This window comes from Callionymus lyra, chromosome 19 (assembly GCF_982586985.1).
Source record: "Callionymus lyra chromosome 19, fCalLyr1.hap1.1, whole genome shotgun sequence".
NCBI lineage: Eukaryota > Metazoa > Chordata > Actinopteri > Syngnathiformes > Callionymidae > Callionymus > Callionymus lyra.
Window position 1 is genome coordinate 20554201 of NC_141836.1, and position 144179 is coordinate 20698379.

The window sequence follows — 144179 nt, forward strand, 5'->3', positions numbered from 1 at the left end:
AGTAACAAATGTACACACTGCATGTAGCAACCACGTACTGACACTAGAGGGTGCTAGAAATAGTTTCAATGAGGTTAATTGATGCGCTAATAATTAATTATCTGTTGCTGGTATTAGTCAGTATAATATAGTCAGTATTTTAGAATGGCATCATAATATATTTAGGGTTTCTATTTGAATGTAATTCCACAAGAGAACAGCATGTACAATGTATTTATTTAGTGCTTTTGTGAAATGATTAAAAACGCAAATTTAAGTAAATATTTCTGAAGAAAAGGTATTTTATTGTTCATAATATCTTTGAAGACAATCCTCATACTCGCTCTGTTGCATGTCGACTATTTAAAGCCTAGAAATTATGTTTTAATTGAGCACAAATGAACATCTTGAGGTTTAACCACAATAAATTCCCTCCTATATAAAACTTCATTATTACAAGATGCTTTGTAACATTAACATCTTTACAGCGCCCGCAGTGGACAAAATGTCAAATTGATGGTGTGAGCACTTTCTCTCTCTCCCTCTTCTCTCCACTGCAGTGCTTCAGTGTCTCTGACCTCCTGCCAGGGAAATGCACGCCTTTTTACCAAGGTAAGTTAGTTTAATGCTGCTTTACTGTCATTTCTACCAGCAAATGTGAATTAATTTAGTCTATTATTACTCAAAATGAGCTTCTGAACCAACTTTTGATCTGCTTTAGCGTTACAAATCTGGATTCTAATTCGTCTTTATGAGCTTGTGTGTTATATATACTTTCACCATATTTAAAATATCTGTTAAATGTGTTTTTTGTGTCAACATTTGGTCTTGAACAGGGTAGACTATTAATGATATGCTGCAACATTGGCAGGCGGCTCATCATGTCATTGATTCCCAAGATTCCAGCTGACTCCAGAGATCAGTTGCAGTAAAAGGGAAGCGGAGGAGAAACATGCCTGATGCTTACTCAGCTCTTCGGGGCTGTAACAGAAACCAGGCAGAGATGTTACTGTACCTTGAGTTCCGTCGAACATTGTGTATTTTTGGATGAAATCATGTATAAAAAGAAAGATCATTTTATGAGAAAAACTTTAAAATAATACATTTAGGGGAAGAAGTTTGAAGGGTTTACCAAGGTTATATTGTATTTTGAAAATTACATTTTCAAGAAAGTTTTACTATATTTCATTATAAGGTTCTGAATTACCATCTGGATCCAGCTATCGTTTGAAGATTTGTTCAGCCCTGTGGAACACCAGAACACCTGCTCTACCATTAAGCTTGAGATTTCACATGCTCAACAAAAAGAATAAGAGATTATATTAAGAAAATAACTGTTGGGTGATCATTGGTAAAAAAAAAAAGAAAAAATAGCTACAGAGCCAGAGTTTTGGCAGTGGTCTACGCTCTCATGACTCCTAAATTGGACAGCAGTTGGCAGCAAAATCAAGAATGACAAATGCTTCAAAAGATTTGTAGCGCCAGATGGTAATGAAGCCTCACTAAGTTGAGAAAACAACGTTTTTAAGAGCATCTCACTAATAGCACCATACACAACGATCACAAAGTCACATATTTAGTTTTGACTACATTTTCAGATCATATCTGATGCCAGTAAGGGATGAAGAGGCAGAGTCTCAGAGGAGAGCGAAATCTCGACATGCCCGCCAAACCCGCAGGTCCACTCAGGTGAGTAGGGTGAAGATAAGACGTACTTCACTGAGAAGATGATATCAATACGTTTTTAATATCACGTAGGGCGTCATGCTGACGGACGTGAAAAGGGCTGAAAAGTTCGACGACCCGTCTCCTCCAGAAGGATGGACAGATGACGGGGGAAGACAAGATGTCCGCTCCCGCACCAGGAGCGTTTTGACGGATGACAGGAGAGTCAGGTTTGACTTGACGGATTCCAACCAGTCATCGGACACCATATCAAAACGGGGATTCGATAAAGTCAGTTTTTAAGGTCTTTATTTGTGCTTCATCTTTTGTTTTACAACATCACTTATTCTACAACCCAGGAGGGAAACGTCAAATCAAGTGTGTCGGGACTTGACTGGTCCAACAACAACTCTCTCAGAGGTCTGCCAGACACCACCTCGACAGAGCCTCTAACTGATCAAAGTATGTTTGCAGGTGCAGCAAAATGGTGGACAAATACGGGCTGTGATGACGAAACAGCAGCTGTTGCCACCTTTGACAGAGGTCGTGGACGCACACTAGAGGTTAGTTGAAAACATTTGTGTTGCTTTTTAAAACTAATATTACACCACTCAAAATCATACTCCCCGCATTTCACAACTCTGTTGTAAAAAAATGAATGGTTAAACTATTATTTAAAAATAATGGTTGGAGTCGAACACAAAATTAAAAGGAAAATAGTCGGGTAAAAAAAGTTAGGTGAGTTTGTTCCAAAATTGACCAAATAGACACATTTTTGCCATTACTTTAGTACAAGAACGGGCAATAAAATGTCCTCAGGTGCGAAATGATAGGTGTGTGTTGTGTGAGGGACAACCACTCAAAAAGAGTTCAGAAAAGAGCTCAAATATAGCGTAGAAACCTTTAAAAAAAAATAATAATAATGTTAACATAAAATAAACTTCAAAACTTAATAGGATCTCAATATCCATTGAATCATTTAAAGGGAAAATAAATAGTGACAGAAACAATAAAAAACAACAACTTAACCCTTGTGTTATCAAAGGGTCAATTTGACCCGGTTGCCTCAAAACAAATGTCTGGGTCAAGGTGAACGACCTCCACCACTGCATATTTACTTCTGGAAACCACGGAGGTCGTTCACCTTGACCCAGAGGTAACACAAGGGTTAAGAAAGTTATATTTAGAGTAAATACGATAATAAATACGCAATTAAATGATTGGTTGTCATAAGTATTTTCTATATGTTCAACTCTGACCTCATAAGGGCAGCATAAATAAAGTCAAAGCGCCGCTTGTGGCCTGCTTTATAGTAGCTACTACAATATACCTTTACCTTAAATAATACCTTTCTTTCTCTTTATTTCTCTTGTTCTTATTTTATTTTGATTTATTTTTCATTTTTTATAAAAAATTGCTGTATGTATTGGCTATTGGAAAAAAACAATTTCAATCAATTTAGTTTTCCCTTACCTTACCTTAATATTGTTGTAATATCCTCTAGTAGCCACTAGAGGGTAACAAACGTCCACTAGTTTGCTTTACAGAACTGTGGCTTCAAAGCATCACTGTTTCCATTGGGACAGGCTTGTTACTCCCACTGTGCGCCTGATGAGTCTTTATTACAATAATCTCAAGAGACACTTCCATCTGATTCATGGCATGTTACTGCTGGAGGGCGGAGATGCTCAAAAGCAGCACATTGCCCGATGCAACGAAGAGATGCAACCCCTTTTTCCTGACACAAGGCTTGTCTATGAAGATAGTTCATAACCCCCCAGCCTCCCTCCATCTAAGTCGCCTTTGCCTCCTCACATCAGTTGGCTGAGGAGCCTCTGCATTCCAAACCATATTGGGCCAGAGTGAGATGCTCTGTTTCGTCTCAACCTTGGATTGAGAGAGGTATCGTCTTCCCCTCTCCCCCCTTTCCTCACCCCCAGTTGACACTCATCTCTCGGGGCGACCGACTTAAGCCGCTCAGATCCCTGTAACGAGTGGCTCAAGAGAAGAAAGAGAAGTAAACACGTCCTCCGTGTAAATGGATGACCACTTCCTGTTTAGGGTTCAGGGCAGAGGATCGACCGTCTTCTCAAAGTCGACGTGTCGGTAACTTGAGCTTCCTGCTGGCATCAGAGAGCAACTGGATCTGAAAGTGATAATCAACCAGAGGAGAACATCCTGCAGAAACAAAACCCAAGGGCCTAATCCAGCCCACCAACTCACTCTACATGACCCACTAGGGTTTTTTTGTTAGTTCTGAACTGATCTAAAGCCTTAACAGACGAAACCTTCATACAACTTAAAGAAACTACAGAAAGCTAACAACTGAATCACTTGGGAGTTAAACATTTTCTCACCCTTCCCGAAAACTTTATTGTAAAAATCCATCTTACATCTTGTTGTTTCCTAGCGACTGTTTTACTTTCACCTTCACCTCATAATCCACCGTGAAAACTTTCTCAAATGTGCCCCAAATCCCATGAGAAAAACGTATGACTAAATAAACTTATATCATGAACTAAAACTGTAGACTAAATATTACTGTATATATTAATCCTGGATATATATTAATAATAAATGATTAAACTTAAGAAACAAATTTAAGAAAGGTCATGTTAAATATATTTAGTATAATCAAATTTAGAGGGAAGAATTTTCTGTCTTAATAAAATACGCTTTCACAAAAATGGTTGCACAAGAGGATTTTGAAGTAGTTCTAAAAAACTTCGCTTAAAGACTTTCCTTCAGATGTTTCAGTTCGATACGGTCTGGTGTGACTCAAGGGGTCAGACTCTTGACCTCCTCTGGTGGGCTTCTTGATCTCATGCGAGGCTACATAAGTGGACCATTTTAGTCCTCCACAGCAGAGACTCTGGCAGTGGGCCACCGTGAGCTGCCAGATCTGAGAGGGTGAGCAGTAGAAGGGGGAAGGGGACTGGGACAGAGATCAAACTGGGAGAGGGAGTCAGATGGAGGGAGAGTTTTGGGAACCTTTCTCTCTTTTAGTCAGTTCAGGCTTGAGTTTAAAACCAGGATCTTGAGGAAAAACCTTTGCTGAGTGGAGTTACCGAGACTCTCCCCACCTGTCGCTGCCGAGGATTCCCTGCGAGCGATCTGCGTCACCGGAGCCCGAGGAATCCTGGTGCATCTGTTCGTAACTACTGCGAGCGTTCCATTCAAACTGAATGCGCCTACTTTCAAGAGGGTAGACGAGCGAGATGTCATCCTACTACTCTCGCAGCAAAGACCTGACCCGGACCAGGAAGTCAGTGACCGAGTCTCCTCCATCGTCTCCATCCCAGACAGACAGAAGCTACCGAGTAAGTTTCTCTGCTGTACTGAACATGGTGGGAAAATAACTGACATTAATATTCACTTCTTTAACACATTTTTATTAAATTCGGGATATATGATTTTAGTCAAATATCAGGATAAAAGATCAGAGATAAACAATATACACACAATATATTTTATTTTATATATTTTTAATAATTTATTTGATGATAAAAAAAACCTTACTTTGTAATGTATTAATGATGCCACCAAGTGACAAAATGTATTCTACTCCTATTTATTTTTTTAATTTTTCCCAAAAAAAGATAGCTGTAAACAGTTTTATATTTTAAAATAGTATCTAGGGGCCTAAATCTACACTAGAGGAAGAAAATATAGGGACAGATGGATGGATGACAATGCTCCTCAAAAGATGAACATCAAAAGAGATTCATTGGTTGCGACATTGTTTTAAAGATCATTATCAGGATTACTATTGTTCATCTTTTTGTGTGTTTCAAAGCTGAATATCTCCATATAAGGAATCAAAACCAACAACTCTGAGATAGATGATAGAGCACAAATAGATATATTTCAAATGTATTTTGGATAATCTTATAATCTTACCAGGTACTCAAACCTTACTTTACTAAAGAAAAGGGAAAATTGTTTACAAACAATTAAAAAAAATAATTGCAGCGTTACCTGCAGAATATGGTCTAAACTAGTTTTGGTTCAAAGTCCAGTAATGCATGGACAAAAAAAGAGAACCGGACAAGGAAGGACGAAGAGGATGCGTTGACTGATGAAGGACACAGCCGGCGGGTGTTAAAATGAAGTGGAAAAAACTCTGAACATCTTTTCCTAAATCAATGACAATCATCCCTTCATTAAACCAATAAAAACCCCTGAGGAAACACTCATTATTTTCAATTCGGGCAGCAAAAAACAGTTTTCTCTCTCTCTCTCTCTCTCTATCTCTCCCAGAGAGACTTTCTGGACATGACTTTTAGGCTGAATCACTCCTTCTGTAATTTCCTGTTTTTTTTCTTCTGTCTAAGTGGATTATTCTCAAGGGCGTTTTTTGGCTGTTGTGTTTATGTGCGAGCGTTAGACTGTGTTCTGTCATGTCTTCTCTAAAAAACAATATAAATCCACAGCTCTGGCCGGTGCTAGCTTGCTGGTTTTGGGGGCTTACGTCTAACAAAGTGCCATTTTCTCTGAAGCACAATCACATCTTGGGTGTTCCATGATGTCACGATCTGAGCTGGGAGAGTGTGTGTGGAAACAGGTTGATGCAATTTTACTAGCTTTAGCTCGGATTATTCAACGAGAATTTTATGGAATTCAATGTGCATCACAGCTGTTGTGGCAACGGTTGTGTGTTTCAAAGCGTGCTCATACTGTCGGTGACGCCCATCATTAGCCGGAAGACAGGAAATTGACAAAAGGACTTTGATATCTTTTGATAGTGTTTCTGAGAAACATTTACGACGACAGTTAAGGTTAAAGTGTTTATCAGGTATTTGGTATTTTTTCTAGTTTTCTAGTTTAATTTTCTGTTATTACATTTGAAAAAAAAAAACAGGTTTATAAAGCACTTAAGAATGGTATTTGCTCAGGGTCACGACCAAACTGGCTTTCAGAAACACATATGCAGTTGACCTAAAATTAGGACATTTAACAAATGTTTCTACGTTACAAAAAAATACATTAATCTGCTGTAACACAGTAGTAACACAATTGCAGTTTTTCAAAGTATCAAAAAAGGTAATAGGAAACCAGATTTTCTATCACTGAACAATAAATAGAGCCAGAACCATGTGTCACTAAATTAATGTTGTAGGAAGTTCACTTATTCCTTAAAAAAATTGTCATTAGAAAAACAACAAATAAAAAACATTTTTTGACAAATATTCTTTATTTATGCAGGATTTTCCGTGATTTTCTGGGACTCCTGGGTTCGTCTTATGTGTCTTGATCTTTTAAAGTATATATTTTAACTGTGTATTGTTTTTGATTTTGAAGGCGCTTTAAAAACAACCTTAACTTACTTAACTAGTCTCCATCTTTTGCTGATCAAGCTGTTTGTCTGTACAGCTTCACATGTGCTCCGTGCCAAGTCCATCGTTTAGCGTTGCTCGAACAGGTCAAGTGAAATAATGTGGATTCACTCTGATTCTCGCTGGGATGGCGCCAGTTCCCTTCGCCAACCCTTAAGGGCACGTCTGTGAAACTCATGTAATTTCTTGTGACCTGATGGTTGACTCAAAGTCATACTCGCTTCACTCATTCTCTTGTTGAGAAGGGGAGTGAGAAAATATTAATATACAGATGTATCAGAATATTTTCATAATACTGTATGTATATTTAATAATTATGTATACATTTCTTTCTTAAAAAACAAAAAAAACATTACCTTTTGTTTAGGGAAGAGGTTCAGATCACATTTGTATTGTTTATATTTCAATAAACTGTGTGTAAAATAATGTAATTATATGTTTTTAATTACAACTAAAATGCAAATATTGATGTTGTTTCTGGGCTGCAATCAAGCTTTAGACCACTAGATGGCAGAAATCATTACGTCCTCTGTCACTAGAGAAACAATGGAATCATGCAACATCCTGAGGACAAGAGGATACAGTTGACTCCAGCAGCTTTTAAAGCTGAGGTTTGGACGTATTTAGGTTTAAAAAAAAGAAAGAAGTTACGACTTTGCCAAGAGTCAAGGTCTGTAAATCCTGCAAAACCAGAGTCAAGTACTTCACAATACTACATATATATCCTTGTTCCTTCAGTATCACTAATCCCAATATATCGTATTGTTGCTCCTGTATCATGATAACAATAATGAAAGTAATCTTTCCAATACACACCCCCAGTGTTGAGATATGTTTGAGTTTACAAATCTAATCGTCAGCAGAAAATTCTCAAATCAGAAAAAAAGGAATTTTGATGCTCTTTTTATCCTATCCCAGCTACTTCAGGTGAGAGACGGGGGACAACCTATACAAAGGAACATTTAGAGCAAAAGAAGCCTCAGGTTGGCCTGCAGTTTCTGCAAAATTGGATACACAAAATTCTTATTGTTTTTTTTAAAACATTTATCTCAGAAATCCTCCCTCTGCTGGAGAAATGCCACAAATATAGAACAAAGAAAAGTAGAGCAGTGTTGAGCTCCCTCAGAAGCCGCAGTGTGAGTCACTCTCATAGACGAATGAGTGTGTAGTTGTGTATCAGCTACACACAAACGTTATAATATATGAAGAAGGCTCTGACTCAATATCCCTTTCATTGTACGGGAGGCCAGAAAAAATAAAGAAGAAAAGAAAAGAACCTTCTCTATGATGCCCTTTCCTAGAAAATTTGGGGATTTCCTCCTTCTCGGAGTGGGGGCTCCCCCCGGCGCTGTCCTTGGCACACTTTCATCTGCGGTCACTGAGGTCTGTTCTGTGGGCAGCTCACTGAAAGCGCATGACCACATAAGGACAGGCAGCTCTGCTTCAGTTGTGTAAACACGTGTGAGGAGAAGCTCCTTAAATGCCTCGTGAAATATCTGCGACCGCCTCTGATCCTCCGTCATAAATCACACTCGTTCTTTTTCCCCATAAAACAAAACAAAGATCACATCTGTTTGTCTTAAACAGCTCCAACCGGCAGACTAGACGTCTTATTTGTAACAGTCTGTGCCAAAACAGCTGCCGCCACACATAAATAATAAATCTGATGAAAAACATTTGTATTCTTCACTTTCGCCTCATTTTGCGATGACAGTCTTGTAGACCGGCCCCTGAAATGCAGACCCCCTCCAGCCACAATGTTACGAGTCCGATGCTGAGGTCAGACATTGGCGTGTCATGCTGGATATAGTTAGATTCTGATGTCATCTGTATGCTGCCGGTTTCTGCGTGGCAGGAGATTAAATGGCTTTACCGGCGAGGTTTGATCTCTGCGACCTCTGTCAGTGCCGCATCGGGGGGAAAATATGTCTCACTTCTAAATGAACGTCTTCCCTTCTGGGAATTCTGCCCATGGACGTTATTCACTATAACCTTCTCACACTAGAAATGCATTTTCAGGTGATGCTGATTTTGTGTTAGACTTTTATCCTCAACGGCAGCTTCAACTGTAGCCACTAGATTAGCTATCAACTATAAAGTCCTGTTTAAAAATCACTTCCCTTGACATGTTTTTTACATTTTATTATATAAACAATTAAAAGTGAGTCAAGTGACACAGATCTAAAGAGGGTATTTGTATAAACTTTTAACCCTTATCAAAGAGTATAAGTTTACTCGAAGTGTGTGTTTTTGACCAAGTATACTTATGCATTATATATACAAGTATAACTATAGGTAGTATACTAATATTTATGTGCTTGTAGTGTACTAAAAGTATACTCATATGGAAAAATATAAGAAGTATCTCTACACTATCATTAGGTAAAAAACACAACACATGAATTGGTGGTGGTGGGAGTAAACATTATAAAAAAGAAATTATTCGAAAGAGATTTGTCAAATACTTTGAATTTAAATAAAATACATGGACATATTTCTATAACATGGCATATACATAATAATTAATAATTAATAAAAACAGTTAGAAAGAGTTATTGAAGCGGGATGTTCTGGTCCGTAATAATCTCAGTCTTCTCTAAGTAAACCTAAATCTTAGTATAACATAAGAAAAACGTATCATTGTAAGACACATATGACCTGCAATTTTTTGACATAAATCTCATAGATAATCAAATTAAATTGTGTACCAGGTTCGAGAGTGCAGCAAGTAGTAGAACAGCTTCATGAATTTAGGAATGTTTTAGATACTTACTCTATGTGGGACATTGGGAAGTTGTTCTTGTTTTTATAAAAGTGACTACAAAGTTAAGATGTATATCACAGCAACATGAAGCATTTGTTATGTCACTCAAAACACTTGAATTAACGGTTTTGAAATGAACGTTTTAAATAAAGGTTCAGCTCATCGAATGGACAGAAAAAACGTTTTTGTAGAATGTCTCAGATTATGGAACAATTGTAAACAACTCTCTCTCTGTAACCTGTTTATTGACACAAATGTTTGCTTGTTTTTTCAGCATGAAAGATTATCAAGGTGAGAACAGATTTGACCTGAAGACGGTGGTGGTGCAGAAAATGTAACTTGCTCTCTGCAGGTATGACTCTGGAGGAGAGAGTCTGACAGACAAGCCGCTGGGAAGAACCAGCTCATACACCCGGAGGGAGAGACTCGGGAGCGCCAATCGACCGGAGCAAGAGGGCACGACCAAAGACTACAAGAAGGTGTTGCTTCATCAGTAGTTATTTTGGATCTTTGGCTTTTAAACTGATGGGATGTGTACGAGCACCAGGGGACTATGTTGCTCTTGTTCTGGAATTACACAAATTCAATGAATATATATTAATATATACATACAATTTTTTAGAATATCAAGTTAACAATTATAGAACAAATGTTTTATGTTCATGACCTACTTCTCCATTCATTTATTAAAAATATTTCCAGATGTACGCAGAAGCATTGCACGAGAACGAGCGGCTCAAGTCTCGGCTGCAGGACAGCAAACAAGAACTGACCCGGATCCGCTCCCAGCTGGAGAGAGTGACCCAGGTGAGCGACTGTTGAAGCTGATTTTTCATCATATTCAGTGTTGTTTAATATTAATACTTTTGTCACGCAGAGGCAGGAGCGGATCACTGAAAGGTCGGGACTTGAATCAGAGAAGAGGGTGAGAATCTGAAATGTCCTTGTATCTAATATAGCATTGAAATAAAGTCCAATTTTATGCATGAATTCAAAGATCTTTATTATTGTTTTTGACTTAATAACTTGTTACAAAAAATAATCCTTCAAATTATGTCTTTATCCTCAGTTGGTCCTATCTTTAATATAAAACAATACTAATGAAAATTAGTTAAAACGTGTAAAACCAGTCATTCTAAAAATAAATGAATGTTAACAAAGCTCACTGTATTATTTATATAATATAATAATAAATAAACAATATATTATTCAATCATCAAAATACTAAATGGTTGAATTTAACATTTCAAATTTTGAACTGATTTTCTTTTTTTCTTAATTGAAATGTTGCATTTACTTGTTTTTACAAATAGATAAATTCATAAATTAAATTCTCTCATTATAGAGGTTGATTCTTTTTAAATACCTTTATAAAAACATTGATTTTTTTTTTTACCACATAGTTTGATACTGTAAATATTCAAATTATATCTTTTAATCTTTTATCTTTTATTATTCGTTGCTTTTAGCAAATCATGTTGGAGTCATTTTAGCAACATTTTTATCTTGAATCTAAAATTCAGATTGAAGAATATTCGATTGAGAAAATGTCCTTTTTTTTCCCATTATTGGAATTAGAATGCACAAAAATGAATAACTTTGAAAAAACGTTTGGTTTTTTTTAAGAATTGGAAACAAAAAAAGAAGTTAAGCTTTCAATAAACAAATTTGAATTCAATTATTGAATAAAGAAAAATTCCGCCTTTCAATATTAAATGAATATTAAAAGTTTCAACATTTAAAATCTTATATTCAACCATGGAATATTCTGATGGCAGTGATATACATTATACCATGTAAAAAATAATCATAAAATATGTAAAATGTATAATCTCCAAATTAAATATGATTCAAAATGACTGTGTACTCTTGCAGTGCCTTATGGGAATTCTTGGACTTTACCAGAATACATTTTATTCTCATATTACCCATATTTTATTAGCATTTCTTTCTTAGACTAATTTGGCAAATTAATATTTGGGATTTCAATGTGACTTTTTTTCCCATTTGCAGGAAAAACAGGCTCTGGAAAAACGAGTGTCAGGCATGGAAGAGGAGATGAAGGTTAGTTTGGACATAACATGTTCGGTCAGGCCTAAGAGCTTTTACACACCCACAAGAGTTCCCTTGTCAAGATTTCCAAAGCGGTCCTGAACGCCTCACACCACGAGCCAAGACGCACAGAGTTGTGACAGAAGTGTTTCCGCAGAGAGGTCAGGTGGTTTGAGACTGAAGGACTGTGAAGGTGAAGCTTCACGCTCATTACTGTCTGCTGGGTCACATTAGCGGCGCTGCCTCTCCTCCGCTCCACTTCTCCCACTGTTGGGGTGAACATTGTGACCCAGTTCCAGGCTGAATACCGTGACTCTGTCCAAGAGCAAAATACTTGCTTTTGTGAGACACTCCTGCTCTGATCTGAGTCCAATCTGCCAAGATTTCAGGCCTGAGTAGTCGAGACACAACATGATCATCACTAGCTCACATTTTAAACACAGAATTTTTTTTTATAAAAGGTTGATCATTAATATGGGCTTATATTTGTCTCATGAATATTTGCAAGTGCTCAGTGGTTTTCACGTGTGCTTTGGTTTTCCACATTTTACCTTTTGACCTTGTATTTTGGTCTTTACAAATGAATGTATATTTGTAATATATATATATTTAATTTGCAAAACACGAATATTGTTTAACTGAAAACCCTTTAGATTTGCATTATTGGATTAGCATCGCCAACATCAGCAATGTCAAAAATGTTCTGTTGTGTCGCATCTAAACTCTTCAATGCTTACAACAATACTGCCATCTACTGGCTCAGACTGTGTTTGTGAATCGGTAGGCTATTTCTATTTGTGAATCTGAGTAGCATTTTGGATTTTGCCGGACGAATGTCTCAAAGAAACGTCCGTGATGTAGCGGTGAATGCCCAGAATTTTCGGTTTAAAAATGTTATGAGAAATTATATATTTACATATATACATTGATTTGTAACGTCACAAATATTGAATTTACATTTCAGGAAATAAGATACAGTATGTGCAAACCACTATTTGTCAATCACCCTCTGTGTTTATTTACACATATTTATGAGACAAATATAAGCCCATACATTAACGCTTGTTGATGGCGGTGTTGTCGTGGTTTCCACAGCAGGCCCCCCCAATGCGTTTCCGCTGTGGGTATCAGCCCTGAGTGGCCCCGGTGAGTGGTTGTCATGCGAGTGTCACACGGTGAATATCTGGGGCATGCTTTCACGAGTGGCACAAAGTCTGCACTTTTTTCCTGTCGGTGTTGGAGCTGCACAGTTCAGAGACACTCAACAAAGTTGAAAGAGCGAATAGCAGGCTAGCAAACGGGCCATTTTATGAAATCAGTCCCACTTCCACAGCATTAATCTTGATTATCTGTTTAATCTTTTTACGTATGTAGAGACGTATCATGAAAGGAATCAAATTTAAATTAAATTGTGTATATAAAAAAAAATGTCAAAATGAATGCATCGGATAGAGTTTCCAGACACGGAAATTATCCATGTGACATAAATACTGGTGTAGATTTATATTTACAATGACATTGTCATATGGATTATTTCATTCACAAGGTACTGGTTTTGTAGAATGACCCAAACACAACATATATGAGTTAAAAAGATTGAATTGAACCATGTCTGTTTTTTTGTTTCTTCTGTACACTGATCTGCTGGTCGACCTGATTACAGTATTTTAGGCTGGAGACAGTTCTGGGCTGGTTCTAAAACAACCGCTCCAAGGAAATCTTTGGATCTTGTATTAGCTTGAGGTATCATTTTATAAGGTATTGTCACATACATACTGTCAGAACCTACTCAAGTGCTGTCTGTCAACAGGCTGTGAGCATCTTTAGAATAGTGGAACATGAAGGCAGCGAGTGGAATGTGCTGACTCAGAACAATCATCCTTCAGTTGCGATGCCAAAAAAGGAACTTTTACGGGAAAACATATATTTCTGGCTCAGTGACTGAGGGCTACAGCCATAAAACATTTATTTGCCATAAATCAGGGGTGTCGAACTCAATCACACGAGGGGCCACAATCTTTTAGCAGTTTAGGCTATAGGTCAAATTAAATGTATATTTACTTTACAGGAGGTAGGAGTCTGATTTTCCGATTGTCTTTTTTTTTTCTTTGAGGCTGAATTTATCTTAATAATCTCTGTGTTTGCCTTATTTCAAAAAAATCATAGTTTTACTATTGCTGACGTGCATAATATTTCCCTCTTTTTTCAGAAATCCTCTTAGCTTGCCATATAAACATGAACATTTATCTACTTTGAGTTCAACATAACCATCCGCGGACCACAAAAAATGACTTGGTTGGCCCGATTTCGGCCCCTGTCCATGAGTTTGTTGTAGAGGGTTAGAGCCCAGGCTACATAGGGTGGGAGGGAGGAGGAGTGAACTAAACAAAGACCTCCTTGGCGATGGTAATTTTGAAGTATCAGTTTAAACAGATACGACAAACACATTAGCATCAAAAAAAGGATAAGATTCAAAGTAGAATATGCCAAAAGTATCAACTAACATACTGAGAATATTATCGTCGACTTAAACACACCGGTCTTCTCTTGATTTCCTGCAGGAGAACACGAGCAAGTGTCAGATCCCAGATAAACCACATTATCCTCGACTGAATTAAAAGCAGAAACGCGGAATCATTTGCTGTCACAAGAGTGTCCGGCTCTGATTGAATGTCAAAGGTCACTATATTAGATTGTGATACACGATACGGCTTGTGAGGAATTCATATCACACTCCCGTGTTAGTCTGAGCTCCAGCTCAGACACTTCTATACTTTACTTTGAGGAAGTTAAGATGTTTTTTTTAAAGCTTTTTGGACCTTGAATGTGTGTCTTGATGACGCAGTGAAGTTAAAGAACATTGAGATTAATCAAATGTTATCTTAACGGAGGGCTGGATCCCTATCCTAGCTAGCTTGGGTGAAAGGTGGTGAAACCCTGAGCTTATTGTAAAAGTGTAATATGAATCAAGTGATACGATACATATATCATGGGGGGCAGGGGCCCAGATACAATACATTTGCGATTTACTGTATTGCGATAATGCAGGACTGTAGGATATTTATTTTAAACAAAATGTATTAAATATTAACCATGAAATAACTACGAATAAAATACTAAGTTTGTAATTTAATAATTGAATTAATTAAATTTGTATATTGAAAGGGTGAATTTATTTGGTTTCTAATACTTTAATTTAAAAAAAATATCTTTATTTTCAAAGTGATTGGCATTTTTTACTCAGAGTTTGATATTCCAATTACATTAGTTAAAAATATTTAAACTCACAGTGCAGTTGTATATCGATACAGTATTGTGTGAAATACATCCCGATATTTAAGTGCACAGTATCAATATTTTCTTACGTCCAATAAATCACACGATGATATCACAGAATTCCAATAGAAGGTTGTTAAGGGCCAGCAGTTGGCCCCTGGGCCAGTGCACGAAAGGGCCTAAATTTCTGTAGACAAGATTACTACGACTACTTTTATTCTCTTTCTAGGATTTCTTGTCTTCTAAAAGAGTCATGAGGGAGCTGATCTTAATGACGTCATCATCACTAAAGTCTTTTCTTCCTGTTGCTTCTGAAATAATTCTGTCCCTGCACGTCTCCTCTCCACCTCCCCTCTCCACCTCTCCTCTCCACCTCTCCTCTCCACCTCCCCTCTCCACCCTTCCTCCTCTCCACCTCTCCTCTCCACCTCCCCTCTCCACCCTTCCTCCTCTCCACCTCTCCTCTCCACCTCTCCTCTCCACCTCTCCTCTCCACCTCCCCTCTCCACCTCCTCCACTCTTCCTCCTCTCCTCTCCACCTTTCCTCTCCACCTCCTCCACTCTTCCTCCTCTCCGCAGACCTTCCCCGCTCTCTCCCAGGCTCAGGCTCTCCGGAGGATGAACGAATGTCTCCTGGCCGAGAACAGAGCCATGCTGCGTACCCTAACCCGACTCTCTGAGTCCAACTCTGTGCCTGAAACCGAAGACCTCTGATCCTGCGACGTCCTCTCTCCTTTTCCTACTCCTCCTTAACTCCTCTTTCCTCCTGGTGCCTTCACAGCCCACCCCCACTTCCCTCAGGCAGGTCTTGCTCCTCTCTGCCTCCCACAACACTCACCTTTCTAACTCTTTGTTCCACCAAAAGTTGTGCAGTGACATGCTAGAGCTTCTCTTTCGTCATCCTGAAACATTTAGTCACATCTTAAGTCCAATTTTTAAATAATCCTTACAAAAAAAAGTGGAAGTCCAAAGGCGGGTGACGGAAAGATGCATGGTCCACTAAATAAAAATAGAAAAGAACAACCAAAATTTAGAGTCCAGAAAAATTTGAATCAGATAACCAAAAGACGAACGGCCATGAGTTTTACCAGGCAGAACGGTAAGACAAACTGATGCCGGTCTGTGGAAAGTCCAGAGGACATAAACGGCCAGAAGGTTGCAGATTACTGGCAGCAACAGAGGGAAACAAGTGGCAGAAAAGGGAGTGTTTTAAATTTTTATTATTGAATAAAACACCATGTAAGAAGGGTTTTATTTTAAGATGCTCTGGTCCAGGTTGTGAACTCTAGGATGCTCTTTCCGTCCGACTGTAGCAGAGCAGCAGGTATTTGTTTGTCTGCAGTGGAGGGGAAACACTCTGACAAAGAGCCTGGTTATTTTTAGTCATCACTTCTCACTGGAGATGTGACCTAGATTATAAAAATTGACCGTCCTTCTGTTTTTTTTTCTCAAGTCACTTGCATGAGCTGTGAAGCATGTTCTGGTGGTTGAGAGAGAGAGAAAAAAGACGAGCACGAGACGTTTCTTGAAACATTTCTCCTCTGGCTGCAGGTCTTGACGGAGCTCAAGTCGGACAACCAGAGGCTGAAGGATGAGAACTGTGCGCTCATTCGAGTCATCAGCAAACTTTCCAAGTGAAAGTGTGCGGCTCACTTGGATGAATGAATCACGTGTTTGTGGATTTCCTTGTTTCCAATCCAAAGAAGTGTTAAAAAAGAACTGTTTTATTCACATTATTGCACATAAAATGGATTTTATTTATTAAAAAAAAAATTAGAAAAGTAATTTTACAACAAATATATATATATAAAATAATTTAAATATTAAATGTTAAGAAAATTATTTCAACAAATAAAATATCCACAAGATCACTGGTTGCTACACCAGTCACCACTGAATGTATTTTTGGGTAATTTTAGATTTGTTTACTACTGAAATGTGTAATGTTTTACGAGAGGTGAGATGATTGACGACTTATTCATAAACAGCAGAAAAAAGTCAGATATTAGTCGGTGACACACACTTATGTATTATCTGCGTTACTCCACGAGAGGGCGCCAGTTTGAATACAGAAAAACATCACACCTTGTTTGATATTAAATATGTCACGCTCAAGTCGTTTTTGAATGACTGTAAATAAATATGGTTGTCGATATTTAAAAATCCTGCTCACCTTTTAATAAATATATTTTTAACTCATCATTCGTGAGAACGTTTTTTTTTACTAGTAATAATGACAACTTCAACTCAGAGTCAATGTATATGGAATATTAAGAGACTCTTAATAAGAGTGCCATAATTCAGAAGATCAAGTCTATTTACTTGTTTTTGTTGTTATCCATTCCCTCATCGTGATTGTGAAATATTTCTATTACTTATCCTTGTGTTTTCTCCACAATCGTAGCACTTTCAATTAAGCATGTTATAAAATATTGATACACTTAAATAAACTTAAAAATGGCAAAATATATATTATTTGGCTTTCAAATCATATTTAATTTTATTATAGTCCTTTAATTAATTTTTGTGAATAAAGTGTTTTTAAATAAAATAATTGATTCTATGAACAGGCAGATATCCACAGTGTTTGTTCGTTTTATGGTTGAAACTAAACTCAAGCCACTACATGGTGACAGTCATTACATACGCAGCTGCTAAAGGAACAGTGACATTTTGAGAGATGACTGAGAACAAGAGGATACAGTCGACTCTAGCTTTCTTTTAAAGTTGATGTTTGGTTTTACATTGGTTGTTAATTCTTCCACGTCAAAGTACTAACACAATACTACAAATATACAGTTTTTCAAAAAGTATTGCAATATATCAAAATATATATGGTATCGTGTACACACCCTACTTTCAATATTCCACAAACATTTCCAGCAAAAAGACATGCATTGCTGAAAACAAAATTAAAAGTCATGGTAGTTAAAAGTCCTTTATTTCCTATTTGCAACACATATGATAAACTTGTAATAAGTTATTTGGTTCCCTTGTTGACTGTATAAGGATCCCCAACGTTTGTCCACACGAGGGTCAGGAGGAGTTTGTTTGTGTCCAGTCAAGGGCTAAAGCATGCGATCCACATTAGGCACAAGTACTGACATGAACACGCGCACCACGACACGAGACACGAAGAAGAAGAAACACAGCTAGAGGACACAACCTGACCGTCCTCTGATGCTTCAAAAAGATGGAGAAAAGGTTCGAACCGAAGAGTCTTGGAAGTACAGTTGCATCAGGAGTGAGAGAAGGGGAGTCTGATCACAGTCCTGCATGTCTGGCAGTTAACACTCATGTCCCACGTTATAAACATGAAGCCGGCATCGATGGAGTGAAGACGATCCTGGTGACGGTGATGCTTCACACACACAGAACGGGACAGGAACACAAATGGAAAGCAAGAGAACGGAGGGATTGTTCTACGGTCACAACAAAGAGTAGTAATAGAGGAGACAAGACAACTGAGGTCGCAGCTCTGACAGGATGGACATTTTGGATGTTTTCCCTTTTTAAATCCAAGCGAGCGTGGAAGTACAGAGTGTGTTGTCAAACCGACGCAGTGCAGTTTAAGATGAAGTTGTGCATAAAGTTATCTAACATCGACACAGATGAACACATGAGGATATGTCTCGCACATGTAGGCCTGAATTATACCTATATATAAAAGCAGATGACGTTTAAGAGGTCCAACATTCAACCTTTTTCACACATTCACACCGATTCCCAACATCTGTCCCCCATAGAACCACAGGAAATAAACCTTAAATGTGCTATTAACAGTTGTTTTTTCTACTTGTCTAGATGCTTTAAGGAGAAGCTTGGTGTGCTTGCTAGCCTCTATGCTAGGCTAGCTTGGCAGGAATAGCCACAGGAATGTCATTTTTGTTACGCTACTATCTCCTGTAAGCTCTGGCAGCACGTCAAACAAGATGTTTTAAATACAACTCTGGTTATTGGCAGTGTGCAACCAGTCGGTCTTTAAGGTCAATTTCTTTTATCAATTGCTAAAAACTAAAGCAGCGAAGGAAAAAACAAGTTTTATTCTAGTTCTATGGGGAGACCTCTGGCCCGGAATCTGGCTCCACCTACTGATGTGTGAAATTCTTGAGACCCAGGTTGGTTCATAAATTGCACTCAGCCCACCACCGGAACATTCCCTCGTGTATCTACGCGTGAATATATTCGGGAACATATTTTGTTTGACTCTATATATATCGTACTATCAAAACAAGGAATGTACATTACTAACCACAATACCTCTATAAAGCAAAGACATCAGTAGAAAACACACACACTTCATCAAACCTCACACACTCCTGATGGTGTGACAAAGAAACACTGGCCAAACAAAATAAAGACTTTTCCTTTGTTTGTTTGTTTTTTTATAAATCAACTGACGCAGCTGAGCTTTGACAAGTTAGTGCTCAAGTTTTATGGCTTTAGTTTTTATCTTATTTATCTTGTATACACATATACATATCGTGTCAAAGACACAGCCAGCAAGAGTGTGAACAGAAAAAGGAGCAGAGAGAGAAGGGGAAGGGATTCCAAGTGGCTTTTAGTCACCGTAATCGATTACTTTTTCTTTTTTTAATTTCAATATACGACCCTTCAGATATCGACTCGACGCACAAGCAAGGACACTTGGAAGCCCCCGCTCCGCTTCTGAAACTGGCCTCACATAAGTGCTGAACTCAACCACAATCCCAAAGAAATGTCTAGACGGTTAAATAGCAAGCATGCGGCTACATCTTCATCCTATATGGACTCACAAACGGTACTGGACGACACACTAGAATGTCAGGCGTGGGAAGGATCTCTGTAACATTCGCTCCAACGACCCTCTTGGAAAATAAACACACTTTTGTTCCATTTAGAAAATATACAGTGCATTTTTTTTCTCCCCCCCCTTGCCCTGTCGCTGTTTATTAAAATGACACCCATTGTACGTACACGCGATATTTTTGCTTGGTCTCTAAATCATGCTCTTATGTACAGTATTGTGTATAAACATGCATTATCAACGTGGTGGACTGTGTACAGGCAAAACTACACACCGATGAGTTGCTTGATTGCTTCCATGTTGCCTTTTTTTCTTTAGTGTTGTTGCACAAACAAAAGAAGTAGCAAGATTAAAAAAAGCATAATATGATCTTGTTTGCCTTTGAAAAATATATATTTAACCGCGACAAAAGCTAGCTTGAGAATTCAGAACTTATCAGTTAGCTTTGTAGGTCCGTGTACGCCGCGGCCATTTTTTTTTTTAAACAGAGGGAAACAGAAATCAACCCATTTACGCTACAGTTTTTTTTCGTTTAAAGTAACTAAAAAGCACATAGGATGAACCAGTTTGCATTTAATCATATAAATATTTATCACCTGTATAAAGCGAATATTAAAAGTTGTTTTAAAAAGTAACCCAGAAATGATCGCTGTCTAATCCAGGGTTTTTGATTGGCAATGTTTCGTTCAAAACGGTAATTTACAAATCCAACATATCTCTTTCTGGACACATGTTCAGAGTTTATTGCGCAGAGAATACGTTGTGGCACGTGTCGATGTTTTTGCCGCATTGTACCGGCCTCTTCGAACACTTGAACTTCCAGTTCAGCACCAAATAAACTTTGCTAATACAAAAATCTAAAGTTAAATTAATGTTGGGGCACCTTTTCTAGAAACAATTAATGAGGTTTTTCTATTGCAAACAGGTTGAATTCCTGCTTCAAAGTAAAAGTGAAATGTCGGCGGTGTACACAGGCCTTTACAACAACTGATCCGGCTTTTGATGGCACAAAGAAATAAACAACCTCACGAACATTTCATCAAAAAAGAAACACCACACAGAACAGTAGTGCAAAAAAGATTCAACCCTTTCACAGACGGATCGGAGCCTTTGCTCCAGATCAAGACGCCAAAGACGACCAACGATCAGAAAAGAAGTTGAAGACTACGACCACCCCCTTGATCTTGATTCTCAATAAATCATCATTTTGGACATAAATAATTAAAGCTCTGGTATCTAAGGGAACTTAGATGGAACGCTTGGAGTTAAAGTGCTTAAGAAATTAATATGATTGGAACTCAAGAGTAACGGAGATGGAGAGAACAACACCACTAAGTGGAAGGCGTCCCTGGTAGTTGAGAATTGCTTATTTTGTTACTTGGAAGGCTTGTCTCCTTTATGACTGTAAGAGGGTTTGGGGAATTTCCTCCGAGGTGAAACCCTTGTGTCAGGTCCATGACTAATGGCAGTAGAACTGGACTAGTGAGACACAGACGTCGGAGGATGAGCGGGTGAACCTTTTGTGGTGAGCCTCGTCGTTGTTTTCTCGTGGTGGGATGACGGTCTCTTTTACACGACACGGGAGACGTCCTCAGAAGTTGTCCCTCCTCATCTCACGGGAAGTTCGAACCCCTCGAAAATGATTAAGCGTCTTTAGACAACCCGTTTTTGGAAAAAAAGGCATGGATATTCCATTTATTCTCAGGTTTTCCTGAGATGATGGGTGGAAGGTCAACTCATAAAAGAAAGGCAGTGTGTACTTTTGGGTATCCGGTTATGTGCCTACAAGCTACCCAACTCTAGGAATGTACGTCAAACTAACAAGATGTCTAGTAAGATAACTGGCAGGTGAGGAGCTTGGTGCACGATACACCGAAGGAATGGACCTGCTTGTGTTATTCCTCTATTACATGGCAGTATAAAGCATTTTATTATTAATATTATTATTGTATTAAGCACTACTCTATGCAAACTGTGTCACTAAAGGGTACAATATGAGTATGTAAGATCCCCTCTTTTATGTTCCTCTCTCTTTTAATGGAACCCTGATACAAAAATAGATCTAAAGGAAATAAACTGTCCATCCTCCTGTCTTCCTGTCTTCTTTTTTCAAGGATTGAACATGATGCTTTTTTAAAACCTTATTTTCACATCATGTCGCTCTGTATAGATGAACGGAGGGCCGTGAGGTGTACAGTTGGGGCATCCTTCTTGATAATACACTTACACGTAGGTTCCAGGGGGGATGATGGGAAGTGGAGGCAGGGTCAGTGTGGTCCATGTGGGGATTTATTTCTTTGCGGCAAGTGCTGCTAGGGCGCCGTCCACCTCCTCTTCGGGCTGCAGTGGATGCCACTGGGCGATGGGGCGGCGGGGGTTGGCCAACATGTCGGACCAGTGTTTCAGCCCGGCCCCCGTTGACTTGCTTCCCACCCAGATCTTCCCGATGGCGTCGTTCTTGCCGATCTTGTCGTAATCCAGCACAGTGATCACGGCTTGGATTTTCTACAGTGCAAAGGTCACATCACAAGGTCAGGGTGATGCTGAGAGTTGTTGGAAAACCAGTCATTTGAAATGTGCCCAACACAGAGTTGAAATAATGCATGTGTTTATATGGACAGAGTATCATCTAATCCACTAGAAGTTTTGGTAATAATCATACTACCCTAAACTACTCTTGTGCAGTGGCCAAAATTAAATGTGTATGAGGTATCCCTTGTGTTGTCTCTGAGTCAACAAAAGGGCCTCCCTGGCTGCCGGAAATAAACATGTAGTCCCACAGGGTCACCATGACCCAGAGACCGCACAAGGGTTAACAATGTCTGTATTTTCCTGTATATTATTATTATTCAGTAAAATCAAACAAAAACACATTGGTCTTTCATTAATTGCAGGGGGGCAGTGGGGGTTTCTGAACACCCCCCTGAATTAAACAAAATCTGTGAAGTAGTAACCGTTTAATTTGCAAAACAAACATTGCATATGAGGCACTGTGTGCAACAACCCTTACAATAACCGTGACCCTGTGAGTTATGGTAATGCTTTGCCGCCCAGCCAACCAATTACAGCTAAATATTACGTTTGACATATTTTTATTGACCTATGATTTAAATACAGTATTATAACAACCAATTAGCTGTCATCTAATATAGCAGTGATTCAAAGGGCATCATTGGAGCTCACAGTTTTGTTGGCACCACAAGTAAAGTGGGTGAGGTAATCAATTCTTCCCACTTCAGTGGTTTGTAGCAGTTTGAACAATGTGAAGGCATTTTGCTGATCTTGACTGCAGCTTTCATAACCATGTCCAAAAGATATCTGTGAATCGGCAAGACCTCGAAAGGTGAACCGTGATATGTGGAGGGGCCTACTACAGCATTATTATGAAACATAGAATTGGCAGATTGTCAGAGCTCTCCAAAGTCTGGACTGTGGACCAGATGTGGCCATTCATTTGATTAAATGCGGCCTATGACCATGACATGAATTTCTTGTTGTGATAACGTTTAAAAAATTGTGACAGCAAAAGCTTCCTAACCGTTGTGTTGCCACCGGGTCAAGGTGACCCGGAGGCCAATAACAACAGTGTTTGAGGTATCATATGTGTTGCATCTGTTAAGACAGTGTAATAGCATATTTTTGTGAAAACTGAAGTGCCCCTGCTCCATCTGATTATTCTGTTCTTGCTAAAAGCTCAAAAAAATACTTTTTGTACTTCAGCCATTAATGGAAATGAAGTCTATAAACCTACTGCGAATAGTGAAGTAATTTAGTGTAAAAAAAATAAATTAAAATAAAAAATGATTGCTGTTCTACTTGTCTGGTATATTTTGTTTTATTCACAGTGTAGTTTCATGAGTGGTATTTTGATTTTATAAAGTCTGGGCGAACCCTAGAGTCTCACCTGCATCTGCTCCAGAGGAATCTCAAAGCTGAACGACTCGTTGTAGTACGGATTGAGCGTGTTCTTCTTCACCGTCGTCTTCTTCTTCTTCAGCCTCTTTCCATTCTGCAGCAGGTTGATCTTCACGTAGGGATCTGAAGAGCACAAACCCACACGTCAATACTGTCATGGACCTACAGATGGAGCTAGAGAGCGGAAGTAGGCGAGTACTGCAGCGTCAGCACGTGAGCAGAACAGCAGCAACTAATGGCTGCTCAAAGGCACGCTGGTCTCCACACAATGCAGTCCCTGTTCAGGCATTCACGTCTCCCGACGAGATGTAGGGGAGGGGGGGAGGGAGGAGGACTGGAGCAGCTATTTCGGTCCAGGACTGAACAGCTGGGTTGATAGTTAGTGAGGCTCGCTGGTGAGGATTTACCTGACAGTCCGCCCACATCCATTTTCTTCAGGTTCTTGGCCTCCAGGATGCAGATGGTGAGCTTGCCTGCGGTGGGGACGTAACGCAGGGAGATGCAAATGTCTCCCAGCTTCTCTGGCTGCGAAGATGAAGAGAGGACGTTCAGACAGACTGTGAGACGACTCAAAAATGCACGAAGAACATCACTGTTCAACCCACAGCAGTCATCATCGTTCAGGTCACTCTTAAAACCCGCTGCTGTGCCACGTAGAATTAACATATGAAGTCAAAATGATTATTGCTACACCACATTTCTTTAAAAAAATGTATAATTTAAATCATTCTCTCCACATAAAATAATATGATTATAACTCTGAATTATTTCTTATATTAATTTAAGATGGATGCCTGTCCTCATCCACATCAAAACAAAAAGTCAGGGAGGTCATTTACCTTGACCCTAAGATAACACAAGGGTTAAATAAATATAATGAACAATTAAATAAATGATTCATTCAATTAATACAATTAGAGATAAATATAAAAATAAATACATTTAAAAAAAAGAAAAAAAAAAGTTTCATTAAATAATGCATTTCCCTTCATTAGGGACCCCGTTAACAATGCATGTATGTATTTAATAAATACATTTAATAAAAAAATATATATGTGACATTGCTCCCCTTTCTGGGAACGAGTAACAAGATAAGATAACATAAACCGGAGAATTATTTACAGGGTACACATTAAAAATGAGCATGTATCGGGCAAGTGAGGCACATATTGCAAAATAAATCATAAACAATCAAATATATATTTACCAAAAAAAAATTATTAATAAAAGATCAAACAATAAACACAAGATACACTATTAATATTTTCTACCACATTTATCCGTTTTTATTTTAATTTTATTTCATACGTGGCCGCTTGAAGGAACACCATACCAAAAGGACGACCTGCACCTTTTCAAAAATATAAGTACATAGTAATAGTTTTGTAGAAAACTCATTACGTATTTTAAGCTGCAGCGGTGAATGAAGCGCTGAGCACGAATCGCCCTCAGAACATTTTCAGCTGATATCGGCTTATCAGACATAAATCCAGCTCGACAACTTGGCGGAAGTGTAACAGGAAATTACAGCCGAGGAAAAGGCGAGGATCGTGTGTGAGGTCTTTTAAGAGGCGTTTTGTGAAGCAGGGAAAACTCTTAGAGCGGATTGTTGGACTCTAGATTCCAGAGATTATGTTTTTTGAATATATTTTAAATATAGTTATGATCTTAAAATCATTTCCTTTTGCAAAACTGTTTTTTTCTTCTGACTTGAAAGGTTTCCATCACTATATGCACACGACGGGTTAAGAAAAGATACCTCGAGTGAGATAATGCAGCTCTTTACTGATCTAAATTGTGTTTTTATCTTCCGCCTCCAGTTGCAGACCTACTGAGTCACGACTCCACAGGCTCGCTCTGTGACAACCATAAATTGTTTCGGGGTGTAGCGCGACTGTCGGGTCACGGAGAAAGGACTTATCAGGGCGAGACGTCGCCTCGGTTAAGTGACGACATAAATACCTCCTCTTGATCGGCGCTGTCCAGGTCTCTCCACTCCTCGATGGGCTTGGCCAGGTCCAGGGTGTTCATGGGGATCTTGATCTCACCGATGACGTCGTGTTTGGAGAAGCGGTCGAAGTCGTACACCGACATCACCAGTGACTTGCCGCCCATCTCTTGGAATGGAATCTGAAAGGTGAATGAAAAGGTAAAAAGCCGTGGTCAGGGCTAGACGTCAACTTCAGCCGCCCGGGGGTTGAAATAAAATCTGCGGACTTAATAAGATGCTGCTTCAGCACAACACGTCCGACTTTGAATTGTTTCACGGAGCTGTGTCAGCAGGAAGGTGCACCAGAGGTGGCCTTCTCCTTTAATCTGATTCCCGAACACACTCCCCTTGTCAGACCTTTTCATACTGTCTGGAGTTTTCGAGTTGTCTTTGGATGAAAGTGACACTGGGAAGGAACCAGAATCTAAGCAGATCAAGAGACAGTCTCGTCCTGTTCTAACACCTCAATGAAGCTTCTTTTTTTTTAATGATCTCTGAGCTCACCTTGAAGACAAAAGTCTCATTGAAGACAGGGTTGAGTGTTTTCTTGTGAACCTTCGTGTCGTACTTTTTCTTCTTGTCAGGGAGCACGAAGACCTTGACGTACGGGTCTGAGGTGCCGCCGCTGTCCATGGAGAGCAGATCTGCTGCTTGCAAGATTCCGACGGTAAGCTGAGGAGGTGGAAGCATATGGAGACGTCATTCCTTTGATTAGATCAGTAAATGTTTGACTGAGTTGAGTTTGACGACACTACGGCTCCCATGTCTGCATGACCTGGTCTCAGCTTTTTGTAGTAGAAGTAGAATACCTCATTGTGAAGAAGACCCATTTTAATGTGTTTATTTTATGTTCCTGTTTGGATTTAACATCACTGGCAATACATGTTTTCTGATTCTGAAAAAGAATTTTAGTGGCACAAAACCAAGAAAATCCATAGAGCAGACAACTTTTTATCTGATCCTTCTATCAGGAAAATGTTATGTTGTGGCTTCTTTTTAATTGATTTATTCCTAAGACATATTGTGTCATCCTTTGACATGATATAATGTAAATTTTAAAATATGTAGGTTTAGCAAACCTAGATTTCTATCTTGCCATTTTAAGCTCAGATTCATCTGTAAAATATTTCCACTTAAAAAAAGTCCAGCATGAAAATTAGTTTAAAGACAAAAGTGTTAAACTCAGTCGTGGAGAATACAAAATGTATATTTTTCAACTGTAAATAGAAGGAGACACACAACAGCAGTTCCTGTTTATATCATTATAGCAAAATATCCCCCCTACACACACACACATTCTGACTCACTAGAATTTTCTGTTTTTTAAAATAAATATTTTTTCTTTAAAACTAAAATCGATTCCCTCTCTATCAGCATCAAAATTGTGGAAGTAATTTAAATATCTGAGGATCTTGCTAGGTTATAAGCAAAGCTATATAACTATCATCTTTGTCAGTCTCTAACTTGCAACCAAGGCAAGGGTACTCCACACAATATTTATAAATATATATAAAAATTTGAGTTAATAGCCTAAATACAGAGTAACACAACACAAAAAAAACAAATATGAATCAAATTTTCATTAAATAGGTGCAGAATTCACAAGTTACAGTTTTTATACAACATAAAATTACTGTCCAAAGCCTGTTGAGCCCCCAACACAAATGTGAATCTTAATTTAAAATGAAGAAATAAACTGCACCTTGTTCTCTTGGAAGTCGTAATCGATGGAGTACTGCAGCTTTCCCAGCTTCTCTTTCTCCTTCACCTCTTCCTCCTTCTCGTCTCCCGTGAGCCCCGGCTCGACGTCGTCCTCCTCGTCATCGTCGTCCTGTTGTTTCTGCGGAGAGAGAAGCGGGGAGGAGGCGGTGGACACAGTCAGCAGATGGTCTCGAGGTGTGCGGCTGTGCTGAACACCAAACTCCGGCCGTCAGCAGTCGGGTCAGTCAGCACCTACCTGCCACTTACCCCCGCTCCCCCTGGTGTTACTAGTGCAATCTGTTCATCGATGGCCAAGCTTCAACCTGACTTGATTTCACTATTTCTTGGGTGACACCATTTGCTGTTTTGTTCATTAGTTCCTCCATGAATACTTGAGGACGAGGAAAATGTCTTTTATGGACTATAAAATGTTGCCAACAACTTCCGTGATGAGAAGGAGAAAATATGAGTTAATATGCAGGTGAGGTGAACAGAAGCAGGAGAATCTTCACATCAGTGGAAGTTGAGAAACAAAAGGAAAAGATTGGATAACACATTGATGTGACTATATGGAGAGGGAAAAAAAGTTGACGGATACATTTCTATTTGGAGGCAAATGTGGAGGCGAGCGTTCATGCTAAGAGGACCACGCGGATGAATCTTTTTTTTGCCTTAAGCAGCAGAAAATCAACTCTAGAGCCGCTTGTTTGTGCTCCTGGTTTAAGTCGCTCTGCAAACATGTCCAGGAACTGTTTACAGTCATTGTCGGAGGACAACCTGACAGCTCATTAGCCTGTTTATATTGGTGTTGCTAATTTGCTACTTTGTGTAACTCAAAATAAATATATTCAAAAAAGCGTTGATCTGTTCAATTTGTGAAAATAAAACGAATCGTGACAATATTTTGAAGTTTAACCCCCAACATCCTGACTTTACAATCTCTTTGTGCCTAGTTCTCTCAAAAATGTATATTGTTAAGGACAGTAACTGTTTTTTCATGTCAAACTAAATATACATTTCAAATCACTGTTTGAGTGATTTTACCAAGAGAGAAGTAGAAAAACGTGGAAAAAGGATAAATAAACATTTAAAGTAAATCATGTTATTGGTAGCTTCGCAAATCAATTCTTATGCTAGCTGGAGTCGAGATGTAAAAGACTTTTTGGAAGATTAACACTTTGTATTATCTTTAAATCTCCGAATAACAAAAATATGCTTTAAAATTGTACAAATTGTGACAGTAAAACATCTGTTTCTATAAACATTTTGAGGGTCTTCTTTCTGTTATGTGGGTAAATTCATTAGCTCTTTAAAAAATGGGTCACAATAAAAAGGGGGGTAAGGTAGTTGGTAAAATATATTGGTTATTTTGCAAAATGTTTTGACTAAAGAAATTCTGAAAAGTAATATTCATGCTAGCTTTTATTAGCTAATGTTTGGCACGGGTGCGAACTCCATCTTTTTGTTGAGGAAAAAATGGGGGACCTCAGACAAACACTCAAACCTATATATTCTAGCAATTTTTAGGTTTGTAGAACAGACCAGTAGAACAGGGGCCATATTTAGAACTTTGACTGTGTTTATGTGGCCCTCAGAAGATCAAGGATCATGTAAACATCTTTTTTATTTTTCTTATTCATTACTCGATCAAGTCTAAATATGGCTCTACGTTTTTTGTTTCTCCGTTTTTGTCAGTTTTATTTGAGAAGATTGAATATAAAAATAAAGTACTATTAAAAAAAAACTATTAACGTCCTTTTTTGTAGCTTGATGGTCCCTCACAACAATCACTGAATTAAGTGAGAAAATATATTATATTGCCCACCACTGCACTAGAACACAAGTCATTTAAGATGGAACTTCCTCAAAAGAACATAAAAATATAATTGATCTGTTTTGAATTGAACTGACAGAGAGCGTTTAAACGAATGAGTTTGAATCCATCACGACAGAGGCGCTGGAGTTTAACACCACGCCAAACAGGCAGTCATGACTAAGTGCTGAGCAACGGCCCGCAGCCACGTTAAAGGTTGCTGCTTATTTAGATGAGAATCTCAGTGAAGAACACAGCTGACGACACTTTCAACCCGACTTAAAAGGGTCAACTGGCGCGACGAGGCGCTGAAAGAGCTGGACTAGGACCAACACACACAAGAAAAACATACTCCACCATCAGCTTCCACACACATGCCCGCACACACTGACCCAATCGCTCCAGAATCTGGCATTCTTCATCCTCGTTGGGATCACAAATGCTTTTTCATTCAGGCATGCCAAGGCCACATAATGCAGATCTTGTTCTGACGGTAAATGTTTACCTGTTTCATCCTGCATTTGAAAGTTTTCAAGGGAAATATGTGCTAAATTAGACATGCTCGATTGAGACCCCCCCCTTCCCCATCACTCTTGTCCAAACTCGCAGGTTTACAGAGGAAGATATGGTGAGTTGGAATGTCTTCCCCGTCAAGGTTGTTACAATGCGTCTGGAATTGAAGCAGACATTCTGGCCCACCATTTCTCCCCACAAAAACCCAGTTGCTTCAGGGGGGCATCAAGGACTGTCACCTATGGTTGGTCAGCAGCATGGGTCATCCAGGAAAGTTACTCTCAAGTCAAGTTGTGGCCATTCAATGATACCTACTGCAAGGGCACATGCTGGGCTTGTTGTCAGGAGAACTCAACATCAGTGGTGAAACCCTGAGCAGGTTTGCACTAGTGAGGCACATCCTTTCTTTTTTATTAATTTCTTCGTGGAAAGTAGGGGTGTCAACGGCTACACTTATAAACATGACAAATTATAATCATTGAAGAAATAAAAATGACTGTGTACATGATCTTTTTATGCTGTGGACCAATGAGTTGTGTGTTTTTTGGTCATGTGACTGTGGTTTAAATTTTGAGACTACATGATGACGATTTACAAGCTTTTAAGCTAAAGATGAGGCTGCAAAATTTGTATTCATACATTTGTGTATAGTGTATTTATATAGAAATATTAATTATATTAAAATAAATTAACTTAAGAAGTCTTTTCAAAGTTAAAACATTGCTACATTGCACGCCTGCATGAACTACTACTACTACATACTACTATTAATACTACAAGGATTGCAGGGTTATACTACGGTGACATGCAGAGTAATATGATGAGAATTGTGGAGTAATACTACAAGGATCACGAAGTAATACTACGAGAAGGGTAGAGTAATACTATGTGAATCCCAGCACAATACTTTGAGAATCGTGCCTAATACTATGGTTACTCATGTTGAGGCTATGTTAGCAATCATTTAGTACATGTTACAATGTTTTTTTTGTTTGTTTTTTTGTCTGATACCTTCTAGAAGGGCTTCGCTGTAATGGGATTAGGAGTTTTAATTGAGACAGGACCCTTTAGTAGTTATATCCCACACCTGCTGATAGAAAGATAGATAGATAGCGTATTTGAGATTAATGTCGGTTTTGGTTAAAAGCTTTGGTTGTACACATGGAAGAAATTGCAAACGTTGACACCCCTAATAGAAAGTTACGTTTTTTTTTGGTGCTGTTTGACTCTCATGGTGGTGGAAACATGCTCAAAGTTCAGAGTTTCAGGTAAAAAAATATTCCAGCGTAGCCCTTGCACATGCATGTTAGTGACCGCTAGTGAGTTGCTGAGTGCACTAGTCATTCAAAAGGCTCAGAGGAGAAGATTCATGATCATCTGCTCAAAAGTTCTGCTCTAATCTAAACATGGCAATCTCAGGAGAGTCAAGACAGAGCATTTTGTGCGGCATATCAGTCGAGTGGATTTGGCGAAGCAGCTTAAACGCTCCCAAAGATTCCTCAAGCACCCGCAGCACCTAAGCTTGCATTAGATCTAAAGAAGCCATAGCACTCATCGTCATCATCACTGCAATCCAATCCCTCGAAAGCCCCGCCCACCCCCCCACCTCTGGTCTGCGCTTACTCAGGGCGGCCAGAGAGGGGTGCCGTGTTCCATCAGACCTACCGTAGGGCAGAGAAGTCCACCACAGTCAAGATACACGGAGCACATATAAGACACAAAGCAGGAAGGAGGAGAGCAGAGACAAAGGCAGAGATTGAACTCACAGCAGACACCAAAGAAGAGCAATCACAGAAAAAACTCTGTCGGAAAGGAGGAAAATGACAAAGCGTCCTCGTCGTTAGCTAGCTTTGAACAGTGTTTGCGCACTGGAACAGCGTTTGTTACGTCCTTAATCGTATATGTAAATAGATCGAATTAATCTTCTGCATTGTGCAGGTTGTGAAAACAGTTTGATTTGTGCCATTTTCCTCTCCAATCCTGAAGCACAAGCAACAACAACATTAATGACAAACACATTTGATGACAAAAGAAAACATTATGACGGTGTTTACGCAGATCAACTCTGAAGGAAGAATGGTTAGAAGTAAATTACTAACATATTCTGAGAGACTCGAATCCCTAATTAAAACCAAAAGCGGACACAGATGTGGTGTAATATAGTCACATTAACATCTTTAATGATGCTACAGTCACAGAAAATGAAGTTTGCTATAAAAACAGTCTTTTTGTTTTTTAAAGATGGCTGCATTAAACTGATAAAATGGTGTGAAGAAGTGAAGTGAGACTAACATCACAGAGGATATGTTGGTGCACGCCATTTACAAGTAATGTTATGAATTTTTTATTTATTGGACACACTTAATTTGTATAACTCATTTTCATTCTGCCTCAACCATCCTATGTAGATTGGAGTTTCGATAAGATGCTGATCAATCCTATTTCAACCCCCCCGCCCCCGCTTGCTTAGCATGTTTTTAGCATGTGAAACTAATGCATCTAAACTGGAAGCGTGTGTACAGTCATACCCTGACAAAGAGAGTGAGGAGGAACACACGCTACGTTAGCATGCTTGAAAGATTTGCTACAATATGGAATTTCTTTTCTAGCCTAGAGGATGTTGGTGTAAAACTGCGAATCAATGAAATTGTTTAGAATCTTGAATTCTTGAAGCTCTTCTTTTAAAAGAGAAACACATTTAATAAATTGTGTGTCAGGTCATTCTGCAAAACAAAGTGTCTTTTATTACAAAATTTTTACAATGTATTTGAAATAATTAAAACATAATGCATGTTTTATTCCAAATATACTTCAAAATGTATCACAATTATACCCTCGACATTACAATACTAACTTGTTCTGGATATCACAAATAAATGGTTTATCAAAAGAAATTACTCAAACCCTTGCGTATGATATGTTTATTTTTCTTTATCGTAGTTTGATTAAATTGAGATTTATGCCCGAGCTATGGCTTATCCTTAAGGATTTGAATATTTTTCTACGACATCTTGTAAAATAAACCCTCTCTGAGTTTGTATCAATGACACACGTTCAAGTATCAGATGTTGATCAATTAAAGTTTGACAGTGAAAAGAAGTGACGAGAGCTCAGTCGAGATTGGGTTGATCTCAAGTCGACGGAGACAAGCCTCGTCATCCTGCCAGTGGTGGAACATACCTCTCCTCCTTTCAGATTCTTCATCCCCATGTCACCCTTCCCCTTCTTTCCCTTCTTGTTCTTCTTCTTCTTGCAGCAGCACTTCTTGATGATGCAGAAGCAGCATGTTAGGATGAGCAGCGCCGCGACCACGGCGATGGCGATGATGGCCCAGGACGGCACTGAGGACACACGCAGACGGAGGTATGGATTCACACCCGTGCGAGACGGAAACAAATACTCTGACATTTGACCAATAAGTCTTTAAGTCCACTTCATGTCGTGCTCTGGGCCAAATATATTTAGCAAGAGGAGCTAAGTTAGCAATTAGACCGGCTGGACAATTAGATTTTGCTGCCATTAGGAAGGTCAGAGCCTGTGATCAATACCGAATAAAGACATTATGAAGCAGCCAGTGCCGGCAGCAAAAAAAAAATCTAAATCTAATTCCAAAATGGTTGCTGAGACGCACATGCCTCCTCTGAAGCTGACGTTTGCTACTCACGTGGGATTTTGTCGATCTCATTCAAAAACTTGTTCTTGATTTCGTCAAAGGCATCGTTTTTGTTGACCGGCTCGGTGGAGTTGTCGGTGGAGACCAACACCACGGGGCCCGGAGTCACGGTCAAGGCACTGGCCCCTGTTGGCTTTGCAGCGACCATGGGTTCTGTTGGATTCTTGAACAAGTTCCACTTAGTCATTTAAGCTGCACACACGGTCCCTGCAGAGAGAACACAAAGTACTTTCATCAATTGTGTTCAAATCATTAACATAAGTATGACATGTGGGAGATGATGGAAGATGTGCCAGGATTCAACCTAGACGAGCTCTGGATAATACTGCACTTATGCTGAACCACTAAGAGTACACTTTAAATGGTGTTTAAGTGAATCAGGTGAAGCTTTTGCACATCATTGTATTACGTTAGAGTGAACTAACACAATGCAAGTATTAACAAAACATTGACGTAATAAATTGAATTATTCATCTATAATCATCTTTCGATTCTACTGCACGTCACATTTGCATACACATGAATAAATAAAAATCCAAGAATCCAGATGTTGATATTTATTAATTTGTTCTGTTTCTCCTCTCATTATCAACACTTCCTCAACACATCTCTTACCCTCACCCTATTTTAAGATATTTTGCTACGAGACTAGGGCACAAAAATAACCTCCTTGTCTGGTAACAATGGTGACAATCTGTGGATGGAAGAGATCAATGAATTATTGAGAAAACTCTTGTCATCTTTTCATTACATTCCACTGAAACTTTGTAGCACTTACTTAAACCGCATGAGCTATAACAAAATCAAATAGAAAAAGATTAAAGGAAACAATGACAAAACAACACAACTGATTAAATATGCTTGGTTTCCTCAACCACAACATTGTAAGGATCGGCATTTTCCCTTATGATGGAAGGGTAAAAGGAAGTTAAATCATATAAGAAGCTTCATCTTAGAACTACTATATCCACCAGCCAACTGACTTTTGTACATGACTGATTTTCACGGCTGCATTTCTACAGACCTGTGAGGTCAGTGATCCGTGACTTGAGATCATTTCCACACTTTATTTATAAAAAATAATCATTTATCCTAGTTCTTTTCACGGATTTAAACTCCAGCAGAGAAATCGAACAGAAACAGGGGGAAAAGGGAGGAGGAAGAAAAAAAGAGATGTTCAGACAGATCAACAAATGTTCCATCAGTGCTCGTAACACCCAGAGAAATCTCAGAGCGATGTACAGTCTGAGGAGTGAGTGCACTTTCAGACGGAGGGCAAGATGACAAAACATGTCTTGATTTATGTTCCCGAGGTCCTCTCGAGCAAAGATTCTTCTAATTTGCGGCAGGATTACGTCAATTTTCATCTAATAAACCCTCCTGTTTGTCCCATCACTCATTTTAATTAAAGGAGGCAGTGTGGTGTTCTCACAGTTGCTGAGATATCTTGCTGATGTTTCATGGTTTTTGTCTGTAGCGAACCTTCACCCGCCCTTATCACAAATGATGTCATCGCTGTTTATTATGGATTGCATTAGTGTCAGCACCAGGGCCTTCACATCTTCCATCTCACCTTCATGGACATTTCACCCTTTTCGTCCTTCACACAGACCAAACCAGACCATCCAATTATCATTCACGGACATGTGCGCCGGTGTTTTATCATCCGTGTCCTCTCTGTCTGTCCACACAGGGGTCTTACGATTATATGTGGGGCCTCATAAATTGGGGAGCTGAAATACATTTGCTGCCGCGTTTATGACTATTTCCACAAAAAGAAACGTGAAAGCTCAGAAATGAGTCACAGGAAACCGACACATCCTGATTTAAACTGACATTAACTCGCCTTAACTATCTTGTTTCGATAAGTACGTAAAGAAGGATGGTTGCCGTCTATAAAGCTTCTTTTCTTTTGGAGATTTGACAACTCCAAGGTTTTAAATGTTTTTTTATCTGTTTCTTAGTTGACATTAATAACCTAATTAATGAAATCTTTGGTTAAAAAAAAATGTAATTTGTTTATATATTGGTGACAATTCTGTTATGTCTACAGGCCCCTTTTTGCCTTTTATGGATAATATTTTGTTCAAGATTGTGAATTAATGGAACTGTTTTTGCTTTTGAATTGGTTAAAAACAACTAGAAGGTCCAGAGTTATAATGATTAAATCATTCACAGCCCTTCAATTAAAAAGTATGATCCTTCTCATTATCCTTTTAATACATTTCAACCCTTATTCTATATAGATTTTGAGATCAACAACATTATTTCTTTGGATTGATGCAACTTCACGACTACTTTTTCCGCACCCAGGTCATCAACTCAAATGTGATCTATGGTTCACAGACATATCTGCTCATGTTCTTATCACCGACTACACCGTTCCGGCCTGGAAAGGAGATCGCTCCCTGTGATCTCTCCTTCTCCATCTTAATATAGTTACTGCAATAACAACTCAGCGATGAGACTGGATTTTGAAGAGAGGCTCAAACGGGTATAAATAATTGATGGTTGGCTTGCCCATCTTTAGAGAAACATCTCATTTGTGTTTACTGGCCTTATAGTCAGCAGAAATATCGTCATGCTTCTCTCACACGTCAGCGACAATCTGCCACATCAGTCAGACGTTTGCGCGGTGAGGTCACTGGAGAGGTGTCAAGCTGGATCTCAGCCGGGCCAACGAGATAAATACAGATGAGGTCAAAGAGGATTTGCATTGATTGAATTATTGACCATCAAGAATACAAACTTGATTTAAACCTTTAGTTATGTTGCCAAGGTTTAGGGACCGATCCCATAATGTTCTATGGTTTTTAATTTATTATAGCACTCACCCTAAATGTGTTGTAAATTTATTCTATTATATTCTACATATTTATATATATTTTTTTCATTCTAATTCCTTTATATTTTTTTTGGGGGGGGGGGGCTGTTGTGGATGTAATTGTTTCTTTGTTTATACAGAAAAATAAGGAATATTGATGGTTAATGATTTAGACTGAGTCAGCATATTGTCAGGAGTTACCACCACATACAGTACCCGCTTAGGGTTATACATTACTAGATGAAGAGAGTACCTTCAGGTGGAGTGTTGCTCTTAAATAATAAATAATACTTTATTAATACAAATTTAATTCAAATTCATAAAATATTTCTTACTTAGTGTGTAACATATATAAATTATTTTTTAACAATATTAAACACATTCATAATTTCATGGTGGTCTTCTGCCCCCTAAAGCCCCCTTCACTAAGAGGTCAGTTATCTACATGCTCAAATCAAGACTTTTTGTTCACACACTTATTACTTGTGAGACTGCAAAGGAAGAAGTGAAAATGACTTTATAAAAATGTGTTAATGAAAAATACATTAAATAAAACTATCCTCATAGATAATTACTCCAAGCTTACTTTTTTTATAGTTTAACACTGACATAAATACGGATAAATAGGCGTATCAGACGTTCCATGTCGCCCAGGTCTATTCTGCCATTTAACGACAGCAGAATCGCACGCTCAGCATCTTTTTGTTTAACACCAGGAGAGCGCTGACCTGCTGATCACACAAGTGTGGCACTCCTTCTAGCAATGGGCAACCCCAGCCTGCAAATAAGCCTGTGTGTGACACATTATTACGGGTCTATTAGCACTCAGGTCATCGTAAAGAAAACAACCCGAGGAAAAGCACGTCTTACGCCAAACAACCAATAATTAACAATCAACTGTTACGCACTCCGGTCCTCCATTTTCCCTTCGGCGCTCACAATATTACTGTACAGCACAGCTGTCTGCATCAGCTAATCTGTAAGAGGTCGGTGTTGGGGGGAAGCGTGTATCCCCGAGAAGCATTTAAACATGTACAGCCATATTCTCACTTGACACATCCATGAAACATTTTAATCCTCAATTTCGAGCGGTGAATAAATAGAAGTGCGTCGACCGGGTCGTGTGGCTGCGGCTCCGGGCGACAGTCGGCGGAGGCATCGGGGCGGCAAATTAAGTATTGAATATGCAGCACAGTATTCAAAAAAGGGCGGAAACAGGAGCACGGGGCTGCTGGCTTTTGTCGCAGGTCACCAGAGGAACAGGGTCTTCAAAGACACAAAGCAATCTCTTTAATGAGACCCCGATGAAATGACTGGCCACTCGGAGGCCCCCGCCATCTGTGACAGTACGGGTTATGTGTGGGTGGGTGGAGTGCTTGGCCTCCAGCTGAACTAGTTGTGCATCCACAGTGCAGCTTCATTTCCTCCAAGACTCATTAGGGCGAGTAAAGGCGGGGGGGGGGTTCTTGAAAAGAAATGAGTCAACCTGACGAAGTAACACAAAACAACTGCTGTTTCTTTACTGCACTTTGATCGACGGATGCATTATTAAACACACGGCTCTGCATTTTTATTCTGAGTATACTCTTTTATCTGGATACTGAGAGTAGTTCAGGTACCATACAGGAGCAGCGTCAATCAAGACTATCCCAAACTTCAAGGTATCACACTAATGATAAACATACTTGAGGACATGGAGAGATAATATTTCTTGGACTGCCACTGACTCACAGCTGGTCCCGTTTGGAAGGTTGATTCCAGCTCAGTGACTTGATCAATCAGACAGAGCGTGACTGCAGCCAGAAATCGGAGTTAAGATGGTGGAGTTGTTTCAATTAGAGATAATGTGCAGCTTTTGTTCCTGAACTCTGCCTACTCGACGGTAATTCCCTCATTTTAAAATGGACTTGGAGCTCCCGCAGATATAATAGTCTCATTTTGGTCAAGTTTTAATAGGATTACAGGGGTAATATATGAAGGTATTTATTGATGGAGGAAGGCTTTTATGTACACCGTGACGGTGACGTGACTTGGAGACACATAGCTGGGGGGGGGGGGGATACTGGAGAATGGTACTTTAACCTAGGGGGCAACAAACATGTCACTAGAATGCTAAAGACATATGACCCCATTACCAGGATTACGCAATGACAACCGAGAAGGGAAAAAAAAGAAGAAGAATAAGAAGAAGCCATTGTAGGTGTAAGTACATGATCCGGGAAATCTGCGCGATCCAGGAACACATGCCAGTGACATACTTAGATCCTCCAACAAAAATATAACATGGAACACAATCTGGGAAATCTGGGAAATCCATTTGCACTTGTGCGTTACATTCAAAATACACAACTTTATATATGTAGCCGGTGATATTGCGTCTTTCCGAGTCTCAAAGCATCAATTTTATAAAGGATAAGAGGAAAATAATTAATCTATGTTATATGTTTAATCTATGTATACGTCTTTACCATCTACTGTTTCAAATGAAGATAAATATTAATCACAGGCTAAATTATTGTGTCATGTTTTAACTGATAGGAAACTCGTAGAAAAGGCCCTGATGTTTGAAAGTAAACTTACACAGACTCTTTTATTTGTTTTCCTTTTTATCTTTCTTAAATGTGTTGTTTTGACAGTCAATGAGACAATACTTTCTTAACAATATAAACAAAATTGTGTTTTTTACATTTATTCTAAAATATCAGGACGTTTACCACTAGTATACAATCAGTTGAAACATGACACGATTATTTTAATTTATTTTAAACCCAGAGCTTCCATAATAAACCACCGTTTTGCAGGACCAATTATTTTTTATTACGATCAACACAAACAAACAACGCTCATGTCATATTTTCTTCTAAACTTACACAGATCTAGTGTAAAAAAATTGGCAAAATGATATGCGATCGTGCAGATTCCCGGAATGTGTACTGACAGTTGGTACCATTTCCGGCTGGTAACCATTTTGGACTGGGCACCTCCTATGTAATGACATACCCGACTTGAGAGCACTTAATAATACAACAAAAGATCTAGATTAACAAAACACAATGTTTGTCAATCAGATCATTTTCCGTTCTTTTACTTCCTGGTCTGACAACACATGACTCACACCGACCGGATGTATCCGGGCTACCTGTTAAGACGAAGCCGATTCGCTGAAACGTTTTATTCCACTAGTGACTGTACAATGCTATACAAAAATTCAGATGGTGAGTTGAAGATAACACCTTGTTAAAATGTATTCATTACTCAAAAGTATAAAAAGTGCTATGGGTCACGGTGCAGCCAATCAGCGGCGTCTTTACACATGTAGCCCCGACACATTCCGTTTGGGTGAAAGTCAAGTGCGTTTTTTTGTTAATATACATGTTTTATGCCTCCAAAATAATCAGATGAAGTTTCTTTCATTCATAAAAAAAACTTTTAGAAAGAGGTTAGACTTTGCAGTGCCCGAACTGAAATGGTACCTAGGCAGTCAGTCCTGCAGTGCATGCTAGGATGCAAACACAAGAACACATTGGTCATACATCCCATAATTATCAAAAGAAAGCGGCTCAGAGAGGAAAACAGATTTGCTCATGGAGAGGCAATAGCTTGTTATTCACCACTGAAGGATACAATAATGTGTGGCCCTGTGTTTGCAGTGTAGAAACTGCATGTGAATTTCATTTCTTTATGACACTCTGATCCCATGAGACAATTTATAAAGTGTGTTGTGTTACCTGAACAGATTTGAGCAAGGTAGCTCCGGTGTACCTAAAATACTTCCTTTAAAGATAGTCCAGGAAGCTGACAAAAGCCTTGGCAAACACAGGTAACAAAATGTGCCAAGAAGTGTCGACCAAAAGTTAGCTTCGATATTTCCATCCTCAAGCAACTTCAACTGAAGCGCCTATTAAGAAAGAAGTATTGTATATACGCTACGTGAAAATGTGAAAGAGACACGTGGCTGAAGGGGAAATGAGGACATTCGGAGACAAGGAGTGAACGAGAAGTGTTGAAGACAAGGAGTGACAAACGAAGATGGAGCGATGGAGACGTGACAACATCAGATGAAGATCAAGAAAGATGAGGAAAGTTGTTAGACGCTTAGGAGAAGAGACAATGAGAGCTAGAGATTAAGACGAGGAAGGACGTGCAGATAAAGTCACAAGGGCTCACAAGGACGAGATCGGGGAACGAACGTGGTCGTCTAGATTTATGTTCATTGGAAAAGTAGAAGGTTTATGTTGGTTTTAGACAAATTAAGCTTAATGAATAAACACTTGGACCACTTACATTTTTTTTTCAATTAATTGGATTAGTTCTGTAGTTCCATTTGGTTTTTTAGGTTTTTACTTTCACTTGTATGGCTACTAAGCGCTACTTCTCACATGGCTGACTTCATGCTAGAAACAAATCTAAACACTTAATTATCACCATATTTCTTTCATGTTATCGTATTAATATTCAACACCACTGTTCAATATTATTATAATTGTACATTTCATTTTTATCATAGTTCTTTCAAAAAATGTTATTAAAATAATCAGATTTCTCTTTTTAAATATCGTTTACAATTTGCATGGAAATATTTACAGACTTCGTACATTCTTGTCTCTAGAACTTAAGGAACAATGATAAACAGCCTGTTCCCTGCAATGACGGAGTATGGGAGGATACAGTCAACTCCAGCCGCTTTTAAAGCTCACGTTTGGACAAATTTAGGTTTTAAAACAAATAAAAGCAGTTACTACTTTGTCAGAATCATGCGTCTGCAACGCAAGAGTCAAGTCAGATAATACTACATATATACGCTTGTATCTACAGTATCCCTATCAATTGTGTATCGCGAAATGTATCCTATCGCCCTGACAATACAAACATCTAGTTCAAAGAGAATAATTCTAAACTTTACTTTGTAAAGCACAACATTATAGCATAAAATCGCAAAAGAAAGAAAAGAAAATCACAAGACTATGGTGGCAAATTTTGATATAGTTTATTCAACAACATATTTCATTTTAAGGCCCTGGCTTGAGTCCTTGAGGTTGTTTCAGGACAACACAAATATTAAAGGGATATTAAATTTCACGGCAAGATAAACTACATGATGACCGTGACCACTGGTAAAGGTAGAAATTGCTTATTTTTGTCCAAGAAAATCCAATTAGTTTTAGGAAAACCTCTGTCATCTCCAGAGAGCAGGAGAGATAAGGCTGTGGGAAAGGTTCCCGGCTCGTGGTCTCAATAAACGAAAATTGGGAGAAGACCCTCCCTCGCTGTGCACTGACTCAAAGGGCAGCCCAGAGAGGCTCAGATTACAAATCTGCCAGTGCAGATATACGATGCTCACTCTCACCTGCTGCTGAATGTGACTCAACTATTATCAAGGGGACAGTTGGTGGGAGGAGCCAGTGTTTTGAAAGGCGAGCGAGTAGCTGCTGCGGTCGTTTACAGCTAGTTACCATACATCAGCCCCCAACCCCCGTCAGCACAACCCCTGTCCCTCATCTCTGATTGGTCGATTAGCCATCCTGTCACAAAGCTCTGGACCCAATCTGTGGGTTGGAAATCGGGAATGTGATTGGACATCGACTATTCACTGGCATCTGAGGTAGAGTCAAGTTAAAAACATAAAAAAAAAATATACCAAAGTTTTAAAATTGACCCTAAACGGTTAATGCACGACACTTGTCAGTAAGTTTGTAGAAAATCACTGAAAGAAAATGACTATTTCTGGCTCGGCACTGTTGCCAGGCAACCCAGTTCAGAACAAAGTAAGTTAGAGGTCCCAGGCAAGAATAGTGTGGAATCGTGTTTGTTTTCTGTCTCACTATTTTTAAGTCTGAATGTATAATAGATACTGTCACAGTTTTCTTAACAATTCTGGACTTCAAACAAGGGTGTGAACTCTACCTAGATTCAAATTTTTACACACTTACATTTGCCATATGACAACATGCGGGCTGAATGTACTTTTCTTTTGTCTTATTTACAAACAGTTATGTGTGTTTTATGTATATGATTAAATGCGTTGATAGAAATGTTACTTTTCGAATGTAAACAATCAAGTAAACTCGGCGGAGGTAAGAAAGGATGGAGGAAGGAGAGATTTTGCTCCTTTTATTGTCTTTATTTTTGTTTATATGATCATAATTATTTAATTTATTATTGTTTTAATTTAATGTAAAATTAACTTGTTTATTTTAATATTTTTGCTTAATGTGTGCTCCATATCTATTTAAGTTTCCGCAATGTTGGAAAAATGAACAAATATGTGGTTTTCATCTGGGACTAATCTTTGGAAGCAAGCACTTTTACTTAGAATGCAACAAACACGTATTTAAAAAGGAAAGAACAGCACACGGTCAGTCCTGCAATGCATGCTGGAATGCCTCAACTGAAGAACCCATTGGTCCAACATGTTGTGATTCAAGACGGACATCTTGCAACACAAGCTCTTTCTATAGAAAAAAAACGGGTTTGCACGTAGCCCTAAGGATATTGTAAAGTAGGGCACACTAGTGTCTCCTTGATATCCAATGGTCCATGACCCACTGGGGTGTTGAGTAAGATAAGTGGAATCCATGTAAAAGTTGTTTGTTCTGCAGATTTCTGAAACACATAATGCTCTGTCAGCACATCAAGATGCAGCGACTGGTGACAGGGTCTGACCGTTTAACACTGAGGCGCTGCGATTTCTGCCAGCGACGCGCACCGTCACATGGATGGCAGCCAGTGCTGGTGAGGCTCTCCTCTCACCTGGGGTGAGACGCTGACAGCAGCTGAGCAATCACAATCGCCGTTGCAGGCTAACAAGCAGTGACTCATTTACGACGACAGAGGATCTGGAAGCTGGTGTGGACGAGAGAGCGGCCCAGACACTCCCTGAGATTCACCATGGAAAATAAAAATCTTTCATCAGTGTCAACATCAGGGAGTTTAAATCAACTTCCAAATATCCTCTTGGGCTCCCTGGTTGTAAGAGGATTGCTCACTGAGAGTTACTCTGTGCCCCGGGTTCTGTGTTAATGAGAATGTCTGAGAGTTCTGGGGGATAAAACAGATGATCTCAGATCTCCAATAGTTTCACTCATGCTAGCATGTTAGCATCTCCAGGTGAATATGAGGTGCATCCACGATGTTTGTTTACTACTTTTGAAACCTGAGTAATCATGTGACCACTACACCAGTCACCGCCTCAGGTTAATTGCTGCACCAGCTGCCCCAAGAAAAACCCATCCACGGTTCCAATCTTTAACTGCAAGATTTAAGAGTTTGCAAGTCAAACGTGGTCAATCGAAAGACGACATCAACAGACCCGGGACATGTTTTAGTCTGTTCTGTTGTCACCCTACTGCTGACACAATTCTATGTCCCGGGAGGTACGACGGGGGGGGACGGGAGGGGGATCTTGCAGCAGCATCCACACACCTCATCACAACTGTCAACCTGCAGAGGTCTGTTCATGTCGCTCTCCTTTCATCTCTTTGGTGAAAGAAGTCTTACTGTAGCACTCACGGGACACCCTCTTTCACACCCTCCAGAATAGTGGGGTGATCAATTTTAAATATTGGAAGTCAACCTATTCCAAAACCCCTCCACCCCCTAATCTCCTAAAAGTATAATCAAACAGTGTTTCTGATGCTGAGAAGCACATGATCACTTTCTAAATTCCTTTCTGAATTAAACTAGCTCGATATAAAGTTTGTACCTTCGTTACTCCTCAAATCCAGTTCCACGGAGACGCTAGTCGACCAAAAGCTGCTGCCAGAGTTAAAATACACCCTTACCAGCTACGCCGCAATTCCGTAATCCTGCTCGTCACGACGAGACGACCCATTCACCAAAGAGGCACTAACGTGACAACGCCGCGTCCATCGACCGCTCTCCCATCAATACCTGAAACTGCAGTCCTCGTCCTGTTTCCACTGCAGCACTACTCCTGTACACAGACACACACACACTCGCTCCCACAACCCCCACCTCCGACTCTCAATCCCCTCCTCCTCTCCCGCTACACTCTCTCCATCTCCTTCGCAGAGAGGACCCCCCCACCCCCTCCTCTTCCTCGCCGCACTCTCTCTCCATCCTCCATCCCTCGCTCCACTCCACTGCTCAGTTGGTTGATTTGTGATGCTGTTCACAAGGTGGCGTATGCAGCAATCTGCCCTCCCGTCCCATGCGTTCCCGGCCGTCCCCGAGCACGATCGGCACCCACGCCCTTGTTCAAACAGCGCAGAAGCTTTGGTGCTCGGAGCAGGTGCGGAGAGACAAAGGAGGACCAGCCGATGAGGATGAAAGGAAGCCTGACAGCATGTGTCGTCTGCTTGACGGCCATTCATCTAAATTTAAGAAGGCAAAAGCCACACCCACTGTTGAAGAAAATATGTTTTTTTAATCGTTTTTACCATGAATTTCTCCCCAAGTTAGACAGTGAGTTAATGTTTTAAGTGAAATTTTAGGACGGATAAACACAACTATGTAGCATAAATCAATGTCATTTGGCAACAAATCTGTTTGTCCTTCAACACTCATAACCACAGATTAACCTCTTAAATACTGTACCTTGTGACGCTTAATTGTACCCAGACTTCAGCTCACATGTCAAACTCAAGGTCCGGGGGTCAGTTTTGGCCCAACAGAGTTTCAAGTGGCCTCCAAGAGATTTGACTTTCAAATAGTGCCAGAAAAAGACTACATCAAGAAAAATTATTTTAAGGATGTATGTATGCATATCAAATCTGCCTTAGTTGAGGAGGAATACATCCCTAGTTCACAATATCATCATTATTCTTGTTAATTATAACATTATTGTCTGGTGACCTTTGACTTAATAATTAATTATGTTATGATGTTGAACCAATGGGCTGCTTTATTTGTCATAGGGTCTGCCCATTGAGTCGGAGCACTAAAAGGTTTTCTTTGGATCAGGCAGCTGTCAATTCAAACAATTGGTGTGTAGAAGATTATAGATTATTGGTACAAATGTGTCAGTTATGAATGAAACGTTGTTTAACATCTGCAAATGGGGTTATATTTAGAAACTTACCAGCCACACTTTACTTTTATCAATTATTTCCTGCCTGAACCATCCCATCAACATCCATGCTGCAACAAGGCCCAGATAAAACACAAAAAAATCATATTTAAAAGAAAACAATGCCCCCACTTTTAATGCAAGTACTCTGATGTTTTTGCATTAGTTCCATTTTCTTTTGGTGTGAGCCCGGGGTTACATTCATATAGTACTAAGTGAAGTAAGCTTGCAGGAAGAGACAACAGGAAACTGTTTTTTCTTATCCAAGAATGATTAAATACAAAGAGAACAAGGGGGGAAACATGTAGAGCAACAAGCTATCTTTAAGTAATCATAAGCAAGATCTTACAAGATATGAACTTTGTCGCTAGTTCCTTTACAGCAACCAAGAAGTACATGTTAACTCTGGCCGAGTATAATGACAACGTTGAGGGCAGAAGAAAGAAGAATGATTGACTTTTACTTGTGTCAAGAACATGATTATAGTTGATTGTTCTGATAAGACACGCTCTTGTTTTATTCTCTCCATTTTAATATGATGGAATAATTCTGTCTGCGAGCTGAGGGGAGAAAGAATGTGATTAAATATTTAGAAATAATTGTCCTGCCATTGTGTTTTCCTGCGACTTTGAGTGTAAGGGATTCATTCGCTTTTAAGTGTCTCCACTCAAGAGTGATTGGTAGCCCAACAAACCTGTCCACAGCAGCTGCCGTGAAACAGCTTCTAACAAACCAATGAGCAGATGAGCGATAATGATTGAACGAGCCTTTGAATAATTCAAATAAAAACATAGTTTACCTAACCAAGCTTCCACAGACCTCTGAGGTCATCTGTCACGATGTTGACACTAAGTAAAGCAGAAATATAAGCTGTAATTTTCGGGAAAAGAACTTTGGAAAACAGCTTCTTCGGTGAAAATCTTCTTACTCAATGACTCACTCGTTCATTAAACACTGCTGCAGTGTCACAACCTGTCGTCTGCATTGGAGCGGGTAAGCCCCGGGATTGGCTCGGAATTACGTTGAGAACCGGAAATCAATAAGAACGGGATTGAAATAAAGGAGGAAAGGGACATCTTTTGAAGTTTTAAATCATATTACAGGGGCGGCGGGGAGGCAATCTGTCCAATGTCAACGACAACGCCAAGCAATTATGTGTCCGCAAGCTGCCCAATGTTTTCATAATCAAGAAAAATGATCAACTTCTAATATGGATATATAAACGCTTGAAAGCGATTATTGGGATTTTAATGGATAAAAGGAATGGCTGTGTTTTAGAAGAGGTTTGGGACAAGATACATTTCTGTCAGCCAAGTATCTAATCCTGACATCAGTACGGTGGGTCTTCAACCACATCTTAAACCAGGTATCTAAAGATTCATCGGTTTACATCCGAAAAGTGCCAAAATGAGGCAACTGTAGATTTTTGTGAAAACATTTCATCCAAGAGCCGGTAAAAAAAAACCTTTCTAGGTCCTCACGACCCTTAAGAGGTGAATCACCCTAATGGGTTGCCATACATTGATCCCTACTCCTTCCAATTGTTCTCTGTCTCATCCCTGTTAAGGTCTGCTCCTCACACCACTTGTCAGGAACTGGAGAAGCCTCTTGAATGAGTTCCATTTCCTTGCTTTAGAACCTTCTGGATAACCTGGATGAATTAGACCCACACGGACATTGGTTAACACTAGATGCTTCAGCCTATTATTCACTTCAGCTCTTACAAATATTTAAGAGCTAAAAGCTCTGCCATGACACCCCTCTTGATACCTTAATAAGAAAACCAAATCTTCCTGAAGGACCCTCAAAAACCCTTCTCCTTAGACCCCCAGTGGGCAATTTTCAATCATCAGGGGCTGCTTCATACACTGTGACTGCTGTGAGGGGCCGTCAATGTATACAAGAGTCAACTTTAAGAAAAAGTGGTCCCTTGCTTATTGTGGGTTACGTCCTGAAAACCCCCTGCATGAATCGAAGTCTGTGAGGTAGTGACCATTTAATCTTTCAACTGTCTAATTTAACATTTATTTCAACTTGCAGATTCAACATTGCATTTGAAGTACAATTCCTCTTAACAACCCTCTCAGTAACAGTAACCTTAACAGCTCCCATAATGAGAGACATAATTAGAGTTGAACTAATAATGGTTAATAGAAATAAAAATGATCTGTCCGAAACATTTCTACATGATCACATACAGGTTTGACTTAGACATGAGGCCCCTGGTTTGCTTTCTTCAGGCATAAGGAAAATATAGTATATATACAAGTGATAGTATAGATCAAATATCATGAATCTGATCTTTACACAAGGTTAGTTTCTATCAAAAACTCAATCTATCAAGCTATATGGAATAAAATTGCAGCTCCACACTTTCTAACAGCATTAGAGAGAGTGACATTTGAATTTGGTCATGGATTACTGGTTTAGCTCGTATCCTTTATTTGCCATGGTTGGAACAAAGGTCTAAATCACACTGAGAACAGGATATTGATCCAACTGACATTCAGTGCTCGTCGGGTGAAAGCAGATTTTCCGAAATCTTCCTCAGTTTATGATGCTGCAATTCTGCGACAACATGTAATCCATCTAAAAATAATCTTATCATTGAGTTACATGAAAAGAACACAGGCAGACCTTTCTTTGAACTAAACAGGCCGAGTCTCCAGAGGATCTCTGTGCTACTTCACATACATAATTAATAAGGTGCACGTGTTGTGAGGACCGACTGCGTGAGGCTCGTACACACTCATGACAGTCAAAATCACATGTGTTTTTTCTTCAACCACTGGCTCTCAAGAAGGTAGATGCACTCAAGCAACATGCTTCAGTGAGCAGAGAATGAGCTGAGTCAAAGAGATTTTCTTTCAACAAATGTATTGGCATAACACATGGACATACAGACACATTCATAAGGGGCTCCTACAATTTCCATACCAAGTGGATGTCAATCTGACACCCTTTTAGTCGGGTGTCAAAAACAATTACACGAGAGGCCAAAATAAAGAGATTACGATAAATTATATACTCACCGGTCGAGATATCAGGCTGTTTAATGTATGGCTATTAAATGACGCCATTAATTGTTGATTATAGTCATAATTAGTGAGTTATTTCTTCGCACTGATTACATTTTTATCTCTAACGTTCTGTTTGCAAGTTGCATTTCTTTTTGTAAAATCAGTTCCTATTGTGCTGGAGTTGTCGAGTGAAAACAATGTTCATTCAAATTCTTAAGTGGACGTGGATTGTTCTGGTGAATGATATAATAATTGTTTTTGTGATGTGTTTCACTAGACAAAATTACTGGATGTTTCCTAACCAATAATTATTCACTTATTAAAATAAAATATATAAACATCCTCGTTTGTAGCTGAAGAAACTTGGAGCTTGCGTGCAAGTTACCCTGGGACACTTCAATTTCGGGGCATTCATAACAGAAGGGACATTACAGACAAGCATTATGGAGGTATTTGGAATGTTTTGGGTCACGATTGTCAAATGGACTTACATTTCTGCCTGTAACTATAAAAAGATGAATTACTCAGAAAATTCTCTAAGCCCTTATTTGAAGCAAGAGGTGAGTAAAAATATCAGTGAAATTTGAATTTCATGTGAACAACCCCTTTAACAAGTATGTTTGTCTTGAGAAGAGAAAAAAGTAGTGTTATCTCAGTAAACACTGTGTTGTGCAGGGGAATATTTCCTCCAGGTGGTGTAATAGCAGTACCTACTGGGCAAAAAGCGTTAATCTGTGTCACATTCACAAAATCTACTGCGGATTCATGAGGCTCTGCAAATTAAAATGCCGTTTTGGGAAAGACTTCACCATTTGAAAACACTAAACGCTGGCTTCTATCGCTAAGCTTCAGGCTCGATCTCTTACAGAGAGAAGGCCATTCTATTCAAAGTACATTTTTGACCTTGGACGTGTTGACGCAGAAAACAAGGTGGTCTTCCATGTTGATGGTATAAAAGATAAATGAATTGTGTGTATAAAGACGGAGTTAAGCCTTCTGCTCAAGCAGCCGGGACATAATATCGATTAGACGGTAGAGTGATCAATGCTAGCAACAATGAGGCAACATGTTCTGAATCTCGGGCAGATGGCTCCACAGGCGGCGCCGGTACAAACGTCCAGTCTTCCAATGGTGGTCGAGGTTTATTAGCTTTCTGTAGCCCCAGAGGCTGCAGAGCTTCCATCATTCATGGAAATGACTCAGATTAATCAGCTGAGTGCTGGACTGTGCACAACGAACACTCACACAAAGAGCAATTGTAAATCATGCTTGCTCATTGTACCTCACCTCTCCCACTCACCACACTGGGTTCCCTTTCTTCCACACATAAATGAGACTCTTTTAAAAACTGCATGCAAGAGCTGGGGAAACCCGAAGCAAGTTTTTCCCACCAACGTCTAAAGGCCAATTACAAATTACTTAGACTAGAAGTGCCCACACGATTTGTTTATAAAATGATCAGTCCAAACAATAATAAAATGCCAAACATATCATTATTTATAAATACAGTGCCTTGCGAAAGTATTCGGCCCCCTTGAACCTTTCAACATTTCAGGCTTCAAACATAAAGATATAAAATTATTTGTCATGAATCAACAACAAGTGGGACACAATCGTGAAGTGGAACGAAATTTATTGGATAATTTAAACTTTTTTAACAAATAAAAAACTGAAAAGTGGGGCGTGCAATATTATTCGGCCCCTTTACTTTCAGTGCAGCAAACTCACTCCAGAAGTTCAGTGAGGATCTTTGAATGATCCAATGTTGTCCTAAATGACTGATGATGATAAAATGAATGCACCTGTGTGTAATCAAGTCTCCGTATAAATGCACCTGCTCTTTGATAGTCTCAGGGTTCTGTTTAAAGCGCAGAGAGAACCATGAAGACAAAGGAACACACCACTCTGGATGAACTGCAGATAACTACAGCTGAGGTGGGAGAGTCTGTCCATAGGACAACAATTAGTCGTGCACTGCACAAATCTGGCCTTTATGGAAGAGTGGCAAGAAGAAAGCCATTTCTCAAAGATATCCATAAAAAGTCTTGTTTAAAGTTTGCCACAAGCCACCTGGGAGACACACCAAACATGTGGAAGAAGGTGCTCTGGTCAGATGAAACCAAAATCGAACTTTTTGGCCACAATGCAAAACGATATGTTCGGCGTAAAAGCAACACAGCTCATCACCCTGAACACACCATCCCCACTGTCAAACATGGTGGTGGCAGCATCATGGTTTGGGCCTGCTTTTCTTCAGCAGGGACAGGGAAGATGGCTAAAATTGATGGGAAGATGGATGGAGCCAAATACAGGACCATTCTGGAAGAAAACCTGTTGGAGTCTGCAAAAGACCTGAGACTGGGACGGAGATTTATCTTCCAACAGGACAATGATCCAAAACATAAAGCCAAATCTACAATGGAATGGTTCACAAATAGACGTATCCAGGTGTTAAAATGGCCAAGTCAAAGTCCAGACCTGAATCCAATCGAGAATCTGTGGAAAGAGCTGAAGACTGCTGTTCACAAACGCTCTCCATCCAACCTCACTGAGCTCGAGCTGTTTTGCAAGGAAGAATGGGCAAGAATTCCAGTCTCTCGATGTGCAAAACTGATAGAGACATACCCCAAGCGACTTGCAGCTGTAATTGCAGCAAAAGGTGGCGCTACAAAGTATTAGCGCAAGGGGGCCGAATAATATTGCATGCCCCACTTTTCAGTTTTTTATTTGTTAAAAAAGTTTAAATAATCCAATAAATTTCGTTCCACTTCACGATTGTGTCCCACTTGTTGTTGATTCATGACAAAAAATTAAAATTGTATATCTTTATGTTTGAAGCCTGAAATGTGGCGAAATGTTGAAAGGTTCAAGGGGGCCGAATACTTTCGCAAGGCACTGTATATAGTCACAATTAAATGGTTAGTGCAAGGCTTCATTTTGTTTTTTAAGTGTGTCATTTTGGAGGAAGATGAAGACAACTGAGCGTCTATAATCAATTCATTAAACTGGACTTCAATTTTCGTGTATACCTGTAAAGAGGAACAGATTACTCTGAAAATAATCCCAACTCTTAGTCGTCATGAGGGTGAGTAGAAAATGAGTGAAATTTGAATTTTGGGTGAACTATCCCTTTAAGTATGAACATTTCATTGACTGGTGGATGACGCCCTCCCTAGTCTAGAAGAATCAAGAGGATCCAAGGGTCTCCTGGTTTCTTGGAAGATCACCAAACAGCAGAGTCTAACACAACATCTTAGCCAACAGCTGACAGCAAAGAGCACAATGTGTTCCAGGGCTCTAGGGAATTGGATGCCGTCTCTGTGGAGGCTGCAGTGGACAGAGGCATGTAACAATGCGCAGTGATCCATCTACTCTTAAACTGGATGGCCACAGCAATGACACCGGACACTCCCAACGAAATGGAGGATCCCCCCCGCCCCCCTCCTCCTTTCGTTCTGCTTGAAAGCTTTAAGTTGACACATTGCGGCGCGCTAACACACAGCCTTGACGCACACGTTCACACACATCTCAGCGGGCACGATACTCACAGCCAGGCCTTGAATCTTGATTAGGTGTCGGAGGTGTTCACAGTGAGACTGCTGTCTGTCGGATTCCTGGAAAACAAACACAATATCACTCACGTTGTAACTACCAAGTTGGTTCCCGTTCTTTTCTCTTTCTCCAGAGGCGGCAACAACACTTGCGAAAATTAGGATCGCATCAGAGCAACATGGAAGCGAGACAATCTGAGTCAGATGTTTTTAAAAGTGTCAAAGAAATACAACGGGCGGGACTTAAGCATATTTTCTAATGTAAATATTTCACTGAAAAGAGAGTTTTGTACAACCAGACACATACTGATGAGTACAATAGAGGTCCAACATCTATTTAATAAAACATGTCAAAACATCAGCTTTAAAAGCTGATGGAGTCGAATGTATCCTCTCATCCTCAGTCTTCCCCAGGATCTTACAGGATATCACTGTTCCTTTAGCTGCGGAGAATGTGGGGACTGCTTCCATCTAACAGCAACAACTTTAATTGCAAAACAAAAGTGAACAAACGGCATGAATAATTGCAAAATATTATTTTTTTAATCAATTTATTATGTACACAATTTATTAAAACATAAACCATAAAATGACAATGCTAAAAATTAAATATGTTTTGAAAGCAAAAGAAATAATAATAATTTGCACACCAAAAGAAATGCAGTTGATTGTAATATCGATAAAATATCCATAAAAATGATAACATTCATTAGAATGTTTTTTGTTTGTTTTTTGCAGGTGATATGCATCTTAAAAACACGAATTTTTTTAAAGTGCAAATAAAAAATTGCACAGGTTTGGAAAAAGGATCCAATTGACTACAAATAATAAGTATGGGATGGTAAAGATATGGACGTAGTTTTGATGACCTTATCTATTTGATGCAAATCAGAGATTGCGGCCATCTTGGGAACGCAGTTCCTCGGTTTAACCAGACCGTCAGCATATTATCTGCATGATCCGTTAACACACGCACAATGGCATGTCTCGATGCTCCATGTATTCATTGCAAACAGATTTGCAAGAGAGTAACTGTTTATTTGTATTAATCTCCTATTTATCTAATATAAAATAAATCGAGTTGAAGAAATCTTACATTATAAATTATACAAATAAGTTGTGTTTTTGAATCCAACTCACATGTGCATGGATTCGCTTCCTCAATAGTTTATTATCGTCTAATAACTTACTTATTTTTTTGTCCAAACCAGGTTGCAATATATACATGACAAATCTGAAATAACGAAAATATAACGAAAATTAAGGCTATATATGTTTTTTTAATGCCAAAAGGGGATTATTAGCGACTTTCTGTAGCCTCGAGAGGTCACCCGATGAATTTGGTCCCCCCGGGGTCGACATGGTATTCGAATTATTATGGTTTGTATTCTAAGGCGCAGCTCTGTCTGTGAATCTCAACATTGCAATGTTGTTAATTAGATTTCAAATATCTTGAATAAATGAAGAGTTCACCCCCGGGATTCTATTTTTAGAACCACAAATGCTCAAAGGAAGGCTCCAGCTCGGTTCACAATGCTGTGGATATGTTCACGCCATCTGGCTTAAGTGTGAGGTTTTATTTGTGTTGGATTGATTTAGTTTTCCTGTCAGTTAAATATATATTTTTGTTTTCCTTAGAACATGTGTGCAGAGCACAAGTTCTCCTGAACTATATTAATGAATAAAGTTCATGAGAAATGATTTATCGTGACAGCTTTTTGTTAAGCACAATTGCTCATAAGATATTGGATGAATGGATTTCTATCACCAACCTATTGGTTCTTCTCCTGAAAATCATCCATTTAAAAACCAGGCTCCACCACCAAAGCTCCACATAAGGCAACAACATTCTGGTTAATGGGGCTGAACGTTTGTTTATTCAGTTTAGTAAGAGACTGACTGTGTGACAATAATGGCATTTTAATGCTGAATTCAGCCAAAAAAGGAATGCATTTGTTCCTTATAACTTCTTTTATATAACATGATGAGAAATGTTTTTTCTTTTTTTCACTGCCATCTTTTTCTTTTCTTGAGGGGAAAGAAGTCTCCTTATAATTATACATTCATTTATTCATGAATTTTCTATGCTGCTTAATCCCTTATAAGGGTAGTGGGGACCTGGATCCTATCCCAGTTTCTTTGGGCTATAGGTGGGGGAGACCCTGGACCGGACGCCAGTCTGTTGCAGGAAACACAAAAACATACAACCATTCATACCTACAGACAATTTCCCCAAGTTCCCAATCAACCTCTGTATGTTTTTGGACTGTGGGAGGAATCCAGAGTGCCTGGAGTAAACCTACGCAACACAAGGAGAACATACTCCACACAGAAAGGTCACAAGTTGACTCCCTCTCAACCTGGAAGCGAACCGGCAACCTTCTTACTGTAAGACGATTGCTCTAACCACTGTGTGCCCCTTATGGTTATTGACCTCCATCATTTCTGTGTCTTATCTGAAACACTTGGCATCTTTTTACAGATGAACGTTGATCTACTTTGATTTTGAGATCATAAAATGACTGCTTGGGCCAGATTTGGATCACAGGCCTTGAGTTTGACATTTATGTTAAAGGTTATAAACCCAAGTACTGTTGCAGTTACACCATCTCTACGATAGATAGCACCTTCTTCTGGCCCTTGGAAGACCCTGAGACCTTTTCTATTATTGTAGGGCTTGAAAAGAATTTTGTACAAAATGCACAATGTGGACAGTAAAGTGCTCAACATGATCTGTAATCATAGGGATGAAGTAGCTAAAGTAGCCCAGGATGATAAATTAAATATAATTCCATGGTAGAAAGAAATATTTACCAAATTTGCAAAAAGAACCTAGATCAGGAGGCAGAAGACGAAAAAGGAGTCTTGAGTTTTACATTTGGTCTTCAGTACAGTATCTTCAGTACTAACAACAGCAGAGTTTTCATATTGATTTAGTGAATGAGACTAATAAAATACTTTTGTCTATGGGCCCCGGAGGAGAGTCTATTTTCGTCCCCATTTCATTTTCCTACATTGTCAGAACAATCAATTTCATGAGTCGGTGGACTTAATTGCTTTGATTTAATTGAAACATCAGACATCCACGGGGTGGGGTCGGAGATAACCCACGAGTGTACCCGAGTGGTGAAAACTTGTGTACGTCAAAAATAGTTCAGTTCAGCGGGGGTTTTTTTCATTGGATGGATACAAAATTAAAATGATTTACTAACTTACAAACAGCGACCTAAAGACAACTAGGTCAGAGGTCACAAACATGTGACCACCCATTTTTCCACCCATGTGATAATAGTCTGCGGGCCCTTCATTTGATGTTTTTTTTAACAAAGGGACTCCATCTATAAATTCTTATCATTTATATAGCTTTGATTGTGTAGTTAATTCTGGAAGATCGTTCCAGAAACACCTGGCTCAGTGAACTTTTAAGGAGAAGGTCAACTCCAGTCACTACGTTGGATTAACTTTAGGGTCAACTTATTATTATTATTGATTATTATATCATTATTGACTTAATGCTCATCAGAAATGAAGACAATTTATATGTTTTCAAAAAAGGATGTTTCAGGAAAAGAATCAAAGCAAGATAGCTGTGGGGATTCACTTATTATCGATTGTTGTCGTGTGCTTTATTTGGACTTTTCCAGGCATCAGAAAGTTGTTTTCTTTTCAGTTTATATTGAATCACGAACTCAGGAAAACACCCATCTTGTGCAAGTCAGGTCGGTGACCTTTAAGCGCCAACCTGATTTTCAACAGTTTCTTGTCAGAGTATTGTGTCAAGGGTTTGTAAACACAGCTGATTGCGAGGCTGAGTGTTACTTGTGGAGATATCCAGCTACATTTCCAGATACATATTGAGCCACATTATTATCAAAAGAGCTGTTAGAATAAGCTGTATCATTTGACTATTAGTGCAGGGGAGACGCATACAGATATAATTACATTTAAATCAATGATCAATTGAACATCATTGGAACCTCCGTGTACCTTTTTATATCACCAATTAACTAAATGTAATTGTAATAAATGTTCGGCAGAAGCGCAAATTTAATTGGAAATATTTCTGTGAGGTCCATCAGACCACATTTATTTTTTTCCGTTGATTTTGGAGGAATCAGGAGTAACCGGAGTAAACCCACACAAACACGAGAGAACATGCAACGGCTAAAGGCCCTCAATTTTGTATGTTTCTCACATTGTTGTATCATATTATAATGTTTACAATACAGTCCTTCCACGCGCGAGGCACACGCTTATCAAGACCAAACAGTCGGTGAAGGCAATTTGCTCTGAAATCCGGAGCTTCCTCTTCTTATGAAAGCTACTCAGACAAGCACTTGCATAACCTCCAGGGTTCCCACGTTTCATTTCCCTCCGTCTCAGGTTCTCTCCGACTGTCTCCAGGACACGTGGCTCTGCAGGAGTGAAGCTCAGACGGAGTAGGAGCTTTTGTTTGGAGGCGAGAGGACTTTGACAATCTCTTCAGCGACCTGCAGCATGTACGAGCAGGCAGCTCTGCATGCAGGAGGGATCTGGCCCAAATTTAATCCATCCATTGTGAGGAAGGAGGGCTAGAGGAGGGAAAAAAAATAGGGCCGTGGCTGCTGAAATCCCACTGGCAGTGCTGCAATGCAGGGGTTTAATATGGAGGGAGGAAGCACGTGTGAACGTTACAGACTTGCCCTTCTAACGCCCACACATGCTGGCAGAGACACACATGCACGCACCGCCCTCACACTCATCTGCACAGGTGAGATTTGGACTTTGAGTTAGTCTTTCTTTCTCTGTCGAGATTTGATCTGTTTTATGTGCATGCAGCAGGAGTTTTGATGTATAGTTTGATGTTTTACTAAAATTGGTTAGTAAAGATACTAAGATGATATTTGGTTGAGTAAAACTCAATTAATAAACACAAATTCAAAGTTCTTATTATGAAAATGCTGGTTATTTTATCAAAAATGATTTATAATATTTAATTCACTTATGTATTTGTATTAATTAGTTTATTTTACTACTATTGGAATTAGAAAATCGATCTCAATGTTTAAATTAAATAGAAATACATTCATCTACAAAATATTGATAAAAATGTAATTATGAAAACTAAAACAAATTCAACCTTTTAATATAGAAATTATCAAATTCAAATATTCCAAAAAATAATACGAGGTTTAGAAAAATTAAAATTAACATTACAATAAAATATTCTTTTAATAAATAATCATAAGTAGTTATGAGTAAATATAAATTTGTAACATTTAAAATGTAAAACTTAAACATTCTGTATTCTGATGACACTGATATACTTACATAGATAATAAAAAGATAAATTAGGAAGTTAAATGTTTCGGGGGAAAAGAAAAATCTATTTGGTAAATTTAGGTTGAAACTTATAACATCGACTCTCAAACATGTGTGAAAGGTTTTGAGGTTTTATCAACTGATTTTCAGTTAGGAAATATAAATGCACTTATTATTATAAACTTCCTGCACTAACTGAAAATGACCCTGATGGGAAAAGCATATCTACAGAAGGTTTAGCTGTAATCCACTGAAGATCAGTTTGACCCCTGAGCACCATAAAGCACCAGGTGTCAAACTGGTCCAGAAAAGGGCCGAGACGGTGCAGGTTTTGTATCCAACCAGTCAAGCACGTAAGTTCTTATTTGTCAACAACTTTGTGGTGGCTTGTTTTTCAGAACATTTCAAACGGCAGCTTCTATGGCCAGGAAATATCCAAGGTCTAGCCATAGTTGCCAAATTATCAGAAGGAATCTTTTCATTATTATTATAATTATTCAAGCAACCTGTATCATAGCTACACGATTTGAAAGGACCATACCGTTTGAAAATCGGTCCAGAATTCAGCGAAAAGTTGTATTATATGATTGAGAAGTACCTTTTTCCCTGTAGTTGTTAATGAGCCACTGCCTCTGATGACACTGTACCAAGATGGCGGCGCTTTATACACATCCTTCTACAGTCGATGCAGCGTCTGTATGTAAATATTTCTATGGTTGAACCAATCAGGCGTCTGAAGACAGTGATCAATTAATTTTTCAGTCAGGTGCCGCTTGTTTAAGCCGACACCTGATTCGTTAACTCATGTCTGCTTGACTAGTTGGAAAAAAAACCTGCACCATCTCACAAAAACAGTTGGAAACCCCTGCCATAAAGCATCATCCTCTGGGCCCCAAACTTAAATCTGACTTAACAGTCAAACTGCAGTGAAACTACAGATGTCAGTTTAAATCAGTCGAGTGATTGATGAGTTACACCAGTAGCATCTTTCAAAACTGAATTCTGAATTTTCACTTGTATTCAACAATTGAATACATCTACACCTAATGTGATTGTGTGCATGTTTCTCTGCTTCAAGTGTAAAGGTTACCGGTAATAATTAGGTTGTGGAAAAGGACAGAATTGAAGAGAAAACACTCAGGAAGCCTCCAGTCCTCTCTGACTCTGATTTCTTAGAGCAATGTGGTGGAAGGAAAACAACAAACTCCGCAGGGAAGCAACAAACTGTGATAAATGTCAAACTGATTTTTTTTTCCCTGACAGATCTGACCTCTTAACATAATAGAGAGTCATGCTACCTACGAAGGTTTATTTCTAAATCAGAAGCATCATCTTTCAATGAACAACTAACATTTGAGAGGGTTCACTGAGTGCAATTTATTTGTTTTATAGCACAATCCTTGAAACTGTTTTATAGTTTTTTCTAAAATAATTGACATCAAATCACAAAATCACTCTACTCTCCTGTGACAAAAAAATATATTTCATTTCAACGTATTTGCAAATAATCAAAACACAAATTATTTGTGTTTTGATTATAACCGTCCATTAAAAGCTATATATAATATGATTTTTGTCCAACGACGAATGTCAAAAGATGCTTTTGACAAATGAGAATGAATCCCCTCCTCTTAGAACCGAGTTTAAAAACGAATATCATCTAACAGCAGAGCTCTCCTGTGTTCCTCATCCGTTCAACTGTGCGACAGACGACGACTGACCCGAGAAAACTGCCATATTTAATTTCTGTCATCTGTAAAGTAGTCAGGCTCTTTTTCAATTATGCTCTCATTTAATCCTAAATTAGGAAATGACCTTTCAAACATACTTGCAGAGGGAAGAGGAGGAAAAGGTAGCTGTGTACACTTTCCACTTCTTCAAATACTTCAATCTAATTGTAACACATCTATTGATATTTTCAGTTCACCTTTCATGATTGTGTCAGATCAATTGTATTGTATCAATATTTCTATTTATTTGTTTTGTAGATTTGTGTGAGGGCATCAGGACTGCAGACTGTTGGTCTTTGATACGGCCTCAATTATTTGATCATTTGATAGATGGCGGACAAAGAAATACAGAATGCATGAGTATCGTTTTTAGCTAAACACAGAGCAGGATTTTGACATCTGATTTGAGTTTACATCAAGTCTCATTCCTTCATCTATTGAAACTATTTTTCAATGTCTTCAAAAAGCAGGACGTGCTTGAGAATGTGGCTGTTTATCTTGTATTTTGTAGAGATTTTCAGCTTGTGCCCTCGCCTTGCCTTGTAATCTGAACTAAACATCACCAATCAATGGAAGGGGGGAAAGAGAAGACAAGAGCAATCGATGCCTGTTACAGACACTATGGTAATTACACACTTATCAGTTTGGAGCAGCTGACGGCTGTAAACTTACAAGAGCTTGAGTTAAGGGACTGTTTTTAAGTTGCTAGCCCGACAAAGAAGCCTGACGACTAAAAGCAGATGTGGTTATTCTTTTTTTTCACCACACCAACACAGGTAAACTGATAAAGAGAGTATAGGATTTCACTGGGGGTTCACCTGGCAGACTGCTTCAACTGTAGCCTGAGGCAGAAGAAAACATTTAGCGTTTGTGATCAATATCTGTGTTTGAAAATCTTTTGCAGAACAAGGTGCAGCATTTCACTTAGCAGTGGTTAGCAAACCAGTGCTCTTTAAAGATTAAATGAAAATAAAATCTATACATTGACAGCTGATCTCTCACAAAGTGAACCTGCAGGAAACAAATACATCCATCAATCATGATTTTGTTGATTTCATCTACTTTTTATTTCTGCTTCTTTTTAGGTTTCAATGTGTTACAATTTGTCCGTTAATGTATATCTACGTTGACCTTGAGCGTCCAGAAAGGCACCATCAAATAAAATCTAACATTACAGTAATGACTTAAAAATAAATTATCAATGATGTTGAATGAATAAAAACATATATCTTTCAAAAGTTAAAGAGAACAAAGAGCTAAATATTGAACATTTTAAACGAAAAATCATTATCAGAAACAACAATAAAAACTTTAAAATCATCAATTAATTGAATTCTGTGGGAAGAAACCGGAGTGCCAGACGGAATCCGAGGAAAGCACAGAATAGTTCATATTTTCTAATCATTTCCTTATTAAATGTAATTTATCTTTTTGTCATATGTAATTTCTCTTATTCTTTATACGAATAACATCTGGCCCGCAGTCATTTTATGGCTGGATGGTTGCCCGAACTCAAAGAAAAAGAATGTTCACGTTGATATTGTTGCCTGTTAAGATGTGACTGTTTATGACAAGATAAGGAACAGATATTTTCCGGGGTCAACAATTGTACTTCAATTGAGACTTCAGGAATATGAAAACATTTTGGCCCTTTGACTACAGTACCAATCCAATCTATATATTACTTTAAGAAACAAAATTTCGACTTACTTACGACCCGGAAAAAAAGGCTGAAGGTATCGTATATGACAAACAGGATGTATCCGTGTGAAGTAGATGTTAGAGTCTCAATAAAAGGACGAGCGTCCGTTCATCAAAGCGAGGTGTGATGTGATGCAGAATAACATGTCGAAACATCTGCTTCCTCTCAACAGCAGCACGCTTTAGCAACAGCAGAAAACAAGATCTTCCCGTTGAAGCGACTGCATCACAGCTCAGATTTGGTGCGTGACATCACGACGACAAAAGCATACATCATCTCTATTCACTCCTCATGTTAAATAAGGAAATCCATCTAGAGAAGAAGAGGCGTTCACATGTTGTTCCATGTGACCGCGAGTGTTATTTCTGTATCCACGCCAGGCAGAGGAGAACTATCAAGAGATGTTTGAGGAATATAAAAATCCCTCATTAACAATTTAGCACCTACATCATGGGATGTGAGGATCATTTTCTCTTCCCGGCTTAAGGTCTTACTCTCTTACTGGCGTTCACGGCTTAGTTTTAGAATTGAGGCTTCAATTATAGATGGTTCTGGTTCTTCAGGCCAGAGACCATCCACTCTGACACCAGGTCAGTGTAAGTACTATTTTGGACCACCCTACTATTTCTGTCTGACCACTTCCTACGTAATGACGTCACAAACGTCTGTATAAAGCTTTTTTTATATATTAAAGAAACTTCAACTGAGCGATTAGAGGACACTCATCTTAACAGCCATTTATCTTAACAAAAAGACACATGTGACCTTCAGCCTAATGTGTCCAGGCGACATGTGACAACGCCTGTGATTGGCTGCACCTCAGCTGTGGGTTTGGTGAGACATGCTGAGCGTTTCTAGCTTTTTTTAATGGCAACAACCTTATGACAATCTCTTTGCAACATCAGCTAGAATTCACTTATTTAACCCTTTTGCAACCTCTGGGTCATTTTATAAAACATATGTGTTTGAGGTACACACTAGTTCAGGGGTGTCACCCTCACATATACGCATGAATAGACAAAGTCGCGGGCCAACATTGGACTCACACTTTAGGTGTTTTCTGTCCTGAGAGTGATGATAGTGAACACGTTATCCGATCATTGAGTCAAATATTCTTGTCAAATATATAATAATTGATGTCTGTTAACTTTGATATTTTATTCTGTTAGAACAAGTAAATTTACAACGGTATTGACGCTACATGGTCATGGGAAAACGGTGGTTGTGAAGGTTAATTTTTTTCGTCTACTTCGAAAACGGACGTGACGCAGATAAAATGGAAATCTATCCTATTTTAGCTACGTGGCACAAATACAATAACTGATAATTACTCAATTTGTATTGCCTAACAGGCTAAATATAGTCACACTGTAGGCCACAGAGTTTTACACATATGCTCCATTCAGAACACACACGTCACTTCATCTTTGATTGAATGTTTTCATATGAACATAATTCTTTCAGTTTGCAAATTAACTGTTAACATAAAGTTCTACAACACACACTCTAGTACAACAAAGTCCAAACACCGAAATCACTGTTGGTTATAATATTAACAGGTTTTGGAGATGATCTGGTTTGATTTACTAAGTTAAAGCACTTAAGTTTGATTAAAATAAACAATAAATAGACATTTAAAGTTTAAGTACATAAATATCTAGCAGGCCACAGAAAACAAGTCAGTGGGGGAACATTTGGCCCTCAAACCCTGTGTTCAATACATAAAAAGGTTATGTGTGACTATGGTTTCATTTTTTTGTTATCCTGTGTTATCTCTGGTTCAAGTTGACCCCGGGGCCCGAAAACAAATGAGTTTCAGGTATGTGTTACGGGGCCAAGGGGCAACTTATCCAGAGAGGTAACTTGAGTGAATGTGCTACATTTGAATCACACACTGAAACTGCAGACATCAGCATTCAAGGTCCATTGAGCTGATCTGTGTGATCTGATATGAGATATCAGATAGAATAGCTTGAAATAACTGTAACTGTAGACGCAAGTCAGGAAGCTGGACATTTGGGGAATCAAATTTTTCAATATGAAGGCACATTACTGCAACTTTTTTTAATCTGGACCAACAATTCACCTCTTCACGTCTGATCCACTCATTAGTTAGTTCACATATATTAAGAAATTAGGTGAACAAAATCTAGTGGTGGGTCGGAATGGAAATGTGTGCATGAGCAGCAGCCTAGTACAGAAGTTAGTGAAAAATGAGTAAAAATTCTATGATCACAATCATAATAATAATAAAACATTTTGTTTGTAGGGCACTTTATATCCTAAGAACGAATACCAAAGAGCAAGGGGTTTAAAAAACAATAACAATCAAAGTAGAAAGATACAGAAATAAAAACTGTTATAGATGAAATCATTGTTTAAAAAGGTAGGTTTTTAGACCCTTTTTAAAACTGTCTGTTGCGTATGGGGCCCTCAACTAAAAAAAACGAAATAAAAAAATATATATATTACAGATGTATTTATTATTTATTTGAAAAATAAAATAAAAGCAATTTAAAGGGTTAGGATGTAAATCAGTTAATAATATAAAATGAAATAAACCAAAAAACATATAGTATGAATAATGAAAATATAAAATATCTATACATTTTATGTTGATATGTTTTCCTTAATAGCACATGCATTCTAAGATAATCATGAATGTTGTTGAAATAACCTAAAAAAGCTGTATGCAAGGATGACTTTTGGGACTCAGGGGTTTAATTTATTTTCCTTTGCAGCTGTCTTTTTGAGGAACACGTCTCTGCTTCGTGCAAAAACACAGACTGTTGGTCTGGAATTTGCACCACAACACAAAGCTGCAGTTAAGCTTTAATTAAAGTTTGAATCAGCTTTTAACTTCTCCAAATGAAAATGGTGACTCTGCAAAATGAGGTTGTTTTTTTTTTTAAATGGACATTTTCATCAAAAAAAAATAGAAATAGAAAAGGAATGTTCATTTTTACAGCGTTAGCTTTAAATTTCTCAAAGTGATGATGAAGTCAAATTAAGGAAACAAATCAGTAAATTTAGCGGCAATAAACAGTGGCAGCTGGCCCATAGGGGGGGCTGGGGCGCCGCCCTTCAACTGATTTAGCTGTTTTTTTTACTTTTATTTATTTTAGTTTTTTAGTTTTAAATTAAGATAGTTGTAATCATCAACATTGATCATTTTTTATATTTTCATAACTCTTTACATTGATTAACTATATTTCGTTGATTAACGTTCTCATTATAACCTGGTCTGTGATAATTTGGTAGAAAGTATCTCTATTGTTCTGGCGGAGACAACAGGTTGGTTTTTAGTTTTTTAATAATTCAGTTTATTCTGTATGATGTATAAAAGAGTTGATTAAAATATTTTTTATAGTTTCCATTTGGAATGAAACGAGGAGCATAGTAAACATTATTATCCATCATTAACTTAAAGTGATTCGATTAAACACGCTACAAATAACCTTTACTTACTTACTTACTATTAATGTGTTGGTTTTTACATGTAATATAAAGGATGGGGGGAAAATGTACTGGAAAAGAGCACCTAAAATATTTTTCACCAGCCACCACTGGAGTAGAAGTGTTTTTCCTGAGATGAATTGTGATTATATACAAAGATCCAATCTTATTAACCAATGTTTGTGAAGAAAGCTAATATTTAGATATTGGTGTTTGCATTGTAAATAAACCCCTTTGGGTGTAAACAAGTGTTTTAATATGGAAATTATCAAAGAGAAATAACATCATTCAAGTTTATATCTGTGTGGTTTATGTTTACATTACTTATTGCTAATAAAATAAGTGTTACAAATAAAGGAGCAATGTTGATTTTTGTTAAGTTATAATCATTAAAATATGGTCAAATATGTTACAAACATCAAATATGGACAGTGTTTAGCTGTGATTCAAGTCAGACCCATCAGCCATTTGTAGTAGAAAATAAAAAATATTTCTTCATTAAAAACCTTGACCTTACTACTAACCTTAATGGAAGATCGTTCCAAAGCTTAGGAGCAACAGCCTAAAAAGATTTCTCTCCTCTGGTCCTGAACCGTGTGCGAGGAACCATCAGTAGATTCTGATCCACAGACCTCAGAGCCTGAAGCTTAGAGATACAGAAAACTTCTTCATTCTATCTAAGTGTTATTCATCAATGACAATATTGTCAGCACTATTAGCAAATGGTGGTGCACACACAAGACGCATTCTTCTGTATTTTTCAGTGAATATTTGAATCTGTTCCCTGTGAATGTCAAATAGGCAGAGTTCGCTTGGCAACACAGAGTGTCTCAGCCCTGTGGGTATTGAGCAAGAAAACAAAAAATATCTCATCATTTCTGCAATGTAGCCCAACAGGAAGCTATTCATAAGGCTCTACAATGAACAAAGTAAGAAAATGAGCTTCAGAAGAAAATGTAAAAATATGAATTAACAATGGAAATCACTTTCATTTTTTATATTCACTGGCATCTACATTTTTAACTAGAATAGCACTGAGACAGCACATACCTCTTCCAAACGGATCGTTTGACCCAACTTTATTAGAAAACACACAATACAAAAAAATATATTTAACAGCTCCCTGAATCAAAAAAAGGTGACATAGCTCAGACAGGAAAGTCCTTTGCTTGTGGGTTTAAAATATGCGGGATAAATATCTAGTCCGGTGGGAGCTGGGGTACTGTGTCGCAACCTCTTCCCTATCAGTGTGGTATTTTGTTTGGGTATGGTAAATAATTGTTATACGAAGTTTGGAGAAAAGTGTTGGCTTAATCATGAATGCAAAGCAACAACAAACTAGACCCCCACAACTCAGTGTCATTACCTTTGCTGCATTCTTCCTTCCTTAAAAATGAAGTCCTTAAATCTATATTAATTTGTTGATTTAAGCATCTCTTAATATAAACCTTTTTTGTACTCATTAATTTGCAATGTTTTGTTCAAAACTAATTTCATTGAAATATTTACATTAGAAAATGTGTCATCTCTGCCGATATTGCAAACAGTTGTTTTTTTTATGTTTGATCATCCTTCCTTAAATATTGCCTTAACATGGACAATTTGACTCACCATTTCAATAATCATTTTGTTGAAATACTGGATCAAGTGGCACCTGTTAAGTCGAACCTCACAATTCAGAAAAAACGGTGCCCTTGGACAAATGAGATGGTGGAAACTGCCAGATCTGATTATATTAGGAAACTGGTAGCAGTAAATAAGAAAAACCCCAAAGTTTGACACAATCAATTCTCTCCTGCTCCACAAATCACGCCCGTCTTCTGTGAAGCTGACAGCAATGCATTGTTGAGATTTTTCATTGACAAAATTAAATTTATAAAAGAGAAAATCTCTTCCCCTTTGTGTTGAACCCCTGCTGTCACTGAGCACGTCTCCTACTTGTGGTCTTCCTTCAGTGCTGTATCCCTGGGTGATATTTCAGCACTGGTGAGCAAGATGAAACCCTCCTCTTGCTCGTCCTATCTTCTTTCTTGTAGGCTCTTCATCAACGTTTTTGATGTAATTGGGCCCTGGGTTACCGATATGGTGTACCTCTCCCTTTCCACAGGGTTTTTTTGATGAGCCTTTGCTCAAAAAGCCAGGCTTAGACCCGACTGACCTCAGTAATTTCAGGCCCATTTCTAAGCTCCCATTCTTGTCCAAGATCTCGGAGAAGGTGGTGTCTCTGTTCCTGGATCAGAGCAACATCCATGAGAAGTTTCAGTCTGGCTTCCGCAAACATCATTCTACGGAGACAGCCTTACTGAAAGTGTCCAGTAACATCATGATGTCGGCTGATTCGGGTCAATACACTGTTCTGTTTCTCTTGGATCTGTCCTCAGCCTTTGACACAGTTGATCACCTGATCCTGCTCAGAAGACTGAGGGATGAAGTTGGACTGTCCGAGTCTGTGTTACAGTGGTTCTCATCCTACCTTTCTCAGGGTCAGTTTCAGTGTATCTAGCAATCAAATGAGGTCTGAATCAGCGGATATGTTGTGTGCAGTCCCTCAAAGTTCTGTTCTGGGTCCTTTATTGTTTTTGCTCTACTTGATTCCCCTCGGTAAAATCTTTCAGCGATTTCCTGATGTTTCACATTTTTGCTGATGACATCCAGCTCTACTGCTCTATTGATCCAACTGAGCCCCAGAGGCTGAATAACTTAGTCAAATGTTTGCTAGAAATCAAACAATGGCTGAGTGAAAAAACTTTGCAGCTAAATGTGGACAAAACTGAACATTTGGTTATTGCTCCTGATGATAAGGTTCCAGGGTTGAGATAGTACTTGGGTGACTTAGGCCAATCTGTCCTCCTTACATCATGTTCTGATCCAGCCTTACACCCCAGTTCGGGCTCTGAGGTCGGTGGATCAGAATCTACTGATGGTTCCACGCACACGGTTCAGGACCAGAGGAGAGAAATCCTTCCAGGCTGTTGCTCCTAATCTTTGGAAGGATCTTCCTCTCTCTTTCGATTGATGGAGTCTACTGACTCCTTCAAGAAACATCTTAAGACATTTTTATTCGTGCAGGCTTTTCCTTGATTTTCTGATACTCCCGTTTGTCTTGTTGGTGTCTTGACCTTTTAGCATATATTTTATTGAGAATTGTTTGAATTGTTTAAGCGGGTCTAGAAAAGCGCTCTATAAATTTAAATTAATGACTTACTTACTTACCTACTTAAGCCCCGCCCACTGAAAATGATTCATTTTACTGGAGAGAAAATCTTTTTTGAATAGTAGCCGAACATTTTGTTACATGAAAATTGACATAATATGTATTACAATACAATTTTAAAATGTCCAGTCTTAGTAGTTCCAAAGCAAGGTGTACGTTCGAGCAGAAGCGGTGAGAAGCCATACAATAACAAAAACTAACAAAAACTCCCAAATGCATACGTCACCAGAAAACGTGTAAGTAAGTAAGTAAGTAATTTCAAAAATTCTTGATCCAACGAGAAAATAATATCATCATATCACATCAACTACCATTTTAAAAACCCTATATCGGCATGCAGTAGTTTGAGACATTGGGGGCGCTGTAGACACCACTTCCTGTTTAAAGTGCCTCTTTCTTGGCAAGTAAAAAGCGAAACGATGACTAAATAAACAAGGGTTGATCCACTTATAAACCAGAGCAACACCAGAGGTGTCACACAGAAAGGTGTTTGGTACAAATTGGATGATTAGTGGAGCTGCAGAGCCAGCAGAGAGGCATTTGGCTGACGTTGCTTAGACCAGTGGAGAGTGATTGGCTTTGTGGGCTGAGGAAGCAGATGGGACGGAGACACTGAGCTGGACCGGAATGACAGAGTGCAGTGCTGTGGTTTTTCATCAAAATATAAATTCTATTCTCCCCCACAACTCCACACACACCCCTCCAGCAGCGTCGCGAAGGAAGAATTAATGAAGCTAGCAGCATTTTTAGCACGGCTGCGACAGCTTATTCATCATGAGAACTTATCTCCGCCTTAGCTCCGCCCCCTCAACATGAATTATGCAGCTCAATGCAGCACTCCGAATCCCTACTGCAGCTCACACACGCTACAACACTCCACCGATCACTCCCTCTCCGACACACACACACACACACACACACACACACACACACACACACACACATCATCCAGTGTTTCCTCTTCTTCTCATTCATGAGCAAATTCGTGGACACCCTCTCTGACAGCGTTAACCATCGTGTTACCAAATCAATTCTCCTCTCTGTAAAGTCAGCCGACAATCCAAAAACACTTCAGCAAACGGGAAACATCGTTTCTAATTCCCTCTTGACAGGTCAATGCCCCGATCCAGGTACTCATTTTCTACTGATCTGGAATCATCGTCGTCAAATCAGCAACATCAGCAGATAAAAGAGGACCCAAATAACGGATGAAGCTGCTTTCACATCTGGAGGCAGAAGCTGCAGCAGCATCTTCTCCAATTTTATTTGATGGTGTGACTTTTTGCGATGGACATATTTTATACCTTATATTTCTTGTCAAGCCTTTTTCACATCCATCCCATGATTAACAAGACTTCTAGATTGCACTGCAGGAAGTGTCAGCATGTATTTACAACCCGAGAGTGTGTGTGTGTGAGGCAGAAGCTCCTCGTGAGGGATGGAAATGAGACAACTTGGCTGGTATTGGTTTGGATAACGCTTACATAATCGACTACTCCCAACCTCTAGATGACAACGCATATATAATGAGCTTTTTTGTTTTTTTGTTAAAGAGCTGCACGATGCAAAGAACTCGCACCGGTTGGATGGAGATTTGTGGTGAAGATGCTTATCTTCACAAGGCAGCTCTGCAGGGGTCTTTTCAGTGCATGGAACCGGATGGTGAACAGAAAACACAGCGGGGGCTGGGCACTGCAATGTACTGCAGTGCTCGTAGCTCTGTCTCGCACACCCACTCTCTTTCATTCTAGACTCTGATGAGCACCGAATCCCACTCGGTGCTAGTAATCACCAATTGCATAGTTTAAAAAAATATACATTACCACCTTTATTCAATTGTATGAGGCGCTCATACAATCCTTCAGTCTCTCACAATTCCTCCCTTCAGCTGTTTATTTGCATCTTGTAACTGTCCCCGAAACTTTAACTGGCGCGGAAAGATTGTTTTTCACTCCATGTGTCACACTGACAGCCGCCGCCGCTACACCATCATTAACATGGAACACTGAATCGCCACATCGCACAGCCTGGAAGAGGATGTCAAACAGGAGGCGGCGATAACAAGCAAAACAAAAAACGAAAAAAGTTTGTGACAGTGACAAGTTTTGTAAAAATCTCTGGCTCTTCTCAAACAAAAATATTACTCCAGCTAGCATAGATAGACCACGATGTTTGGTTTCCTGGAAGGATTGTGGTGCTGTAGTAGTCGGTGCTCTCATTTCCGTTTCCCATTAAGAAAACTAAGGTTACTGAAGATCATTATCCCAATGAGTTTCTCAGTATGCTCGTGGTTTCCTGCAGAGACACTTTACCGTCCTGCTCAACCAGAAAAACAAATCAGCGGGAGCCGTCATTACTACTTTTTACGGCTTTCAGCTGCACATCTGCTTCATTATGACATTAGCGAGGCCATAGCTGCTATGAAATGTATTCATAGTAATTTTTTGAAACCTCAAATACAATTAAAAGGTTGACTTTATATAGGCACAACTGAGTCAGGCGTGTGCTCTGTCCGTGGTGCTGAAATCCTCACCCCTTCATAAATCGTGGTGAAAATGCCAAATGAGTCATCTACACATTCTTCGTGTTTCCAACCATGCAAAGACATGTTGTCCAACGTTGCTCTCCTGCCCCCCCATGTCGATCGTTTCCTCCACTTCTGCAGCAGCTTTTAGACAATTGCAACAGAGAAAACACACACAGTGCCCACTAGTGGACAATAGTAGACTTTCATCCAGCAGATGTGAAGGTCAGGTTTATCAAGTGAAGACGGGTGAGGTTATCAACAAACTGAATTTATAAATAAAAAACACCATTGTTATTCTGGATGACATTCTTAGTTTGAATACAAGCTAACTTTTCAGGGTGAAAACAACTACATAACCCAAGAAAAAAGCTTCTTCACAGAGCTAGAAAAAAAAGACAATCTGATTAAAGTTTAACGACTGGATGATGTAGTGTTTTTTGGGAAGGACATTGCATCTGATTTGGATCACATAATGAGGCTGCTCAGTGTAATGGGATACTGCAGCACTAGAGAACCGTGTGCACAGAAACTTGCCTGGAAGCATCAGGGAGTCCCGCACCATCCTTCCCCCACCTCCCCCCTCCCTCTCCATTTCATCTTCCAGGACTCCCGACGTGGATAGCCACGAGAAAGTCATGTATGATGATTTGAGCGGATGAAAAGCAGAAAAGAACAACTTCAAAAGTGACAAAGCTTCGAATCGTGTGGAATACAGACGAGCTTCCTACCTTCAGTCTCTCTCGGCTGCACTCTCAGCTCCTCTCCTCCACGGGCTGCACGATACTTTGAGAGAGAGAACAAGAATCAATCCTTTCTTACTTTCTCTTTAGTCCCAGTTTTAAGAGGAGTCTTAACGCCGTCCTGCAGACACACCTTCACTCTGTCCTCGTCGCACAAATACTCCCATTCAAAGACACTGGAACACTCACATTGATCATCGGTTCAAGGGATGGATAAAACTACACACTGCAGTTTTTTTTTTCTGCCTCTTGCCCACTCACTCTGCTCTCAGACTGCACTGGCTTCTGATTGGCTCGATGACTCTTCAATAACATACGCTCTGTTCTTTCATTGGAAGGAAGCCAGTTATGTGCGGCACCAGATTTTCTCCCGCCCAACTCATAGCGGACCACCTTTTCTTTCCCCACGACTATGTGCCTGTGGTGAAGAGTGCTGAGCGCTGCAGTTTTACTGATAAGCGCGGTGGATAAAATAGGTGAGCCAAGGTTTTTAAAAAAAAATCAGAAAAAAGCAAGGGATCATTTAAAACACAAGGACTTTAGATGATGGTATCCATGTACCAGTGAGGAGCGACAGTGGGACAGGGAGATTTCTGAGCGCTCACTGCAGCTAACCCATGGAGCTCTGCTGCAGAGAAGAGTGGAACTGCCAGACAAGCAGGGGGAGGGGAAGCAAGGGTTGGTTGCAGTCATGCCGAAATACAGTACTGGAGCTACTGAGGCTGCCCGAGCAGGCTGGCAGCTGGAGCGTACAAGCCTCTCCCTCATGAATTATTAAAGCTTCCCCACGAGAAGACTAGGTGGGCCATGAAAAAGACTGCTCGAGCTGCCTTCATAATATTCACCATGACTTTAAACAATCTCTTTTAGACCATCCATTTGTGGTGTCAGATTTACCAAAGCCCTTCACTTTTCCTCGTTTGTCCCAGCATCCATTATCATTAAAAAGCCTGAAGATCAATATTGGACGGTACATCGGCCATCTGCAACAGCCACAATGAGACTGAAGGCTAATGTAATGCCCACAAAGACAAATGTTTGTTCAAAGGACAATAAGACTCGATGGTGGGGATTGTCAATGAAAAAAGCAAAAATCTCTTATTCCCAAAGTCAATTTCATATGAATAAAAAAATTACATTTTAAACACATAAGGAGTCACACATTAAAAACAGATTTAAAAGTTTGGAGAGCGAAAACACGTTTTTTTTTTTATGCCAAGTCTACGTGGTTCTTGTCTAAATGCGGAAATTGTCATCCATATTTTCCCCTTTGCAACTTGACACCGTTTCTCCTCCCGAGCCATCATCGACGTGAAATGCAAGTATGTGCGCTTATAATTAACTTTAATAGGAGCAGACTTTATGTATCTGTAAAGCTCATGCTGGCCACATAATTTTGTTTGATCGGCTGAACGTTCTTTGAGTACAGATGTTTCATTATAGCTTAAATTGTTTGACTGTAGTGGAAGATTCTATGATGGTACTTGTATGATGTATATAATGTAAACATGAGTTTGATTCAAAGTGTAAATTGTATTAAAAAAAAAAACTTGTTTACTGAAACTAAGAGTAAAGATGGAAATATATACTGTAAATCAAATAATGGACAGAGATGGCCTCAAGTTTATATGATTACTAATGTGATTATCTTTTAATTTCTCCATTTAATTAAACAAAATTACATTTTAATTCGTTTTTCTAACTCTTCCACTCCCTCCAACTTCTGTGTTGCACTTGCATTATTGATTTTATCTTATAACGTTGGTATTTATGATTTTTTTTTTTCATCTTTTAATGTGTACTGAATGTTCCCCAAATGAGAAAAGAAACATGATTCTATCGATACATCTACTGCATTGAAACAACAACTTGAAAAGCAAATCTTTTATTTGTACTAATAAGCAGGTGCATGTGTGCAGCGGTTACAAAGCCAGTTTAAACACATTTTTGTGAAATCATTTGTTCTTCGTCGCCATGGTTTCTGATTTTGCTGGCAGACTGTAGACAGTGATGCTGATACCTGTCTTTCCAAATATTTCTTCTAGCATTTCTTCGACCGTTTCCCACTTCAATCGATCTAGCCCGCAGCCAATGCTGTCAACATGAAGATAACACTTAAATATACTAGTCAAAAAATGAGCTAACATATAAAAACTGGGAGCTCTTTCTGTCTTTTTCATTTCAGCAGATTTTTTTTAGTAATAGAACATTAACAAACCGGGGCATGGATATCCGGGTCACTCCATTGGTCTCGCAGTGTGACTTCATGTCTTCCAAACTGTTTCTCAGGGTTTCATAGGTTGGTTTTTGATTGTATCTCTTCTTTGTGATCTAAAGTTGTTGACAGTTGAAAAAAAAAAGCTTTATTACAATCACTTAGCATGGCAGGTTGCCTTAAAATGTTATTATTATAATTATAACTTACACACAGAATGTTCTCATGACGCGCATCACATGACATTAGGTAAAGGTCAGCACACAGTAACATTAATAATTCATAAAGAAATTAACAAAGATGAAATGATAAAGCAAATATTAAGTTCAATGAAATAGAAAAGAATGAAGAAAGAGGCAGAGATAATAAAAACAGTTCTTTCTGCTCCCTTTATTTATTATTGTTTAAAAAAAATCTATTAATGTACTTGTATGATGTATACAGAACCAAATGTATATGAATCATGACTCAAAATGTTAATACTGTAGATCAATGTAAAGGAAAAGAAGGAATTTAAATATTACACTATTTACATAGGACAATTCACACACAGATCAAGAGTGCTGCTAAAAGGATGTAAAAGGGTTATGTCACATACATTTTATACACACACATTTTAATGGTTTTACCAGATAGTAGATGAATCGCCCAGATCGGTTTAGTACAGCACACTGGCCCACTGACTTGTCTGTTTGGGCAACAAAGAAAAACATCTAAACGTTATTTGACATTTCAACAGCCGAGACTTAAAACTTGACAGTTATTAATATTATCTGCTGTTCCAGTTTCTTTCAGGATCAACTTTAAAATTCTGGTTCTTACTTTCAGATCTATTCATGGTTAGGCTCCTCCTTACATCACTGATCTGATCCAGCCTTACACCCCAGCTCGGGCTCTGAGGTCTGTGGATCAGAATCTACTGATGGTTCCAAGCACACGGTTCAGGACCAGAGGAGAGAAATCCTTCCAGGCTGTTGCTCCTAAGCTTTGGAAGGATCTTCCTCTCTCTTTGCGCTTGATGGAGTCTACTTTCTCTATTAAGAAACATATTTTTTATTTGTGAATTTCCTTGATTTTCTGGAACTCCTGTTGTGTTCTCAGTTTTATCTTGATCTTTAAAGTATATACTTTATTGAATATTGTTCTGATTGTTTAAGCGCTTTGTGACCCTGGTCTGGAAAAGCGCTATACAAATAAAAATGACTTACTTACTTACTTCCTTCACTGAAGGCATACAGCCTGTTGTTGCTTAGTATTTTTTTAATAATTATTGCAGCAGCTGTAAGTTTGAGTTGAATTTGCGACTAAACTACTATTATTATCACCATCATTTCTTTGTAGTTTTGCACCTGTTACTATGACTACTGCAATGTTAAACATTAGTTTCTGTCACTTTGTCTTGTCCATAGTAACAGCTTCTAGACTAGGAATTGTTATTTAATATCAGGTTTTTCTCGAGCTTAGCTAAATACAGATTCAAAAAGGCAACATTTCACTTCACACCAGAACTCACTCTGTAGCTTGAGTTCTTCCAATCCTGCGAACTTCTTCTTGAACATGACAGCGATCCCTGCTCCCATCCGACAGTCCTCGCTGACGCAGTGAGCCAGGGCTTCCTCCCGGGGACAGGAGAACAGATCCCCGCTGACATGGCTCAGCCTCCCGCCGTCTGCTCCTCCAGGCTGCGTCACAGGAGTAACAATAACAAGTAGGTAAGTAAGTAAGTCATTTAAAGTGTCGACAAACAACTGAAATATAGACGTGTTGAAAATCACGTTACCCGACTTGAGTCTTCGCCAGACGCCATTTCCCCGCAGAGCTGAGTCCCTTCGTAAAGACGCTTGTATTAAGACTTCTTCTGTATATAAAAGAATGTAGGATTTGCTTGAAAACTTACTTCTTCCGCTTAAAGTCGGTGAGCGAGATTTGAGAGGTCTATCTTCTCGCGAGATTACGGTTCTCTACTCAAACGTGAATAAAAAGGCTCAGTTTGATTTCCAAATCTCTTTTTGATACGTTTTGATTCATCCTAAATCAACCAAACGATATTTGACATATCTATGAATAAATAAATGTTTAAATACATAAATGTGTGAATACATTATAAAGAATGTCAAAATAATAATAAAAAAAAAACACTTCTGATTTAATTAAAAACGCTTCCTTTTCTTGAGGTGTATTTATACTAATTTTACTGGTTTATTATTATGTAATTTATTGTCATTCATAAAGCTGTACCTTAATAGCTGGCAGTTTAATGCCAGTATTATATTCATGGACAAAAGACCCTCATTATGTCCCCCCACCTCGATTTTCTGGAACTCCTGTGTTGTTCTCAGTTTTATCTTGACCTTTAAAGTATATATTTTATTGAGTATTGTTTTGATTGTTTAACAATTTGTGACCCTGGTCTGGAAAGGGCTATATAAATAAAAATAAAAAAACTAATTTCCACTAGTTAACAGATGTATTTTTTTAGTACACTTGACTGAAACGAACATCTTTCAAAAGACTACATTTTAGACATTAATAATCAACTGAATAGAAATTATATAAATTACTTATTCTGTGTTGAGCGATCCCAAGCCCTGGATCCTGTTCATATCCAACAAACTTCAATCAATAAAACAAATTTAATGTATGAATGCCTTTAATTACAGAAAAATAAGTTAGGCTAATAAACATTTTTAATTTTTCATTATTGTGAGTGGTTGAACATGTCTGGTATCGTTCAAAACATTAACTCACATCGAAATTCACAGAGGAAGTTTGTTGTGTCAAGATTTATTGATATTCAACACTAGTGGTGGGAGCTGTTCCTCCGCTCACTCATCCAGTCCCCCGGGTTGACATCCATCTGCAGCATCTTCATCACCCATTTGTCACGCCGAGCGCCATCGATGAACTCATCCAAGGACAACTCCCCTGTGAGGAGGAGCAAACTTATATCTGTCTCTTTCTACGCATGCATGCGCACGTTTTTCTAAACACAGGTTTTTCTCTAAAGTCATATTAGCATTTGACTACCACATGTCAAGAAGCAATTACGCCAATTTCAAGTTTAAAATACATCAATTTGGGAAAACTATATATCGACATCTTGTGAGGGAGAAACCAGCTCCTGTAGTCCTGTTGATTTTGTTAGATGCATTATTGATGGACTTAATGTGATGCACTTTATTGTTTTATCAGTAGGTCACTCGTTGAAAATAATGCAAGGTATTCACTTCTTCTTACTCACCGTCTCCATTTTCATCAACCAGCTCAAAAATCCGGTCCACCACTTGGTCCGGGGTCAACAGTATGCACTCCTCATCCAGCTGTCCATGACATGCCTTCTTTAATCGATAAATAGACTGAGAACGACAAGATAGAAAGATTTCAAAACCTCTCGAGAAGATCATCAAGAGAAGTGTGAAATCACCTCAACAATCTCGAGAAGCTCCGTCTTATCAATACATCCGCTTCCATCTTTATCGTACATCTTGAAGGTCCATTTAAGTTTGTGCTCCAGTTTTCCTCTCAGGACGAGGTTCAACGCAGCAACATACTCCAGAAAATCAATGGTGTTGTCCTGCAAACATCAGAAGAACTTCAAAATAAAACCTCTTCAGCAGCTGAGATGGTACTTACGCCATTCCTGTCAAAGGCCCGAAACATGTTTTCGATGTAGTCGGCCGCCGCCTTGTTCTCAGTGACGCCAAAGAAACTCTTGAATTCGTGCATGAAGAGAGTTCCACTCGGACACTCCACCACAAACTTCTTGTACCATTCTTGCAGTTCTGCTGCATCAATCTCCTTGTCTGGATCCCCTTCTTCACTCAGACGCTGACCCATCTCGGAAGCGTTTCAACTCACTCCATTACAAAAGACGACAACCTGAGATGAACCTTCTATGATTTTACAGCAGTAGATTTTCCACTACGCAGCCACAGCTATCATGCCTGCCATCCTGGCAAATCCCGCCTGACCACACTCATGAGATCCCCAGGCTGTTTTGGAACACATGATTAGGGTGAAGATAAGCTCTTGTCAAAATCAATTATTTCATCATGAGAGGATAGACCTGTTATATCAGCCTCACAAGATTAATTCTGGATTACAAGTGGAACATTTATTCAGGGTTCAAAACAAAAACATCAATCAAATATAAAACATTGAACATTTCAAATGTTGAAACTTTTGTTTCTGGATCAACCATTTATGACATAAATGAGGGGTAAATTTCTTTTTTATATTTATATTATCCAATAATTTAAAAATACAGCGACTTGATTGAGTGCTTTTACATCATCACATGATCGATGTGCGCTGCATGATTGGCTAAATCTACCATCAAGTAACCCAGTACTATTTTGGCGTTTTCTGCCGGCACTATTATACCAACATTTTTTTTATTGAATTTAAAAGTTAACGAAAAAAACAATATTGAATTTAGACTTGGTTCATTTAGAATAAGAATACCAAATTCAATTTTTGTGAATTTTAAAAAAGATTAATAATTATTGAAGGGAAAAAAATAACAACCTTTCAATCTCTATATAAATTATTGAATTTAATCATTCAAAAGAATTTGGAGAAAAAAAAACATTCTCGGTAAATAAATAAAAAAGGAGTCAAAGTTTTAACATTTGAAAAGTTAAATTTTAACTATTTATATCCTGATGGCACTGATACACTTCTAGTAAAATTACAATTTAAAAAAATAAACATTTCTACAGTATACCTTTTCACCTTCTACTTCTTTTTAAAAGGTTGGGACAGCAGCCAGAACAAAGAGGCCCGTACTCTCCAGCATGTCCTGGGTCTGCCCCAAGGTCTCCTCCCAATTGGACATGCCACATTTATTCATCAAAATATATTCTGAAAATGCTTCGTTCTAGTTTTCTTAAGATAACACTTTTTTTTACATGGAGCACGTCCCTAATATCCACTGACGTGAGATAGATTATTAATCCACCCTGAGGAGGGTGTAAGAAAAAGGTCAAGTGCTGATGATTCATATGACACAGTTTCCATCCAACTGAGAATCAATATTAATGACACATTGGGTTATTTAGTACAATTTGTTGGATATATAAAGTGAAAAAAAGCATCACTACATCTCAAGAATTATTTTTTACAATTGGATTACAGGTTGGAATCATTGTCATACAGATATACTGTGGTTTTGATTGTATCAAGGAGGGAGATCAATATATTTTGTTACCGTGTAAAAAAGCTTTAACCAAAATTGTTGTTTTTTTGTAGCAGAGATTTGTCAATAGAAAAAATGATTTATTCTTTTACATTTACAGATCAAATTCCTGTGTTTTAAAGGTCTCAATAATATAAAACTTTTTCTTTAGCATGTTAAAATTCAAGCAATCAAAAATATAAAAAACAAACGTTTAGTATATTAAATAACTTTGAGTAGGATAAAGATATAAAATCATTCTGAAAGTTAAACAGGTGAAAGTGGCTACTCCATTACTTCGAATCCATCAATCAAAGTGTTTCTAGAGAAAGAAACCTGAAGAAAATCCTGATTCAGGAAGTCTGCATGTCCATATCACGTCCCTTTTAGTTGAATCCAAGTTGATCCAGCGTGTCAACCACTCTCACTTAAAGCAGCAGCGCCCTCTTTCGACACAACAAAGGAATTTCCTGAAGACGGGACGAGATTGTCTTTCAGAGGCTAACTGTGTCTTGCTTTTCTGAACTTTTGCCCTTTTCTGAAGGTGCAGACTCCACCGCATCTTTAACACTTTGGTGCAGAGTGGCATTGGAATCCTCGTCCGATGGATGCACAGTGGTTTCTGTGTTATCTGTGAAGATGATTATGTTGTTTTCGCGATTAAAACTCATTCAGATTTGACTTACAGTTTAGTAATTAAGTGATCAAACAAGTTGTTGATAAAAGTGCAAGACAGAATTACCTTCCATCTCTTGAACACATGACTTTTTCGAAGAATCCGAAGATGCTGATGACGCATCAGACTGGTTGCAGAAAGACAAATGCATTTCAGCATTTTTGGAAACGTCAGAATGCTTTTCATCAATCTTCACTCGCTTATTTTCACTGGGTTGTGAATCACATCCCTCCTCTTCGTGTCGTTTATTCTTCATCCTTTTATTCAGAAGGATTTGACTCAGTGTTGAACCACTGTGGAGAATATTGAACATTTGTTACCATTCAAAATGAAGGCTATGGACGTCTAAAGAGAGAGGGACTGTAAAGCTCCAACACAAAATGGGGTTTTCCCTTTAGATTTGATCTGACCCGACATGCATCGACTAAAAAAACAAGCTGTCTTTGACACATTGTGCACACACTAGAGACTCTTTGACCCAAGATTGACCTCTGCAAATATCTGTTCATAATCCTTAGAGGGTTTTTTGAAAGCTCCCCCCCTTCCTTTTTACAAAAAAAGGAATTTCGGGGAAAAAAATGAACACCCATTTTCTTCTCATTGTGTCATTATTATTATTATTCATTAAACTGGTGTCAAGATTATTAATATGCTCTGCACATGTTGCATTGAATATTTCTCCATCATTTCAATCAAGTAATACAGTGCAATTGGTCAAACTGAACCTAAAGATATTGACAAAACACATTCAGTAGAAAGAATAAAAGAACATCGAGTTAACATAATGGCTCCCTTGGTGCTTCGTTGTTTTCCATTTTGTTGTTTTTTCATTCTTTCGATCTGGCTGTATTATCTCGATTCCTTCTTCTATTCTGTACAGACACCAGAAAAATTCCCATGTTGCGTTTACAACCCTGGCAATAAAAGTTTCTGATACTGAAATAATAATAAACATAGACACCACTAGTATAGTCTACATCGAGGGTCCCCAACTTTCTTGCATCATGGACAAGTTTTAATGGCTGCATTATATTCATGGAACAAGCTTCAGATTAAGCTTTACAAATACTTGTTTGCAGGTTGAATTTTCAGGCAAACTTTCCTGAAACAAGTGCATTGATGTGAAGAGTCACAGGCTAATGTTACTGAACAACAACCGTTTCCTTCAACTGAGGAAAATCTCTAAACTCAGCTATTCATGGTCAGACTCCTCCTTACATCAGTGATCTGATCCAACCTTACAGCCCAGCTCGAGCTCTGAGGTCTGTGGATCAGAATCTACTGATGGTTCCTAAACACGCTTCCAGACAAGAGAAGAGAAATCCTTACAGGCTGTTGCTCCTAAGCTTTGGAACTCTTCCTTTTTTAACGGTTGCCAAGCAATGAAATTTCATTGCCACTTTCACAGCTGTGTTTTCAGTGCAATGACAATAAAATAAAGTCTAAAGTCTAAAGTCTCTAAAGTCTATCTCTGCGTTTGATGGAGTCTACTGACTCCTTCAAGAAACAACTTAAGACATTCTTATTTGTGCAAGCTTTTTCCTGATTTCCTGTGTTTGTCTCCATGTTGTCTTGGCTATTAACAGTTTTTCAAATCTGTTTGTATTTATAACCGTGTATTGCTTTTGATTGTACAAGCGCTTTGTGACCCTGGTCTAGAAAGGCGCTTTGCAAATAACTGTTACCCACTTACAGTTACATTTACAAATCCTTCACAGACTGGGGGTTTGGGACCACTGGTCTAAATCAGACAAACAAGTACCAATCAATCTAAGTAGGAATGGAATGACCTTTACTTTACCTGCTATAATCTTGATCGGCCAAAACCTCATCCCCGTGCTCAATGTCTTTGTACACTGAACGATCAGGCAGCCCATTGATAGACTTTGAAAGTGATATTGGAGTCCTTTTCGGCAGTTTCAACACACTCTGCAAGTCCATATTCCGGCTGTGGAAAGAGATTTGTATACATTTCAAAATACTCAACACAAATTTAGAACTGGAAAGTTTAATTTAAGACTTACTTGTACGCATAAAAGGGTGTATTGCCTGGTAATAAAACTCCTTTGGTTGTGCTTAAACTTGATGAGAGTAGAAGAATCAGTTCAGAAGACAAAGTAATCATCACCAGCCTAATGTTAAAAAAAGTAATTCACTTACTCCATTGTGGGACAGACACAACTCACTACTGTAACATTCTGCAGTGAGAAAAAACAACAAAGAAGTCAATGAGATTCTTCACAATTTTACATTGAGAAAAAAAAGTTCACACCTTCTCAATACCCCTAAGAAACTTGTCTGTTTCCGTGTAGTGTCGCCTGGGGTCAGTGAGCAGTTCACATAGACGCTGAATAGTGAAAGGTATTCTGGAAGTGAAGGCAAAACACAATTCAGACTTTTTTTAAAGTTTAAAGTAGTAATTAGTACTTTTTAGTAAAAAAAAAAAAGTATTTTTTAATTTATATTTTTTTAAATGATGTTATCATAAAAGTAGTCCATCGATTATCTGTCTGTTCTGCTGTTAAGTGTGTTTAATCCTGTAAACGTTTTTTTATTCAAGCCATGAATGTATAACCTTCAAATTATCCTTTATCTCTCCATAACACTCACCCATCAAAGCCATCCACCATGTTCAATATCCTTTTCTTCATTTCCTCAAATGAAACATGTTCCATGTTGGGATTATGTTGGACTCTCTGTTCAGGTGATGATGCGTGGAAATCCTCCATCACTTCCTCTAATTTAAACATGAAGTATGTCTTGAAGTGTAACCAGGAGATCCTGAAAGATATTAGCAAAAGATGAGGACAAAATCAAAACATAGGATTACGTTTTATTATGCTTCATTTACTTGTGTTACTAATATTTTATCTCATTTATTTATATATGCATTTATGAACAAACATAGACGTGTTTTTATCTGATTTTATTAATGTTTTAATTTGATAAAACTGATGTTTAGCTGCTTAATGTGTAATTTATGTTGATTGTTGTTTGTTGACGTTTGTTTTGCGTAGAGAAGATCGTTGGAAACATCATCCAAAAAGTGGCTTCAGGTGTAGAAACACAATTTACATGGTTTGTCCCGTCTTGGCAACATGAAGAATAAATTGCTCCAGCATTGGACATTTCTCTTTTTTGGTTTTCTTCTGAAATTCTGGAGGAGAGAAACAAGAGGACAGAAATCAAACAGGCACGTTTAAAAATGGATTAAGGTACAAACTAAAATGATGAAGCACACCAACTTTATTGGACATATCATTCCTGACAACTGCATCAAGACATAACGGTCGACCTGAGCGTTTCTAGCGACGATGAGTAATCCACGAGGGATTTCTAATATTGCACGTGTATAAATAACTTGTGACGTGTAATTCACACAGGTCTGGCAATCGTCGAGATCAGAATGTTCTCATGTCGTCGCCTTGTTTATTAGCTGCTCAGTGTTGCCACTGTCGACGAGGATAGTAATCCGAGTACATTGATGTAAACAGTAAGGGGAATACTAGCCTACATAGCAGCAAAAACCAAATTAGAATTAAACTTACCTTGCAATTTCTGCAACAACGCGTCGACATCCATTGCTGACTTCAGTTAGCAGTAGCTTGTCTTGTAGGCATTACAAATCCTCCAGCGCGCATGCGTCACTCTGCTCTCATCACTCTGGTCCAGAAAGCTTTATGGTAACAGCAGTATTAATGAATTTATTTATGCTCAACTCTGATTCTTTAAAAGGCAATTTTGTTATTACTATTTCACAATATTCTGTATGACGGCAGATATATGGATGGTCAAATACTAGTTGTTGTTTTTTTTACATCCAAAACTTTACTTTTATCTTTCACATGTATTGATACAAGTAGAATAGAAGTGTAACAGAATACACAAATAAAGCCACATTGTCAAAAGAAAATAGACACAAAAGAAAATAGACACAATTTAATGGTAGCATAATATAATATACATCGTATTTTATGGTGTTTAGTTTAATAAAGCAGTGCATGTGTTTTCTCATTAAAAATCTGAATACGTGTTTGAAAAGTAATTTGATGTTTAATCTTAATTATTAATACAAATAATATAGAATAATGCTTTCTTAAAAAATAGGGGGGGCTTGTTTTGATGTACACTGCGCATGCGCAGAGTACGTATTGCGGAAGCCGTCTTTTCGTCTAGCTCGGATAAACAAAGCGTCTCATTCCATTAGCGGCTTCAGTTTAACATCCATTGAACTAAGCGTTGTTCGCCACTTTTTCTTTTCATTTCATCGTTAAATTAGCTGAATTGAAAAACTTAAATGGTTCAGAAGAGCTGTTAACTCAGAACGGCCTCGTCGATCTTGTTTTGGGTTTTTTTTCGGTGGAGCGTCACGTCAGTTAGTGGATCTAAATCGAGACGTTTCGATTTATATCGACAAAGGAAAGAGCATTAAGTCGATCGTCGCCACACAGGGCAACAGCAGTCTCGATGGCTGCCACTATGCAGTTGAACACGTCTAGCTCGGGTCTTCTCGACCACACTCTTCACATGGAAGATTTTGTAAACATGGCAGGTGATGAAGACTCGCTCCCTTTACATTCTCCCTGGACATTCTGGCTGGACAGGTGAGCCTGTGTTACTTTATTCGTATATAAAAACGGCGACATTAAAAATCAAAGTTATAAATCCGTGATACTTGCTATTTGTAATATATTGTCATTTGATGTATTGTTATTATATTTAATCATTCATGTAACTTCAACAACCAAACTTATTTTAATAATATGTTCGAGTTGTTTTTCACTTGACCTATATAAAAACAATGATTTAACTTGTGCAAATAAGTCAACCATAAACTTATGTGGTACTTGTGGTGAGCTCAGGGCGTTTAAAAATAATACTGTTGAGTCATTGAACGAAACTAAACGACTCTCTAGTTTCATTTTTTTCTTAAAACAAAACAAAAATGACTCCATACAACAATATCAGAATCTATCATTACACAAGTCTCATCATCCACTCACTGCATGGGCTTGTTTAAATGAGGTCAGTGTTGTTTACTGGCTTGTTTGTCATCTGATCACCACCCCTATGCCGGCTGCTCAGAGGTCAACCAGCTCAAACCTGTCTGAGACGCGCTGCACTGAAAGAAAACACGTTCACTTTCGGATTGAAAGAAAAAGGAAGCTGGTTTCTCACGTCATTAATCTGTTCCTGCCAGATCCCTCCCCGGAACCACAGCAGCAGAGTGCGAGTCAAACCTGAAGAAGATCTACACGGTGGAAAGTGTCCAGGCAAGATACTTGAAACACAAACATTTAAATCACTACTCAGAACCCACATGTTTAAAAATGCAGAATTGTTTTTTGTCCTTTTTTTGTGTGTCCTAAAAAGGGCTCTAAAATATGATCTATTCTAGATAGATAGATAGATAGATATATTATAATATTCATGTGTACATTTATCTGCTGGGCCACATTCATGTATTTAGACATGTCTGACCTGCAACATTTTCGAGAAACACCAGCTGAATAGTTAAAAAGACTGAAACAGTTTATCAATAGTCAATATTGTCATATGATGCAACTGACATCTGTACATTTTAAATTCTTATCCAATAGCAGACATGTGACAAAATATAGATGCACTGATATATTGTTTTTCCCATGATACTTAATCGATATTCAACAGCACTGAAATAATTCCACAAATCTTATTTTATGTTTCACATTTCAATAGCGTGTCAATAAAATAATTATTTTCTTTTTTTTAATTAACATGCAAGTACTTGGACAATAATATATACATATTCTTGTTCCTACAGTATGACAATGTATCGAATGTATCGTATCATGATCAGTATCTTATCGCTAGATTCTTGCCATGACACACCCCTGACCGCTAGTTGGTTGTCAAATCAAGTAGAAATTGGAAACAAGAGTGGACAAAAGCTGGAATTTTCTCGTTAGTAACACTTCTTCCTGCCCACTGCTGTGATGATGTATAACACAAACATGTAGTGTTTAGTTTCTGTTTTTAACTCCCTCCCCTCACATATGTAGTGTTTCACTTGTGTTCTACCACTGTTTATTGTTGTTTTTGTATTTATATATATTATTTATACACCACAATTGTATTTATTACCCTTGTAATGCATGTACTCTATGTTAGTTATTTTTTGAGAACTTTCTGCGGGAAGATTAAAAGGAAATATCAATTAATATCAATTGTTCAATTAAAAATGTCTATATAGATGACTATGTTTATCATTCTATTTATCATATATTCATGATTACTCTTGACTCAATCACTTTTATAGAGCCAGGATTGTTTTCTTAATCCCTTAATATGAAGATCAAAACTCAAACACACACGATCAATGTCATCCATAATACATTACCTGAGGGATCAATAAAGTTTTACCTTACCTTATTAATCTATATGAATGTGATGCATTTCATTTATTTCTCCTGAATACTTATCAGCCATTTTTATCTTTCTATCTTGGTGGTTACACAATCATCTTGTGAGTCTTTAAATATTTTTTTATATCTCATCATCATCTTTTAAAATACTAAAATGTCTCCTCTTTATTCACAATGTTTTAGAACTTTTGGAGAGTTTACAACAACATCCCCGATGTCTCCAGCCTGCCTCTGAGATGTAGCTACCATCTTATGAGAGGGGAAAGAAAACCTCTCTGGTGAGTCGCATACAAATCACAGATAAAAAGAATCAACATTTATATATTTGACCTTTTCATTCCATACAGGGAAGAGGAAAGCAATGCTAAAGGAGGGGTTTGGAAAATGAAAGTACCCAAAGAGTGCACTGTAAGTTCTACTGGGTTGTATTACATGCGATTTGTGTTTAATAAACTGTTTCATTCATAGCCAGCAGTATGGAAAGAGTTGCTTCTGGCTACCATTGGGGAGCAGTTCAGTGATTATTGTGCAGCAGGTAAACATTTTAGCAACTGAAGTTTATCATTAAAAAGCAAGTCTGGTACAAATAATTTTCCATCTTCAGATGATGAAGTTGTCGGTGTGAGTGTCAGCATGAGAGACAGAGAAGATGTTGTGCAGGTCTGGAATGGAAACGCCTCTCGGTCCACTGAATCAAAAGTCACAGCAAGGATCATCGAGCTCCTTCCAGAGGTTTCCTTCAAAGCTGTCTTTTACAAGCGTAAGTATGGCAGCGACTGGCTGGCAAAATGACTTGAAAGTAAAGTAACGTTACGATGTTGTATCTTTCAGCACACAAGGAACACCACGCCTTCGAGGGCAGACGATCAAGACATTAGCGATTCATATTTTCTGGGTGATATATTTTAAGCAGTTTTTTGTAGTGGAGCAGATCAGCACTATGTAATTGTGTCATCTCATCATAGTTTTTGTATCATTTTATTGGAGTTGTTAACCTAAAATAAGTTTACATTAGTGGTTTGTATTTTAACCAAATAGAAGTAAAAATTAATCAGGGTTTTTAAGGGAAAAATAAATTAAATAAATATTTAATTTAATGGATTAATAGTCTTCTGGAAAAAGAGCACTTTGAAACTCAAGCTTTTGACGAAATCTGGTCAAAATACAAATGTCTCTAGCATATTGGCAACCTCCAACCTCTGATCTATAAAGTATTTGTGACCCTGGTCTGGAAAAGTGCTCTACAAATAAAAATGACTTACTTACTTACTTACATTATTAGAAGAATTCCAAAAACCCAAAGGTGAAAGTAAAAGCATTTTCAAATATGAATTACATTATGACTAAAATTGTGGCAAACAAAAATAATTAAAGTCACAAACGCAGTAGGAAAAATGCCTTGATTCCTCAATATCTTCTGACAAATGGTTGATTCAACAGTGTTGACTGTATATGTTTTGATTGAGAGTTTTCTTCGAAAAAAATGTTTATGTTACTACCAAATTGTCGTGATGTTGGATCAACTATTGCTGAATGCAGCAGTAGACTTTACTAGATTCTCCTCAGTGTCCAGTTTGTCAATTGTTTTCCCTTATTTCCATTATACATGATCAAGATGCCTGAATCACAAAACATACAACTGTAGTTTGCTTAATTTCCATTTGAGCAATTAATTGCACATTTTGTAACGTACTTTTAAGTTGAAAACCATTTTATCGATTGAATCCTTGGCGCACTGAGTCGTATGCAATAATTTCCATGTCGTAGAATCCAGTGTTGTGCTTGTTGTGTCACTTTTTCAAACCAAGCACTTTCCTCTTTGTATATTACCTTCAGCTTTTCCCTTTAGAACTGTAAAGTTAGTGACCAAAATGTTTCGCGTCACTTTTGGAGGGTTTTCTTCTTTGCCCCGAGGTTGAAGGTGTTGAGAAATGTAAATAGTTGTCTACTATTTTAATAAGATATGTATGTGTACTATAAGATTGCCTTATTGTTCAAAAGCAACTTTCAACATGGGGGCCGGTTAAACTTACTAACTGTACTTGGAATATAATTTTGTCAAAATTAATTAATAATAATTTGTTTCTGCAGATAACGTTCGAACATGTCAAGTCACATGATTGAGTTAATATTTCAGCCACTGAACTAAAAATCAATAAATCCACCGATGTACAAATATCACTTTGCCCTTGCACAAAACAATGTTGAAAAATGCTCCAGAGAACTGTATTAGATTCTAGTATTGTTTGAAGCCCCTTGTTCCTTGGACTTCTTCTGTAAAAGATAAGATCACTATTCTTTTGCACAAATAAATAAAACCACCAACAGGAGATTTTAGAACTGTGTCAATTATTGTAGATCTATGATGGTGCCTTGTGTTTACCAGCAATCTAGAATGTTATACATTTTCTGCATGTTGCAAATGTTGTTTATATGTTCATCCTGTGTTGAGAATAAAAAGTATAAAACGACATCATTCATATGCATTTCCTTTTTCCTTTACCATCACTGGACTGGAGTGAGAGGAACCACTTGCAGCTGAACACCTCAAAGACCAAGTAGCTGGTCTTGGACTTTGGAAGGTCCAGGACTAAGCCACGTCCAGTGTCCATCAGAGGTGACGAGTTGGAGATAGTTCACAACTATAAGTACCTCGCTGTGTGGCTGGACAGTAAACTGGACTGGTCCTGCAACACAGACCATGTATATAAGAAAGTTCAGAGTAGACTGTACTTTCTGAGGAGGCTCCGATCATTTAACATCCGCAAGAAGCTCCTCTGCATGTTCTACCAGTCTGTGGTGGCCAGTGTCCTGTTCTATGCTGTGGTGTGTTGGGGTGGGAATGTGTCAAGAGGAGTGTCAACAGGTTGATCAGGAGGGCTGGCTCTGTGGTTGACATGAAGTTGGACTCACTGGTGAGGAGATCACTGGACAAACTAGTGTCCATCATGGATGATGACAGTCATCCTCTGAACACTGTCATCAGTGAGCAGAGAAGCAGATGGAGCATGAATGCTCCTTCCCAGGTGCAACACTAATAGACTCAGGGACTCATTCATTCCTTGTGCTATTAGGCTGTTTAATTCTAAGTTTGGGGGCAGGAGTGGTGATAAAAGATGATTCTATTCTATGTCAATTTTTGTATCCTTTGTCTTTGTTACTTTTCTTTGATCTATGTTCTTTTTGTTGCTTTGTGCTGGAAAAACAATATCCCCAAGGAGATCTCCAGAGGGATCTATAAAGATCTATCTATCTATCTATCTATCTATCTATCTATCTATCTATCTATCTCAACTGTGAATTTGGGGGATCAAATAACTCACAATTATGGCCTCTATAAAACACAACTAAAACGTGCAATTTTTCAGCTATATCATTCCACTCAAACCTAATGTTAAAAGTTCCTTAAATAAATTGTTACCATGATTGTAAAATAACTAGTGATTTTGGAGTTTTGTTTTGTAATTTTACTTTACACCCAGCCGTCTTTAGGAAGCAAAAAACTTTAAAAAAAACCTTTTTATCCAAGATAATAATAATAAGATATTACACTATTAGAAGAAAAACACAATTTTGTTATTTATAAATGTTAACAAAAATGTTATTCTTAATTTAAAATGGAGAAGAATGATAAGAAACGGACTATTTTTCACAAAAATATAAAATAGAACTGTAGCGTTAGAGATTTAAAAAAAATCTGCACTAATATACAGTATTTATGGGTTTTTTTAATGGAGAGAAAATGTTTACTACAGTGATAAAAATATCAAGTTTTATCTTTTTTTCATTAGAAAAGTGAATGACTATATTCGTACCAGGCTGGACTAATAATGCGTGACATTAAAAGTTACGTCTGTCCTTTTCAAAAATACACTCTCGAACACGCGTCAGTGAAATCCCATTGAGTCTCATTGAAGCTGATACAAGAAACTAAAATGCAGTTAACCAACTAAGACTGGTGTGTGCTCGAAAAGAATTCCTAGATTTGCTTCTAATAAACCAGAGAAATACTTTTTTATGCTGTACGTTTAATCCATATCATGATGTTAAAGCACATTATTTTGAAATGGTCCTTAATACACAAATTATTACGCAAATTATATTTTTCTCAGATTTTCCCAAATACTTGATCCACAACAGTCAGCATAATTTTCAAGTCAACAACTTCTATTGAATGAATTTGAATGTTATTCAACAAACCTCCCAACGATAACTGTATTTTTTTAAAGAATAAAACATTTAAAATGCACTGTTCCAAATTTTTACGCACAACAGAGTTTTATAACATTTTATAGGTTGTTAATAACTGAAAATGCTCTTTAAAATCAAAATCATCTTAACAGGTCAAGTTGCATTTGAACATAGGACCCCTTATGTGATAGCACCTTTACAATTCTTGCATCTCACATCATCTCACATCATACCTTGTGAGTTTTTGGACAGTTTCTGCTTGAATTTCTTTGCAGGATGTCAGAACAGCCTCCCAGAGCTGCTGTTTGGATGTGAACTGCCCCCCACCCTCATAGATCTTTTGCTTGAGGATGCTCCAAAGGTTCTCAATAGGGTTGAGGTCAGGGGAGGATGGGGGCCACACCATTAGGTTCTCTCCTTTTATGCCCATAGCAGCCAATGATGCAGAGATACTCCTTGCAGCCCTTTTTGCTTGTTAGGATTGTTTATGGGAGGCCGAATAGAAGGTTTATGCACAACTGCAAGCCTCTGGAGGATCCTACACCTTGATGTTCCAAAGGCACCAGCAGCTTCAAATATCTGTTTGCTACTTTGTCATGGCATTTTAGCAGCTGCTCTCTTAATCCGATGTTTTTGTCTGGAAGAAACCTTCCTCGTTGTGCCTTTATCTGCACAAACCCATGTGTGCTTTGAATCAGCCACAAATCTCTTAACAGTAAGATGATCCTGCTTAAGTTTTTGTGAAATATCAAAGGTTTCCATACTTGCCCAAGGCATTGAACTATTTCACGCTTTTCAGCAGCAGAGAGATCCTTTTTCCCATACTGCTTGGAAATGGTCATCTGCTTAATAATGTGGAACGCCCTTCATAAGTAGTTTTTCCTTAATTGGGATCACCCGGCAAACTAATTGGTCACAGGTTAGATTGATTTTAGTGATCCTGGGACAAAATACCATCCAGTTTAATTGAAACACAAAATGTAATCTTTATAACATTAAATCAAACTTGAGTAATAATTTGGAACACGGTGTAGACGTGTATGATGTTCATCTCTTTTTCTGCAGAGAACATCTTGTGTTGACTATCTGGTAACATCAGATACAATGTAAATTGTTGCTAGACACGGATTACCTTTTTTTTCATCTGAACTATAAAAGATCATTTAAATATTACAGATTTAGAAATGCCAAAAGGCAAGAGGAACACAAAGAGACGGATCAGTGCTGCCACCGTGTGGTGCCAAATATTACTTCGTAATGAAAATCATTAATAAAATCACTTAATGATAATGGATTTTTCTACAATGAAAACTAAAGCTACTTAAAATATATGAGCTTATAATGTGAATAGGGAAAAGTAATAACATATAATTATTAACAATGATAAAGATGAATAACCACAATTCTTACTTTTAACCCATACTTTTTAATAAATGATGATGACATTCAGTTTATTTTTCTAATTTTGAATATGGTTCAAAAGGTTATCATCCACGCCTGACAAATAAAACATTTGAACAATGTGCCATGACAGATTGGTGTTTGCATTATGTATTCTTTGTTTTCTCTAGTATCATACATCAATTTGTTATCATTCATATTTAACTTGTTTTAAAGCATGTAATAATTTACCATAGAAAACCCGTCCCTGTGTTTTAATTTGAGTACTTTCCGCTGCACTGTAAGCGTTACTGTATTACATAAGGCTAGACTAAATACATATAAATATTTAAAAGCAACGCATTTATTCCATTTAGGGGTGTTAGAAAATATGAATACAACGATATACCTTTATTTTTTATAAATTACTGCATCAATATTCAACAACACTGTAACTGTCATGAGTCTATATGTTTACATGTCTACATGTCTACATGCAAATTACCTCTGCGCCTGGGTTTCTCCGTTCCACACCATGATAGTAACCATTTCCCCCGCACAATATATATGTATATACAATTTTGAGTTGTTGTTTTTTGCTTTTAAATTACATTTAATTTTTTATCATAGTTATTGTATCGTTCAAATTTCAATAAAAAATATATAATAAAATGATTTGTTAAATTTACAATTTACATGCGATTATTTAGGCTAATCCCATGAGATATCGAAGACTCCTTGGATGTCTTGAAAGGTGCAATCAAATAAAATGAATCATTATTATTAAATTACCACTAAGGACGAGAGGATACAATTGACTCCAGTAGCTTTCATAGTTGATGTTTGGACATATTTTTGTTTTTTGGAACAATTGAAAGTAGATATAACTTTGTCAAGAGTCATGTGGTCTGTCAACTCTGCAACACCAGAGTCAAGTACTCGGACTTGCTACAAATATGTCGTTGTTGCTACAATAAATCGCAATATACAGTTTCCCCTGTATATATATGCACCGTATCATCAGATTTTCGCCAATACAACCCCTACAAACAAATCGCTCATGAGTCATAAGATTAATTACTCATAACATTTTAATTTTATATTTTATTGGATTAATATCTCTTATTTGATTTTTTTTTTTTTTTTTTAATTCGGTAATGGTACCACAACAACTTCCAGTAAAAGTTCACTTCTGATATGTATATTTGGCTACATCTGCCTTTGAGAAGATTCACCTAATGACAGCTAGACTTCAGAATCAGCACACGGACGCTTTTATTGTCATCTCCGGGATTTTTATCATGCCAACCTGGACTTTACACTGCCTACTTTATATCAGTTGGTGAATTGTACCATCAGAAAAAAAGGACTATTGACCTCCCTTTTATACCAACTTCAAGGAAGCATACAGAGCCAAACCTCTTCCTCCACTTGGAAGGTCTGATCATAACCTGGTCCACCTACAGTCATGTTATGCTCTTCTGGTGCAGAGACAGACTGTGACCAATAGGACAATCAGGAAGTGGACAGCAGCTGTGGAGGACGCCATCAGAGACTGCTTTGACACCACAGACTGGGATGTGCTGCTGAAGTCTCTTGGATTATTTAAATTTCTGTCCCTGCTAAGACTGTCCGCTGTTCCCCTACTAATAAACCGTGGGTAACAAAGGAGGTCAAGGATGTCCAGGAGGAAGGTGGCTTTCAGGAGCAGAGACAGGGATGCCATAGGGTCAACACAGCAGGAGGTGAAACGATGCTTGAAGAAGGCAAAGGACACCTACAGGAGGAAATTGGAGGAGAAGGTGAACAGGGAACAAATAAGAGTCCTCTCTGACTGCAGTGGACACGGTGGAGGAGGCAAACGGTCTCAACAACTTTTTCAACAGGTTTGAGCAGGTCACCTCACCCTCACTGCTGCACGCTTCAGAACCTGCCCCACCTTCTTGTGCCCCCCCTCAGCTCCACACAATCGCTTCCCAGCTTCACCTCACTCCAGGTATATGATCTACTTCGGAAGATTCGTCCGGGGAAGGTTGCTGGTCTTGACAAGGTGTCTTTTCGACTACTAAACACCTGCGCTGCTGAACTAGGTGAGCCGTTCCAGCATGTCTTCAACATCAGTCCGCAGCTGGGGAAAGTACCAACTCTGTGGAAGACTTCCTGTATCGTTCCAGTCCCGAAAAAAGATCCGGCCGAGCGAGCTGAACGATTACAGACCGGTGGCACTGACTTCACAGCTGATGAAGACACTGGAGTGGCTGGTCCTCAAACGTCTCAGGCCACAAGTTTAGCAAACACAAGACACAAGACCCCCTGCAGTTTGCCTACCGGCCCGCGGTTGGTGTAGAAGATGCGATCCTTCACCTCCTGCATCAGACCTACTCCCACCTGTATAAAGGAAGCGGCTCAGAGAGGATCCTGTTCCTGGACTTTTCTAGTGCCTTAAGGTTAGGTTAGGTAGAACTTTATTGATTCAGGAAATTGTTTTTTTTCCAATTAGACACAGCAATACAGCAATTATTCATTAAAATAAAAATAACAACAAGAACAAAGAGAAATAAAGAGAAAGAACAAGATGATACAATCTAAGTCTAAAGATAAAGAACATAGATCAAAGACAAATAACAAAGACAAAGGATACAAAGATTAACATAGAATAGAATGTCAAGATACTTTCGCTCCACTCCTGCCCCCAAACTCAGAATTGTACAATCTAAAAGCCAGAGGAATGTAAGTAAGTAAGTAAGTAATTTTTATTTGTATAGCGCTTTTCCAGACCAGTGTCACAAAGCACTTAAACAATCAAAACCATATTCAATAAAGTATATATTTTAAAGATCAAGATAAAACTGATAACACAACAGGAGTTCCAGAAAATCAAGGAAAAGCCTGAACAAATAGAAACGTTTCTTAAAGGAGTCAGTAGACTCCATCAAGCGCAAAGAGAGAGGAAGATTGTTCCAAAGCTTAGGAGCAACAGCCTGAAAAGATTTCTCTCCTCTGGTCCTGAACCGTGTGCAAGGAACCATAAGTAGATTCTGATCCACAGACCTCAGAGCCCGAAGTCCTTAAGTCTATTAGTTTTGCATCTGGGAAGGAGCATTCGTGCACTCATTCTGCTTCTCTGCTCACTGATGAGTGTTCAGAGGATGACTGTCATCATCCACGATTGACAGTACCTTCTCCAGTGATCTCTGGCTTTGTCCTGGACCACCCAAAGTCCAAGACCAGCTCCTTGGTCTTTGAGGTGTTCAGCTGCAAGTTCCTCTCACTCCACTCCACAAAGTCACAGACTTCTGTACTCGTCTTCGTTTTTGTCCCTGATGCATCCAACAATGGCAGTGTCGTCAGCATACTTCTTGACGAGACTCAGCTCGGAGTTGTAGCAGAAGTCTGAAGTGTAGATGGTGAAGAGGAGAGGGGCCAGTACTGTTACAGTTCACAGAACAGTACAGTTCTACCTACCTACCTACTGTCCCCTGAGGTGCTCCTGTACTGCACACCTCAGACATGATGTCCTTCAGCCTGACATACAGTGGTCGATCAGTAAGATAATCCGAAATCCAGGAGGCCAGACCAGGGTCCACATGCATCTTTGTCAATTTGTCCTGGAGCAGAGTGTTGAATTGATGGTGTTGAAGGCATTAGAAAAGTCCAGGAACAGGATCATCACTGAACCGCTTCATTTATCTAGGTGCGATGCAGGAGGTGAAGGATGGCATCTTCTACACCAATCGCGGGCCGGTAGGCAAACTGCAAGGGGTCTTGCGCGTGCTGGACTTGTGGCCTGAGATGTTTTAGGACCAGCCATTCCATTGTCTTCATCAGCTGTGAAGTCAGTGCCACCGGTCTGTAATCGTTCAGCTTGCTCGGTCGGATCTTTTTTGGGACTGGAACGATACAGGAAGTCTTCCACTGGAATTGTCTTTAACACAATCCAGTCAAGTCTGCTGCAGGAAAAACTAAAAAAGATGCATGTGGATCCTGGCCTGGTCTCCTGGATCTCCGACTATATCACTGATCGATCACAGGACATCACGTCTGACACTGTGGTGTGCAGTACAGGAGCACCTCAGGAGACACACTGGCCCCTCTCCTCTTCACCATCTACACTTCAGACTTCTGCTATAACTCCAAACTGAGTCTCGTCCAGAAGTATGCTGACGACACTGCCATTGTCGGATGCATCAGAGACAACACCAAGGACGAGTACAGAAGTCTGATACGTGACTTTGTGGACTGGAGTGAGAGGAACCACTTGCAACTGAACACCTCAAAGACCAAGAAGCTGGTCTTGGACTTTGGGAGGTCCAAGACAAAGCCACGTCCAGTGTCCATCATAGGCCACAAAGTTGAGATAGTTGACTATATATATATACTATAAGTACCTCGGTGTGTGGCTGGACAGTAAACTGGACTGGTACTGCAACACAGACCATGTGAATAAGAACGTTCAGAGTAGACTGTACTTTCTGAGGAGGTTCCGATCATTTAACATCTGCAGGAAACTCCTCTGCATGTTCTACCAGTCTGTGGTGGCCAGTGTCCTGTTTTATGCTGTGGTGTGTTGGGGTGGGAATTTGTCCAAGAGGAGTGTCAACAGGTTGGACAGGTTGATCAGGAGGGCTGGCTCTGTGGTTGGCATGAAGATGGACTCACTGGTGACAGTTGCTGAGAGGAGATCACTGAACAAACTACTGTCCATCATGGATGATGACAGTCGTCCTCTGAACACTGTCATCAGTGAGCTGAGAAGCAGATGGAGTGCACGAATGCTTCTTCTCAGATGCAACACTAATAGACTCAGGGACTTATTGTCATCTTGTTCTTTCTTTTTATTTCTCTTTGTTCTTGTTCTTATTTTTATGAATAATCGTCTGTATTGTTGTGTCTAGTTGGAAAAACAATTTCAGATCAATAAAGTTCTACCTTACCTAACCTTACCTGTATAATTCTGAGTTTGGGGGCAGGAGTGGAGTGAAAAGATGATTCTATTCCATGTTAGTCTTAGTATCCTTTGTGTTTATTATTTGTCTTCATATTTATATCGAGTCTTCACTTTGGTTGTGTGTATTGAATTCTGACTTTAAAGAGAGAATTCTAAGTTTGAATTACAAAGTCTCATACTGAAAAATAATTCTAATAGAACAATTTTAAATCCTGAGATTAAAGTCAAAAGTTCTGTGGGTCCATTTTATTCTGCGCGCCACTCGGAATTCTAATCTTTTGGTTTCGGAACTGTTCCGAGTAGTTGATTCACTGTCCGCTCCATTGCTTAAAACAATGTCTATATTTCTATTCATTTTCTTTACATCCCTTTACTTTTACATTCTCTCAAGCGGTCCCGCGTGTGTCTCTGACGTAATCATTGTTTACTTTTACTCAAGCACCGCCCTCGGTTAGCAACTTGTGGCTAGCCAGCTACCGAGGAAGAAGGCACTCGGACGTCTGTTCGCCACACACCACTCCGGTTACACAGTGTCTTCTTGTCCATTTTAGGTGAGTATTCGTTTTGTCCACACTCTTCCACGACGTCAAAGACTCGAGATAGACGTCCGCCGCGGTAGTTGCGATATCTAGCGGAGACGGGAAGCTGTCTAACAGGCTAGCGGCGAGGCACGCAGTTAGCCATTGTTGCGCCGTTCACGCCGACAGAAGCGCTTTATATTTTGACCACAAAAGCCAACTGATGACCGGGTCGACGAAGAAGGGACAGTGGCTTACATCATAAACACCCCGATCTTGCCTCTGATCTTAAATGATACGTGTTTTTACGGACCTTCGATTCAAATCTCAGTCTGTGTTTGAGGTGAACGGGTCGCGATTCCATTCATATTGGTGCATCTGCTTTTTTTTTTACGTTCGCTTTCTATCAATGTCATAACATGTCGGTTCTCCCTTTTTAACTGTAAGATTTACCGTCAATATACATGTTAAACCTTCATCAATCCATTGCTCCAAATCGTCCATACAATTTTCAGATAATTTTTAAAAATGTAATATTCTTCTCAGGTTTCACTACTTCAACCAAGTTGACAACTTTCTCCTTAATAAGAAAATAAAACATGTTAAAGTCGAGAAGTTTTTGGGGAAATTCATGTCACACAACCCATATCTGTGGCCTCAAGTGAAACATTAAAATGAAAACTACATATATATATTTCTATGAGATTGTAGAGCTGATCAGTAAAGATCCTGTTTGGAAGAATCACACCCGCCCGGCATACTTAGACATAACTGCAGGAAGCACTGCTCTTTGTCTCCAGGACCTAATCCTGGTCCTGGAGGTATAAGCAAATAGGAGTAAGTCAACAAAGCAGACACCTCACACACAGAAGCACTGTTATGATTCATTACACATCTGTGCACGTACATCTCCACATGCTACGCAGGTTTATCTGACAACATTTGGCTTAAGATGTAAACTAACTGCTGAGTAAACTTATCTTGTTTTGGTTTGCCGGTGATAGACCTGTTTCCTAAATAAAACCATTTTTAATCCCCACGTCGCAGTGTTGGAAAAGGTCAGAGTATACTGAGAAGATAACCTAATGATATTCATACCTCAATGACTCAGAAACTTCATTATTGTGGATCTCTGGTTCAACCCTGTTTAGTTTTATGTTTACGTGCTTTTATTTATGCTGCTAAGCTTTTGGTTTATACACTCCAAAGCTGTATACATAAAAGCCCACTTGTGCATTGTACTACCTGCCACAGCCATTTATCGCACCACCTGGTTAATGGTAAATTGTTCCAGACGGGAGATATGTTTGCACATAAACACGGACCCAGGGCCCCTGTGTTTACAGTAGTCATGGCAGCACTCTGGTATTCAACAAATAGAGCTAGTATGTTCCTTCTCACTTGTAGAAGAGAATGTTTGTCCTGGTGGGTAGATCTATAAACGTACAGTTATTAACTTTTTGTGCCATGGAAAGTTTATAAGCTTCCACTTTGGCATTTTGTTTTATTTGTCTTTTTAGTTGTCAGACTACCTTATCAGACGCACCTTTAGTTTAAATTTCGGTTTTTGTGATTTGAAACAAATGTTCTTTTGTTTTAGGTCAGTAAAGTCCAGATGCATGAGTCTGGGACAGATTCAACAACCCACGCCATTCAAGACATAAAGACAGAGAGCAGGAGTGTCACGGAGAATGAAAGCAGACTGAGGAGCAGTCAGACTCCTCTCTCTGAGGTAACTGGGGTCAGCCATTGAATTCCTAAAACTGATCAATAATTGTTATTGAATATGTGAACTGTACAGCAGAGCATGATTTGATATTTCTGTTTGAACATCTTTGTTGTTAAAGAGTCAATGGATCTATAAACGCAATATTCATGTATTACTATGTTAGTACTCATAATTATGTATAATTGTATCTTTGAGTTATTTAGTGAAAAAGATGCATATTTACTGTGTAGCAAATTCTATTCATTATCATAATCAATGTACTGAAGCAAGAGTCACATTTTCAACAACTTCAGTGACAAATCAAGACTTTCTGCTTATATTTATAAACTATTCAGATGCAAATTTTATCCTAAGAAACCAAACACTAAAGTTTTATGGAAAGGTCAAAAGTGCAGTTCTATCGGACGTTCAGTTGGAAACATGAAGATTTGATATTAACAGTTTTTTACAGTAAACATAATAGAAAATGCACATATTTTGAACGGCTTCAGTTCTCAAGAGTGTTTTAATACATTTGCTTCCGTTTCATTGACACTTTAATTTCTGTACCACTGATCAAATGTCCAAGCCCAAACAGTTCTGGATAAATGATTGTTTAGACTCGTTCTCTAAACTTACGCATTAGAACATCAAGCAGTCTTTTGAAATGATGTGTGTTTGACTGAAGCTTAGCAGAGGGGCGGAGATGGGTCTTTAGCTCTGGTGTTGAAGGGGCGGGAGATCACAACTCTTACTGGCTAGAGGGATCCATGTTGTGGTGTTGTCTTGTGTTACACGTCTGAAGTCAGTGGAAATCTTTTCAAAATACAAGAGACTTGATCAAAGACGGGGGTTGAATTATGTTTCCTGGTGGACTTTCTGAACGAAGATAATCAGGTATGTGAAATTCACTTTATTCTCAGTTTTCAAATACTCGAGAGATGAAGCAGACTGAACGGTTATGTACTTGTTATCATTATCATCATTCTAAGTTAACATGTGTTTTGTAAATGTACTTCATTTGCACGCTACACTCGTCAGGGCTTATATGGCAGCATTAAGAAAAACCCCATCAGAGGCAGATTGTGTGTGTGTGGCTCTCAGCAGGTTTTTATTTGCTGTCAGTCTGCTCTGAGTTCACAAGACCAGTCTTGCGGGAACAGTTTTGTGTTTACACTCTATTGCTCACTGGTATGACTTTCAACAATAACAACAACAGAAGATGTTTGGACTTGCTGGCTGCCATGGCAACAGGGATTAGGCATAGGCTGTTGTTGTGTTGATGGTGTCCACAGAAAAATAGAGGGGGCCAACTCGCCTCGTCTGTGGGACTGACCTGTTTTCAGGGCTTTGGTGGCCACCTCTGCCGCATTGAATTTCATACGAAAGGACGCACTAAGAGGCAATTGTTTGTTTTTGTTTCCCAAAGCCTGTGTGACATTCACTGTCCGTTTGTTTACCTGGTTCTAAACAGACTTGCAGAGAAACAATTGAATGTGGTCCAGACTTAATTAAAATTTGATCTTAAATCTGCTTTTGGTAAACAGACTCTGTGAGGCTTTTTATTCATTATTTATATCTCTTTGAATTTTTGATTGCTTTGTTTATGTTTACAGTAAACAAGCCTTGAAGCAGTGAGGCTTGACAGGGAGGGGGAGGGGTGATAGCTGCAGAGGATGTTGTTGTTTTCGTGTTGCAGGTTGTTGTTGTTTTTAATGAAGCACACAGTCCCCCGCAGCCATCTGTTGTTGTTGTTTGTTTGTTCAGTCTATTTTCAGCGTAATAGTGCAATGAGGCCATGGGACCAGTGAACCGGGCATAATAACAGAGGAACTCTATTTGAGGTGTAGGAGTAGTTTTGACAGTTTGACATCATGTGTGGGTGTGTGTTTGTTTTACGTTCCCATACAAGTTTTGGACTGGGGTCGAGAGATGTCTTTGTCAAATGGAAGAAATGGAGTTTAAAAATCAGATTTTAACAATCACAACTGAGAACATTCATATTTTCTTTAGTAAATAACCGATGCACTCTTGAGAACCAACACACATAGACTTCCATTACACACGCTGTTGTCGCCATCTAGAAAGGTTTTTTTTGTGTAGTTAGACCTCAAAACTTCCTCAATTTATTTGAAAGGAAATAGTCCTTAATCAAAAAGTCACATAGTTGGTATTAAACCGCACAATGGAGTTGTGAGGAAAAACAGAATTGTTAACTTTTGCTTTAATTTTTAATACATTTTGAACTATGTCACTATGGAAACCTAAAAAAAAAACCATTCCTGTAAAGTCCTTCACAAGACATGACTTGACGTGAAAATGCTTTGAAAGCCACTTGCCCAAAGCAAATGTTACATTTTAAATGAAGGCAAATAATGATGTTAATCAAGGGTTTTAAAGAAGCATCCAAAATGTTTTCTGCATACAATGTTAAAACTGAATACTTGTAAACATTACTAATGCATATTGAATTGATTTTTCTAATTTCAACATTCAACTTTAAATGAGGGCATTAAAATACATGTAATGTATTTTTAAAATACATGTAATGTATTTTACAATGTAAAATACATTTTACATTGTAAAGTAACCATATTTCCTGTGAAAGAGAGGGACATTCTATTGAGGTTCCTATTTTAATTTGTATTTGCTGTCCTGTTCGCTATCTAGTAATGTTGTTTAACAGACTTTGTCGTTTGTGAAGCGGGAGGTGTGTTAACGCTCGGCTGTGTTGTCTGTTTGCCAGTCGCAGGTTCAGCTATCATCACCTATGATGACCCCACCAGCAGAGGCTCCACAGCAGCTACAGCAGACCACACAGCAGATCCAGGCCATGTTTCAACAGCAGAAAGCACTCATTTTACACCAGGTGAGCCTATCGTGAAGAGTCCCCAATGTTAGGGTTAGGTTAGGTAGAACTTTATTTATACTTAATAGTTTTCTTCCAATTAGCCACAGCAAATACTGTAATAATAATAACAATTTCTATTTATGTAGTGCCTTTCTAGACAGCAATAATGTTGTTAATTCAAAATGCATTTACAGCAACAAATTCAAGAAGTCTTCAAGAATCAGCAAGAGCAGCTGAACATGCAGCTAATACAGCAGAAGAACGCTGGGATAGTTAGCCAAGAGGTAACTGAAGTTTAGCACCAATCTGAGCTTCCTTTGAGTCGCATTCTTAAAAAAGTTTTTTCTCATCAAGTTGACAGCGCAGCAGATCGCCATCCAGCAGCAACTGCTGCAGGTGCAGAAGCAACACCTTCTGAATTTGCAGAGACAAGGACTTCTCTCCGTTCTTCCCAACAGTCCAGTGACACCAACTGGTAAATCAACTTTTGGCTTTAAAAGCACTCATGTATTAATCTGTGTAAAATTCCAGGATTTGACAATAGCAACCAGAAATCCTTGACTGCAGACAGCAGATACTCTTCCTGCCAGACATCCAATGCAAACGGCCACAGCGCTCTGTTGAAGAAGAAAGACAGGTATCTTCTTTTCCTCCTGTACGCCCTATGAGTCCCACTGATGCCCGGCTAATGATGGTTGTCTTGTATACAGTGGGTCTACAGATGAAGCCCATCAGAACACCCATGCTTTGTATGGAAATGGAATGTGCAAGTGGCCCGGCTGTGAGACTGTGTTTGGAGATTTTCAGGCTTTTCTGAAGTGAGTGATGACATTTAATTAATTCATTTCCAAATATAATCCATGGCTATTTTCACTTCACAACATATATTTAGTACTTTTTAAATGCTTTAATCTTAATTAATGCATCCAGGTCTGATTACAAAGACACGTTATTTGAATCCCTTCTGATCCAATTTCACTGCCGTTTGATTCCTTCTCAGAACACAACTGTGATGCTTCTTTAGTTTCTGTCATTAGTTACGTCAAATCTTTCTTAAAAAGATAATTAAAAGTCTCTTAAGCAAGATAGACCAGTTTTGAAATAAGATTTCATGGTTGAGACATTTATGTGCAGGTTTTCCAATTCACTACTATAAAATTAGTGCAAAGTCAGTTGTAAATACTATTTATAATACTCTAAATGTATCATCCAATTTTGATAACCACTGAGCAGTGGGCAATGGTCAAGTTTGTTGACCATTCTACAATATTTGTAGCACAGACAGCAGATTACACTCCCACAGGCCCACAGTGCTACAAAAGAAATGACACTAAAAGAAACCAAAGCTAAAGTATAAAGGTATTAATGTGTCTAAATGTAAATATATCAAAGATAATAATCGTGCAACATCAAAGATCAAAAAGAACATGGAGAAAATTAGATGGCATAATGGAGTGGATTGAAGAAGAAAAAAGAAAATGCAGTATAATAATCACCATGTGTATTGGCAAGAATATATACGTATATATTTTTTTTTTTTTTTTGGGGGGGGGGGGTTTGCTATTCTGTGGGAACAAGGATATATTTGTAGTATGGTTATGTACTCAGATTTCAGCTCTAAAAGCTGCTGAAGTTGACTGTATCCTCTTGTCCTCAGTCATGAATGGGATTTCGCAGAATTTTATTGTTCCTTTCACTGCGGGGGACATAATGACTACCACCATCTAATAACATAATAATGGACAAACTGTGAATATTTGCACGTTATTTGTAAATTAAAAATGAAATGGGTGGACTTGACTGCATGGACGGGATTAACCCCCCCAGGTTAACTGAACTTTGACTTTGTAATGTTGGACTCCTGCTTTTTGTTTTTCTCCACTCATTATTGTTTGTTTTTCTAATGCAGACACTTGAACAGCGAACACACACTGGATGACAAAAGTACAGCTCAGTGTCGTGTGCAGATGCAAGTGGTTCAGCAGCTGGAGCTGCAGGTGAGCAGAGATTCAAACAAGTTTTGAATCTTTGAGTTCTGGACAAACGCATAACTCCCTTTCTTTTCTTAGCTGAAAAAGGACAAAGAGCGACTGCAGGCCATGATGGCTCATCTCAAATCCTCCGAACCCAAATCTGGAGCTCAGCCTGTAAGTAACCGTCAGGGCGATGCAATTAAAATAATGATTGTTTTCCCTCACATCTGACTCTTTGTTAACAGGGGAATTTGGTGCCCAACGCCTCCTTCTCGCAGACTACGGTGCCAAAAGGGCCACAGATGAGCCTGTCCCAGAGTGCCACGGCCCCCACCACCCCTCTGACCCCTCTGTCTGATTCTCCATCAGTTCTTACCCCCAACAGCCTATACGGTGGAAACCCTGTACGCAGGCGCTACAGCCGCTCTGTCAGTCAAGGTGATGAATCTATAAAATCCTTTTTTTTATTTTATACATTTCAGTGGCTTTATTTAGAAAAATACATTTTAAAGCATGAACTGCATTCGTGTAAATAATTGTTATATCAAATGCTTCTTTCTCCAGATATAACTGACAACAAGGACTTTTATTTGAGCACAGAAGTTCGGCCTCCATTCACATACGCATCCCTCATTCGACAGGTAAGCAATGCTAAATGATAGATATGGATAGAAACGTTGACTTAAAATATTTTCTTTACAGGCAATATTTGAGTCGGCTCACAATCAGCTGACACTAAATGAAATCTACAATTGGTTCACCAAAAACTTTGCCTACTTCATGCGCAATGCTGCAACCTGGAAGGTGAGTCTCAATTCAAGAGAAACTAGTATCCTTGATTTCTTTATTTTAACCCTTCAGAATTATTTGTGTTTATTTGCAAGAATCTGGCAATAAAACTCACACTATCAAAGCAACAATATGATACATTTGTGGTATTACCCAAGTACTTGAATTTAGCGTAGCAGAATTTACAAATGCACGACTCTTGATGATGCTGTAACTGCTTTTGTTTTGAAAAGATATGTCATCACATTAGTTGCAGAGGATGTAATGGCTGCTACCATCTAGAGGCCGGGAGTTTAATTGCAACACAAAGATTAAGAGGGTGTTAATTACAAAATGTACAAAGATTGTATACACAATCTATTGAAAAATGAACCATGATATAACTTTGAAAATAAAATGTGTTTTTATTTTATTTTATTTTAATAGATGTACTGCATTTGAATATAGATCGCGATGTATAAGTTGATCAAGATTTTCTCACGCTTGTATTCAGAATGCTGTGAGGCACAACCTCAGCCTTCACAAGTGCTTTGTTCGTCTGGAGAACGTGAAGGGAGCCGTGTGGACAGTAGATGAAATTGAGTTTCATCGAAGGAGACCGCAGAAGGCTGCGAGCAGTGGGTATGTCTTTAATCGTCAGGCCAGCTGCTGGGTGCAGAATTCTAATAAGTATTATCTCTTTCAAAAAAAAGGTCACTAGTGAAGAACCCGCAAAACCGTCAAGGTTTGGGATCAATTCCTCAGGTAAGATCTTTAGAATGGACCGTGTTCAAAGTATAGATATTAAAGACTCAATCTTTTTTTTTCAGAGTGGAAGTCTGGATGGGCACAACCCTTTTTACAACCCAGCCATGATGGGCAATATCTCCCTGCACTCTCTCCCGCATGTCCTGCAGGAGCAGATGAACGGAGCCCTCGCCAATGGATCTGGATACCAAAGTGACAGCAGTGCGACTCAATCCCCTCCACAGTCTTTGTAAGTGTTTATTTTTCATCGTTACTTACTCTCCTCTCTGCAACTGGTCACAGTTATAAAGGGATATTAAGAGGGGAGATCTCTGGACAAACTAGTGTCCATCATGGATGATGACAGTCACCCTCTGAACACTGTCATTGGTGAACAGAAAAGCAGATGCTCCTCCCCAGATGCAACACTAAAAGACTCAGGGACTCATTCATTCCTCGTGCTATTAGTTTGTTTAATTCTGAGTTTGGGGGCAGAAGTTGTGGAAAAAGAGGATTCTAATCTATGTAAATCTTTGTATCCTTTGTCTTTGTTATTTTTCTTTGATCTATGTTCTTTGTCTTTAGACTAAGATTGTGTCATCTTGCACTTTCCCCTGCTTTCTACCACAATGATGGATACATCCTGAACTCGTGAATAGGATTTGGAATATTTATTTTTCAAGGCATTGTGGCATTTTTCTGGCATGTTTAAACCAAGAATCAAAAGTTGACACAATATAAGGCAATGGGAATAATAAAGATGTACAGACGGGACAGATGCTTGTCATTAAGTTAATAATGATGAGGTTTTAAGAGGTTTGTTGGCTGTATAAAATAAATGTATTTTGTTAAATATGTAGAAACCATTCTTTCTGCATTGCTCCATGATTACATTACTCTTGATTCATTGTTTCACTTCATTTTCAGTATCAAAGAAGAGCCGGGGGATGAGGAAATCTGTGAAAATTATTCCTACGAGTGCCAGGAGAGCATGGATGAGCACGGCCGTAGCCCCGAGATGAACCACCAAAGCCCCGAGAGGCCAAACCTTCATCTTGACCGCGTGCCTTCGCTCTGACTGTGAGGTCCAGACCAGTCACTCGACGAGTTGTCGCCTTTTTATATTAATGCAGTGCCTATAGAAAATATTCACCTTCTATTATGTTTTACCCCCTTAATAATTTTGTTGATTTGGCATGTGACCAAACATTTTGAGAAAAAAAAGATGAAAAAGTTAAATTTAAGAGGTAAAACCTCGAAGAGGGTATTTTAAGTTTTAAAAAAAAATGTTTATAAAATTCAAAGCTTTTTTATAGGCACTGTACATCGAAAAAGTTCCAAAAGCAAACGTTTCATTTGCATAACCAAACCTTGTCGGAATATTTTATTGTTATTTATCCGCATTTTAAGATGTTTTAAATTTCTTTAATTTAGCTATTTTGTTCTGTAAAGTAGCGTGAAATCAAACAATAAACCCGTCATGGATGATTGTGTTTTATATCAGCAACAGCAGAAGCATGATGACCTTCAAGCCAAAGGAAAAGAAGCATTGACAGCTTCCCTTCCACGTGTCCAGTTCATGTTGAGTAACCTTTTTTTGAGGGGACACTAGCTGTTTTAATGTGAGGAGGAAGTCAAGTCAATGCCTAAAATGTTCACTGCCAACATTGTTTGTCTTTAAATGTTCTCTGTCTGATCAGACAATTTAACAGATTTTCTTTGTCACATGAGATATTGCGCATGTAAGAGTAGATTATATAGATGTACTATTATTGTAAAATCTTACTATGATTAAAAAAAATCAAACATTAATCTGTCTTGTGGCTTTTTTATGTTTGACCTTAATTAAAACTCATTATTAACCCCTTGCATAATGCTTGTCAAACTTCTTTCTAACTCACTGCCATCTTCTGGACAGAATCGATGTCGAAAGAAATGAACGAAAAATATTCGACGTACTATCCTGATGAAAAAATATAACTTCATATTTCAGTACTTTATGTCAACAACTTGCATTGCGTTTGTGACAACTCACTATTGCCATCTGCTGGACAGAATCGATTTAAAGAAGCACAATGCGACTTTTAGTCGAGCGACGCCAGTGGACTAAAGTGGTAGTGTTTAGCCCGATGGGAGACCACATTTCCCATGAGCACTCACTAAATGTCGCAAAAGTTACCATGTTCTGGTTTGCAGCAGTTGGACGAATTTTCTGTTTCCAGACTTCCATTGTCTGAATGAAGGATGGATACCGATGAGGTAATGAATCAGATTGTGGATAATAAAATATGATATGCGTTATGATGGCTTTGTAAATAACATAACTTTAATTTAGTTTTTGTACCTTAACTCGCCCCTCCCACCACAACCAGCGCGATATGAAGCAGGTTCACACCATCAATATATTTTACAGTGAAAATAAAAATCACACAAAACACCTCAACGGCTCAACTCACGGTATATGAGTCATTCAACTAGTTTTAAGTTGATGTGTCATCGCAAGTTATTTTAGTAGAAAATATTAAGGTACACAAAACTACCCAGTGCTGCTTTAACATGTCGAAAGAAATTAAATGAAAATATTATAAGTACTATCCTAATGAAAAAATATAACTTTTTATTTCAGTACTTAACGTCAACAACCATGCGTTTATCAAACTCACTACTGCCATCTGCTGGACAGAATCGGTTTAACATTTTGAAATAAATGAATGGGAAATATTCGAAGTACTATCCTGATGAAAAAAATAACTTCATATATCAGTGCTTTACTTAGGTCAACAACTTGCATTGCGTTTGTCAAACTACTTTCTAACTCACTAACAATCTTTCTCGTTCTCTTCGCTTGATGGAGTCAACTGTGCACAATTCGGCACATTGGCATTTAAAAGTCATCACATAAAAAAAATCAGGTTTATCAGGTCCATATTTGAAAATAAAAGCATTATGTTCTCTTCCCTCCTGCAAAGCCATTTATTTCTTCAAAGTCAATCAAAAGCCCAAGGCACACATGCCTGTAAAATTAAACGTTAACGGAAAGGGGAAATAAGACACAAGAAAACAGAGACTAAATTTAGGCATGCAACCGGAATAAAAAGGGGTAACATCGCAAAAGTCCTCCCCAACGGAATAAGCAATTGTTACAAGAGAATTAAAAAACACCACCAGGAGAACGGATCGCTGGGATTGAACAAGGTGCCTTAGTAGGAATGCTCTCAAGGTAAATGGGTCCGAATCCAGAAGCGCAAGAAGACTTCATTATGACATGATCTTGGAGATGTACCTAACACAAAAAATAATCTGATTTCAAATTCAAAAACACACCTGGCTATGTACAACATTTCCAGGTGAATCCATTTGGCGTTCACATGTACACTAAAAGGGGCCTCCATATCATACAACAGCATCTACTACAGAAAAAAACAATAGCATTTTATTTGGATGCCACTGGTGGAGTGACATGCAAAATACCTGACCAAAAAAAAAGGGGTTTCTTTTATGCTTTGACGCTTCCTGGTGGTGGACAGAGTATTCCTCCTCTACCGATCTGTGAAACGCTCACAAATGAGCACTCAATTCCACCTATTACATTCTGGATGATGCAGTTTGTAAGGCAACTATATCAGAGGACACAGATCAAAGTCAATCAGGTGGAGACTGACTACAGTTGGGCAATGATGAAAAGTGTCCTTCTGGCCTTCACCAAAATGAGCATCCAACAATACCTGGACTCGTCTTTTGAAATCTGCCAGAAAAAGAAAACCTGGAAGGAGGTACAGTTGTGGACCATCCTGCACCTATGCTTAGCTCACGTAATAAAAGCTTTTTCCCTGGAAGTGGGAAAGCACACCAAAGACAGGGGGTTTTTGGAAGGGCTCCCTTCACCCACCATTTTGAAAAAAATGTTGAAGAAGAACAGAGCAAAATAGATAACAGCAATGTGGAGGATCATACGAAAACAAGTAACAAATATTACTGTCCAAAAATCATTGACGTCCTGATGGGCAGTTACTTGGGCATATTCCTCCACCGGAGTGGGCTTCTTTTGATAAAAACAAAACGGGTAGCCACAAACAAAAACAAACCTGCGCCAACATGCCAAACAAGAGTTACAAACTGCCATGTGGAGAGATGGCTTGGGATCGCAAATAACAGCATCTTAAAAAGACAGAGGAGAATCCGGCCTGCCCAGTTTGTGAGGACTATGTTCAACTCACTTCAGTTTAGGTATAGAGAGCACGTAATGGCCCATCAACTGTCTGGGGAGCCATTAATCACTGACAGAGAGTAGTACTACACAACCTTCTGTCAAAATTTGACATGATGACCCCACCTCCTATGGCCCTGCCCCCTGACACTAACTATCACTCAGGAATGTGGACCTTTTTGGGAAACTTTACGTCAAACCTTTAAGAGTTGTAGTTTGTAGAGTTGTAAAGAAAAATATCTTAACATTGTATCCTCGTAACACAGCCATCTTCGACCTGGTCTCTACAGAAATGATCAGTCCATGAACCCTAGGAATCTTTTTTCTAAAACTTGTCCATGAGATAGTGTTTTTACTAAAGTGTATCTACATGATCTGTACTTACAGAGTGTTTAACACGCTGCATCATTTTTGTCACCTTCTTAAAATATTGTAACAACTAAATGCAGCAGTTCTTATAAAATCACTAACCTCTTGTTGACTCCCAGAAGTGGGACTAAACCCTCATGATGAAATCAACTCTATCCTTTTAGACCACGCCCCACACAAAACTGAACCATGAGAGCGAAAGGGGACCAAGTTTTTAGGCGTACCCATGTTTGATATGTACGTGAAACATCTGATGGATGAGATTGAGGACAATGTGTCGGACTCTCAACCACTCCATGATACGGATCCATCTCAAGCCATCTGCGCTCAGAAACCACCACCATCCCCAGCTACGGAACTGTGCCATGCTGTTGATGGACGTGAGGTATCCTGTGCAGTTTAAACCCACACCTTCTTATTTCTCTCTCTGCTGATTTATTTTTTTTTAAATGACACCTTTCAAATACAAGATCTAATTCAAAGACTCATTTGACGTGTATTCTGCTGTGTCTACCCTTTAGCCTTTTAACCTAACTGTGCTCAGATATATCGTCTTTCAGAAAACCCGCTTATTTTATGGTCAACACTCACCTCGTTTTGTATACCTCCCCACTTTGCTCATTACTCAAGATATTTTAAAGTTCCTCGACAATCACGCACACACCATCAAATACCATAATCTAGGATCTTGGAAGGTAGACAGTATGACACTGGCCTGGTAGTATTGCGCTTCGTAGTCTGTACCGTTCTTGACAGGAAGGGGTGAGATCCACTACTAAATACCCATGGGGCTCTTTGGTGGCATCTTCAAAACTCTCTAGATAGGTTGAAAAGATGTAAAAATCCAAACAATATTCAAATGTATTTAATCAAAAAAACATTATTATTTTCCAAAAGACTTATGACAAAATAAACCTAGAATCATAATCAATTTCCTCCATCGACACCAGAAATGTACCTTTTATCGTATATGACTCAAAGAGACTGATTGATTCTTCTTCTTTTTATCACGAACAATGTTGTGTTGAGGTACGACAATCTTTCCCTCAGGCGTGTTCTGCAGGTAACGTACCACCAGGCTTTTTATACTGTCAAAATTGATATATTGACAACTTTCTAGGGTCTGTGTGATACCTTTTTAAACCAAAGACCACTTTCTTTTCTGTCTTTGTTTGAAATGCATACGTTTTTGGTCCAGCACTTCAGATCAGGTCACCCAAATAATTACCAAGAGGTAAGGGGAAACCCCTTCGGTCATTTATTTGCCGCTTCAAGTCAAACAAAATACAAGCTTTACGATCGATCGAACGCACTTTCTTCTGGAAACTCTACAGTTCAATAGCCCGGGATAAAAGGTCTCAAGCTGTCGAAACATTGTGATATCGTCCATGTCCCGATTCCAGGCGTGCAGAGGAAAAATCGATCCCAGAAATCCGTCTTCTTCAATCTCTTCCAAGTCCGTTCTTTCATCTGCAGAGAAAGAACCTTCTGCACCAATATCAAACAAAAGTTTTTTTTATATATATCCTGATTTATATTGAGAACTCCACTTCCCACCTTAGAGACAGCATTATCAATAAAGCGGATCATTATTGCTCTAGCACATGGTACCAGACAGCATCCACAGCTTGCTAAAATGCCTACACATATACCAACTGGAACTTGCAATTGAATAATCAAATAAGTCCATTTAACAAATAATTTATTAAGCCACCTAGTTATGATATTCTCACTAACCCCAGTATAAGATGTTGCTTCTACTGCAAGTGCTCTAAGTCCCCTGAATTTTCATAACCTGTTCTTCAATATCCTCCATAGACATCGGCATCACCCTGGTTGGAGAGAGAAGAGACACAAGACCACAGACCCCCTTCCAGTTGTCTGGCAGGTTTTGAGATAGTCTGTGTCCTCCACAATACCACCATATATCTGCTCTTTTCACATTCATTTTGTTATCTGGGTCTATTGAGATTGTTTTAATCCAATATTTGGGTTCTAATTTTCCCATGTAAGGCCCACGTCAAATTCCTTTTATGCATGTAACTTCTTGTGTTAGTGTACCCTTCAATATTGGAGGGATTGTTGGCTTGCCGATGGCATAGGGGGAAAGGTTTATTCCAGAATGTACAGTTTATAGAGATAGTAGGTAACTTGGAGGTATCGGTTGTGTTCATTAAGTGGGGAATGCAATGCATGCTTTTTCCATATTTGTAGCTACCTTTTTAATATGGGGATATATGCAAATTTTAATTAATCCCGCTGGATTTTTTCCTGATGCATAAATGGCGAGAGTCAAGTAGAAACATCTTAAATTGTTTGAAACCTGTTTGTATCTTAAAGGTTTATCACAATTTTCGTTGATTGTAATGAGTATCGGATTACATTTTTTTAAATGTCTTCCTCTGGTAAAATGCTGTTTCCTCTATTTATTGATAGTCCAGCCCGGCTGCTTGGGTAATTTTTGAAACCGGGTCCTATACCCCATCCAGTCAAATACCATCCTCTGCAGTTAACTGTTTGGATTTGCCCATCATGTATACACATATATAACCCATTTTCTCTCCATGTCATTCCGTTATACCCGTAACTGTCCCAACAGTCAATGGCATCGCATAAATCAAATCTGTAAATTATTGTCTCACCCGCCGTATGGTTGATCAGCTGCGACGACTGTTTTTTTCTCCTGAACTCTCTTGATCCTGTATATCTGTGTTTTGTTAGCGTTTACCTCATTTCTGGATGTAGTTTCATCAATGTAGTTTGGGTATGTCTGGAACCAGATGGTTCCCCCGACCCCTATCAATAGTGCTGTGAACACTATCATGCGCCATCCAATTCTGCTAGCATAAGGAATTTGGTTTGTTTTTTGTGTATTACCTTCTGTTGGAGCATTCTGGTCATCCTTCAACTCCCCCTGTTTTATCCACCGGATCTTCTCCAGAGTCCTCCTTATCAAACCCTGTTAGGTTTCAGGTGCTGTTTTATTTCACGCAAGGTTCTCACTGTTGGTGGTGCGACTTTTCTGCACTGCCTTTTGTGCCACCACCTGCTTGGTCCCTTTCCCGGTATCTCCACCTTAACACTATAATCAGAGGTTAAGATTACCAGAAAGGGACCCATCCACCTTGGTTCATTCCACAGACTGCTGTGGATCCTTCTCCCTACCCATTCGCCCACCTCTATGACCGGAGGCGGTGTGGAAGGTGGTTTTGAAAGCAAACACTCCTGTACTCCTTCAGAGAGACACTGTACAGCTGACTTTAGGCGTTTCATATACTCACCCATCTCCTTGGAAAAATCTTCCAGATGTGTGCCAACATCCAGGCCGCAAGATTAAGGCATTAGTCGTCCAGTCAACACCTCATGAGGTGAGAGGCCATGACAGGCCGACTCACCAGATTGCATGGCCAACCATACAATTGGAATAGCATCCACCCAAATCAAACCTGTATCTTCCATGATCTTTGCCAGGCCAGTCTTCAGGCTTCTGTTGGCTCGTTCAACAATACCCTGTGAAGAGGGACTATAAACACCAAAATGATGCTGCAAACCAAAGTATTCTTCAACTTTTTTCAATTTATCAGCAGTGAAATGGGTGCCGTTATCTGACCTGACCATTCTGGGCATGCCGAACCGTGGTATCAATTCCTTCACCATCCAGTTAATGACCACATCTGCAATTTCCCGTTTACATGGGACAACCTCGATCCATCTGCTGAAAACATCCACTGCGACAAGCATATATCTCATTCCCTTTGTCTTGTTTTCAAGACCCATATCAGTGAAATCAACCACTATCTCTTACCAAGGGTATTTTGGAACTGGGAAACCTCCTTGTCCCATTCTCATTGCTGACCGTGCATTGAACTTCATGCTAATCGTACATGTCTGTACAAAATACTTACAGATATCTTCCAAAAACAGATGCCACCACCATGTTTTCATTTCATTATATAGACGTTTGCCGGAACCGTGACCTCTAAAATGAGTTTCCTGACACATGTTAGACAACAAGGATGCAGGAGCAACTATTCTCCCATCTAAACTACGCCCGATCCCTGATGTTTTGTCCTTAATTGCTCCACTCTCCAACCAAGATTGTTTTTCAGTAGGCGCTGCATTAGTCTGAATTTCAATAATATCGTCTATTCCTCGTCTTGAGCTAATTTTTGAGTTGCTTCTAACAATCATTTCTGGCCACCCAACCTCCGGTGGAGGCACATAACCTGCGACTGTTTTAGCCGTCTTATCTGCAAAGTTATTTCCGTAAGCAATTTTGTTATTACTTTTAGAGTGTCCAGGCACTTTAATAACTGCAACTTGGTTTGGTAATTTTAATGCCTCTGATAGGCATCTTACTTCAATAGCATGTTTTACTTCTGCCACTGTAGTCGTTTTAAACCCCGTTCTGCGCCAGCTGATTACATCAGTACAACAGGCTCTCAACACATAAGCAGAGTCAGTAAAAATGTTTATGCGTAGGTTTTAACAAAGTTCACAGGCTCTAATTACCCCCATCAGATCTGCCAATTGTGCACTACCCTTTGGTAGACACTCAGCTTCCATTACTTTAAATTCTTCATTCTGAATTTCAATCACAACTGAATAGGCAGCAATAATCTTTCCTCTGAAGGATCTAAAGGATTATGCCCATCAGTAAACATGTTGACTATATTTCCAGTAAGGGTGGTCGTAGTCACTCTTCCTAAGTCTGTGTTATCTTCCATGGTAGTCACTTCCTCACATTCATGAGGTGTCCCTTCTCCTGTGTCCATTTTGTCAGCCATGTTTGTGATACCATAGTAGAAGTATATAGTGTCATTACAACAAATCAATTAATTTACTTTTTCTATTACATGAGAGAGTAATTTTTTTCCTTGACAGGAAGCTAAATATTGAGTGTCGAGTATTTATATTAACGTCAAAGTCAACAGTAATGTGTGATACTCCATGCAGTGCCATGGCTAAAGCACAAATGATCCTTCCACATTGTCCAAGTTCAACGCCATCCAGTCGACCACTATAGTAACATAAGACTTTCCTCCCCCAAGTTTGTTTTCTGCCATAAAACTGAATTCACAAAACCTTGTGATTCTGACAAATCTAGAAAAAATTCAGATGAATAATTTAATTTTGCCAGCTCCACAGCTTCCAAGAGTCCCTTTTTAACAGCAATGAAGGCCTTTTCTCCTTCTGTGGTCCATTCAAGTGTTGCCTTGTAGTCTTTGGACCCTGCAGTCTTAATCATATCCCTGAGAGGGTATGTTATCTCTGCAAAGTATGCAATATAGTTCCTGCTGTAATTAACCAATCCAAGAAAACTCATCATACCTCGCACTGTCGTAGGCTTCGGGTGTGATGCAATGCTGTCTTTCTGAGTCAGAGTTATTTCGAATCCTTTGTGCGTTACCACTTTACCTAGGAAAACAACTCTTTTCCTGCACTACATACTTTATCTCTGACTTCCAGTTAATGGATACAGGTGTTACTTCTCTCATGAGTCCGACATCGGCTCCCTAGCGGGAAGTCCGTGCCTTCCCTTCCATGCTGCCTATCCAATACAACTTGCTCCAGCTTCTGTGCAGCGTTGCAGTTCTCAAGTGTGACTCGATACATCTCCAGCTCCTGCAATAAAACAACTTCACACATCCAATTACTGTCAGCCATGCATTATCAGTATTCTGACCTCTTTTTACCATTGGTCCAACATTTTTAGCCTCTCCTCCTGCAGCTATCAATAATGTAATGTGAGGTGAGGACTCATCAGTCAATGTATACATTTCTTCTGTTTTACCATTCAATTTTACCTCGATAGCTACTCCTTCCTTACCAACGTACATGTACCCAGTAGCCAGCCATGGGGTACCCTCTTTGTCGCATACATCCACCCATTTCTGCCATGCATGTTCATACAAGTCAATATCATTATCTGATTCTGGAAAACGGAGATAATTATAAGTGCAATGTAAAACATCTGGGTTTTTCGAATATTTTCTCAAACTTTTTATCCAAGGCATCCATTAATTTGCAGCTTCTACAATGGATGAGTCTTCCTGTTGAATTAGCCGACCCCACCACACAACAGCCGTTGGTTCCTGATCGGTACCTTCTCTGAGTAACATTTCTCTTTGTTGATGTCCCACATTTCCACACTTAAAACAGTGCCGTGTGTATTTGGGTCCGCACACAATGACCGCACGCAGAATACCGAGCAAGTCACGTCTAGAAGGTTAATGGGACATTGTCGATTTTTCAAAAATGTGTGTACAAAATCCACACCAGCCACAGTGCCTGAAAGGGGGTATGTTAATGGTCACTGTTCAATCTTACCGGTTAACCCAACTACACTGACTGTCTCAGAGGAGATAGATAGATAGATACTTTATTCATCTCCTTAGAGAAATTCACGGTTCAGCAGCTCCAGAATATGTTACAAAGAGATAGAACACAGAGGCATGCAAGTTATGTACAGTCTAAAATATACTGAAACATATGTATAAAAAGGGAAAAAAAACAAAATAGAATAAAATAAAAATATTAAAAAAAATATATAAAACGTTAAAAAGGATGGGATGAGTCTGCGTCATGTATGATGCAGGTTGAAGAGTCTGATGGCATGGGCGAGGAACAGTGGAGCATGACATTGACAGCAGCCTGTCACTGAAGCTGCTCCTCTGTCTGTCTATGGTGCTGTGAAGAGGATGGTGTGGATTGTCTATGATGGACAGGAGCCTGTTGAGGGTGCGTCGCTCAGCTATGGATGTCAGACTGTCCAGTTCTGTGCCTACAACAGAGCCTGCCTTCCTTATTAGTTTGTCCAGGCGTGAAGCATCCTTCTTCTTTAGACTGCCCCCCCAGCACACCACTGAGTACAGTAGGGCACTCGCTACCACAGACTGGTAGAAGGTCTGTAGCAGCTTCCTGCTGACGTTGAAGGATGCCAGCCTTCTAAGGAAGTACAAACGACTCTGTCCTTTCTTGCACAGAGCATCTGTGTTGGTGGTCCAGTCCAGCCTGTCATCCAGCTGTACTCCCAGGTATTTGTAGGTGTGCACCACCTCCACACAGGCAGGTATATTTCAGGTGCGCTCCAGTGTCGTCTTTCCTGGTCTGACGATACATGTGACTTTGACACTGGAACGGAAGTGTTCGCGCTACATGTGACGAAGCCGCTGATTGGCTGAAGCTGTTTTACTAATAACGCACAACTGGACAATGAAGTACAAACATTCGAGTTACGACAGTTAGAAATTCGCTTTTCAAATTACAAAAATGTTAGAATATTCCCCTTTCAATAACTTGTCTGTAGTTCGGATCATAAACACCTGAGTAATTATTTAGGTTTCATTTTGATTTTTTTTTTAAATCAATTAAATCAATTATTAAATGTACATATAAAAAAAATTGTGTTTTTTTTAACTACTGGCAATAAACATTTTCTAATTTTCATATTATTGAGATTTGTTCTCTAAACCTAATACTGTTGGAATATACCCTCCTATATTGCTTTTTGTTCTCAATTGTAAACGGGCTTGTAGAACAATGGGGAAACATGTTTAGGCTGATTATTCAAGTTGCATAATACGTTCAATTGTACAGTTAAGTCTGTTTATTAACACTGCAACACAAACAATTAATGACAGAAACAATGATAAAATTACAACAACATTTTATAATTACGGCCTTTCAGTATATTCATGAGCATGTGGCCTCTAGGTCACAACACTCACAAAAAGTAATAAACTGTCTGACCACCAATGGTTCATAAAACGATCAAAACACGACACTTCCGTCGCTACTACACGAAGAGTGTGTAACTGGTCATTTATTCGCCGCTTCAAGTCAAAGAAAATACAAGCTTTCAGTTCAATTCAATTTTATTTAAAGTGTCTTATCATTACAACATTATCTCAAGACACTTCACAGTTGAAGTAAGACTATAGTTGATTAAAGAAAAACAGATCCCAGCAATTCAACAAGGAGCAATAAGCAAAACACTGTGCAGTATGGCGAGGAAAAACTTCCTTTTAGAAGGCAGAACCCTTGCGCGGAACCAGACTCATTGTTGACGGCCTGCCGCTTTGACCGGCTGGGAGGAAGGATGCGGGGATAGACAGATGGATAAAGAGAAGAGTGAGGGAGGATATAGTGAGAAAAGAGAGGAGAGTATGGGGGAGTCCATGGAGGTGCTGGAGAGAACTCCGGATCTGATGACATGGTGAAGATCCTGCATCAGCAGCAGCTGTGGAGGTGGAGCCCTGGGGCTCCGGGAGAGAAAGAAAAAGTGTTTCAACTGCACAGGTGATGAATGTAATGCAGAAAAGAAGGATATACAGAGCTCGATGTCTAAAACTCCTCCAGCATTCTCAGCCTATAGCAGCTAAGATAAACAGAAAGATTCAGGCAGAGCCCGAGTCAGTCAAAAAGTAAGGTTTTAAGATTGTTTTTAAACATAGAGAAGGTGTCTGCCCTCCGGACTGAAGCCGGTAGATGGTTCTAGAGCAGAGGGGCTCAAAAAATGAAGGCCTGGGTTCCAAATCTACATTTAGAGATTTGTGGTATAAGTAATAGATCTGAGTTTAAGGATCGTAAGGTCCTAGAGGGTTGATAAATTGGGATTAGATCTTTAATGTATGTTGGTGCTAGACCATGTAAGGCTTTATAGGTTAGGAGAAGGATTTTAAATTGTATTCTAAATTCTACAGGAAGCCAATGTTCAGACACAATACTCACCTGAATCCTCCAACTCGGGAAAAATTGGAAAAAAGCCACCTTACCAGAATGGACAATGGAGACTGGATGTGTGCCTATAGGCAAATAACTGTGTAACCTATGGATATAAATATAAAGGTTATCCATTTTTATGTTCAAAGAATGACCTTAATGGACATGTGTGAGTGAATCTAAGCCATATAATTGAAAACATTTACATGGTAAACTGTTTTTGAATTCCAGGCCACACCCTCTGCAGGAGTCGATCTTTTCTGAAGGATGCAGAGTTTTTGCTCCAGGTATTAATGCCTCAGGAAATGTAAAAAAGAAAAGTCATAAGAAAAAAGAGTTGGATAGGATTTGTGAATACATGCATCAAGCCAGTGAAAATGTGCCCGTATTCTAAAGAAATCTGCAGAAACGTTGTCTCTGAAAGTGGTGCACACCAGGCTCAATGTTAGGTATGCACCATCTCCCACCAGTAGGATAACCTCAAGGAGGATTTCTGAGAGGATCTCCTTTGGCAACTGCAAAATAATGGTTAGATGCAATCCAGAGATTGAATGTTATTGAAAATATTTTTTAAAAATTACATGAAACAAATACATATGTTTTTGACATGAGTGACATGACTGCAAGCCACTTTTTCATTATCTTGCTTACCATGTGCATCTTCTTTTGGGACTTTGGGACCCTGTATATTGGTTTCAGTGTCCCTTGAAGCAGAACTCTGGCTTCATTGCTCAAGTCTTCGTCCATGGCTTTAAATTTTGATGGAGAGCAGAGATAGTGGAAATAGGGTTCTGTTAGATTGGAAATTAGTATACACTATACGTATGGGCCATACTTAAATTAATGCTAAAAGATAATCAAAATATAAAGTATAGGTTACTGGCTTCATCTAGGAGCTTGGACATTTGAATACACATTCACAGTCAACATTTCACTCCAGACTGACACACTGTTTTCGGGGCAAGCTTGGAACAGACGTAGCAACGGTTATTCAAACGTGTTTTTCTGCCCTTTTCACACCTTGGGTCGTGGATCAACAGAACGAAGCAGGGACACATCTGTGAGGGGGGTCTAGGAGACAGGAAATCCCACTGAAGAGCATTTGCATGATTGGAAAAGGAAGCAAAGTGGAAGGAGTTCTCCACAGGAGATCGTGATACAGGGAGTTTGAAGGAACCAATAGGGCGATAGGGGGAGGACCTCTCGGCCCGCAAATTTGCCTTAAATAGAGCGATATTTCTATCATTCTGGACTGCTTTCCCGGAGCTATTGACCAGTAGAGCTGCCGGCAAAGAGCGTGTCCAATCGATCGTAAAAGTTTGTATCTTTGTTTGACTTGAAGCAGTGAATAAACGACCCGCTACACTCTGAATTGATCACTTTTTCTCCATAAAACAAAGTATTAAGACCCGGAGGTGACGTCGGGTTGGACGACGGAAACGGACTCTAGTTTTAATCGTTTTAGTTCATTTATTGAAATCTTAGGAAAAAAAGGTTTTCAGTCTTACCCTTCAGTCTAAAATCTTTGCATCAGGGTTATACACCACCACTTTCTGATACGCGGTATGTCATCCTATTAATATAACATTTTTGTTATACCCAATACATGTTCAGTACTAATCATTTTAATATCAAATATCATATTTTATACATGAGATGCTGACCTCATTAAACCAGAATGGAGATCCGGTGGTTAGATGGAGTGCGTACTGTGAAGATAATAGGTCAAGTTTCTGATAATCCAAAAAATTAAATAGTGATACTAGTTTACCATCAACATGAAAATTCCACAGTAATTCCCAGACGTTTGTTGAGGAAAGCCCTGTGAAACAATACATTAAAAGTTGAGTGCTGTTGTTGGGGGTTATAAAATAAAATACTAGTGATAGAAGAAATGCACCTCTAGGTCTTGTCCAAACTTTGTTGTCCACTGGCCAGGAACAATGTGTTGAGGAAGATTACTGTAATTATTACAAGAAATAAAAGTTATAAAATAGTCAATAGAATGCAAAAAATATAAGAAACGACTTATTTAAGCCTTTCAAACGAGGAAAAGGACTTTCTGTCACGCGTGGAACTCGGCAGGAGACCCAGAAGCGGAAGTGGACAAATATTCCCGGAGCAAATGTTCAAGCAAAAGTCTTTTAATATTCCAGGCGGTCGGAAGGGCCCGAAACAAAAAAACAAATCATGAACTCGGGACGAAGGCAGGAGCGCTCCTCTGGACCGTAGCCCTCCCAGTCCACCAGGTACTGGAAGCCCCGACCTCTGCGGCGAACCTCCAGGATCTTGTGGACCTTGTACGCAGGGTGATTGTCAATGATGAGCGGAGGAGGTGGAGGCTCGGCTGGCGCACTGAGAGGACTGGTTGAGACGGGCTTCAGGAGAGAGACGTGGAAGGTGGGATGGACCTTGAGCGACGGAGGGAGCTTGAGGCGCATGGCCGTGGGATTTATGATCCTCTCGATCTCGAACGGACCTACGAACCTGGGGGCCAGCTTACGGGATTCCACTGGAAGGGGGAGGTCCCGGGTGGAGAGCCAGACCTTCTGGCCAGGTGAGTAAACGGGGGCTGGCACACGGTGCTTGTCAGCGAGGCGTTGATTTCTTGTAGCGGTGCGTGATAAGGCCGCCCTGGTCTGGTGCCAGACAGATCGACAACGTCGTAGGTGGGCTCGAACTGAGGGAACCGCTGCCTCCCTTTCCTGAGAGGGGAAGAGAGGTGGTTGATACCCATACGCTGCCATGAATGGTGACCTCCCAGTGGCAGATGAAGTTAGGGAGTTGTGAGAATATTCCACCCAGGGGATGTGCTGACACCAGGAGGCCGGGTGACGAGCCGACACGCAGCGTAGAGCTGATTCCAGGTCCTGGTTGGCCCGTTCCGTCTGGCCGTTGCTCTGCGGATGGTACCCCGACGAAAGGCTAGCCTTAGCCCCCAGGGATCTACAGAAGGCTCTCCATACCTGCGAGGAGAACTGGGGTCCCCGATCCGATACAATGTCTACCGGGATACCATGGAGTCGAAAAACATGTAGGACCAGCAGGTCCGTGGTCTCCAAGGCTGACGGTAACTTTATCAGGGGGATAAAGTGAACCATCTTGGAAAAGCGGTCCACTACTGTCAGGATAACTGTCCTACCCATGGAAGGAGGGAGACCGGTGACGAAATCCACAGATATGTGCGACCAGGGGCGACTCGGCACAGGTAAGGGTCGAAGAAGTCCAGCGGGGGGGCGACGGGAGGACTTTCCGCGAGCACACGTGGTACATGCAGCCACGAACTCCAGGACGTCGCGTGCCATCTCCGGCCACCAGAACCTCTGCCTGAGAAAAGAGAGTGTCCTTGAAACGCCCGGGTGACACGCTACCTTGTGGGTGTGCCCCCACTGAAGAACCTGGGCACGAATTGGCTGCGGAACAAACAGTCTATCAGGCGGTCCAGAGCTAGGTCCTGGGTCACTCTCCTGGGCCTCCTGAACAACCCTCTCTATATCCCAGCTGGCCGCCCTGATAAAACACCGCTTTGGAAGGATGGTCTCCTCTGCCAGACCCTCCTGGGAAGGAGCAAACTGACGGGATAAGGCATCAGGCTTAATGTTCTTACCTCCCGGGCGGTATGTCAGGGAAAAGTCGAAACGACCCAAAAACAGGGCCCAACGGGCCTGGCGGGAGTTCAGGCGCCTGGCCTCCTGTAGGTAGAGTAGGTTCCGATGATCCGTTAACACTAGAAAGGGTACCTCTGAGCCTTCCAGCCAATGCCTCCACTCCTGAAGAGCCGCCACCACTGCCAGGAGCTCCCGGTTGCCAATGTCATAATTCTGCTCCGCTGGGGACAGCTTCCTGGAATAGAAGGCACAGGGATGCACCCTATTGTCCCTGCCGCACCTCTGGGACAGCACTGCCCCTATGCCGGTGTCCGAAGCGTCCACCTCCACGATGAACTGACGGGCTGGGTCGGGGTGTCGTAGGATAGGCGCGGAGGAGAACAGCGAGCGCAGCCGGTTGAAGGAGTCGTCCGCCTTGGAGGACCAGGTGAAAGCACTCTTGGTGGAGGTAAGCTGGGTTAATGGAGCGGCAACCTGGCTATAACCCCGGATGAACCTGCGATAAAAATTAGCGAAACCCAAGAATCGCTGCAATTCCTTTCGGCTAACAGGCACCGGCCATTGAGCAACTGCCTCCACCTTCATGGGATCAGGCCGCAACTGACCCTGTCCTAGAATAAAACCCAAAAAACTCACTGTGGGGACTCCGAACTCGCACTTCTCTGCCTTGACAAACAGTCTGTTCTCTAGTAATCGTTGGAGTACGCGGCGGACGTGGCTGACGTGTTCCTCAGGAGAACTGGAAAAGATCAGAATGTCGTCAAGATAAACGTACACAAAATCACTCAAAAGGTCCCCTAAGACCTCATTGATAAGTCTCTGGAAAACCGCTGGTGCATTGGTCAGGCCAAACGGCATAACCAGGTACTCGAAGTGACCTAAGGGGGTCTTAAAAGCCGTCTTCCACTCATCTCCCTCTCTAACACGGACCAAGTGATAAGCACTTCTAAGGTCCAGTTTGGTGAATATCATGGCCTTGTTCAGAGGGTCAAACGACGGGTCTATGAGTGGGAGGGGATACCGATTCTTAACGGTTATGCTGTTTAATCCCCGGTAGTCAATACAAGGTCTCAGGGACTTGTCCTTCTTACTCACAAAAAAGAACCCTGCACCAAGAGGCGAAGAAGAGGAGCGAATTAAACCGGCGGTCAGTGACTCCCCGATATAAGTGTCGAGGGCCTGGCGCTCCGGGCGAGAAACCTTATACAGTCTACTACAGGGAAGAGGAGAACCAGGAAGTAGGTCAATGGCGCAGTCATAGGGACGGTGCGGTGGTAGGGATAGCGCCCTCTCCTCGCTAAAGACCTCACCCAAACTGTGATACTCCGGAGGAACGGAGGAAAGGTCAGGAGGGGAAGAGATGGGAAGTGGAGGACGAGAGGAAGTAGGTGCAGAACGGAGACACTGTGAATGACAATGCGGGCTCCAACCAAGTACCGTGGAGTTCACCCAATCAAAGTGAGGGTTATGGATACGAAGCCAGGGGAGACCGAGAACAATAGGAGAAGAGGGAGAAGAAATCAGAAGAAAACAAATTAACTCAGAGTGGTTACCCGAAATCGTGAGGGAAAGGGGAGTAGTCTGGTGAGTAACGTCGAGTAGTGGTCGGCCATCTATGGCACAAACCGGGCGGGGAACGTCTAGCTTAACCAGGGGAAGGTTGAGGGAAAGGGCGAAGTCTCGGTCAATGAAATTGTCGTCAGCGCCAGAGTCGATTAGTACAGTCTCGGCCGTCGAAGTCAAGTCAACCGTCAAAAGACCAGGTAGGGTGATCCGGTGAGTCGGGTCATGCGACGAGCGAGTGTGTCCCACCCGAGCACTAACCTTAGGTCGACTGGGGCAGACAAGTAGTCGATGACCAGGCTCGCCGCAGTATAGACACAGTCCCTTCGTGAGCCTGTGGGAGCGCTGTTCCGGAGACAAACGTGTCCGACCCAGCTGCATCGGCTCATCAGGTGGCGGCGTCGAAGTCTCAGGAGTTAACAGAGGAGCAGGCTGGTCGAAAGGAGGAAAAGAGGAAGAGAAAACGTCCCTGCCACGTTCCCTGCGGCGCTCCCTCAACCTATTATCAATTCTGATGGCTAGGCTGATAAGAGCCTCCAACCCCTCTGGTTCTTCCCATGTGGAGAGTTGATCCCTGACTGCGCTACCTAACCCCTGGGTAAACGCGGTGATCAGTGCGGGTTCATTCCAACCACTCTCAGCAGCTAAAATACGGAAATCTACCGAGTAATGCCCCACAGACTCCTCGCCCTGTCGTAACCTGAGTAGTCTTCGAGAGGACACCGCGGGAGAGCGATGTGGTAGGTCAAAAACCCGGCGCATCTTGTCAGAGAAACAATCAAAATTAGCTAAAACCGGAGAGTTGGACTCCCACAGGGAAGTAGCCCAGTCCGCTGCTCTACCCCGGAGGAGGTTTATTAGATAAGCGATCTGAGCGCGACCCGCAGAAAACGAGGAGGGCTGCTGGCTAAAAACTAACTGAACTTGTAGCAAAAAACGTGAACAACCACCCACTACTCCACTATAATATCCCGGCGTGGGTATAGTGGGTTCGCGTAGAACCGGCAGTCTTTCAGTGTGAGCAGGTGAAACAGTCGGAGCGCGCACAGAGGCTGCGGTGGGTGCAACAGGTGCGGGAGGGGCCAAGCGAAGAGTGAGCTCACCCACAGCAGCTGACAGCTGGACGAGCGCTGCGTGACTGTCCCGCGTCACCTCCTCCAGAGAACATAGTCTGGTTCCTTGGGAACCTAGGGCTCGGCGGAGCTCCTTCACTTCTGCTGGGTCCATTTGGTGGCCAGAGAATTCTGTCACGGGTGGAACTCGGCAGGAGACCCAGAAGCGGAAGTGGACAAATATTCCCGGAGCAAATGTTCAAGCAAAAGTCTTTTAATATTCCAGGCGGTCGGAAGGGACCGAAACAAAAAAACAAATCAGGAACTCGGGACGAAGGCAGGACGCGGCTGGAGATCGGGATCTCAGATCCGGAACTAAAACAAAAGAGGAAAAAGACTCACGTGAGCAAAACAAGGCGCTGACAACGTCAGGGGTCTTCAGGAAAACGTTCGTAGGAAACACGAGCAGAGAGAATCTATGAATGCCAACCTAGTCTGGAAACTCAATTCTCTGGCGAGTTCTTCAGGTCCGCGACGCTCCTTTTCTGTGGGAAGAACCCGCCATTCAATCACCCCCAGCCGCGCACCTGCCAGCGTCTGTCAAGACACAAAATAAAACACGAACCAAAACAGGAAACAGACTACAAAATAAAACAGGAAAGCACCAAAACATGACACTTTCAAACGAGGCATCTATTAAGGACATGGCAGTATTTATCCTATGTATGACTTTATATTTATAAAGTTATGAATTATTTTAATTCTTTAAAATTGACATGCAAAACAAGCCACTGAACACGGCTTGAGTAAATTTACGAAACCTAATAATGCTCTGGTAGGAACTGTCACCAAACCCATCAGGTTTAATGGAGTCAAGAAAGAAAATCTCTTTCTTTGCTGGGTTCAGGACCTGAAATCATTATGAGAAACAAATGGAATTTTATGCATTCTGAAGCATTTAGGTAGTATTTAGCAAGTAATAAGTATAGCAGGGTTACAATAATATTAATGAATACATTTTTAAATTGACACTGCGAGCAAATAGTGATCTGCTCTCCCTGTCTGTCGGCTCCAGGCAGGAATGACAATCATATCTTTTAAAGACAGATCATCCTAGAATTGTAAACAACAGATTTAGGTATAGCATGTCACAGGTAAAAACAGGACATAACTTAAAAGAAATGCAATTTTTCCTATCTTCAGTATTGGCAGCACATACAAATCCATAACATGGATATTTTTCCCCTGTTGATTAAACACACATTCAGTATTTATGCTGCTTAAAAAATAAAAATAAGCAAACACAATTGGAGAAAAGTATTAAGTGGCCTATGTCTTTCTCAATGAGAGTGGAAAAACCTACATGACATCGAACAGCTTCCTCAACAAGCTTTAAGCATGCATTTCCAATCTGTCACAGGGTAAAGAAAAGACAAGTGATGCATTTGCCAAGAATGCAATACAATTTTAAAGTTCACCTACATTGGCTTCCAAACATTTAGGAAGGCCCAAGTTCCAAAAGTCCTCTCTGGTAAGGCACACGGATTGGTTCTTTACAATGATCTCCGCGGGTGGTCTGAGGTCATCCAGCACGTAGTAAAGCTAGAAATAATAGTTTACCTTCATCATCACCAACACCGTTCTACAGAGAGGTTAGTGACAGTCTAATGTCAATAAATACAACCCTTAACGCTCTGGAGTCACGGATCGCCCTCGTGGAATTACTCCACAAAGACTTTCAATTCATGAAAAATAGTTTAGCGTTCTGTCATGACCGCATTGAAACGCTTACGAAAGAACAAATAAACCTAAAAGATAACGTCACCTCTCTAACAAAAGAGATGACCGAAATAAAAAAAGAAAACAAAGAACTTAAGGAATCATTATTAGACCTCCAAACCTGCTCCATGAGAGACAACCTCATATTCACCGGGATACCTGAATCAACGGCACCGACCGACCCAGAATTGGCCCTAAAAAACTTTATGACGGACAATCTGAAGTTACCCCCCGACACAGTGAGTAAAATCACTTTTCCCCGCGTCCAACGCCTGGGTCCAGTCAGGAAGGACAAGAACTACCCCCGTCCCATTATCGCCAAGTTTGAACACTACAAACAAAAGGAACAGGTGAAGAAACATGGAGTCCAGCTCAAAGGAACAAACTTTGGAATAAATGACCAATATGCCCGCGAGATCCAGACCCGACGCAAGATCCTGTTCCTGATCAGGAGACAGTATCTGGAGAAACAGAGGAGGGCTGTTATCTCAGTGGATAAACTCTGCATCGACGGTCAATTGTTCCGTGACAGCAATCTAACGCCATGGCTTTACTGATACAAAAAACTACAACCGCTAATATAAAACGATGAACATATAATATACTCACATCTGCTCGCATCTCACTGGCACTTGTTGTTTTTTCTGTTTACTCCCCACACCTATCCCTCTTTGCTCTACAACATGTTTCACTTCATTCATTCTTTCACACTCGTACATTCACACACACGTCGGGATGATTTTTTTTTATTTTTTAGAATCCCTTATTAGTCCCGCGAGGGGAAATTCGGTAGTGCTTTTTACAGCCATTCACACATACTGATGGTAGTAGGCATGCACACTTGCGCCAAGTCTACCATCAGGAGCAATCAGGGTAAAGTGTCTTGCTCAGGGACACAACGACACAAGCTTGTCTGGAGCTGGGATTGAACCTGCAACTTTTGGACTGCAGGCAACCACTCTACCATCTGTGCTATGACGCCCCTGGACATGGTTAGGTTTACAAGCTGGAATGTTTGTGGACTTGGAAGTCAGGCAAAAGTTATTAAATTTAAAAAACAATTAAAAAAACTGAATACAGACATCTGTCTCCGACAGGAAACCCACTTGGTTGACTCAAGAACTGCAGTATTGCAATCTCCTAACTTCCCACACACCTTTATGGCAAATTTTAATTCCAGACAAAGAGGAACTGCAATCTTAATAAATAATAAAATCAAATTCACACTTAACACTACAATTTCTGATCCAGAAGGCAGATACGTCATTATTCATATCTCCTTAAATAACAAACAAAATCTGACTATAGTGAGCGTATATGGGCCAAACAAGGACGACCCAGACTTCTTTCACACCTTGTTCTCTAATCTAATTGATTTGCCCTGTTCTAATCTTATTATAGGCGGTGACTTTAACACTGTGCTCGATCCAGTCCAGGATAGATCCAGTTCAACTGCAAACACTAAAACCTCATTATCAACAGCAGTACTAAAACAGTACATGGAGGAGTTTGGACTGGCTGATAGCTGGAGGCTAAACCACCAGGATGAGAAAGGATTTACATACTTCTCACAGGTACATCGCACTTCATCTAGAATAGACTTCTTTTTGACCAGTAAATCCCTACTATCAATCACATCAGAAACAAAAATCCATCCCATAATTGTAAGCGACCATGCACCAGTCTCACTTTGTCTTAATATCCAACCTCAACTGAAGTCTTCCACTCGATGGTGGTTGAACACATCTCTACTGAAGAATAAAGATTTTGATGATTATTTTAAAAAAGAATGGTCCTTCTTTCTAGAAACCAATGATACACCAAACATCTCTGCGTCCCTCCTCTGGGAGACGGCTAAAGCTGTGCTACGCGGAAAAATAATCTCCTTCTCTTCCCATAAGAAGAAGACTGAAGAACAGAAAGAAAAAGATCTAGAGACCAAACTAAAAGAACTTGAGGTAGAATACTCAGAAAACCCAGCCGACACTCTTCTGTGTCAGATTAGGAAAGTTAAACTGGATTTAAATGATATCTTGAATAAAAAGGTGAAATTCCAAATACAAAGACTACGTCTAAATGAAATCCAGCACAGCAACAAATCAGCTAAATATTTGGCAAATTTAATTAAACAAGGAAAAGAAAAATCAACTATTTCCACCGTAAAAGATAGCAATGGAAAATATGTTAACTCACAGGCAGAAATTAATAAGGTGTTTGAAGACTTTTATAAACGACTATACAGTGACGATTCAAACCCAGACACGGACAATATCAGCAAGTTCCTTAATGGGTTAAAATTACCACACCTATCTAGAGAACAAGCAACAAGTTTAGACAGGCCAATTTCACCAGAGGAAATTGACATAGCTCTTAATAAAATGTCCATTTATAAATCTCCAGGCCCTGACGGTTTTCCAGTTGAGTTTTACAAACACTTCTGGCCAACTATCTCAAATCTATTCATTCGAATGTTGACAGAATTCACATCAACAACTAGAATTCCCTCGTCAATGAATACAGCTATGATCACACTACTATTAAAACCAGATAAAGACCCCTCCAACCCAGCTAACTACAGACCCCTTTCGCTGATCAACACAGACATTAAAATCTTTAGCAAAGTGCTAGCCTCTAGAATAGAACGAGTCAAGACAACTCTAATACATCCAGATCAAACGGGTTTCATCAAAGGTAGACAGTCCTCTGAAAACACAAGAAAACTATTCAATCTAATACACATTTCAAATAAAAGTAATGCTGATGACTTTGTATTATCACTAGATGCAGAGAAAGCTTTTGATAAAGTTAACTGGAAATTCCTCTTTTCATGTCTATCAGTATTTGGTTTTGGGGAATCATTTACAGGGTGGATCAGAGCACTTTACACTTCTCCAATGGCCACAGTCACAACTAACGAGATAATTAAAAAAAACTTCAGATTAAATAATGGCACTAGACAAGGGTGTCCACTGTCACCGTCTCTCTTTGCTCTCTTCATCGAACCCCTTGCAGCTTTAATCAGGAAAAATAAAACAATTTTAGGAATACCAACACCAACTAGGGAACACAAAATAATACTTTATGCAGATGATGTGCTGATCTTCCTTAGGAAGCCAGAGTCATCTCTTAAAGAATGTTTTGACAGCATCAAAACATTTTCTAGTATCTCTGGTTATACTGTGAACTGGTCAAAATCAACTATTTTACCACCTCTGAAGGCTAAATCATCTCATTCAATGTTAGTTTCTCCTCACGATCTAACAGTAGGCAACATAAAATATTTAGGAATCAATATCTCCCCAAATCTATCAGAATTGTTCTCCTTGAACTTCTCTCCACTACTTCAAAGGATACAGGATGATTTAAGTCGCTGGACGAAATTACCATTATCACTTATAGAAAGAATATAAACAGTTAAAATGTCAATCCTGCCGAAAGTCAACTACCTATTTACAATGATTCCCATCAAACCAAACTGTTCTTGGTTCAAATCACTGAATACTGCCATTATCAAATTCTATTGGAAAAATAAAACTCCAAGAATAAAACTAACTACATTGCAAAAAACAAAGACACAGGGTGGACTTGAAGCCCCTAATTTAGAACTCTATCACCTCTCCTACCAGCTAAAATACCTAACTCAATGGCTGCATGGTCCAAAGTCTGACTCTTCCTGGCTCGACACAGAACAGGCTCATTGTAACAACCTCCTATTGTCAGATCTTCCATTTATAACTCAAACTATTAAAAATCACCAATGCTTTAATACTCTAACGATAAATACAACATTAAAAGCTTGGTGGAGAACCTTAAAAATCACCAAATCACAAAAAATAGCCCCTTCAATACGTTCACCCATCTGGCAAAACCCAGACTTTACGATCAACAAAAAATTGGTAAACTTCAGCAGCTGGAAGGAAAACGGTGTTACACACCTGCACCATATCGTAAAAGGTAACTCGCTTGTTGGCTTTTCTGAGCTTGTTGATAAATTTAATATGACAAATTCACATTTCTTGGAATATATGCAATTGAATTCTATTATTTTACCAATAGTCAGACAAAATATGGCGACTAAAGACTCTATCTTAGTGAATAAAATACTAAACATCCCTAATACAAAGAAAATAATATCCAAAATATATTCAGTACTGAACCAGGCAGACACCTCCATATGCATACCAACCTCAAAATGGGAAGAAGACCTGGCTATGAGCACAAACCCTGATTTTTGGAGTCAAATATGCAACAATATTTTCTTTAAGAATGTAAACAAACATTTACAGCTTATCCAGTATAAAGTTATTCATAGAAGTCACTATACTACTTCGAGACTACACAGGATGGGCTTCACTGAATCAGACAGATGCACCAGCTGCTCCCTTGACACAAAAGACTCCTACTTCCACTCATTGTGGACTTGCACACCGGTCGAATCATTTTGGCTTAATGTTACAAGTAATATATCAACATTTCTGAACTTAACCATTCCATACTGTCCAAGGATTTGTATATTGGGAGACACTTCTCGGCTCCCCATGCAGAGAAGAACAGAGGCCGTATTGTTAATTTGTCTTAACATAGCCAAGAAAACCATCCTTCTGAACTGGAAGAATAAGGAAAAGGTCAACATACACATTTGGAAAGGCCTCTTACTTGATTATATATCAAATGAAAAACTTCTGGCGTCTCTAAATGATGAATTACCGAATTTCAATCAAACCTGGGACCATATTATCTCCCTCTTAACCGCAACTGCCTGACTTCCAAATGATATAAACAAATGATGCGTCACGTGTACATCAATGGCTTCCCTCTGTCCTTAATGTTTATTTTCTTTGATGTATCCCACCCATACCCATACACACCTGTTCTGCCCCTGGCATTGAAAGTGTATGTTGTTCTTAACGTGTGTGGGATACGTGTCTGTACCTTTAAGAGGGAATGCTCTAAGGGAGGGGCTGCTAGTTAGGTGACTGGAAGTCACCTGCACGTTATTCACGTAGAGCAGGGGTCGGGAACCTTTTTGACTAAGAGAGCCATGAAAGCAAAATATTTGGAAATTGATTTCAGTGAGAGACATATAAATAATATTCAGATGTAAGAATCTGTGCTTGACACGAATTCAAGCCCTTTTCCTTTGTTCATCAAAATCAACAAAGAATTCAGACGGGTTCATCCCTTTCCATGCCTCCATTTCAATATGTCCATCATATTTAAATGAAGCACAAGACTAAAATTTCTCCATTTCTGTGATCATGAAAAAACAAAAACAAATGAAAACATGAATTCAAACTAACAGTTTATATTTGTTAATTTTAAACATGTCTGATATGAATCACACAAGTGGATTAATTAAATTTCAGATGAAGTTTAACGAGAATAAAACTGTTAAATAAATAAATAAATCAGTAACTTCACATCATCATCGCTTTGTCTGATCGTCTCTGACGTCATTAGAATGTGTGTCTCACCTGCACCTGTTTAACGTGTTTGTGTTTCTGCGTATTCTTATTACATTCGTGAGATAAAGGTAATTTACAAATAGTCATCATGTGATGGTGTATTAATGCAAGTGTGTTTTAAGGACGCGATCACAAAAGGAAAACCAGCATTTGTTGCGCTTTCATTGAAACCTGCAGCTTAACTTTGATGGACCTGACGTCATGTTTCTGTGACTCTCGTAGAGAAGAACCTGAAGCGATCAAACGCGCATTATTTTGTTCGATATATTATTAAAAAAAAACAAGCTTATAATTCTATATCGTTTTTCTGAATTGCGTAAAATGACTGTCGCACGTTTTGCTCTTTTTATTCTCGATTCATATGATCTTTTCCGTGCGTTCAGTGGAAGAGGCGGGCGCTCTTATTGGCTGCTGTGCATGTCAATCAAATTTTCAACCAATCGGCACAATAACCATTTGATTAATATGCACAGCAGCCAATCAGAGCTCTCTTTACTATTTTCTTATATCATATTTTATTAAATCACCCGATCTACTCGCAACAGCTTCGCGATCGACCGATCGACGTATTGTCCACCCCTGAAACCCCTGAAGTGATAATATTTTATGTTTTATCTGAAAAGCCGAAATCTGCGAGCCAGATGCAATCATCAAAAGAGCCACACCTGGCTCGCGAGCCATAGGTTCCCGACCCCTGACGTAGAGAGTGCATGCTGGAACAACAGTTTGATCAGCTCTTCCATTAAGATTTAGTTCTTCATCTTCTTGTTTGTTAAAGCAACGTCTGTAAGTATTATCTTTATTTTCCATGTGTTGGATTATAGATTTACCGTTGTATGTATTTACCTGTTTAGCTTTATTAATACCTGCCTTATGTTTGTACTGTCTTTACAGTTTCACGAAATTACCATTAAACTACATGAGTAATCCTCAACACGCTGTGGAGTTTTTTGGGAAACGTTTAGCTGATTGGAGAGTTAGCTTGCTAGGCTAGCGAGCCCATTACAGTGAAAAGACGGCAACACAGCTAACAAGATAGTCGAAGACAGCCATCTTACAGAGCTAAATTGCTAAGCGGCTAACGGAAAGAAAATCCACCCAGCCTGCAAACCATCCTACGGAGCTAAATTGCTAAGCGGCTAACGGAAAGACATCCATACAGCCTGTACGCCTTCATACCTGTTGCTGGTATTAAAAACGCACCGTCATTATGTCAGCAGCTAACGGTAAAAACAAAGAAAACGGAGATAATAATTCCGTGAGCTCTCGCTCTTCCAGTACATCATCCAGCTCAAAGATGTCTATGGCTGTGGCCATGGCCAAAGCAAAAGCTGAAGCAGCGCAAGCTAGAGCGGCACATTCAAAAAAGGAAATTGAATTAAAGGTAGAGCAAGCACGTATTAACGCCACTCTTGATGCATTAAACTAAGAGAAAGAAAAAGATGCTGCCATGGCAGAGGCTGATTCTCTGATGGCTTATTTGAGAGAACAGGGTTTCGAAACGGTCAGTGAGGCTTCCAGTAAAGTATCAAAAAAAAGCAAAGAAGAGCGTACTGCTGCTTACGTGACAGAGCAAGCCAGTATGACTGCAGTTAATTTGCCAGCTAATATAAATGGCAACAATCTCACATTTCCATCCCCTGTACATCAGCCTGTCTATGGAACGCCCTGTGGAGTTGGATGCGACCACTCTCAAACCACCAATGCCCTCGCTAAATATCTGGCCCGCAGCCGTCTTGTGACATCAGGACTTACCGTATACGATGAACAGCCTGACTACTGGTCATGGAAGACGTCGTTCCATAGTGCTATTGACAACCTGGACCTGTCTGCTGGAGAACAGCTCAACCTCCTTACCAAGCATCTCGGAAAAGAGCCAGCAGAACAGGTTAAACGGATTAAATCGGTCAATATCAAACATCCGCCTACTGGATTGACTATGGCATGGGAGCGGCTCGACGAGCTATACGGCGCTCCGGAGGCCGTCGAACAGGCCCTCTTTGGTAAACTGGAAAGCTTCCCCAAAATCACAACAAAGGATCCACAGAGACTTCGCGATCTAGCAGATCTGTTGTCAGAGCTAGAAGCAGCTAAACAAGATAGCTACTTCACCGGCCTTGCATAATTGGACACTTCAAGAGGAGTCAATCCTATAATCGCACAACAAGACACAACATTCAGGAAAGGTGGATCTACTTTGGATCACAATACAAACGTGACCATTTAGTCAGTTTCCCTCCTTTCTCTGTGTTTGTAGACTTCATTCGCAAAGAGGCTAAAGCTCGTACGGACCCAAGCTTCAACCTCTTCACACAGGTTCCAGCAGAGAAAAAGGACAAGTGGGAGAGGCCTATGAATGCGCCTGTATATGTTCACAAGACCCAAGTCTCTTCAGTGACAAGCCTGAGTCAAGAGTAGGTAACAAACCAGCGGACCCAAGCAAACACTGCCCCCTACATGGAAAGCCCCACCCCCTGGGGAGATGCAGAGGCTTTCGAGAAAAGAGTTTAGAGGAACGCAAACAGCTACTCAAAGAACACTACATCTGCTTTCACTGTTGCCCTTCCACAGAGCATCTCGCCAGGAACTGCTCTGCCGATGTCAAATGTATGGAATGTGAAAGCACCAACCACACGACAGCACTACACCCTGGACCAGCAACCTGGAAGTCCAAGTCGTCCCCTCCCGTTTCAGAGCATTGCGGGGAGGAGGACAAAGCGGAGGACCAGGAGGTCACTTCAAAGTGCACACAAGTGTGTGGCGAAGGATTAAGTGCGAGAGCCTGTGCTAAGATCTGCCTTGTCAGCGTGTACCCCACTGGACACAAACAGGAGTCCAAGAAAATGTAGGCAATACTCGATGAGCAAAGTAACCGCTCCCGTGCACGGTCAGAGTTCTTTGATGTCTTTAAGACCTCTGGGTGCTCCTACGCATACACTCTCAAGACATGTGCAGGGCTTAAAGAGACAGCGGGGAGAAGAGCCATCGGTTACACTATCAAGTCACTGGATAAGAAACTTAGCTTTCCTCTACCTACGCTCCTCGAATGCAACGAGGTCCCTGATAATCGAGCTGAGATACCTACCCCGGACGCAGCACGCCACCATACTCACCTGAAACGCATTGCAGATGAAATACCACCTCTCGATCCTCATGCTAATGTACTCCTCCTTCTGGGTAGAGACATCCTGAGGTTACACAAGGTCAGGGATCAGATTAATGGTCCAGGCAATGCACCCTTTGCCCAAAGACTGGACCTAGGGTGGGTCATCATCGGCAACGTTTGCCTTGGAGGCGCACACAGACCACCACAGGTGAACAGCTATAAAACATCCATCCTGGAGAACGGTCGTGCTACCCATCTACAGCCATGCAACAACCAAATCAAAGTGAAAGAGGTCTTCAGTCAAGCACCTACATATCAAAACCATCCAGTACCTACCTTCACATACAGCTCAGGGAAGCTAGCAGAAGACAGCTTAGGCCAAGCCATCTTCACTCGTACTGCCGATGATCACAGATTTGCACCTTCCATGGAGGATCTAGAGTTCCTTCACATCATGTAGGCCGAGTTCCACCAAGACAGCTCCAAAAGCTGGGTCGGACCTCTGCCTTTCCGATCGCCAAGACAACGGCTGCCCAACAACAGGAGACAAGCGCATGACCGCCTCCTCTTGCTCCGCCGCACCCTAGAAAAACGACCGCAGATGAAGGCCCACTTTCTAGAGTTCATGCAGAACATGCTTAGCAGAGGACATGCAGAGATCGCTCCACCCCTGACAGTAGGGAAAGAATGCTGGTACTTACCCCTGTTCGGCGTGTACCATCCCAAAAAGCCTGACAAGATCCGAGTGGTCTTCGACAGCAGTGCGTCACATGAAGGAGTGTCACTCAATGAAGTCCTGCTCACCGGCCCTGACCTGAACAACAGCCTGCTAGGCGTACTCATGAGGTTCAGGAAGGAGCAAGTAGCCATTACGGCTGACATCGAACACATGTTCCACTGCTTTGTGGTGAAGGAAGACCACAGGGACTATCTGCGCTTTCTATGGTACCGTGACAATGATCCTACCTGCAATGTTGTGGACTACCGGATGCGAGTGCACCTTTTTGGGAACAGTCTCTCCTGCTGTGGCCGTGTACGGTTTGAGAAGAGTGGCCAAAGAAGCAGAGTCAGAGTATGGCAGTGACGCAAGAAGACTCATTGAACGTGAGTTCTATGTTGACGATGCTTTGAAGTCGTTTGCTACTGAGGAAGAGGCCATCAGCGTTCTTGGACGAGCACAGAAGATGCTTTCAGCCTCTAACCTCAGGTTGCACAAGATTGCATCAAATCGACCAGCAGTCATTCATGCATTCCCACCTCAAGACCGCTCCAAAGACGTCAACAACTTGGATCTCTTTGTCGATGATCTGCCAGTCCAACGTAGTCTTGGATTGTCCTGGAACATGCGAGCAGACACCTTTACATTCCAGATTGAAAATGACGAAAAGCCATTCACTCGCAGAGGGGTGCTGTCAACCGTAAACAGTCTATATGACCCCCTAGGGTTCGTTGCACCCGTCTCTGTTCACGGAAGGTTGATACTCAGAGATCTCACCACACAGGCAGAGGATTGGGACTCACCACTCCCAAAACACATGGAGATTGAGTGGACAAGATGGAAAGAGTCGCTTCAGGACTTACAGGACCTCCAGATACCTCGTCCGTACACGTCGCTCTCTACCGCAGGTGCACAAGTAAGAGAACTCTGTGTTTTTGCAGATGCATCCGTGAAAGCCATCGCTTAAGGTGACCAGCCACGGAAACCAACCCGAGGTTGGCTTTGTCTTTGGGAAAGCAAAGCTGGCGCCTCAGCCTGACCTAACTATCCCAAGGCTAGAACTGTGCGCTGCTGTACTTGCTGTGGAGATAGCCGAGTTGATAGTTGAAGAGATGGATGTCACATTCAACAACATCACATACTACACAGATAGCAAGGTGGTCCTGGGATACATCCACAACCAGTCAAGGAGATTCTATGTGTTTTTGCATAACAGGGTTCAACGTATCCGTCAATCACCCTGTCTCGGCCAGTGGAAGTACGTCCGTACAGACCTAAATCCAGCCGACGTTGGATCAAGAACAGCTACTCCAGCCCTCCTACGCAGCACAACGTGACTCATCGGGCCGGACTTTCTCAAGAGTGAATCCTTGTCCACGCCTGAAACTGAAGAGAGCTACGGTCTCATCGATCCTTCCTCTGACTCTGAAGTACGTCCTCAGGTGACCACAAGTATCACACACGCAGCCATAGGAGTGGTTCATCCTCAACGCTTTGAACGCTTCGCTAAGTTCAGCACTCTTGTCACAGCAGTTGCACACCTGATCCATGTAGCACACTCCTTCACCCGCCCTGTGCAAGGTGAGTGCCAAGGGTGGCACATCTGTCGTCCTACACATGAAGAGCTAGCGAGAGCTAAAGTGTTCATCATGAGGAGTGTCCAGAACCACTGTTATGCAGAAGAGCTAAAGTGCATAACCAAAGGGTCCCCCATTCCATCCTCCAGCAGCCTCTGGAAGTTGCATCCTTTCAAAGACGCTGACCAAGTCCTAAGAGTGGGAGGACGCACATCACAATCAGGCTTAAACATGAATGAAACTCACCCCATCATCATCCCTGGTCAGCATCATCTGGCGACTCTGCTGGTGTGTCACTATCACGAGGCTGTGAAACACCAGGGAAGACATCTTACTGAAGGTGCCATACGGGCTGCTGGTTTCTGGCTGGTGGGAGCAAAACGCTGTATCGGCAGTCTGCTGTACAGATGCGTCACCTGCAGGAAACTGCGAGGAAAAACCGAACATCAACAAATGGCCGATCTGCCAGCGGAACGACTCCAAGTAGCACCTCCCTTCACCTACGTAGGTGTTGACGTTTTTGGGCCATGGGAAGTTGTCTCACGCCGCACAAGAGGACACGCTAACGCTAACGATGGGCTGTGATGTTCTCATGCATGTGTTCAAGGGCAGTTCATATTGAAGTGATCGAGGCTATGAGCAACAGCAGCTTCATCAACGCTTTGAGAAGGTTCTTTGCCATCAGGGGCCCCGCAAAACAGATTCGGTCCGACTGTGGCACAAACGCGAGACCACTCATTCCAGTGTCATCAGATTCGGAGTCGCCTCTCATCTTGACCCCAGCAATGCTCCTGACCCTCAAAACAGGCTCTACTCCTCCTCCTCCCCCCGGCCACTTTGATGAAGCAGATCTCTTCAAAGAGGAATGGAAACAAGTTCAAAGCCTAGCTGACATATTTTGGAGCAGATGGAGGCGTGAATATCTCAAAACCCTGCAGCTACGTCACAAGTGGCAAGGAAAGAAGCCTAGTCTCCAAGAAGGGGACATCGTTCTCTTGAAAGATAGTCAGGCAAAGAGAGATGAATGGCCCATGGGCATCCTCACCAAGACCTTTCCAGGAGAAGATGGACTGGTTCGGAAAGTCGAAGTGGAAGTCATCAAAGGTGGAACCAAGAAGACTTTATTTCGCCCTGTTACAGAAGTTGTTCTGCTTCTGTCTACAAAGACTGATTCTGTTAATTAATGTGGAGTCTTGTAAGACCCCAAGCGGGGAGTGTTCTGCCCCTGGCATTGAAAGTGTATGTTGTTCTTAACATGTGTGGGATACGTGTCTGTACCTTTAAGAGGGAATGCTCTAAGGGAGGGGCTGCTAGTTAGGTGACTGGAAGTCACCTGCACGTTATTCACGTAGAGAGAGCATGCTGGAACAACAGTTTGATCAGCTCTTCCATTAAGATTTAGTTCTTCATCTTCTTGTTTGTTAAAGCAACGTCTGTAAGTATTATCTTTATTTTCCATGTGTTGGATTATAGATTTACCGTTGTATGCTTACTGTTTAGCTTTATTAATACCTGCCTTATGTTTGTACTGTCTTTACAGTTTCACGAAATTACCATTAAACTACATGAGTAATCCTCAACACGCTGTGGAGTTTTTTGGGAAACGTTTAGCTGATTGGAGAGTTAGCTTGCTAGGCTAGCGAGCCCATTACAACACCCATACTATTATGCACACGCAACCACATACAAACAACCACATACACACACATTTATACATAACAAACACATACATAAACTACAATAAATTACAATACTACATTACTGATTCACCCGGGAGTGCGACGGGACTTGGAGATTGCCGCTCCCGTCTCTGTGTGGGGGGCATGTTGGAGGCAGTTGTCTCCTCTTAGGACCGTCAGTGGCGCTGGGGGTCATACTTGCCTCTGGCCTCGCCGGGGCCGTTCTGGCTTGGCCGATTCGATGTGAGGGGCCCGGCGGGTGGGGCCTGTGGGACCTTGGGCCTGGTGGCGGTGATCGCTGGTGCCGCGATGGCCCCGTGTGCCGGCATGGGGGTGGCCCGCTTCCGGGGGGTCTTTGGTGGTGTGCGGGGGTTGGTGCTGGCGGGGGTGGTTGGGGCGGTGGACGGGGGGTTGCGTTGGGGGCGGTGCTGGGGCTGGTGGGTTGCTGGTCCGGCTGACGGGGTTGGCGGATGAACCGTTAGGGGTGGGGCTGGGGCTGGCCGGGTGTTCTGGATGGCCCTCCGGCCCCGATGGCTTCACCTGGTCTGTTGTGGGGGCCTGTCTTGGGGTGGGTGTCTGCTGCAGCGGTGGCTGTGGACCTCTACTTGCCCTGTGTGGCATGTGCTGTGGTGGGGGAGTCTGTCGCCCTTGGTCCTGGGGGTGCGTGGCCGGGTTGGTCGGTCTTTCAGGGGCTTCCCGGGTGGTGGGGCAGCACACTGGGCAGGGACATGGTAGGGGAGACCATGTACCGCCCATGCAAGTGCTGCTGTCCCCCTAGGTGCTGCATGGTGGGTGGGGGCGGGGGCTGGGGGTCAGTACGTATGATGGGCGGGGCCTTGGCAGCGTAGAGACCGTTGACCGCCCATGTAATACTGCTGGCCCCCCAACTTCCCTCATGACATGGAGGAGGTGGGCTGTGGCTGTTGGGGACGGTCTACAGTTGGAAGATTGGGGGCTGTTCCCGGACGGCTGCAGCCCCATTACCCCCGCCCTGCCAAAAAAAAAAAAAAAAAAAAGTTTAATGGCATCCCTGCCCACACAACCGTGGCGCCCCTGTGACCCGGGGGACTCTCACCGGAGGACCTGAGCCGGTACTTGGCCATAGTTCCCCTGGGCTCATGCGGTGGCGCTCGACCCGGCTACTGGCCGTGTTCACGGGGTATTGGGGGGGGGACTCCGCTGCCGCTGCTGTAGTGGATCCCTATCTCCTTGGCTTGTCTTCTCGCGGTCCCCTGCTATGGACTTGGTGGCGGCCTGACGATCTGGGGGTCTTCCGTGGCCCGGCCTGGCCCCGGAGCTCTATCCCCTGACTGGTTTTCTGGCTGTCCCTTGGAGGGCGGGCCCTTGGCCCCTCTGCCTCCGTGCCTGCGCCTGGTGTCTCCCCCTCTTTGCTTCCTCGGTCGTCCTTGCTGGTGCTTGCCCTTGCGCGACGCCGGGGCCCCCCCGGTGGTGGTCCGCTTGGCTCTGGTGGTTATCTCGCCTGCCGGGTCCTGGTCTCCCGCGGGTACCTGCCGCGGCTTGGGCCCCCATGTCTGGATCCTGCTGTGCTAGGTATGTGCCCTCTGGCCTGGCTGGGGGTGTGGTGGTTTCTTGGTGTCACTGGGTTCTGCCTGCCCACCATGCAGGGTTGGGTGGTTGGTGCCTCTGGGTCCCTACTTGCACTCTCTTCACACACACACAACCACACACACACACAAAACCACACACACAACCACACACAAAACCACACACACACAACCACACACACACACACACACACACCTACCTCTAACATTTCAACCTCCCCCTCTCCCCTCTATATCTTCACCCGTCACCGGAGTCTGTATACCTGTGTATTTTATACATTTGATATGGGCCTGATCGGTTGCGAAGGAGACTGCCTGCCTCGAGTCCGGTCCTTCCAAGGTTTCTGCCTCTTACAGGAAGTTTTTCCTTGCCACTGTGAGTTATCATGAGCTCTTGGCAGGGAACCAGACTGGTTTTATTGGGTCCAACATTTATCCAACAACTAAGTTGTTTATGAAAAACTGTTGATGGACAATGGATGCCCCACCACAGAATGGACAATACAATTGTATTCTGTGACTGTTACAGTTTACATGTACTGCATTGTAACTGGTGAAGGTATGTAAATAAATAAAAAAATAATAATAATAATACAGGTGCTGGTCAAATTATTAGAATATCATGAAAAAGTTGATTTATTTCAGTAATTATATTCAGAACGTGAAACTTACATATTATATCAATTCATTACACACAGAGTGATATATTTGAAATGTTTATTTATTTTAATTTGGATGATTAGTACTGACAATTACTGAAAATCCCAAATTCAGTATCTCAGAAAATTAGAATATTAGTTACGACTAGTACAAAAAATGATTTTTTAGAAATGTGGGCCAACTGAAAAGTATGAACATGGAAAGTTTCAGCATGTGGGGCAATCAATACTTAGTTGCAGCTCCTTTTGCCTGAATTGCTGCAGCAATACGGCGTGGCATGGAGTCGACCAGTCTGTTGCACTCCTCAGGTGTTATGAGAGCCCAGGTTGCTTTAATAGTGGCCTTCAGCTCTTCAGCATTGTTGGGTCTGGCATCTCGCATCTTCCGCTTCACAATACCCCATAGGTTTTCTATGGGGTTAAGGTCAGGTGAGTTTGCAGGCCAATCAAGAACAGGGATACCATGGTCCTTAAACCAGGTACTGGTAGATTTGGCACTGTGTGCAGGTGCCAAGTCATGTTGGAAAATGAAATCTTCACCTCCATAAAGTTGGTCCGCGGCAGGCAGCATAAAGTGTTCTAAAAATTCCTGGTAGACTGCTGCATTGACCCTGGACCTCAGGAAACACAGTGGACCAACACCAGCAGATGACATGGCACCCCAGACCATTACTGACTGTGGAAATTTTACACTGGACTTCAGGCAACGGGGATTCTGTGCTTCTCCTGTCTTCCTCCAGACTCTGGGACCTTGATTTCCAAAGGAGATACAAAATTGACTTTCATCTGAAAACATAACTTTGGACCACTCAGCAGCAGTCCAGTCCTTTTTGTCTTGAGACGCTTTTGACGTTGTCTCTTATTCAAGAGTGGCTTTACACGAGGAAGGCGACAGCTGAAGCCCATATCTTGCATACGTCGGTGCGTGGTGCTTCTTGAAGCACTGACTCCAGCTACAGTCCACTCTTTGTGGATCTTCCCCTACATTTTTTAATCGGTTTTGTTTGACAATCCTCTCCAGGGCGCGTTTATCCCTCTTGCTTGTACACTCTTTTCTACCACATCTTTTTCTTCCCTTTGCCTCTCTATTAATGTGCTTGGACACAGAGCTCTGGGAACATCCAACCTCTTTGGCAATGACCTTGTGTCTTGCCCTCCTTCTTTAAAGTATCAATGGTCTTCTTTTGGACAGTTGTCAAGTCAGCAGTCTTCCCCATGATTGTGTGTCATACAGAATCAAAACGACGGACCATTTAAAGGCTTTTCCAGGTGTTTTGAGTTAGTTAGCAAATTAGAGTGTGGCACCAGGTGTCTTCAACATCTGACCTTTTCACCATATTCTAATTTTCTGAGATGTTGAATTTAGGGTTTTCATTGGTTGTCAGCTATAATCATCTTCTTTTTGGCAAAAAACACTTGAAATGTATCAGTCTGTTTGGAATGAATGTATACATTCTACAGGTTTGACTTTCTAAATGGAATTAATGAAATAAATCAACTTTTTCATGATATTCTAATAATTTGACCAGCACCTGTAGTTTAGGGGGGAAAAAAAATCACACATACATCACAATATAGATATATTGCAAATCTAACATTTTCATACATACAGTACCAGCAGGACTTGGTCAGGGTGCACCTCTCTTAAATATAACACCTGACCAGTAATCATGGCCATGCATTGAACCTTGTGATGGTGAATGCTCCGATGTGAATACTTTTGAACAAATCAAAATATAGAAAATATTTGTTATTCCATATTCTTTACATACAGCATCTCACCTAACCAATACATAAAAATGTATTAGTTAATCTTATTGTAACCATTGTTAACCTGCTATTCTTATTACTTGCTACATATTAACTAAATGCTTCAGTATGCATGAAATTCCATTCTATTAAAGGAAACGCCTTGCTTTTATAAATGTGCCTTGTATGCTTGTTTATGGATGCTGCAGACAAAAAGACATCCAGTCAATGTGTAAATATAATTCAGAGCGTAACTACTCTTGTAATAAAGAAAATACTTATACCTCTTAATTCATGTCTGATGAAGGGTTTGAGCTGGGAAATGTTAACACTCTCTCAGGAGAGATCCTGCAGTGTTCGCCAGCATTGCCACACCTTTCCCTGAAATGGAGGCAATAACATAGGGTCCAGACCAGTTGCACTCCAAACGCCCTCCTTTGCGGCCTTCCTTCCTCTTGTTTGCCTTAAGGACCTCATCGCCGACGTCGAATTGGAAAGACTTTGCATTTCTTCCTTTCCGAGCCTCATATACCTTCTTTTGGGCTATCTTGATGTTTTTGTAGACCTACAAAAACAAACAAAACCAAATGTTATTGGATACTTGACATTCTTTGCTTCAATACATGAAGTTTTCCGATGATCATTACATTAACCTTGGCATGTAACTCTGCAACTGTTGCAGCCTTTGCCTCCAGGTGTTCTTCTGAGATTTCAACAGACACGGATGTAGTTTCCATCTCACTTGGCATAGCATTAATTACACCTGGAGTACGGAGGTGTCTTCCAAACAGAGCGTAAAACGGTGTGTACTTGATTGACCTCTATAAAAAAACTTTTGATCTATTTAGATTTTGTTTTTGTCCACCAGAGTACTTTGTCCCTCCCCGAACATCCCAGTCATTCTATTCATCTCCACAGTATTTGGCCAGCGCTGTTTTTATGTTTTTGTTTGTCCTCTCATCCTGACCATTGGCTTGTGGATGGTAGGCAGAGGTGATGCAGTGCTTCACGCCAAGAGCCTCAAAAACACTGCTGTTGAGCTGAACACAGATCAACATAGAAACATTGTAGGTATGATCCATTACTCACATTAATTGCCATATATATATTGTGTACTTCATTGACAAATTCTCTGCCTTGGTCGGTAATAATTTTTTCAACAATTCCAAATTCCAGAAGAATGTTCACAATCTTCTTGGACACTTCATGGGCACTTTTAGTATAAAGTGTTTTAGCCACCACCCACTTGGTGAATAAATCTTTGGCCGTCAATATGAACCTACAAGATAAATCAAACATTTTTAGTAAGACATGCTGAAGGTCGTATGCCAATTACTGTTATTTGTTATTATCGGTTTACCGTTTTCCCTTTGCGGTGGTTGGGAGGGGACCAATGAAGTCTATCCCAAGAACAGTCCATGCCTCCTTTACTTCAATGGGATGAAGTACTGGAGCAACAGTCTTCAAAACCTCATGATGCTGGCAGCGGGGACACTCATCAACCTTTGGAAAAATATGTTACAGACCTATCTTATGTTGAGAAAAAGGTCACCAATTCTAAAAAATCTCACCCAATTGTCCACATCTTGTCGAAGATTAGTCCAGTTGTATGATGCCGTAACCTTTTCATAAGTTCGGCGTTTACCTTCATGATCAGATCATTGGGTATGTCATTGGTATGAGAGTTAGGCATGTTGGAGGAAGAGAAATACAGAAGGAGTGGAGTAAGAAAAACAATTAGGTTAAAGAATATTGGACATGCAAAAGAACAAGAACAAAACATTTACCTGAGTGACCCCCGGTACCAAGGTCGTCATGGCACATCTTCAAGACTTCACACACCTGGTCCCATGTGAACAATACCAGGCGTAGAACATCATTGAAGCAGTAATACAACTGGCCATCTTTTAGATAAAAATAGATAGTAAATGAGTTAAGGTGAATATTAACAAATGTCACCATTTTCTCATACATATACAATAAAAAAGCAATCAGATACAACTTTTTGTGTGAATTAGAAAGATGTTCACTACATTTATATTTGTTTATTAGAAAACAAAAAATAAACATATATTAAAATCATTTTCTCATTCATATACAATAAAAAACAATCAGATAAACCTTTTAAGGGTGGTTAACTAAGATGTTCACTAAATTTGCATTTATTTATTAGAAAAAAATAATGCAGATCACTTAAAATCTAGTCTTTAAGATACATATAATAAGTGCTTACCTTTTATGGTGTATT

The 144179-nt window shown here is 40.0% G+C and overlaps 7 protein-coding genes across 16 annotated transcripts; 3 read left to right on the forward strand and 4 right to left on the reverse strand.

Annotated features, from left to right (window-relative positions):
• Window positions 1-4537: 4537 nt before the first annotated feature.
• Window positions 4538-17272, forward strand: ppp1r12b (protein phosphatase 1, regulatory subunit 12B). Of its 2 annotated transcripts, XM_087781946.1 has the most exons (8): window positions 4538-4964; window positions 10019-10035; window positions 10097-10223; window positions 10447-10551; window positions 10622-10669; window positions 11758-11808; window positions 12892-12942; window positions 16624-16719. In XM_087781946.1, exons 1-7 carry the CDS (start codon window positions 4863-4865, stop codon window positions 12931-12933), a joined length of 492 nt encoding a protein of 163 aa, XP_087638072.1. In that variant the 5' UTR covers window positions 4538-4862; the 3' UTR covers window positions 12934-12942; window positions 16624-16719. The 2 variants fall into 2 exon arrangements, with proteins under 2 accessions (XP_087638072.1, XP_087638071.1); XM_087781945.1 differs by lacking the exon at window positions 12892-12942 and having other exon boundaries at window positions 16624-17272.
• A 722-nt stretch (window positions 17273-17994) lies between these two features.
• On the reverse strand, window positions 17995-72871 carry LOC148059901 (synaptotagmin-2-like). Of its 7 annotated transcripts, none has more exons than XM_087782207.1 (11): window positions 72775-72871; window positions 70545-70599; window positions 51884-51949; window positions 33455-33670; window positions 32971-33131; window positions 27466-27603; window positions 26268-26435; window positions 25736-25903; window positions 24181-24298; window positions 23763-23896; window positions 17995-22363 (listed from the first exon to the last, which is right to left on the reverse strand). In XM_087782207.1, exons 4-11 carry the CDS (start codon window positions 33648-33650, stop codon window positions 22148-22150), a joined length of 1299 nt encoding a protein of 432 aa, XP_087638333.1. In that variant the 5' UTR covers window positions 33651-33670; window positions 51884-51949; window positions 70545-70599; window positions 72775-72871; the 3' UTR covers window positions 17995-22147. The 7 variants fall into 7 exon arrangements, with proteins under 7 accessions (XP_087638333.1, XP_087638337.1, XP_087638331.1 ...); XM_087782211.1 differs by lacking the exon at window positions 72775-72871 and adding an exon at window positions 70690-70752 and having other exon boundaries at window positions 27466-27594; XM_087782205.1 differs by lacking the exon at window positions 72775-72871 and adding an exon at window positions 70690-70751.
• On the reverse strand, window positions 72426-74696 carry oard1 (O-acyl-ADP-ribose deacylase 1). The gene is made up of 6 exons (XM_087782214.1): window positions 74669-74696; window positions 74552-74598; window positions 74285-74453; window positions 73401-73459; window positions 72775-72887; window positions 72426-72650 (listed from the first exon to the last, which is right to left on the reverse strand). The coding sequence occupies exons 2-6, from the start codon at window positions 74576-74578 to the stop codon at window positions 72512-72514; spliced, it is 507 nt and encodes a 168-aa protein (XP_087638340.1). The 5' UTR covers window positions 74579-74598; window positions 74669-74696; the 3' UTR covers window positions 72426-72511.
• Window positions 74697-75533: 837 nt separating this feature from the next.
• guca1b (guanylate cyclase activator 1B) lies at window positions 75534-76626 on the reverse strand. The gene is made up of 4 exons (XM_087782212.1): window positions 76405-76626; window positions 76196-76345; window positions 76013-76127; window positions 75534-75696 (listed from the first exon to the last, which is right to left on the reverse strand). Exons 1-4 carry the CDS (start codon window positions 76606-76608, stop codon window positions 75572-75574), a joined length of 594 nt encoding a protein of 197 aa, XP_087638338.1. The 5' UTR covers window positions 76609-76626; the 3' UTR covers window positions 75534-75571.
• Window positions 76627-78027: 1401 nt separating this feature from the next.
• On the reverse strand, window positions 78028-82260 carry LOC148059904 (serine/threonine-protein phosphatase 4 regulatory subunit 2-like). The gene is made up of 9 exons (XM_087782167.1): window positions 82172-82260; window positions 81699-81780; window positions 81234-81404; window positions 80896-80989; window positions 80784-80821; window positions 80648-80704; window positions 80425-80571; window positions 78690-78916; window positions 78028-78578 (listed from the first exon to the last, which is right to left on the reverse strand). The coding sequence occupies exons 1-9, from the start codon at window positions 82203-82205 to the stop codon at window positions 78442-78444; spliced, it is 987 nt and encodes a 328-aa protein (XP_087638293.1). The 5' UTR covers window positions 82206-82260; the 3' UTR covers window positions 78028-78441.
• A 519-nt stretch (window positions 82261-82779) lies between these two features.
• On the forward strand, window positions 82780-87500 carry eif4e3 (eukaryotic translation initiation factor 4E family member 3). Its single transcript, XM_087782067.1, has 7 exons — window positions 82780-83227; window positions 83824-83896; window positions 85211-85305; window positions 85375-85435; window positions 85496-85562; window positions 85632-85787; window positions 85859-87500. Exons 1-7 carry the CDS (start codon window positions 83091-83093, stop codon window positions 85903-85905), a joined length of 636 nt encoding a protein of 211 aa, XP_087638193.1. The 5' UTR covers window positions 82780-83090; the 3' UTR covers window positions 85906-87500.
• Window positions 87501-95827: 8327 nt separating this feature from the next.
• LOC148059906 (forkhead box protein P1-like) lies at window positions 95828-105923 on the forward strand. 3 transcript variants are annotated; one of them, XM_087782160.1, is made up of 16 exons: window positions 95828-96097; window positions 97665-97796; window positions 100519-100641; window positions 100818-100907; window positions 100978-101098; window positions 101155-101260; window positions 101334-101441; window positions 102533-102620; window positions 102693-102770; window positions 102842-103034; window positions 103161-103237; window positions 103299-103400; window positions 103879-104006; window positions 104078-104129; window positions 104195-104361; window positions 105039-105923. In XM_087782160.1, the coding sequence occupies exons 2-16, from the start codon at window positions 97680-97682 to the stop codon at window positions 105187-105189; spliced, it is 1701 nt and encodes a 566-aa protein (XP_087638286.1). In that variant the 5' UTR covers window positions 95828-96097; window positions 97665-97679; the 3' UTR covers window positions 105190-105923. The 3 variants fall into 3 exon arrangements, with proteins under 3 accessions (XP_087638286.1, XP_087638287.1, XP_087638288.1); XM_087782161.1 differs by having other exon boundaries at window positions 100525-100641; XM_087782162.1 differs by lacking the exons at window positions 95828-96097; window positions 97665-97796 and adding an exon at window positions 98511-98669.
• Window positions 105924-144179: the final 38256 nt, after the last annotated feature.

What these genes read in the sequence shown, in the direction of transcription:
- LOC148059901 (XM_087782207.1), bottom strand. Translation starts at nt 33,650, where the DNA reads ATGACTAAGTGGAACTTGTTCAAGAATCCAACAGAACCCATGGTCGCT. An exon ending in AGAATCTGAAAGGAGGAGAG is followed by an intron (nt 27,604 to 32,970) that starts GTATGTTCCACC and finishes CTCTCTCCGCAG; the next exon opens with AAACAACAGGACGACGATGA. An exon ending in TTCCTCTGGAGCAGATGCAG is followed by an intron (nt 22,364 to 23,762) that starts GTGAGACTCTAG and finishes TTTGCACTGTAG; the next exon opens with AAAATCCAAGCCGTGATCAC.
- oard1 (XM_087782214.1), bottom strand. Translation starts at nt 74,578, where the DNA reads ATGGCGTCTGGCGAAGACTCAAGTCGG. An exon ending in GGCGATTCATCTACTATCTG is followed by an intron (nt 72,888 to 73,400) that starts GTAAAACCATTA and finishes CAACAACTTTAG; the next exon opens with ATCACAAAGAAGAGATACAA. An exon ending in ACCCGGATATCCATGCCCCG is followed by an intron (nt 72,651 to 72,774) that starts GTTTGTTAATGT and finishes TCATGTTGACAG; the next exon opens with CATTGGCTGCGGGCTAGATC.
- LOC148059904 (XM_087782167.1), bottom strand. Translation starts at nt 82,205, where the DNA reads ATGGATGTCGACGCGTTGTTGCAGAAATTGCAAG. An exon ending in GCCGATCAAGATTATAGCAG is followed by an intron (nt 78,917 to 80,424) that starts GTAAAGTAAAGG and finishes TATTCTCCACAG; the next exon opens with TGGTTCAACACTGAGTCAAA. An exon ending in ATGTGTTCAAGAGATGGAAG is followed by an intron (nt 78,579 to 78,689) that starts GTAATTCTGTCT and finishes TCATCTTCACAG; the next exon opens with ATAACACAGAAACCACTGTG.
- guca1b (XM_087782212.1), bottom strand. Translation starts at nt 76,608, where the DNA reads ATGGGTCAGCGTCTGAGTGAAGAAGGGGATCCAGACAAGGAGATTGAT. An exon ending in AGCTTCTCGAGATTGTTGAG is followed by an intron (nt 76,128 to 76,195) that starts GTGATTTCACAC and finishes TGTCGTTCTCAG; the next exon opens with TCTATTTATCGATTAAAGAA. An exon ending in GGTTGATGAAAATGGAGACG is followed by an intron (nt 75,697 to 76,012) that starts GTGAGTAAGAAG and finishes TCCTCCTCACAG; the next exon opens with GGGAGTTGTCCTTGGATGAG.
- LOC148059906 (XM_087782160.1), top strand. Translation starts at nt 97,680, where the DNA reads ATGCATGAGTCTGGGACAGATTCAACAACCCACGCCATTCAAGACATA. An exon ending in CAGTCCAGTGACACCAACTG is followed by an intron (nt 101,099 to 101,154) that starts GTAAATCAACTT and finishes GTAAAATTCCAG; the next exon opens with GATTTGACAATAGCAACCAG. An exon ending in CAGCCGCTCTGTCAGTCAAG is followed by an intron (nt 103,035 to 103,160) that starts GTGATGAATCTA and finishes TTCTTTCTCCAG; the next exon opens with ATATAACTGACAACAAGGAC.
- eif4e3 (XM_087782067.1), top strand. Translation starts at nt 83,091, where the DNA reads ATGGCTGCCACTATGCAGTTGAACACGTCTAGCTCGGGTCTTCTCGAC. An exon ending in GGGGAAAGAAAACCTCTCTG is followed by an intron (nt 85,306 to 85,374) that starts GTGAGTCGCATA and finishes CATTCCATACAG; the next exon opens with GGAAGAGGAAAGCAATGCTA. An exon ending in CAAAGCTGTCTTTTACAAGC is followed by an intron (nt 85,788 to 85,858) that starts GTAAGTATGGCA and finishes TGTATCTTTCAG; the next exon opens with CACACAAGGAACACCACGCC.
- ppp1r12b (XM_087781945.1), top strand. Translation starts at nt 4,863, where the DNA reads ATGTCATCCTACTACTCTCGCAGCAAAGACCTGACCCGGACCAGGAAG. An exon ending in AGCTGGAGAGAGTGACCCAG is followed by an intron (nt 10,552 to 10,621) that starts GTGAGCGACTGT and finishes TTTGTCACGCAG; the next exon opens with AGGCAGGAGCGGATCACTGA. An exon ending in GCATGGAAGAGGAGATGAAG is followed by an intron (nt 11,809 to 16,623) that starts GTTAGTTTGGAC and finishes CTCTGGCTGCAG; the next exon opens with GTCTTGACGGAGCTCAAGTC.